The 140,646-nt window shown below is 41.4% G+C and overlaps 6 protein-coding genes and 1 long non-coding RNA gene across 10 annotated transcripts; 4 read left to right on the plus strand and 3 right to left on the minus strand.

Moving 5' to 3' along the window:
* Nucleotides 1-3,238: 3,238 nt before the first annotated feature.
* matn4 (matrilin 4) lies at nucleotides 3,239-42,077 on the minus strand. 3 transcript variants are annotated; one of them, XM_034710082.1, is made up of 17 exons: nucleotides 41,588-42,077; nucleotides 22,251-22,394; nucleotides 20,456-20,631; nucleotides 18,846-19,004; nucleotides 18,475-18,706; nucleotides 16,687-16,809; nucleotides 13,931-14,053; nucleotides 13,110-13,232; nucleotides 11,504-11,626; nucleotides 10,612-10,734; nucleotides 9,615-9,737; nucleotides 8,473-8,570; nucleotides 7,906-8,037; nucleotides 7,525-7,708; nucleotides 7,267-7,419; nucleotides 6,876-6,980; nucleotides 3,239-4,420 (listed from the first exon to the last, which is right to left on the minus strand). In XM_034710082.1, exons 2-17 carry the CDS (start codon nucleotides 22,330-22,332, stop codon nucleotides 4,362-4,364), a joined length of 2,118 nt encoding a protein of 705 aa, XP_034565973.1. In that variant the 5' UTR covers nucleotides 22,333-22,394; nucleotides 41,588-42,077; the 3' UTR covers nucleotides 3,239-4,361. The 3 variants fall into 3 exon arrangements, with proteins under 3 accessions (XP_034565973.1, XP_034565896.1, XP_034566045.1); XM_034710005.1 differs by having other exon boundaries at nucleotides 9,609-9,737; nucleotides 41,588-42,004; XM_034710154.1 differs by lacking the exon at nucleotides 11,504-11,626 and having other exon boundaries at nucleotides 9,609-9,737; nucleotides 41,588-42,004.
* On the plus strand, nucleotides 20,624-22,406 carry LOC117832235. The gene is made up of 3 exons (XR_004635173.1): nucleotides 20,624-20,672; nucleotides 21,901-21,953; nucleotides 22,236-22,406. It is a non-coding gene; the product is annotated as an uncharacterized LOC117832235 (long non-coding RNA).
* rbpjl (recombination signal binding protein for immunoglobulin kappa J region-like) lies at nucleotides 34,950-62,263 on the plus strand. Its single transcript, XM_034692035.1, has 12 exons — nucleotides 34,950-34,986; nucleotides 41,493-41,640; nucleotides 45,602-45,736; nucleotides 45,854-45,924; nucleotides 46,023-46,138; nucleotides 48,098-48,275; nucleotides 49,556-49,693; nucleotides 51,073-51,185; nucleotides 53,300-53,440; nucleotides 53,533-53,688; nucleotides 54,196-54,299; nucleotides 59,323-62,263. The coding sequence occupies exons 1-12, from the start codon at nucleotides 34,950-34,952 to the stop codon at nucleotides 59,621-59,623; spliced, it is 1,638 nt and encodes a 545-aa protein (XP_034547926.1). The 3' UTR covers nucleotides 59,624-62,263.
* A 2,728-nt stretch (nucleotides 62,264-64,991) lies between these two features.
* LOC117818953 (general transcription factor II-I repeat domain-containing protein 2B-like) lies at nucleotides 64,992-66,158 on the plus strand. The gene has a single exon (XM_034692115.1). It carries the CDS (start codon nucleotides 64,992-64,994, stop codon nucleotides 66,156-66,158), a length of 1,167 nt encoding a protein of 388 aa, XP_034548006.1.
* A 7,173-nt stretch (nucleotides 66,159-73,331) lies between these two features.
* On the minus strand, nucleotides 73,332-81,697 carry LOC117831807. The gene is made up of 6 exons (XM_034710713.1): nucleotides 81,629-81,697; nucleotides 80,412-80,476; nucleotides 75,592-76,605; nucleotides 75,171-75,326; nucleotides 74,865-74,957; nucleotides 73,332-74,475 (listed from the first exon to the last, which is right to left on the minus strand). The coding sequence occupies exons 2-6, from the start codon at nucleotides 80,412-80,414 to the stop codon at nucleotides 74,161-74,163; spliced, it is 1,581 nt and encodes a 526-aa protein (XP_034566604.1). The 5' UTR covers nucleotides 80,415-80,476; nucleotides 81,629-81,697; the 3' UTR covers nucleotides 73,332-74,160.
* Nucleotides 81,698-101,270: 19,573 nt separating this feature from the next.
* Nucleotides 101,271-102,913, minus strand: LOC117818976. The gene has a single exon (XM_034692152.1). It carries the CDS (start codon nucleotides 102,911-102,913, stop codon nucleotides 101,390-101,392), a length of 1,524 nt encoding a protein of 507 aa, XP_034548043.1. The 3' UTR covers nucleotides 101,271-101,389.
* Nucleotides 102,914-110,058: 7,145 nt separating this feature from the next.
* Nucleotides 110,059-127,053, plus strand: LOC117831891 (butyrophilin subfamily 1 member A1-like). 2 transcript variants are annotated; one of them, XM_034710822.1, is made up of 6 exons: nucleotides 110,059-110,382; nucleotides 116,429-116,467; nucleotides 118,888-119,163; nucleotides 121,531-121,619; nucleotides 122,224-122,308; nucleotides 123,558-127,053. In XM_034710822.1, the coding sequence occupies exons 1-6, from the start codon at nucleotides 110,070-110,072 to the stop codon at nucleotides 123,572-123,574; spliced, it is 819 nt and encodes a 272-aa protein (XP_034566713.1). In that variant the 5' UTR covers nucleotides 110,059-110,069; the 3' UTR covers nucleotides 123,575-127,053. The 2 variants fall into 2 exon arrangements, 1 of the variants encoding a protein (XP_034566713.1); XR_004635116.1 differs by lacking the exons at nucleotides 110,059-110,382; nucleotides 116,429-116,467; nucleotides 118,888-119,163 and adding an exon at nucleotides 120,649-120,914.
* Nucleotides 127,054-140,646: the final 13,593 nt, after the last annotated feature.

A 140,646-nucleotide genomic window follows, 5' to 3' on the forward strand; every position in this document is an offset into this window, starting at 1 on the left:
ATGAATCCGGAGTAGAGTTTAGTAGCGTGAGCTTTTATGTGCAAACCTACACACAGATTCACTCACGTTTCATGAATGAGACACATTGTATGGGGGTGAAAAGAGCAGGAAACTGGGATAGAGTGGGCAGTGATATGTGAGAAAGGGGCTGCTTAATCCATATAGCCTCTCAGAACTGTGGGAAGTGCTTTAAGTTGGAGGCGCTTATTTTTTTTATTTTTGCATCTTTGTATGCAATTGATAGGCTGTGGTGCCTTTACATTTTATTTTATTTATCTAGTTTGAATACAAGCTTTCAAGAATTCTAATATAATCAAGGCTATGACATCAAAATGCCCGACTTGCAACTACCAGACTCTGATGCACAGAAAGAGCTTACAAGCCAAACCCTGGAGAAACAGGCCCAACAGGCGCATTGAACTGTACTTAGCCAAAAGCAACACACACAGCCCAGGCATCAGGAATGTTCACGCATCACATTAATCAGCAAATTTAAAACAGCCAGGCAAAAGTATTTTACTTTGGCTACTGCTTTGCACAGCAGACAAAAATAAAATACCCTACACATTGCTGGACAGGCGTGCATTTTTCGCAGAGCAGCAACAACCACAATACCCAAATACGCAAATGTTTACCTCGCAGAATGAGGATTACAGCACACAACAATAAAGCCAATACTTTTTGCATACTTTACTTTTCCTTAAACGTCCATGCTCCACTTAATAACTCTAAATGCAGCCTGGTGCTCAGGGGTTGGTGAGATAACGTCTCTAGTTAGAGTTCAGAATGTCTGTGTGGACATTCATAAGGACTGGTGGGAAAGTCTGTAAAAAGAAATTAAATGAAAGAATAAAAAATCGTTGTATTGTGTTTATTAATTTATTTAGCCTACTTATGGTGCACCAAGAAAAGATGGTGCACCCGCAGCACCTTACTCCCCCGACGATAGCCTCTGTGTGGCATGTGACTGAACCGTGAGTCCGAACCAGCCCCCACGCAAGGACTACATTAAGGAGTCTTGAAACCTAAACTCCACAAAATTTAATTTATGTTATAATAAACCATGTTTGCTTTAAATGTATGATTCTGACTTAATGAGGGAGAAATGCTGTTAATAAGTGACGTTCACCTGCTCTGCTTTGCCATGTGAACAAGAACAAACCTGTCAGGTTGTGCATGGGTGATGGTGGCAGCTGCTCTGGATCATGACACTGGTGTGCAGGACATTTCCACTCTTTGGATGAAGAAGGTGTTAAAAAGTGTCTCTTGTTCACTAAATTGTGTGCTGGATCACGAATGATATCCTAAAGTAGTCCTTTAACTTTAACTACTTCCTTTCACTCACATGAACTAATCATCATGATACTTTGATTTTAAGACTAGTTTATGAACTTAAATCAGCTGATAGTTTATACATGAACTGATGTACATTAAGTTAGTAGAAGTAGAATTTGCAGAATGATTGAAAAACTTTGTTCAGTTTATTCAAAGACAGACAGAAACTCCTTCGACAAACACGCTGTTGCATCAGTCCACAGAGACAAGTTTATAAGGTCAGTGTCAGTAACGACGTGTTCCCCGAGGAGCTGATCTTTAAACTCTGTAAACAATGGTCCATGAGGAGTTAGCTTTGTTCCTTCAAGAGTTTACCTCAGCTACTGTTTGTTTGACCTTTAAACTTGAGAAACACAAACCCGATTACCCACCGAGAGAAAAACTTCTGTCATCAGGGAACTTTTCGTCTTTCTGGATGAAGTTTTTAACTTTATGAGTCGCAGGAAGAAAGTTTAGAGTAAATGTTTCCTACAGTTTTTAACAAATACATAAAAGCTTCAACACGTCTCTCATATTCAGAGTCCTTGTCAGGCCGGTCTTAATGTAGACTGTTAAAGTCAGGATTCTGTCCTATATAAGAGATTCTGAGCACATTAACAATCAGTATTTCAAAAACAATCAAACCAAAAAACTCTTAAATAAAGCAGAATAAGATTAAAATAACGACAAGGGAAAAGAAAGCTACTACTTATTAACTGAACAAATCAGCACAAATATAAAAGCTACCACTTTGTCAACAGGGGGCGCCAAAATCAACAGGTAGATGGGAATAGAGAACCTGTTCCAACTAAGTCAAACCATCAACATTAGTTGCCTCTATGCTTAACGTTCCCTTATGGATGCTTTCCACTTAATTCTGCTTGTCTTGAGAAACAATGATGGGATGCATTACGAGAGGTGGTCAGAGCGAACGACAACCAAGGAGTCAACAAAGTAATCATGGCGGATAAACTTTGTGTGTTTCTGCTGCATCCAGAGGCTTCTCTATCCCACAGGATGTATGCGTTGATTTCAGTGAAATAGTGTCATTTCTGTTGTTATCTGAACATGCTAGATAGAGGCTGATCAGCCTACCTGTACGGTCATGACAGAACAGACTCCCTGTTACAGCAGAACAGTGAAGGTAATGAAACTCGTACTTAAGTTTGTGTTGTTCAGACAGAAAACCTGTGTTGGCCTACTTTCCACACAGAACATCTACAGGAATTAATAATGGAGTGGATCAATGAGCAGGATCAGTATCAGTACATTCTTATCCCTACTTGCAGGATCTTTAAACAAAAGATCTGATTTCTTTTTAACACTGCTCCACATAGCTTGATGTCCTACAAATATGGAGTTATGGGGTGCTGGTTGCATATTTGGGAGATTAGGCACTCTATGCACTGAGGCTACAGTCCTCATCGCATCCGCACATGATTTGGTGCATGTCATCCCTCTCTCTCTCTCCCGTGTTTCCTATCTCCTCAAGCTGTCCTCACCAAAGTAGGCAAAAAAGTTGTGAGGTTTGGCCCAGTGGTAAGGTCGTGTATAAAAGGGTATTGCTGCATTCATGTGCTTATCGATGGTCCCAGTTTCCAAGTTGAGAAGCTGTTCTTCCAACTTTGGTGTGTTCATGTCTGTTTAATGGAGGTGGGATGCTGGTACATACTAAAATACTGCTTTAGCTAACACATCTGACTTGTTCTTAAGAGTTTAATACCAAACTAATGTCAATAAATAACTTTTCTGACGTAGACGTAGGCATAGGCACACAAATGGAGCCAATTCAGAGAGAGAAAAATGCATGGAAGCTATTCATAATAAAACCTTAAATACTGCAATTCAGATTTGTGAGTGTGTGTTCTGTCTGAATCTAACAATTTGACTGTAAGATATGTGTAATAAGAGGCATCACCAGCTGTGAAAAGTTGACTCTTTTATTGCCCTCTGAGTTGTTATACAGGGCTTCATCAGAAAATACAGAAAAGTAACTTTATTAGAAAATATACAAAACATACAAACATTCAAATATAAAGGGGGGATACATTTGTGGTCTTTATTTAATATACAAAACTACAAGAGTGAGACGGTCTGGTGGTCATTCATTCACTCTCTGTACCCTGTAAGGCCTCCTGTTCCACTCATGACACTAAACACGGAGCGGTCTGTAAAGGCTGCTGGTTCACGACAGACAGAAGGACGCTCTGCAGGAAACGTCCTGTAAGGCATGATATGTGAAGGCACTGTGAGACAAAATGTAGAGTGCAGAATGAAGAAGAAAGTAGATTATTCAACCTTATGCATCTTATTCATCACATTATTTCTATTAACAGACCACAGCTTTAGAGATGAGGCTTTAAACTCACTAACTTCCCTTTTTTTAAAAAACATTCCTCCTCTTCATCACCGCAGAGTCGCTCCTGTTCAGTTCTTTAGTACGAAGATCACCGGTTTTGACATTGGGAGTGGTAATACAACGTCATCCTTATAACGCTTTTTAAGAAATGCTACTCTACTTAAAAAACAAAACAATCTGCTATAAAGACCTCATATTTAACAAACCGTACCAAAACAGATCAAGTATAAACAGGGCACGTAGAGGAACAGGTGGATGGTGTTAGACTGCGTGAAGAGAGGATTTTATAGTGTGTTTATCTCATATGTACAGTACACTGATTATTCTTATCCCTCACGTCTGTGACACGGAGGTATAAGAGATGTTGCACAGTATCTTGGATTTTCCTCGTTTGTAATATTTGTACAACCTCAGAACAGTAATCCTTTGTTATGAATCGTGTGTTCTGTAAACGTTGATGTGTGATTGATATAAAAGTGAATGTTGCTGTTTTTAATCATCTCTCAGAAAATAAACTCTGGTGTAAAAGTCATCCTCGCTTAGAGAAGCGATCTTGCGCAAAGAGACACTTTGATTTTTGTTCATTGATTGAAGGGTTTCTGATCCCCCTCTCATGTTGTTTCCAGGTTGTGCCTCCTCCTCCTCGTTCTGTTCTTCTTCCTCTGTGGTGTCACGTACCATGAACGGATCACTTCCTGGAGAGGAGCTGGTTCTCCAGCTGCTCGAGACGAGCCGTCATCCCGGCCAGTGCACGAACCGTTAGGAATAACAATCACAGTCACGGCTTGCTTATAAATATAAACAAACTGGCATGAATCTGAAACTGAAATACTTTTTTAACAAATCGAAAATATTCTGTTGGAGACAAAAGGTCTGACACTGCAGAGAGTGTCCTTATGGGGTCTATGGTTTCAATCATGTAACACGGAGACTGATGTCTCTGCGCCAGCTGCTGGTTTATGCATGAGCCTATTTGCTCTCTTTTTCACTTGTTAAAACTTCCTGAATGTGGGAAGGCTTTTTCCTTCCTGCAGTAAGTCACTTTGAGCTGATTTGTGACCACGCAGGAAAAAAGTTTGGGTGAACTCACATTGAACTCACAGGAAAGAATGATGACATTTACATCATCGTACCAGAGCATGACTCGTGCACCCTTCGTGCACGCATCAAAGCTGCCTCATCCTGAGTTCCTCTCTGATTCTGTGACTATATATTCACATGATTTATGATTAGTCCATGATCCAAGTCTCCACATGCTTCAATCTGTACGATCTGGAGATAAAACCTGCGAGCAGTTCAGTGTAGTCATCATCATTCATCGTGGTGAAGATACAAACATTTTAAAAAGTGGATCTGTGTTTACACAGAGTTTAGTCCTTAATATTATACTGATAAATAGTAGAGCTGTAGAGGAATCCTCATGCTTATGAACAAAGTTTTATTGTCACTTTAGTCTGTTATTTTCCTCCATGCTACACCTCATGCAGTTTCCCTGTGTGCGTCTGTATCTCTTTTGTTTCAGGTTTTTTTTAAGGCTGATAAAAGTGAAGTGATAGAGACAAGGGAGAGAAAGTGATGATAGTGTCCTGGTCCTAACAGTTTGTTTTAAGAAAATATGGCCTGTGTTTTCCGACTCTTTGAGCAGAGGAAGAATGAGAGCGCCTGAGTCCTTGAAGTGACATAAAATGACGCCATGTTTCATAACAAAAAATAGTTTTTTAAGAGCTTGACTGAAACAAACACTGAATTTCCTGTAAATCTGCACCCTTGTGTCTGTAGAACATGTAAAACAATTAACATTCTCAGCAGCTATTCTAAGAGAGTTATGTAGTAATGCTGCAAAACATTTACCTGCAAGTTGCACCTAAAGACTGTTTGAAACCTCTCTGTGTGCTTAATTTTTGGTGGACATACAGTGGTGGAAAGGGAATGTGTCTGTTTAAGGTGCTTTTCGACCACAGAAACTTTTTTTAGGACACAAGGGACCCTTTGAGGAACCATGCATGTCAGTACCTGCAGTGTTTTCATTACACCCTCTGTCCACAGTAACATCTCACACACTTGTGATTCACTTGGTTTAATAATCCTGAACATTGTTCTTCTCTGAGCCTGATGGTGTGAATGCGTCTCTGTCAGCTCCCGGTGTTACAGTCTGAAGAGTGACCCTGTAAACCGGAGACCTTCAGCTGAACGTGTCAGTGTTTGTGGAGTTTATAGCAGCTGTTGAAACACAAGGAGTCCTCGAGAATGCATCCTAGTTTAGTTTTTATTCAAATGTCAAAATATCCTCATCAGACATTTAATGATCATCTAAAGACGTTTGTGAGGGATGCATCCGGCTGAAAGTCTCCAGTTAACAGGGTCGCTCTTTAAACTGAAACACCGGTCAATCTCTGCTATAGCTTTTAAAATTGCTTTAAGTCAGCACAAGAGGAATCTCCTCCATGCTAACAGGTTAACTGTGGTGTGACACATGACGATGCCGGCCTGTCTGTCTCCTTCTATGGTGTCATCTTTATTGTATGGCCAATGTCTCTCTCTCTACTGCCCTACTGGTCTGGTGGTGTAGTGCAATTACTTGTATCTTTCTCCATACGTCACTGGCCTGATTTGCATAATCTCCATAGGACTTTAGGCCTTGATAGAAACAAAGACAACATTGGGCCACAGGAACCATTTAGTTCCTGGAAGAGTAGTTCTATAGTATAGTATAGATACAGAGTAGTATAGAGTATAGTTCCTGGGACTATAAGTTCCTGGAACTGCTAAAAACCCTGAACTGCAGGTTCTGCATGAAAAAGTACAAAAAAAATGCTGTCTGTGGACACAGGCCCTCATGCTCAAGGTTTTTTTTCTGACTTGGATAAGTTATGGGGAAAAATGTCAGACTTATGCAAATAAAAGTCCAAAATAATCAAAAGACAGATTGTGACTGTAGCTTACCTCAACATCTGTGACATTCATTATCATGTTTTACTGCAGGTCTTTATAAAATTGAACCCTCAGAGGATTGTCTGAGTTTGTTTTCCTGTAAGAGAACAGTTCGCTTGATGTGTTTGTTTCTGTTTTTATCTCCACTCCTTTCCTTCATCCTGAAGTAAAGGTCTCTATAGAATATCAAATATTTACACCCTGTCTGGAGGAGAGGTTTGAGGTTTTGGATGAAGATGGTGATGAAGATGTATATTAAAGAAAAGGATATGTTTCTGTGTGATCTGCTCCAGGCTGCTCATGGTGGCCTGCTGGAACTCCACCAGACTCTCACAAGCACAGGGGTCCTTCACCTCGATCTCCCCCTGACTCTCCTCTGCACACACAACACGCACGCACACACAAACAGACACGCACACATGCACATGCACACACACACACACACACACATTTAATACTTAACACTGTGCAGTCAGAATTCAGGTATTTCCGGTACAACATCCTCAATAGTTTATCTCAGTTTCATCACAGCGGGCATTTTTTTTAACACAGAAGAGGACTACAGGTAGATGACTCAATGGCTTCAGACTGCAGAACTGAGAGTGTATATTTAACATGTAATGTGTGTGAATGTGTCCCACTCTGCAGTCTTAGTGTCATACCTGGACACACGTTGAGCTTGAGGTTCTCTGCAATGTTGCTGATGGCGGTGAAGTCGGTGGTGTAGTAGAAATGTTTCTCCACGGGCTCAGAAGCGATCTCACGAAGCTCATCCTCCACAGCTTTCCCCACACCCACAGCGTACATGGTGATACCTGCATAAACACACACACACACACACACACAGGATTTTATACTCAGGGCCTGGAGTTGGGTGATTTGACGTGATCTGACCCTCACAGATCATGAAAGAGTCTCACCGGCTTCTTTGGCCTTCTTGGCGTACTCGGTGATGTCATCCTGTGAGCGTCCGTCTGTGAACACCAGGCCAATTCGGGGGATGTTCCTGCTAGCGGGACGGGCTCCCTCAGCCTCAGAGAAACTGTTCTCCACCATGTGTTTCAGAGCCAGACCGGTCATTGTTCCTTTCTCCATGTAATCAACCTGAAGGAGAAGAGGGTCAAAGAATGTCCTGAGAGCTGAATCAGAGTCTACGAGGCCCCGCCGTCACAGTGGTCACTGTTCTGACTCCCAGCTGCATATCTTACCCTTCTTACCCCTCCCTACATTTCCTGTCTCTCTTTATCAGTCGGTCAATAAAGGCAACATTTTTAAAATGTGTGGTGTGTGAGCGTCTTTACCTTCATGACGGCAGCTTTGATTTCGTCGGCTGTCTGGTACATGTTCAGAGAAAACTCTGTTCGGACCCGACTCGAGTACTGAATCAGACCCACTCTTGTACCGTGAGCGGACACATCCAGAGAGTCCACAACCTGGAGGATCAGAGGAGAGCAGGGACACAGAGGTGACACAAGACAGAGTTTATTCTGTTTCTTAGTTTGACTCTTAAGTAGAACAATTTTGACAGATTCTGAACACCAAACAAAAAATCTTTTGTATTTTGTATTGATTCTGAATACTTGTGTTTTCTGTTTTGAAAAGTACTTTACAAATCAAGTCTTATTGATTGATAATCCTGCTTTGATTTTCACACAGCAGGACTGTCCTTTATCTCTGTGGGGAACTTCTTGTTAGAGCTGTGAAAACTGCCTCCCTGTGCTGTAAACATCCAATCACCTCAGAGTTTTTTATGGCAAATAAAACTTGGATTCTTCCTTAGATGTTTTGTGGTATTTTTTAAGGTAAGATGTCAAACAACACACTTTTTACAAACAGGGTTTACACTCTTATACAAAAACATGTCTGACCTGGTTAACAAACTTCTTGACCAGCTCAAAGTTTTGTGGGCGGACACTTTTGGAGCCGTCGATGAGAAGCACCAGGTCGATGTTTGCAGACTTGCAGGCTGAAGGAGAGAGAGATGGATGAAGAGTTAATAATGACAGCAGAAAGCAAACATCCTGAAGTCTGCTCTCCTCACACGAGTCACTTTGATTTGAAACATATTTATTTATGAAGCAGGAAGACACAGACGTTGAAAAGATACGCACACTTAAAAAGTTGTGCGTAGTTTGTGCACATCTTTTTAATAAAATATTGTTATTAGTATTTGTTGAGACATGCATGATCAGTATTAGGATTTGTTTGTACGCTCAAGTAAATCTGCCCCTAGCCTTGAAATCTGAAGGTACCATGAATAACTACAAAGTAAAAAGTATGACAGAAATTCTTCCTTCCATTACTGTCATTTTCTGTATGTAAGTAATCAGCAATTATGAACTCAATAAAATGCATTATTAGATTGATGAAAGTATATACTGAGGTGGAAAAAAGCCTAGGATACTTTGCTCACTGTTACTGTGAGAGTTTTCACAGAAACAGGAGATGCCCTGCAGGATACTATATGAGGCTGCCTGCACTACCACACATCTCCACATGAGGGTGCCGTCTGGTTATTACTGGCAGGCACTCTGTGTTCCTCTCAGTCCTCCAGAGGAAAGAAACATCAGAAGAAGATCCAATCTTTGTGTGGATGTTTCCTCACAGACGAGCCTGAGCTGCTTTAAACATCTGCATGAGATTTATCCCAACACACCTCTTTATTTCATCTCCTGAGAATCACCCCGCTCTCCTCTGACTCTAATCCTGATCTCAGCTCTTGATGTTTGTCCAGCTTAGTAATACTCATCTGATTGATCATTGATTGAAAATACATCTGTGATCTGGGCTCTCTCTGAAGGTTGTTGTTTTACTTCAGCTGGCTGAGACCGATCAGAGAGAATTCAGAGCTGACCTCCTGCTGCAGCTCTGAGCGCTCACATCCTGCACCTGCAACATCTCTGACTCGTCCCGCAGGACCCGCAGGACCTTGATCCCCCTGCAACCCCCTGGTTAGTTAGGTTGGGGTCAGAAGGTTCTGTAACACACGGATCATTGCTCATACACTCACTGCCGCAGCTCTTGCCGTCGTCCTGCAGCAGTTGTCCCTCAGGGCAGATGCAGTAGTACGATCCTGGAGTGCTCATACACTGGTGCTCGCAGCCGTGCTCCACCGTGTTACACATATCCATATCTGCAGATACACAGTCAAGAAAAACAGACTTCATATCACACAAGCAGAGAAATTATCCAGCTTTGATATCCTGATACCAGTTTTTCCTCTCTGATACTGAGGCTTGGGTTTTAAGCGATACCAAAAACCACTCCACTACCTGTGCACATATTTTAATTTCACAGACTCTAAACTAAGAACACAGCATGGATATATAATCATGTGACTTAATCCATGACTTTTAAACGACCAGGCTCAGTTCACTAAATCCTTAGCTTAGCCACTTAGCTCGCTGCTCCTCCTGATCCACCTACACGTGTTGAAAAATCTGGATTCTTCAACATGAAGCTTTTTTTGGTGTTTTAACCACTTTTTGTTGACTTAAACTTAAACGTACAGAAGTCCCAATCTTAAAATATTTGACAGTAACACACTTGATGTCCTCAACAATTATTTATCTGAATTTTAACTTTTCTTCATGATTTCTTCATGACCTGCTTGTCTTACTCTGCTGCCTCGTGAAACACTTCTGAACTTGGATTTTAAAAGTGTTTCTTAAATGAAGGTTGCTGCCTGATTCTGCATGTTAGGCTTTATCAGAAAGTGTTTGCATTGATGCTAACGCTAACTCATTGCTTGACCATCACAAATGTTTTCTCAATAATCAAGATACTGCATGTTCTGGAAACTTGATGCAAAGTTTTGATGCAGCTCGTTCTTCAGTGTGTTAGTCAAACACCAAACCCCTGCAGAGTCTGCATGCACGTCTTCTTTAACTCGTCTCAGTCCAACAATGAGCTAAACTTTGAAAATCCATACTAAACTGATTTGAACGACGTGTTTGAGGAGATGCATGCGGTAAAGAGAAGTATTTGTGCATGGAGCATGTACTAACTTGTGCACGTCTTTTTGTCTTTGTTGAGTTTGAATCCTTTGTTGCAGTCGCACGTGAAGACGCCTGGAGCGCTGATACAGATTTGTTCACAGTCATGCTTCCCCTCAGCACACAGGTCGATGGCTAAATGACACACACACACACACACACACACACACATACGCACACACACACTCACACACATGCACACACACACACAGACACGCTCACACAAACAAACACACGCATATTACATACAGGCAAAAGCATGCACATACAGTTATTTTCCATCTGCAGCTCAAGATGCAGTGAGGCATTATGTGTGTTTCATTTATTGTTTTTGTACGCTTCCTTATTTATGTGTCCTCATTAAGTGTCATTAATAAGTACACATCTACAATTGATTTGTTGGAAAGTACAAAAAAAGATTTGTGCTTCAACCATGCTCTCTATAATTGATTGAGATAAACTTTTGTTTACTTGAAGAAAAAAAAAGAGACATATGAAGCTCAAGGAAGCAACTTTCATGGTCGTTGAATTTTAAATGCCGTCTTCAGCTGTGACGCTCTGCTGCATGAGCTTGCAGACAGTGCTGAGAGGACAGTAAAGTAAGGTGTCAGAGCGCCCTCTGCTGGACAAACTATGTGATGACACATTTTCTAAATAAGCCCAGGCGTTGTTTTCTGTTTTAAAGGTTCTGCTAAACATTGCTAAACGTTGCTAAACAACAGTCCATTTTATAAAGCACTCACACACGGACACCGATATTTCCTTAAAGCCTCATGTTTTCATCAAGCCTACATGTATATGCATTGATCATGCTTTTCTGTGTGTGTGTTTTTTTTTTGTGTGTGTGTGTGTGTGTGTGTGTGTGTGTGTGTGTGTGTGTGTGTGTGTGTGTGGCCTGACTGACGTGTGCAGGTCTTCTTGTCCTCATTGAGTGTGTATCCTTCGTTGCAGTCGCACGTGAAGACGCCCGGAGCGCTGATACAGATTTGTTCACAGTCATGCTTCCCCTCAGCACACAGGTCAATCGCTAAATAACACACACACATTTTGGGTCAAACTTTGCATGTGTGTAAATGTCCTTTCAAGGGACTGTTTCATTTTTTTCTGTGTATGTTCATGAAAGTTTTATCAACATCTGAGGCAAATATAAGTTTAGCTGCTCATCCACACAGGAATAATTAAACTGTCCATTGCTTTGAGATGTGTCACATCAGCTTTAGGTAATTATGTATTGTTGTGTAAGCGCTGCCACAACACAATTATCCCATGCCTTTAACTGTCCCTGAATGCACACAGATGTAGACTAAGCTGCTGCTGTTCTCTCTTTAACAGCCTCTGAATGACCCTGCCTTTTTAGCTGTCGGCCATGAAGCAGGCGCAGCAGCAAAAGTGCTACCGGCCTCTTATTTAACCTCTCCTTACATAACAGCTGCTGTGGTATATGGGTTTAACGGACAGCACAATTACACGACGTGTTACTCCACCTCTGAAGGTTTTAGTGTCTTCAGGGGAGAGAAAGTCCACGGTTACTGCAGAGGTTGTAAATCGTCTTCTCCTCGCAGTTGTTTTTTCTGTCAACAACATCCTGAGCTGCAGATGTTTCTGTGCGACTGAAACATCTACATCAGGAGTGTGTGTCTGTCTGCATGCAGGAGTGTGCACAAGAATGTAGTTCTGCATTGCAATGTCAGGATCAATTACCCTTTAACTGGTGCAAACATTTTTATATAAAATCTAAAATATTTATTTTTTAAAAGTTGTAATATAATTCATATATAAAAAGATAAATTATAATATAAGTGTTCTTTATATTTATAAAGATACATTATATAAATTAATATAAATTATATTACAAAATAATGTATTTATATAAATATAAATCATATTATAATATAATGTATTTATATAACTATAATATATTATGATATAATTTATATTTATAAATACAAATTATAATATTATTTATATTTATGAATTAAAATATATTTTTATTTTATTTTTGGTATTTATCTGATCTATTTATTGATTTATTTTAAGCATTTCTTTTTACTATGCTCTATCTTGTTTTATCCTTCTTTCTTTTTACCTATTTATGCTATTTTCTCTCTGTTCTTTTGTGAAGCTCTTTCGGCTTTCATGTATTAAAGGTGCTTAATAAATAGAGACGATTTTATTTGAGATCAGAGGAAGGAAATGTGTAATAAGTGAGATTCAGTGTATTTATTTTTGTTATAAAATTCCTGAATCTGAGTCCAGACGTCTATTCAGTCTCATGTTGGAAAAGCTCTGTTAGTAAAGTGACCATCTTCATGCATGAGACACAATAAATGAGCAAAATCCACAAAAATATGTTATTTCAGTCTTAAACTAAACTAAATGTATAAGCAGCTACATGATTATGATGATAAGTATTTAAAAACCCTGCCATGATCCTTACCTGCTGTATTTAGTGGACGCTGTGGAGGTGTGTGTAAGAACAGGAGGTCTGGTCTCAAGTAAGCAGTACTCACCCTGGCAGGTCTTGCCGTCGTCCAGCAGCCTGTAGCCTTCGTTACAGCGGCAGTGATAGCCGTTGAGCACGCTCACACACTCATGATCACAACTGTGGTTTCCGAAGGAACAGAAGTCGATCACTGAGGGAGGAGAGCAGCAAGGCCATAAGCAGCAGAGCAGCGAAACGTGCAGGACTGCATCTATGTTCCCTTTGTCTCTTACATCACATGGTTAGATCTTACCTTTGATGGCCTCTGATTTAATACATGCTGCTCAATTAGCTTCTTTAAAGTAACGACGAGTAAAGACTTGGGAATTAATGAAGGAGCCTATAATAACTTTATTATTGTACTTATCTTAAGGTTACCTTTCTCACCTCTGATTGCTGACCAAAATGCACAACTAAAGCTGATATTGAACGTAAGTAAGTCTAAGAGACTGATATTTTGCTGTTTCTGCTCTGATTGTTGAGTCGAGGGAAAACTGAGGATTAAAGGGATGACGACTGTCTATTCTAGAGATAAACATGAGCAGGAGGAACATAGATGAAACCTGCACACAGCTTCATGAAGCAGCACAAAACTCAGGAACCAGCTGCTTGTGAAGCACAGAATCCATTTGAGCATGAATACACATGACATGAATTCAAGCGGGGCACACTTCTTCATAAAGCCAAGACTTCTATGCGTGTGTGTTGTTTTAACACTTTGTGCATGCAGGTGTGTGTGTGTGTGTGTGTGTGTTTGTGTGTGTGTGTGTGTGTGTGTGTGTGTGTTTGTGTGTGTGTGTGTGTGTGTGTGTGTGTGTGTGTGTGAGAGAGAGAGAGAGAGAGACATACTGGTGCAGGTCCTCTTGTCCTCGTTCAGCTTGTATCCTTTGTTGCAGTCACAGGTGAAGGACCCGGGCGAGCTGACGCACACCTGCTCACAGTCGTGTTTCCCTTCAGCACACAGGTCGATGGCTGTAACCAACAAACACACACACAAACACACACACACACACACACACACACACACAGATATATAAACTTTAAAGAAGCCAGAGACAATTTCTACGTTAAACTTCACATTTTATGACCTATCCGAACATCATGGTGATTATCTGAAACATAACACAGATGAAACCTTTCGTTATATGTGCAAACATTGGAGTAACGTGACTGTTTCCTCAATGTGGTGCACACATATCATCCTGCTTCTTAACTTAAAATGACAGTGTGTAGTGAAAAGTGTTTTTTAACGCCTGCTGTTAAATAGAGGCAGCAGCTGAAACCCACAGAGAGTGATCAATCAGATTAATCAGAAAGTACATTCATTATCTCAGCAGGAAACGTGTGAAGTTGAGACTCTGTGAGGTCAAAAGGTGTTAACTATCGTGGTTTAGCTGACTGGTTAAACTCACTGAAACTCTTGTGTGTGTGTTTACATTTAAATAACATAAATCATTCCACTTGGACAGACCTCATTGCTGAGGTTGAGCTTTTCTTTTAATCTGTGGGTCAAATGTTCAAAGTTTTCTGAGTTATTGTGTGGTTCAGTCTTTCTTTCAGCTCTCTCTGTTGAGATTTTGTTGTTGTTGGTAGTGCGCAGAGCCCTCGATGGGACAAAGAGAGAGACGTAGGTTAAACCTAGAGGGGCCAGAATTCCATTCCATTGTCACTTTTATCCACTTCTTATTCATACAGATCGCCGGTCTGCGCTCTCCAATACCTGGAACAACTGTCAGACTTCCTCAGCAGTCATCTTTCTCTTTGTGCTTTTCTCAGCTTCAATTCAAAACTTTTTTAATTGCTCTGTACACTAACTCACGGCCGATCTCGAAGTTTTATAGAGACAATTATAGTTGCCAAGCAACCAAGAGGCATATGCCCAGCGTGAAAATGTATCAATCTAATCTCAGCAGTCATTAGGACTGCCTGTGGCCAAAGCAAGCAGTAACCTTTGGCTGCCAATGCGGAAATGTTAAAAAATGCAGTTCATCGAGTGTTCACTTGAGGCTGGCTCCAGAAGTAGAAGGAAAACTGTAGCTGTTGGCAGGGAGGCTCAAAGCCCGCTTTTTTACCTCACACTAACTCGACAGAAGTTAGGTTGAGTTCAGCATTTCCAATATGGTTCCCGCCGACAATTGGCTTCAAAACAGCGCTTCAGAAAAAAAATTGGGTGACGTCACGGATACTACGTCCATTATTTTGACGGTCTATAGGCCGAAGTAGGTAAAAATGATCATATAATTTTTGCCTTTTGTGCAATTTGTATAAATTGCATTTTAAATACGTAAACACAGCACTGTAATCTTCAATTTAACAAAGTAACATTACACATAAATGGGAAAACAGTCAAAATGACCCCAGTGGCCGCTCTAGTGTGAATACTGACAAACTCTTGAGGTAGTGAGAAACTTAAGCATTATCCCAAAAAGTTTGACAATATCCTAAAGAAGACTTAGCAAGACCCCAAGAAACATTCATCCCTTGAAACATTTCTCAGAACTTCTGAAAAGGTTCTGAGAAATGTTGTGAGATGAGATCTTCAGTTCACAAGAAATGTTTTTTTAGAGCCTAAGGAACCTTTATAATACTTGTGAAAATGTTGTCAGATCCTAAGAACTTATGCAAGATCCTGAGAAAGTTTTGAAAGATCCCTAAAACTTTCGCACAATTCTGAGGACCTTTATATGACCCTGAAAAACCTTTACCGGATCCTAAGGAACTTATAAAACTTTGAGGAAGTTTTGTGAGATCTCCGGAAACTTTTTTCATAGCCGTGCATTCTTTTTTAAATCACCAAGGATCCTATAAAGTTGCAGACTTAAGTTCAGTACGACAACTCACGTTCACTTAAGATAAAGTTTATTGCAGCATACAGTATTGTGTTTGGCGTATGGGCTCCGAACCTCATTACTCAGCATACATTATTTAGATGCATACATTTAGGAGCAATGAGATAGGACTAACCCCCCTCGGAGCCCGCAGGTGGATGCCGGGGAGGAGGTGGGTACAAAGTTTGCACACAGCACTGAGCAGGACAGCAGGAGCACTTGCAAAGCAGAGGCAGAGACAGAGACGGGGAGACATGCAGCTTAAATAGACCGCCAATGAGGATGTTGATATCAGCTGATAGGGAGGATGATGACCTGTCAGTATGACTGAGCGCAGCTCGAGTTGTCTGCCTGAACTAGCTTGCAGGCGGCGCTCCATTAATGTCAGAGATCAGCTTCCCCGATAAATGATTCTTCAGAGGAACATTACTTTTATAAAAATGTCATCTCTTTTGGGCCTTTATGAGTTAGACAGTGAGCTGCAACCAGATTCCCATCAGTCTGTCCTCTGAGCTTGGCAGTGTACTTTGGCCTCTTCACTCAGCTGGCCATGTCTCGAGTGTGGGGGAGCCGTCCACCAATAAAGATGCTACAAAAGTTTCCAATGATTTCACAACAAAGGTCCTCGAGGTCCTGCAAAAGTTTCCTGAGATCAGCCAGACTTTTTATCCGTCCTTCAAGGACTCTGCATGTTCATGTTTGTTGTTCATATCAACGCCTCGTCTGTGTTTAATTTATTTCCATTTTGTACTCTGTTGTTGTTGTTGTTGTTGTTACCTGAACAGGTCTTCCCGTCCTCGTTCAGTGTGTACCCGGGCAGACAGAGGCAGTGGAAGGAGCCCGGGGAGCTCTCACAGATGTGCTCACAGCCATGATCTGACTCCAGACACAGATCCATACCTGCAGCACAGGCAACATCGCACACATCATGTTCTGTTCAAGATTCTGCAGAAAGAACTAATCTTAACCCAGATTTTTACTGTTATTGTTGGGAACTCACACTAACGCACAGTTTCTATTTCATATTTCTCTATCGGTACATTTTTGCTCTGCTCAGGTTTGAAGATGGCTCGGCTCTGTCAGACAAAGATGATGTACCTCTGTGCATCGATTTAGAGACACGGACGGTTGGTTGGTGTAACAACACTTGGTGAAATCAAACCTGATCCAAAATCATCCTTAAGAGCCTAAGTGTTGGTATTAAACTCACAGGGATTAAGAAAGATACACACTTGCAAACCATCTTGTCATATGAAACATACCATTTTGGCACAAATATAAACCGGTGCATCTGGGAAACTAAGAACATCTTAAAGGAGTTTCATATTTTTTGTAGGTTATTTAATTAAGTGAAAGCGTAATATATTCCAGACTCATTCCATGTAAACTAAAATGTCTCAAGCATTTTTCTGTGTCAATTCTAATGACTACAACCGACAGCTCAAAAGGACAAGGTCCTTGAATGTGTTTCCGTTTTTATGCTCCTAAAATGTAGAGCGCTCTCTCTCTCTCTCTCTCTCTCTCTCTCCTCTCTCTCTCTCTCTCTCTCTCTCTCTCTCTCTCTCTCTCTCTCTCTCTCGCTTCTCTTTCCATCCTCCATTTGTTGCGAAGCTCTTTGAGCTGCAGGCTTTCATGTATGAAAGGTGCAAACTTCTTCCTGTTTGGTTCACTGAGACTTCACAGCGTCACAACACAAACAAAACTGCATGCTTTAATATTCTTCATTATTTAAACATCCCTTATATATTATTTTAACATAATTAACCATCTACTTCTTCCGTTCCTCCCTCCTCCCTCCTCCCACCTCCCTCCTCCCTCCTGCCTCCTTCGTAAAGAAAAGATGTTATTCATAACAGCTGTTCGCTCTAAAAGCAGGAGCATGAGGAAATATCTGCACTTAAGAGATCTTAGCAGGTTGTTATGAGGAGTATTAAGTTCTTGGAGGTGAGATTGGCACGCTGATTATTTCTTATTCAGGCTGAACTTTATTTTTTCTATTTGCACACAGACTCTGCTGTTTCCTTCAGATAGAGCCGACAGCTCTGAGTTTAAAGTCCTCGGGATGATCTGCAGCTTTTTCCTCCTACTGTATGAAACGACTTCAAATAAAAGTCCTCTGTGCACGGCTTCAACCAACTCTACAGGTTCAGACGAGGATCTGACAGAATTAAGAGGTCTAATCCCTAAAGACTGATTCCTCTCAGAGGCCGTGTATTTAATGGACTTTATTTTGATCTGTGTTTGATGTGGTTTAGTTTGGAGGATTAACGTTTCATCTCAAGTTGAATCGATTCATTTTTGTGCTTTATTTAGAGTCCTATTCTCACGTCAAACTCTGAGCTTTAGAAGAGAAATAAATTCATAAAACCTGAATCCTACCACTCCTCCAAAAAGAGGAAGAGTGAAGCACAATCCAGATGTTATTTGATCCCCGTGTGGGTGTCCTGTTTGTCTGAACGGCCACTTGAACAGGAAACAAACCGACTTTTATAGATCCAGCTTTGATTGGAAAATTTTTCTGCTGGATATAAATGCAGAATGTGCTCTTTGGATTTTCAGTCTCACCGCAGAGCTTGTCCTGGAACTGAAGACCAAAGTGGTGAATGAGGTCGAAGGACTCCACCAGGAACACGTGGTCCTCAAACGGAGGGGACGCCATGGCCCTCAGTGATGTCATGTCGGCTCTGGCCACGCCCACAGCGTAGATCTCGATGCCTTTTTCTCTGGCTTCAGCTGCCACCTCGGCTACGCGGTCTTGAGGACGTCCGTCCGTCACAATCACGACTACGTTAGGAACCTTAGGGAGAGAGAAGCTCAGGATCAGAGAGGACGATGGCGTGGCAACATCTTATGGTGCTGAGTTTTAAAGTTTAAACCACATGTTTAAACATTTCTCAAACTGTAGATTGAAACAGGTTTATTTAATCTGCTGTTACCTTTGGACGGTCTCCCCCCTCAGGTGTGAAAGCGTTGTTCATCACGTATTTGATTGCGAGTCCGGTCATGGTGCCCTGAGCCAGCGGGATGATCTGATTGATGCCTTTGACCATGGAGGGCAGAGTGGCGTGAGCCTTTAGAGAAAACTCACTACGGACCTGAGGACAGCAGAGGACAGAGGAGAGACGGATAGACAGAACAGAGTAAGATCAGTCCATGAATCATGTTACTAATCAAAGTAGAGAAACTAATTCTTCCTGAGTTTGTCTTTAAACTGAGTCCGCAGAAGAATATGATGCAGAGAGAAGAATATTTCACTGAAATTATGAAATAATGACTCTACAGAACACATTTCATACACTAAGTTGCACCAAATGTTCTTCAAAAGTGGACAAAAAAATACATATTAAGAGACTGATGAGAGAGAGTTTTCAAAATGAAGGCAACTACCATGAAATTTGTATTTTGGTGTGGCTTCATCACCTTTTTAAGTCATCCAAAAAGTTAGCTTCGTCCTTCACATAGCGAGATGTATCAATCTAGGGGTGCCACTTTATAACACTTTTTCCTCATTAGGTCATGATCACACATTTAAAGAAAGCAGTGGTGTGCTTTTTAGTGAATAAATATCATACAGATAGCCTGCAGGGTGAAGATATAAGACAGTACTAGAAAAAGCTACACAGCTGCATAGAAACTGCACATTGCTGCACGCAGTGGAAGCCTTCATGCAGGAACACAGTTTAAACCTTCTTCTCCTACATTTTTTATAAACTTTATTATTCTCTTAGGGGTGATTCAATATTTTTACTCTGTTGAAACCAAGCGTCAACCTTCAGTCTTAAAATATGAAGTGTTAAAAATTGCAATTCCTCAAGAGTCCACTTGAGGCTGGCTGCATAAGCACCGGAAACCACATACACACCCATTCAAAAAAGCTGATATTTACAGCAGAAATAAACATGTTTACAGCCTGGTACAAAAAACAGTTTGAGTCTGAATATCTAATTTCTCTATCAACACACACTGTTTGGGGGTGAATTATTTACAACTCTTTTTTTCCGAAGATATTAAATGTATGAGTTTTGCATAATTATAGCAGCTGACTTGACTGACAGGCGGGAACTCGCTGTTAGCGAGGAGGCTCAACTCTGCCCCTTGTTAGATTGCCAGAATTTGGGGTTGAGTCAGCATTTCCAATATGGCGACCGCCTACCATAGGCTTCAAAAGTTAGCTCCAGAAACAAATGGGTGACATCACAGAGACCACGCCCATGATTTATACAGACTGTGGTTGAAACATGGTTGGTGGAAATACACTTACACATACACAAACAGGACCCTGTGAGCATGCATTAATGGAGAGATGCAGAGTGAGGGTGCCATGCTCAAGGGTACCTCCACAGCTACCAGTCCAATTTCCAAACCTAGTCTGGAGACCCTCCAGTACCTATGGACTGAGATACTGCTGCTTTCCCTCTCTGAGCCCAACAAATACAGACTGAGTCTGCTAGATGTGACTTATATTCTGGATTTTATGGTAATCAGATATGTATGATTGGCTTGGGTAAACATGGGTAAAGATCTGGATTCTGTGCTCCTGCAGTACCTGACTGGAGTACTGAACCACGCCCACTCTGGTGGCGTTGAGTCCGATGTCCAGGGTGTCCAGGATGTCGATCATGAACTTCCTCATGGTCTCAAACTCGTGGGGCCTCACACTGCGGGAGCTGTCGATGAGGAAGACCAGATCTACTGGACCAGACTTACATTTCTGCTCCGGACCTGGAAAAGAAAAACAACACGAGAGCTGAGAGAAATAAAATGTGAGTTATGCATTGAGTACAGGTCGACTCTGAGGCACATTTGATTACTGATACGTCAAATGTTTCAATACGAACGTGAACTGAGCATGTAGTGAGAATTTTTAAATATATCATAATCAGATCAGACTCAGCTATCAGAGCTTAAAAGATGACACACTAAATATAAAAATGATATGTAACAGCTCACACGTCTGTGCAGACACTTTAAAGATGTACAGGAGTTTGTCTGTTCCTCCTGTGAGAGTGTAAATGTCTGTGTATCCCCGCTGATCACAGCAGCAGAGGAGTCTATCTCACTCCGGTTTCACTTTCACATTATTTACCACCTGCTCTCACTCCTTCACGACTTCACTGCCTGTTTCCCTCGTTAAGTTTTCAGCATCACTGTGAACGCTCTCCAGCGCTGTAACATCATCTAGTTTCAAACACACAGCAGTGACTGAGCTATGAGGCCAGTCTGTGTTAGCGGTGTGGTTTTAGGAGTCGGACAGGGATTGTTTTTGATTAATGAACATCCAGGTTTCTTCACAGAGGCCGGACTCGAACTGTAAGTCGTTGTAGACGAGACAGGGTGTCAGGAAAAGTAGACCTGTGGGAGTTTTATGGACTCCATCTTTAGTTTCAAACAGACATGAGCGATGACTGTTTTTGTAACGTCTCATAAATACGTCTGCTTCACTGTCTGTACGGATAACTCAAACTTCAGCTGCTGGTTCGATGTAAAACACATCCAGATATACATCCAACACACAGGGGACTTAAAGGGATAGTTCGGGTTTTTAGAGTGTGGTTGTATGATGTTTTTATCTATAGCTGTTGTACTTTGTACACCAGATAACAGTCAGCAGTGGTCCTGTTTGGAGAAGATGTCAGTTTCAAATAATTTATAAAACACTGGACGACATGACAGTTACCTAAAAGTGAAGTCGACATGTAAAGCTCCGCCTACTGACTTGTATAGGTCATGAACTCCCCCTCTATGTTAACAGATGGGACATGGGTCAAACTATAAAACCCCAAAAGACATTCCGTAACTCCGTCTTTGATCTCACAGGCAGAAGTATCTTCCATTGATTGACAGCTGTGTTGACCAATGAGGCTCCTGCAGCACTGTGTGTTCTGTATTATCAGAGTAGAGGAGGAACAGTGAGAGGAAATGTAACAAACACCAACACAAGAGTCATTGAACTTTCCATAACAACAAGTTTCTGCTTCAAACCCACACAAGAATCTGTGACGCTGTGGACTGGACCCAACTGAGGGAGCCACGTTGATTTATCTGTAAGTTTAATGTGTGTCTGGGTTAAAATAAGGGGCGGGACATCCACCAGCCAATCCCTATTGCACAGACTCCACAGTATGTCCAGTGTTTTTCACTTCACTTTTGAAAAACTAGATACCATGTCCATCTTTATGTACCATCAATACACAGGAGCAAAACAATGTATCCCTTTAAAACAGTTCACAAAAAGCATGCACTATAGCCTTTTAAAAGTCTAAAAATCGAATCCTTGAAAAACATTTCAGCTAAAGTTCTTCGTTTTGTTTTTTTTCCTCCTCAAGTATCTTCAGACTGACCTGCTTTCGGCCGGGCGTTGGCGAGGAAGGCCAGGCTGAGCAGAATTAATCCACTCAGAGCTCTGTGTTGTCTCATCTTCATCTTGATGATACTGATCGGCAGACGGGTCACTAAGAGTGGGACCGGACTGGAACTGGATCAAACTGAGAGGAGGACAGAAGATAAGCATAGAGAAATGTAAATAAAGAGGTTATATGTGGTCAAATGAGACAACTCAGGATCACGGTGTCTCTCTTTTTACGATTCTCTATATCAGATTTGCAGAATCAGAGGCTTTTATGCAGTACAGGAATTGAATTTTGCAGGCTTTGGAGCCAACACGTAGATGACATATGGTGCATATTCGACCTTCAACATCATCTGTCTTAGATCAGAAAACAGTCGTAATAAATAGATAATGCTTTGGATTAGCTGAGGTTGGAATTGAACCTCTTATGACTGTTTTTCCTCATATTGCGTACAGGTCACATGTATTTCACTAGCTTCTATTGTCCTTTTTTCTAAGGAGCAGTGAACGGGGCAACAAGTTCAGCTGTTCTGCAAAGGCTCAGAAGATTTCCTTCAGGAGAAACTTGCTGCACGTTTAGAAATGATATGAATTACAAAAGGATAGGAAAAAGGTCAAAATAAATGCAGTCATGGATGACTGTGCTGATTTGATTTGCTGTGAAGTCTGGATTGTTTTATTTTGTGTGTGCTGTCTTGGTTTGTTTTCTGAGTTTGTGCATTCGAACAAAAAAAAGTACTTCCTTTTCACTGGAGAGCATGACGAAAATGTGCTCACATGTGACACGAGCAACACATCCACCTGATTAGACTGGTCAGGATGACGCTTTAGAACAGTTCCCCTCTGTCTTCAGTTCAGTACAGGTTTAAGGAGGAAAGTATCCCTACAGCGCTTTATGGTCCATTACATAAAGCCTCGGATTATCAAGAGACTCCTAAAGTGAAGTCAATACCTCATGAGAAACACGTGGGAGGACCCAGGAATAGGTGTCATACGAGACCTTTGACACGCTACATCACGTATACAGAGCTTTACCGCAGCCGTCTTTAAAGAGAGCATTAAATGTGTGCTCTGAACGTCTGGCTGACCCTCTGTTCGCTGCAGAGATGCTCCTAAAAGTTTGAAGCTGAGCACAGAGTCACAGAGACAGACAACGAGACAAACAGAGACACAAACAGAGAAAGGAGTCTTTGTGCTCTTAAACATCTGCAGACGGAGACGAGAGCCAGAGATGACCTCAGACTATGACCTAGATAAAAACGACAGATAAAACCTGAAAGACCCTGAAGGACCCTCTCTGTGGACCGGAGACTGTGAGGATGCACGTGACATCATCCGTTGGTTTCTTCACTGCGTAAATGACGCATACATGCTGCCATGTTGGTTTTCTGGAGTCAGAAGTGACCGTATTTGGAAGAGATGCACCAACCAACAAATAAATAATGAATAAATGCACACATGATAATATACGTGATAAAATTAGTAGATCAAAATTGGAACTTAACGTTAAACAAGCTAACAAGCCAGGAATGGTGAGTGTAGTCTAACAGCCAGGGTGTACGTTAACCGGTATCTATCGCCTTATGGCACGGTCAGCTGTCCAGCAGAAAAAGATATCATCAGCTGCAATGTATAGGTTCATGACTGCACAGTGACGCACCCAAACGTCACACAACACCTTTACTGATTGACATAGCGGCACAGAGAAAACAGTGGGACCTGAATGATGTTAAATTTGCTCAACAAAAGCAGAGGAAAACACTTCTTCTTAGATTTTTAGAGAGTGAGAGGAAACATCCGAATTTCAACTTCTGTCTGAGAGAAACGGTAAAAAGAAGACTCTCGTGCTGATGGTAGGAGGAGGATTAACGGTCAACCGGAGCATGATACGTGTGAGAAATTTACAGCACACTGAGTGACAGGAGGGACGGGGAGGACTCTGTGCTTGTGCTGGGTCCTCCCCTTTAGACAGAAATAAACATTGAAACAACACTCATATTACACAGTATGACATTTACTTTATAACAACAATTAGTAACCGTCTTTCTTACTGATCTTTCAGCTGTGTAAGATGCTTGATTCTGATTGGTCGAAACCCCTTGATGATGGTAATTAACTTTCACTAACACGAGCAATTCCAGAGGCAAACAAGACCCCTCTGCTTCGCATCAGGTTCTGGTCTCACCCTGTCGGGATTCTATTTCCCATTACTAACTGCTAACTATACAATATCCCTTACATAACTCCAACAGTGAAATGCCTGGACAGCTCCATAGCCCTATGTCTGGAAACACTGGTACATTATTATATAAAAAGGGGTCTTCTTCCCCTCTCTTCAGCAGGTTGACATTGATGCACTGCCTGTCACTGCATGATCAAATGAAAAAGTACATATAAAAACTTAAAATCTGATTTGATCATGGCTTTAGTGTTTTTTTAGTCGTAAACTGTGCTACCAGCTTCTATGTGCAACAATAGAGAGACAAACTTGAGTCTAGACTTACTGGGTGACCAGTTAGAGTGACAAACCTAACAGAAAGGCAGATTATTTTTATTGCATGAACAAAAAAACAAATGTCACAAAAACCACAAACAGACTAGAGGACTCAGACAGAGACTGATACACTGCGTTGTCTTTCAGAAAGCAGAGAGCAAATAGTTTACACCTGTCACTGGAAGTAACCATCCCTTTAATTCATACATTTAGGCTTCTTATGATTAAAAGAGTGAGTTATAAAAATTGACCCTGCTGTTCTTTTAGCTCAAAGGGAAAAAAGAGATATGGAGGTCAAAACAGCTTTTGTATCAGGCTGTGAACATGTTCATTTCTGCTGTAGAGTTGGACACTTAACATGGGGCTCTATGGGGTTTGACTCACTTTTGTAGCCAGCCTCTTGTGGACATATGGGAAACTGCCGTTTATATCACTTTTGTTTTTTCTGCAGTTAGTTGTATTTGTTGTCTGCATTGTGTTTTATGTTGTTTGTGTTGTAAATTTAATTTGTGTGGCTGCATACGACAGAGAAAACTCTGGCTGTGAGCTGCATGTGTGAACAGCAGGTTCCAGAGGGCCTGAATGTCCTGAAGTTTTCAGGGAAACATCAGAAGTTTATGTGTGAACGGGGCTTCACTGCTCTGTTTGAACTGAACGTGTGCCCTGAATGTAAACACCTCAGACTTTATCATTATCCCTCTGCTGCTGCTTGGCCTACAGCCTGAAGCAAACACACAACACACACACACACACACACACACACACACACACACACACACACACACACATACACACACACACACACACACACACACACACAAACACACACACAGGAGGATTAGTGAGCGTGTGTGTTTACCCACAGCCCTCCATTATCAGGATTACCATGCACCTGATCCAGGTGTTGGCAGCAGAGTGTTTTACGACGTGGCAGAACTGGAATGTCCCTCTGCACTCAAGCCTGTAATCAGCATCATTATCACCTCACAGCGCTCACATACAAACACTCACAGAGGGCAGGAGTTTACCTGTGTCTACACTCCAGATGAGCCATTAGAAAGAGCAGAGACTCCAGGAAACTCACTGCACATTGACAGAACACATATTTCTGTGAATCAAAGTCCACATTTGGATCATCTCTTTCAAGTCTAATAAACCAAATTTGTCTCTGCCATGGACTCTGGCAAAAAGAAAACATGTTGCCAGTCAAGAGCAATCACAAACCCAGCAAAGGACAATAGCTTGCATGATGTCCCAATGCACATGTGGGTTTACTGCAGGCACTCAGGCCTCCTCCCATGGTCCAGAGACATGCTCGTAAAGGTTCATTGGTGGTCAGGCTGATTTCACACCTACAGCTTATTTGGTTTGTTTCGATCGAGATGAAAAATCCATTGTTATATTTTTTTCCCTTGGCTTGTTTTGTCTCCACTCTGCAATATTGTAAAGTGGACCAATACACAAACCACTGTGCAGGGGCGTACTCAGGCTGTTTGAGGGCAGGGGCAATAACAAAAAATGGGCACCTCTTTTCAAACCTCTGGTACTCTTGTGGTTGGTGAATTGATGCAGAGGTCACAAGAGGGGGGTCTTAGGGTCCTCCCCCAGAAAATTTTGAGCATCTAACACTTAATTTCTAGGTAAAAGGAAAACATAAAACTACTGTTATATTTCTATATTACTGATTATATTACATAACTAACTACAGGGGCATCCAGAGGGCCCTTCTGTACATTCAGTCCAACAAAGAGGAACCCAGAGGAAACTTTTTAACAATGTATTGACTGTAAGGGCAACAAGAGGGTATTTTTCCACATTCAGTTCTATAGAAGGGCAACCAAAGGGCCCTTTTTCAGTTTCATACACTAGAGGGACTCCAGAGGAGCCCTTTTCATGCGGTTATCACGGAGCGGGCACCAGAGAAGGCAACTTTTATCCTTTTACCTTCTATAGTGGAATCCACGAATGCACATTAGTGTGGTTCCTTTCGGACATGAGGGCACCAGGGGCGGAGGTCGAGTACACCCCTGCCATCATGTATTAAGCAAAGTTGTGTTACTGTTTATTGATTTATCGAAAGTGAGTGTTGAAGAAATTCTAATCGTAAAGTATAGGAAGATTCTTACAGGATTTGGGGCTTTGGGTGTTTTTTAAGCTATTTTTGTTTCTTCTTTGATGAGGATGTGGTTTTGAGTCGCCGTCACTTTAAGACAGAGTTGTGTGTTGTACACAGACAGTGGGAGGAGTCGTTTTGTCTTTTTACTTTGGATTCTAACATCATCTTGTAAATCTCTGGTTTGTGACACACTTTGAAAAAAGTTGTTTGTTTTTTACACTTTACCACAGCCTTGGAGTGGAAAATTGCATCGGATACATCAGGAAGACACGTGTCAGCAAGGACTACCAGCTAGTTTGCAGTTTTGTTGGTTACACAGTGTGGGGCTGTCCTTGTGCTATTTATTACAGTCTTCATCTCCCTCCGTGTGGGTGAACAAATACGATGCGTACTGGTCACACTGGACACAGGGTTTGATTGGAAGCGAGTTGAGACCACTGCTTCTGGGCGATCTCCCTTAAACGTGACAGACTCATAGAAGTTGGTTTAATAAAAGCAACACACACACACACACACACACACACACACACACACACACACACACACACACACACACACACACACATCAGGCAGCCTGATGTTAACAAGAGGGAAAAGGGAGGTCAAGACAGTTAATGAACCTTATCATGAAAAAGTGTGTTTTTCTGTGTGTGTGTGTGTGTGTGTGTGTGTGTGTGTGTGTGTGTGTGTGTGTGTGTGTGTGTGTGTGTGTGTTGCAAGATCGTAGTAGGTTATTGTTCTGTGTTCAGCCTCAGAGGGAGACAGGAAAAGGCTGCTGGAGGAGGAGGTGGAGGGGGCTCGCCACTACTGCCATGTAACATACTGAGGAGTCTTTGTCCCAAACACACACACACATACACACACACACACACACACACACACACACACACACACACACACACACACACACACACACACACACACACACACACACCCCTCAGCGTGGGTCACAGACCGACAAATGTTCTAAAATTATCCACACAGAGGATCTTTGAGCTCAGGTATTTGCTTGTTAAACGTTCATTGACTGGTCGGAGGTAAAGCTGCTGTTTGTGCTGAGAGTTATTTCACTTTGTGTTTCTTACTCAGCCACTAAATTTAGAAAAGGAGATCCTATTTCCTTTAATTAACAACCAAAACAAATACAATCTGTGTGTGCTCTTTTTACACCTTTAGGAATACACTTTTTTAACTCTGAAACTGAGACTGTGAGCTGTGACATTTCAAAGAATCTAGTTGTATTGTGTAACTTCTGCATGAAATCGTGTGCTCATTAACCAAATAACCTTTCTTATCATGAAGAAAATGTGCTTTAAATATCAGTATAAATCAGTGAAATGCACGCAGGGAGCAGTCTGAGTGTTAACACAAAGTTTACAGATACAGTTGTCATAAAGAGTCAGAGAGCTGCAGCAGATGTTGAAGTTGGCATGTGTGAGACTGCAGTGATGAATGAAACAGTGACTGTTTCGACGTAGGTCTTTTTAGGTTCAGGCGGTAAAAATAAACATTTGGATTTCTTCCAGTCTGACTTTTGTTTCAGCGGAGACTTAGAGGGAAAACTACACTCGACTTTAATAATGTGTTTCACTTCAGCACTCAACAATCATGAGAAAATCTCTGGTATGAAGTGAAAACAAAATAAGTGCTGGAACTCCTCTTATTAACCTGTTGGTGTGTGTATTTTTGGAGCTAGGCTAACATCACTGTCATCTTCTTTTTGTTCAGATTGTCCTCGCTTATCCAACACTCTAGAGTTTTCCGTTACTTTCAATCAATCAAACAAATGTTATCTGAAGACTCTTTACAAACAGAGCAGGTCTAGACCGTACTCTGTTCTATTAATAACAAAGACCCAACATCAAGACAGGTTAAGATCCAGTCCCATCTTACAGACAGGACTAGACCAGACTCAGTCTGATCTCATCTTAATCCACCATGAGCAGAGCACTTTGCAGTATTTAGCAAGTTACAGCTGCAAGGACAAACTTCCTTTAACAGGCAGAAACCTCGAGCAGGACCAGACTCATGTTAGACACACATCTAATGAGACCGTGTTGGAGAGAGGGATAGAGGGAGATGAAGAGAGAGAGATGATAGTGATGAGATGGATAGTAGTAGTTGTATCAGCTGGAGTCTGGCACGTCCAAAGCAGCAGGCCGTCTATGGCAATGATTCAGGGGAACCTACGAACCTAGACAAGGTCTATGGTTAGTAACTTTAAAGTTAGTGACAGGCTTGACTATGGTGACTTTTTTTTCTTTTTTTAAAGTTATGTTTTTGGCCTTTTTGCCGTTATTGTATAGGACAGCTGAAGAGACACAGGAAATGTGGGGAGTAGAGAGCGGGGGAAGACATGCAGGAAATGGTCGACCGGCCGGGAATCGAACCGGCGACCCCTGCGCCCCATCTACGTGAATCTCCAAGAGAAGCTGTTCCACGGAGAGGACAGGAAAGGGTGCTAGCAGCTGTTAAAAAGTCCCAGTATTCTACGGGGTTAAATTTGGAAGGATTGATACCAGAGCGTACCAGCCCACTTAACGCACTTCTTGTATATGGCATGAGTTTCATAAAACACACACATTTGGATGCACAGTGAGGAATCATTGACTTTGCTGGAAAAGCATAGGAACTTTCCCCAGACCCCAGTTGTTGTTACGTTTCGACAAACTGCTAAGACCACTCCTCTCTTCACCTACACCAGACACGTTACAATGTCAATGATTTAAAATGTCCTTCTGCATCAAACCAGGAAGCAAAATCACAAAGAACTGCATCATGTGAAGCTAGATACTAGTCAATACTAGTAAAAGTAAATATCAGGCCATGATCTTCTCTCACTGCTGCCCCCTGTGGAGCAGAACATGTTAATGCATGCTCCAGATGTGCGCTACATCTGCGCCCTGATGTCCCCTCAACCAGTGAACCAGAGAAAAGAGGAACTCTCACCTGACCTGACGTACACTCTGAGGACTCTGCTAAACACATTTAACCTGTTTGTGCTGAAAGACACACAGAGACGACTCACCTGTTTATCAGCTCAGACGTCAGTTTTAGAGGAACAGGGCTGAAACCAAGAACAACTTCAGTTTATCTTTATTCTATCTTTTGGCGGATTTTCTTAAGTCAATAAAAAAAATCATTTTACAATTTCTCAATCTTAGGGTTATTAGATATCTCAAATGTGTATAATTTCCTGAGACTTATTTGCATCAAAAAAGCTGCAAATCCTGACACGTAAAGTTTTGTCATCAGTTTATTGATAATCTTCTCTTTTTAATGCATTTAAATTGAACTCAAACCCCTCCTGTTTGAAGAGTTGAAGAAAGTAAAAGCCTCTTCCATAAACTTCATTTTAAATTTCAGACTGAGGTTTAAAAAGTCTCTTTTTTCTGAGTTTTGTGGGACAATAAATCTAAAGGTTTGATGTCTGCTGGCCTGGCTCATGCATGCAGAGCCAAAGCCGAGGCAGAAACTCATTTTTCAATCAATACAGATGATTTTTCAGGACAGTTTCGATCAATCAGCACCCTGACTCTCCAAAGTACTTTCATCTCTGCTGGATTGAGTTTGACTGATGTGGCTTCAAACTGTGTCTCTGTTTAATGAAATAAAAACTCTTTTGCAGAATTTCTAAGAAACCAAAGACGGATCCACCTCGAGGTCGGAGTGAGCTGTAAATAATGTCCGGACCTGTGTGAAGGAAGTATTGCTGGCGACTGTTTTTTATTTGTTGTTTTTCTCTCTGTGGTCTGATAGAAAAGACAGCCGTGTTGTCAAGTCCCGCTGTTTGTTTTCAACAGATTGTAATGATTTCAGCAGCCCAACACAAAAACACACACAGAGACACAGACGCTGCAGGACTCGCCAACATGCACGATATAAGCAGCTGAAACTACACTTTTTTATTCTCTCTGAGGCTGCTTTAAAGTGCCTCCTCTTAACCCTTCGCTATATAATCTCTGTCAAAAAAATCTATATTTATTCTGTCCAATGACAAAGAACAAAGTTCATCAAGGTGGGAATTTTGCTTGTTGAAAGAAAAGTCCAACATCTGGCTTTCTTTTACACAGTTAATTGTTTTTTGACTCCTCATCATGTATTCACAGAGACCTGACAGTGACGCCTGGCATGAAAACAAATGGAAACAGCAAATAGAAGAAACAAGCCTTTATCTCTGAGAAGTCCTTTAAAGTGATGGTATGTTGCTGTTTGAGGGAAGAAATAAAGGATTAACCTTTAACAGAATGTTTTAAATGAAAGTTTGAGTCATAAAAAAGAATCAAACACTTAAATGCCATCCTGAATAGAGGCAGGTTTTACATGCAGCTGTTTAATCCTGGATGGTCTCATATGAGCAGTAGTATGGAGCTTTATTGTTTGCAAATACTTGAATAGATCCATAAATGCTTGCGCAGATCTTGTGCAGACTTTTTAATGTTTGACAAGTCTGAGTGTTTGTGCTGCAAGAGCTAAAAATACACAAGACTTCAGTTACAACTGAGACAAGCCTCTCAATTGGTCGTCTGTTTACTCTTCGCCTCTGTTTCTCTTCTGCTGTACAAGATCCACAAATGTGTGTGGTGAAAGTTTTTTGCCCTGAGGCTCACAAGCTCACTGGGCCTTACTTCATCAGCCAAGCCTCACCTGTCACTTGTTGGAGAAATTAAAGAGTAATTTTATGAGAGCAGCTCCGCAATAGGTTTATTATGATAGAATTGTATTATTGTTATTATTGTTTTCATGGGATGGATGATTATCAGGGATGGACATTTCAAGCCAAAATACTATTCTATAATCATTGGCATCTATTCAACGATTATTCGTAGTCCAACCCCACCTTCAATTATCTCCGTATCTGAACCTCACACTACTACACACATATTTCGACTGTTGCTAATGTTTTCTTCTTCTTTTGCTGTTTTAATGCAGTTAGCATTCATCTTCTTCTGTCACTTCAAGCTGGGGTTGGTAATCAGATTTAGATACACTTTTTGTCATACTGGTTAAAATGATCTTTATGTCCTGATGGCAATCATTACATGATGTGTTCCTAAAAAAGAGTGAAAAAAAGCTGCTATCTGCAGCCGGAGTAAACCTGGGAAAACACTAACCAATCACCGTTTTTTGGCTCCCCAAATTTTAAACCAATCAAATCCCGTCCAGATGTTCTGCCCTCCTCCTGCGCGTACATTTCCTCGGCGTGCACTCCTCCGAGTCCCCGTCTCCTGCCTCTACTTCACCTGACTCTATTTACTGCCCCTCTCGCTCGTCCTCGGGCCTGTCCCCTCTGACCTGATGAGGTGCTTTGCTCAGGACTGTAGTCCGGATCAGAGTCTAAAAAGCTCTCACCAACAAGCAGAATAATTAATGACGTTCAGTAAATCCTACAGAAAATATATATTTATTGTAGCGTCCGTCCGGACGCTGTAGTGATGATGAGCCGATTCGTGAACACGTTGAGTTTTACTAACCGGTCACTGTCGGCCGTGATCACGCCAACCAACAAAACAACAATTAATGTTTGAATGAATGAAAAACTTCTCCTCTCCTCTCTCCCACTCGCACATTCTACACCTCTCCTGATGCCTTAACTGACCGTCAACACTGTAGGAATTAAGAACATCTACACTGAACACGTTTAACAAACAGTAGAGCTGTTACAGTATTATATGTGTTATAACTTTTCTCCTGATATCGTGTCACTAGTACAACTGGATAATGCTAGCATGATAGTTGTGAGTACTAACAGCAGCCATTTTTGTTTGTGTTTTTAACTTTCACTATGATAATGTTTTGGTGAGGACCGGTTTTGAATCAGTCACGATCGTATGGTCGAGAATCAGCGGCGCTCGTGCATGTGAGCAGGTGGGGCGTCGTTTTGGAGGAGCTCCGAGGGAGGAGGGGAGGGGTTAGACGGAGTCATGAGGAAAAGCTACATTCAAATTCATGCTGGTTTTCCGACACTACCAACCCTAGCTTTAAGACTCTCCATAGCCACCGTCTGGCGGGAAAAACGTACAACAACCAGACACCAGTGAAATTGTACTTTTAAAATAAGATAATGGTCACAATATCTCTTCGATTTTTAATTGGTGAACGAATATTCAAGCTTTTGAAAATCATGTCCCACCCCTAATGATTATAAGATGATGAAGGAGAAAAGCTGTTAAAAAGTGGTGCTGCTAGCCTTTTTTGCTAAACTTTGATTTGCTGTGCAAAGCCTTCTGGGATACCAAGCATGTGCAAATAGTTTTGCAACAATATGAGCTCCATACAGAAGCATGTGTTAGACGTTGCTGCCAGTTTATGTTTCATAATATTAAAGTTTCTTCAAGGGATGTTCTGAAGTCACTTATTTCCATGTCGTTGAAATAGAAACTTAAATTCCAGCTCATCGACGAGTCTAAAGGTTAGAAAAACGTACTCTGAAAAAAGTCTGAATTTATAAGCAAAATTTGTCTAACACAGCTAATCACAGGCTCACAGAGTCTGCAGGTAAACAATGTCAAATTGGTTTGCTTAGTATGGTTACCACTAGCAGAGCTAGCACCACTAGCCTTCAGTCCTGCTTGCAGGTTAACATCCACATGCCTGTGCTGGTTCCTTATTGCTCTGGTGGAGTGGTTATATGTCAGTTTAAACAGACACAGCCTACATACAACTGAAAGTCATTATTCTGCAAACAAAGAAATTCAACAGACGTAATGGTCAATACCTAGGGAGGCAACAGTGATGCAAGAAAACTTTAACCTTAACCCCAACAGTGAGCATGAGTTAAACTTTTGTGGCTCTGATATTGAGGTCATTGGTGCTATGATGCAAAAAAAAAACACTGTCAGTGGACACAGGCCCTAAATAAAGAGAGAGTCTAGGTTTGGACTCTGAAATTTTCATCAACTTTTTTGTCTTTCTTTTTTTGTTTTCTTGACTAAATCAATCAATAAGTCATTTAATTATTCTGCAGATTGATTGATGAAGGTTATTGTAAGTCACAGCTGTGGACTCAAAGTAATCAATGGTAAAGTGTTAAATTCCATCAGGAGAAATACTTCAGATAATGTCACATAAATGTTAAAAACACACCTCAGCCAGGACGTTTCAGCAAAAAGAGAAAGGTGTGTGTGAGAAACCTGCAGGCCTGCAACAGGTGATTATCTCCTTTATCATGCAAACACACACACACACACACACACACACACACACATACACACACACACACACACTGAGACGGTGGTCAGATAACAGGTCCGGGATACAGTGCAAACATGTACACACACACACACACACTCACACACACGGTTGAATATATTTTGTACTAAAGCCTCTCTTGCTGCTGACTGACTGTAAACTGTGGAGGAAGCATTCTGGTTTGAACGAACAGAGCATAAACTGATGAATTCAACATTTTATTTCACTGAAGTCAGGATGATTTCACTCTGAGATCATCATATCAAATCAACACACAGATCATTTCGCTGGAAAGAAACTGAAGCTGAAGAATTAAAACCAGAATGAGCAGAACAACGAGAAGCTCCAGGAGGACAGCCTGATTTCAGGTCAGATACCACAAGGAGTCTTTAAAGATCTCTTCATCTTTGATTATTTTATGTTTCTTTTGTTCAGGATAAAATAATGAGATTTTTATTCAAACACAAAGGCTTTTTTGTGTGTGTGTTTTACAGACAGTTCAGGTCCTCAAGGTGTGTTTTGAGGGTCTGTAAGACATTAAGAGCCACATTGCATTGTCCTCAGTGGAACAGATGTGTTTGTTTGTGAAATTCGGGATGAGTTTACACACATCGTTGTGTATCCAACAGCCTGATTTCAACAGACCATCACACTGCAACAAAAAGCCAACTTGACGTTCAGTCGACAGCTGTGTGAGCTGATTCAAACAGCTCTCAGACTCGCTGACGGACACTGAATGTATTGTTTTATTCTCTACAAACCTAAGCTGCGAGTAATGCATTTGTTTGTTTAAGTCCATGAGTTTTTGCACAGCTCTGTCATGCATTAAGAAACCCTTGTAAAATATCTTTGTGTCTTTGTGAACACAGTGACTATAGGCCACGCCCACCATGGAGGAGACTGACATCAGAGAAGAAGGCAGGAAAGGTAAGAAGAAGGGGAAGCTAATATCCATGTGACATCTTAGAAGTCATTTGTGAAAGATGGGATGTCAAACAGCAGTCCAAGGAAAAGTCCAAGAACGGAGTCATGACAAAGTGATCTGAGGTTTTGGCGTGTGCACGGATCCAGCAGTCATCATTTAAAGCTCCCTGAGGTGAAGCAGGAGGAGGTTAAACTGAGCATGTCCTCATCTTCCACCATCACTGCAGTGACAGCACAATGCTGGAAGCAATACACTGCCAAAACTCCAAACTAAGCAAGTTCTTTTGTCTTATATCTAGTGAAAAAGATCTGCATCATCACCTGACATGCAAAAAGTCCTGAATTACTTATTTTTTTTACTTACAGGTAATTCAGTTCTTATTTTTAGGTTGGAATGTCTAAAAATAAGACTTTAATTGGACTTGTCAGTTGAAAGTTGCTCAGATTAAGTCAAGCAAGGTTATATTTTTCTAAAATAAGATAGGTTTCTGGTTTCTGGAGAGGCATTATAAGTTGGCGATCGCCACATTGGAAAAGCTGACTCCATCTAACTTTTGGCTAAACTAGACAAAACCAATGAGGTGGCCTTGAGCCTCCTGGGTAACAGCTACAACACACCCACCTATCAGTCCACTCAGCCACGCCTCTGTCTGTGCCAAATAATGCAGAAAGTTCAGGCTTCAGATCATCGAAAATTTGCCTTGCATGCAGTTTTTGTTTGTACTAAAGCTTGCATTTTTTAAGTACTTCTTTCTAAATCCTTAGATCATTAAGGTGAGAAGAATTAGATGTCGCCACAATGTAAACACAGGGAGATAAAACATCAATGTGATACTTTAAAGAGTGGGTGTGCTTTTTTCGGGCTTTTACTGTCCTGCTGGTACTTCTGTTGTAATGTTACATGATTTATAGCTTTAAAAAATCCCTGTTTTTCTCACACTGGAGTTTTAGAAAAGCCTTTTTTCAGCCTTGATTTCTCTTTAAGGCCCTCTGGAGGCCTGTTGGGGCCCGAGCTATGGGCAGACTATTTCCTTCCATGTTGTCCACTTTGCCAGCAGCACAGATTAACCAGTTAGGAGATCCTTATGCAATGAACTCATCATTTCAGCAAGTCTAGTGAAGATCTTGCATTATTTTTAGAACGGACCATTTTGAGCATTCTACACACAAATCCAGGGATTAATAAAACACATGCATACCTAACCATTTGAAAATTTGCACACGTTTAGTATGGACTTCCAACATTGTTACTTTAGACCAATGTTTTAAATATGAAAAGGCATTTTGCTGCCTCTATTATGTTGGCAGTAAAGCAGATGTTGTCAGTGGAGATTTAAATAAATAAATGTCATTGTTTTTTGGGCGCGTGTGCACACAAACTTCAGGCCACCCTATCAAAAAGTCTGGACACACCCCTGTCCTCAAAAAGGAGCTGACTGTGGCCATCTTTACAATGAAGATTAAACTATTCCAAAAAGTAAAGTCATACTGAGCTGGAATATTTAAAACAGGAAGCAGTGTGTAATTATATCTGTTTACTTGTTTTAAATTCTATCAATAATCTGACCTCTGACCCCTGATAACCATCCTGTTAACCTCCTGTAGGGGTCGTGACCCTGAGGCTGAGAGACATTGACAGGTGATGGATATCTGACCCTGTTGTTGACATCCTGTAGGAACGTTTCTGAAGTTCAGGTTGTCAGAGCTGGGATGACTTAACTCAGGACTGAATTAGTAAAACACTTCATGAAGACATAAATAATGATGGATACAACTTTATAAGAAGACACAGAGAGGATCAGACCTGACTCATCATTTAAGGAAGATGACTGTTGTCATTTTCAGTGCTCACGTATAAAGTCTACATCATCTCAGTTTCTCCTTATCGTCCCCTAAAGTCATGAAAAGAAATAAAGCTAACAGTGTCTTCTTTTGAATCTGAACACCGTCTCATCCCCCGCTCTGACAGTAGCTACAAAATCTGTTAGAGCGCTGATCTCTGGTTAATTTGTTATTCAGGACTGCGGTGCAGATCAAGGACTAAAGAGATTCTCCAGCAGCAGATTTTTTAAAAAGTGAAGTTCAGTACTTTTTATGCCATCTGTTTCAAAACAGCGGGCTCCCTTGAATCAGCCGGTATGCTGTGCAACACGTAAACACTTCACTTCAATACATCTGCAATACATCTGTTAACATTAATGATTATGACTGAATTAAGGGAAATTATAGTTATGATAAAAATAAGAAAAATGTAGAAGATGTAGGCAAATATTTGGTGACATGTGAGACATTTACCATATCTTGTTTTAAAGAGAAAATATTGCTAAATACTGATTTTTTTTTTTACCTGTAGACCTTCTTTTCCTTCAATTTGCTCCAATAAGACTCTGCTAATCTATCTCGAAGACTGCTCATTCTAAACGTATTAAATTATAAACAATAAAATATTATATTGTTAACCAATTCCAGTCCAGTCCACCCCCTGTTCAGCCCTCTGCATGGAGCTGCAGACAGTGCTGAGAGCACTGTAAACACTACAGTCAGAGCTCCATCTGCTGGAAAAACTATATAATGAGCTCATTTCTAAATCACCCCAAATGTTAATTTAAAAATGTTTGCATGTCAGAGGGCGTATCCAATGACTTAATATCTGAGTTCGACCCAAATCAGCCTTTTATGATTATGTCAAACAAAAACAAAACACCTCAGCTGGACCAGCAATAAAACATCCCATCACTTGTGTTTGTCCACTGTTGAATCGATGAAAACCATCTGATAACTTTGACCTGACCAGGAGCGTGGTTTTATGAGAACAACAAGTTCTCACAAGTTTTATCATCCAAAAGTATGTTTTCAACATGTTTCCATCCTGGATGTTGCATCCTAGTCTCTGAAGTCTCAAAAATATAATAAAAACAATCATTTTCTAATCATTTGAGATGTAATACTGCATCTGTTTTTGGAATAAATAATATTTCAGGGAAATGTTTCAAGTTGACATTATTTCAATCACCTATAATCTGGTTACAACAGCCAGAAACCGTCTCATTGATGTCACCCTTTGGTTTCTGAGAGGCGTTATGATGCCAAAAGATGGAGGTCACTATGATGAAAATGCTGACTCCAACTAACTTTCAGCTGACACAAAAACAGGCAAAGAACTCGAGCTGAGCTGAATCTTGGTTGCTCGATACAAATCGCTCACCTTACCATGTCCATACTTATGCTTAATGTAGTCTAACCAGCTGTATAATCAACACTGATGAGCTAAAGATCCAAAACTATACCTGTACAGTTTTTAGGAAGAAAGAAACGAGCTACAGAGACTAAACTGTTGTTTTGTACCAGGCTGTAAAAAGTATCTATTTTTGCCACAGCCTCTAGTGGACACTCAGGGAACTGCAGTTTTTTGCACTTCCACATTAGTTTTATTTCATTACATGGAGGAAACAAGCTGCCAATGCATGAATGATGCAAATATTAAAAAGTGTATTCAAAAGTCCAAAGCTGCTCCTCTGAGCGCCCCCTAAAGGCCTGGAGCACCTCTGCTGTGATGACTGGATTTGGGGCATTTCTCTTTTGCATATGTTTTCTGAGGTGTGTATTTTTAACCATGCATTGTTCATGTCTGCTGACGATGCAATTGTTTCATATTTTTGCGGCATCCGTCATTGCATTTGTTTTGGATTTTAGCACATGTATTTAAAATGTGCATTCTTTTCTTAATTTGCAGCAAGTTTTTCCAAATTGAAATCATGCATACTGAAGTGGTTTGAACACAGTAAGTTTTGTTCTTATATGGATAAAACCTTGAGCTTGAGATGAAACCAGCTGAAAACACAGAGAAAAAAACGTACAGTGAAGTGCTCATCTTAAACCCTCCTCAGGCATTTCTCATGAGGACACATGGGCCAAACTTTGCATGAAGCCAGCTCTTCATTAATTCTTTTTTTTTAGTTGCAAAGCTTTGTCTCGTGAATCAGACACTTATGGACCAGATCTATATTGTAACTTTTAAAAAGAACAAAAATATAAGGGGGAAAACACTTTTAATGCAGGAACATTATTGCAAAGACATTTGAGGACCTCAGTTTTAGACCGGAGTGTATTCTACATCCTTTTAACAGTAGGACCTCTGAGGAGTAATAAGGTTAACAGCTGAAAAGAAGAGGATAACCGCATTGTGTTTGAAATTCCTAAAAAAGCAAAAACTTCAGCACAAGCAAGGCTTTATTTTTTAAAATTCAAACGCTACACAGGTCAGGACCCTATGCTATGAGACAAAGTGTTCACAGGAAGAGTTGAGGGTTTTCTCACAAAAATAACTGACCTCTGAATTAAGAATAAGACTGATAAGATCCTCCCCTCAGGTTGAAGAGGAAACACAGAGATTAAAGCAGCAGGTGACAGAGTGACATGTGGAGAGAAGGACCAGTTACATAAACTCTGTAGGCTCTCTGTAAGTTTGATTGACAGCCGGGATTCACACTGAGACGACAACATGTCAGCTCTGAGGTTCACAGAAACAGACGAGGACAGAGATGGATAGAGGCCACATGTTCTCACACACAGAGGACACATGTGGAAGGAGCAGACAGACGGGTATGTGTGTGCAGTGAGACAGGCAGGGGTCTGTGGTCGGTCGTGTTTGAGTGACAGCTGGAGCCCACACTGAGATGAACACACAGCACTTCTTGTTAGTGGCTTCAGATTGGAAGCAGATGTTGACTCTGCTACTGTTAGCAGTTCACTGACTGCACGACTGTTTTACTGACTGACTGTCTCACCCTCAGCCTGTCTCACTGCAACACTTTCTGTAAGGACTGTTTGACTGCTGAGTCTGACTTCCACTCTTATTCAGATCGACAAAGTCAGACTTCAGATGGATGTCATAATCAAACCATGGCGCTAATCTGAGTTACTGACCGGTTAAAGTTAAACTAACCGGTCAGAAGTGCCTGGTTCATTAAAATGTGACTGTTTCAAACCACTCAGCTACTTTTTAGTGTTTTTACAGACTTTGAGGGTCTTATGTAAGAACTTGTTGCTCCGCCTGACTCACAAATCTGGCTCAGGCTGTTGTATACTCACCATTCTTGCAACAGATTATATAGGGTCCGTTTTAGCAACCATTGACAGCTACAGAATGTAACTGCGGTGTAATTTTCCTGCTAAGAGGATTGTTTTTTTTTTTTTAACCCAGACAGAATATCAGAATTGTTTATTTCTGTACTAATTTAGTCTCAACTCTGGTTTCTGCTCTATTTTTTCTGCGAATAATGGTGCACTAGAAGCGTGAGCGAGAGTCATAAAACCAAATAAATCATTTTGTGTCATAAAAACAGAGATTAGTCTTATTAATTCTTTCTTTTTCTTTTATGCGTGTTTTGGTGCCAATGCATGGCAGCTGTCAACGGCTATTAAGTGTGTTTTTCTTCCACCACACTGGAAATGTTCGAAATCAATAACAAAGATCTAGATTTCACAAACAAATTCAGATCAAAAATTAACATGCAGGGTGGAAACAGAAGAGGCCTGAGTCTGGAGACATCAGATCTGTGTTCAGCGATGAGAAAACATAACAATAAATGGAAAAATGGAAAAGAAATACATGTCTCCATCATGCTTTATGTCTCCTTAAAGATGAATCTGTCTCTACCTCTCTGCTCGGACTTCAGACTGTCTCTCTGCCTCTCTGTGTCTGAATGCCAGCATTCAACCAGCAGCACAGAGCATCACCACCAGGCAACCAGTGTGAACCCACAGCATCTCTCTCTCTCTCTCTCTCTCTCTCTCTCTCTCTCTCTCTCTCTCTCTCTCTCTCTCTCTCTCACTCACTCACACTCATTCATAACTATTTTTAAATCTGCCAGCTCTATCTCTGATTTAAGTTCCTTTAACCATGCAGCACAAAAGATGTTACAGAGAAACTTCATGAGCTCAAACTAATACCAGTCAGAATCAGAGATAAATCCATTCACGGTGCAAGTCTTGTTGAAGGAAGGCTTTACTTGCCGATAAGGAATAGTCAGTTACATTGCAGTAACAGCCACTTTTCATCACAAATTCATTATCTGCTCGTTTCCAAGAATAATGACTCCATTGATGCATTTTGGAACTTTCTGAGAAGAGATAAAATGCTGATGACACTTTCCCACAGCCTGAGGAGTCGAGTGAATTATCCCTTTGTTTTAAAAACATAGATCATAAGCTTTCATGACAATGAAAAGCAGCAGGTTTATATTTCAGAGCCTTCACAAACATGGTTTCATATCTCACTTAACAAGAATCTCAAATGTTCTGCAAAATAATTGATTGTTTTTTTGTTGTTGTTTGTTTGTTTTATCGCATAGCAATCTTACAACAAGCTCCATGATAATTTGGACTTGGCACCAAAATATTTCCAGTCCTGCTGTCCTGGAAATATCTTGTCCCTATCATCCTGCTGCTTTTCCTAGTTTTCATCATTTAAGTTTGCTGTTTGAATTGGTGCACTTTCTATCTGTCAGAAACATCAGCGACCCAGCCAGGATACCCACAGGCAGACCTGGCTCTGTTACACCCCCCTCCCCTGCCCCAGGACCCGGTCAGCCCGCTGACTCACCTGGGGACGCTGCTGTCCGGACACGACGCACCGAGGAGCGGAGGATGGGACAGGTAAGCCTGGAACCTCCGCAACAAGAAGTCCCGTTACACACACACAGACACACACTCAGTGTCCGAGGAAGGTGAGGTCAGGCTTTGCTGTAGTTTATCCTTAAAATGTTTTCAGTGTCTTAGCTTCTCTCACCGAGCCGTGAGGAATGAGAGCGTGGACGTGAAAATGCGCCTGGGTCGATGTGCTTTCCCTGCGACTGTGACCTCTCCTCGGTTGGACTCTGCTGGAATGAGGTGGTGCAGGGATGGAGTGTAGGTATTAAAACGGCAGGAGGAGAAGTATGCGCGAGGGCAAAGACCCCACCCCCTCTGCCTTTGAAATCCGAACAACAGGGAGCGAAAGTCTGCGCTCTCTTCGGGGTGCTTGGAGAGGTCTGGAGATGTTGGACCGAGGCGCACGGAGCGCAGCGCAGAGCAGCGAAGAGCGGCGCACGAGTGATGAAGCATCACCTCACTGTTTGTTTGTTTTTTTAAGTGTCTAAATTTAGAGCTATTGATATCTCGACTGAACCATGGTCTCAAAATTAGTCTTTATCACTGATTTTCCATGAATAAAGACAACACAACTTAATCAGCCTCTCTGTAAATGTGCCAGCGTTTGCCAGCCCAAAACAACTGTCTTGTGCGCACAAGATAATAACTTGTTTCCTCAAGACACGATGGCACAACGTTTTAGTGTTTGGAGAAAACAGCGACGAAAATATGATGTTGGCACATGATGGATTGCTGGTGGACCTTCCATTATCAAATATCATTTTAGGCTTTCAGTTATCATTTGACTATAGTATACATTACACCTCCAGGGACATTGGTGAACTCTGCGGGCATTTTGGTGTAGCCAGCATTTAGCGAAACACAGCTTCCAACCAAGAAGTCTGTGCACCGAATGATTTACAGATCAATCAGTGAGTTCAGTTCAAACTGAAGTGCAATTCAGCCCTATAGATATGTCTGCAAAATAAGCTTAATTGATATATTATAACCTCTGGATGGGCCCTCATCCTGCTTCCTGTCACAGAGGCTTCACTCTGGCTTCCTTCAGGGGTATGAACCTGAAACAGAAACTGATGTTCTTATGATTTTCTTGTAATTAACAGGTCTTAAGTTTGCTGAAATAACAACATCATGATCCAGATAAATCAAATGTCAAGCTTTGACAGGTCTGTCATCAAGAGGAGAAGAAAACTACTTTTACAATGTTAATTTGTTGAATGGAGGTCTATGAAAGAGGATTAGAGACACTGATGGTCTTTAAGTCTGACCTTCTTCACAGAATGTTCCATTTGTTCTCAGAATTCTAGAATTCTGTCTTGATTCTCAGAATTCTAGAACACCTGCTGTTGCTCTCCATACAGACTGTTTTTTCATGCTGACACCTGATTGGTCGATACTACTCAGACTACTGACAGAGACCAGAACACTTTACTCAGACTAAAATCCAGACCCTGAGATACAGATTCAACATGTTTATGCAGAATCTATAATTACAGGTTAATTGTAGCTGAAAGTAAAAAGCTTTGTCAGGTCTGTCCTCAAGAGGAGAAGTAAACTACTTTCACAATGTTTGTTTGTTGAATGGAGGTGGGATCCATAATCTCTGATGCATTCCAGGAAGTCAGGAAATCTGAATGCTGATTGTCTTTAGTGACACAGCATCAAACAGATTTGTGTCTCAGTGTAAATGTTTGATCTAGAACAGATTGTTGGCTGCTCTTCATGCCGATATCTGAAGAGAGAAAGAAGGAGGAAAGAAATCCTCCTCAGATTACCAACTGTGACATTACGCTGATTGTGTTCCTCCTGCTTTTGCTCTCCATACAGACTGTTTTTCCTGCCGACACCAAAACCTGCTGATACCTGATTTGCTTCAACTACACAGACAAAAACATAAACCAGACGCTTCCCTTATAAAACATATAGCTGCCTATAGATTCAGCACTTCTTTCTAGAATCTGCTCGTGCATTCATTTTAAGTAATCTGCCCACAAGACAAAAACTACCATCCTATTACGCGTTACTGTAGATACCCAAAAGATGGCTGCTGGTCTCATGCTAAAGAAACTTTGTTAGTTGTTCCATCATTACGGCATTGACACCTGTTGAATCCTCACTAACAGGTTTAATGATGACTGTGGTCTTACGACTTCAGCCACGTTTCCAGAGCGGTCTCTTGTCCAGAGGCTGGACTGTTCTCTGGAGGTGAAAGTGCATTCCTCTCCTCTTTTTCCCCTCTGTCCTCTATGTGTTCCTAGCGTGAAATGCCAGAGAGTCTGAACTCCCGACACACTGACCTTTGACCTTTGAAGAGGGGAAGGTCTAATTTAGACTACTGCTTGCACCCTGGTGACTGCCCCCACACACACACACACACACACACACACACACACACACACACACACACGCACACACGCACACACTAACACACACACACACACACACACACACACACACAGAGGCAGTGGAGTGTGAACCCTGAACTGTGAACTGTGCAGAGAGGTGGGCCGGGTCAGTGGGATCCCCTCATATATGAACAAACCCTTCAGTATACAGCTCAGCAGGCAGACTTTCCTTCCTTACAAGGAGCAGCCGGCTCTGCTCGGAACACACTGCATACATGAACCTTTGTATGGAAGCACAGGTTAAAGCTAGGACTCTTTCGTAAGGAGTGTTTGCACAGACTTTAGATGGAGGTCATCATGGAAATAGAATTTGTAGTTGCAGTTTAATCTTTGAGAAGATGTTTGTGGATCGAAAAGATGAGGATTTGCTCTGTAATTTGCATGTCAGACAGTTTGTCAGCAGGGCAGAAAAGATAGAACCTTTTTGAAAATTTTGCATGCAATACAGGTCGTTATCATGTTTATCTAATGAACAGATTATTTGTTCATGACATTGTGTTCTGGAAAAATCACACTGACATGTTTTTTCACATCATGATTTCTCTTTATCCACTCGTATACACTCTTTCCTCCTATTTGCTGTCGCCATCAGCACCATAAACTCATTCATATATTCCCGTCCGCTCTTCCTCTCCTCCTCTCGTGTCAACAGTCTTCATTATGAGGAGCATTCCAGACTTCAGGCCTCGGGGTACTAACTCTGTTATTGTACCTCCTCATGACATGCTTTCTAATGTGACAGCTGCTGTAGTAGGTAGACAAACACAGGGTCACTCAGTCTGTTAGTGTCTCTGGTCTCTCAGTTATTTGCCTGCTCTTCAGGTGAACTTTTGAGACTTAATCAACAGATGAGTTTATAGACTCTAAAGAAGACTTCATGCATGTTTTTCCCCACATTTAAGTCAAGAAATAAATATTGAATATTGTTCAGCTGCTATGTTAAAGTTTTTGTTATCAATCACGAGAGACTTTGCGGACTCTGCTATCTACGCCACAATATCAATCAATCGGTCAATCTTTATTTATATAGCGCCAAATAACAACAAATGTAATCTGAAGACTCTTTCCAAACAGAGCAGGTCTAGACCGTACTCTGTTCTATTATTATCAAAGACCAGACATCAAGACAGGATAAGATCCAGTCCCATTTTACAGACAGGACTCAGTCTGAGCTTATCTTAATCCACCATGAGCAGAGCACTTTGCAGCATTTAGCAAGTTACAGTGGCAAGTTATGTAATTTGGTGCTATATAAATAAAGATTGATATATTGATTGATCAGAATCCTGACTCTTATGACAACATGGTGCTGACGCTAAAATATTGAGTATTCAGTTATTTATGAAAGCGTTACAAAAGAATAACTTCACAAGCTGCTCTGTGTTACTCATTTTGCTGCTCTCCTGAGCTGCCCCTAAAATGAAATACAGGCTACCCATGAACTACACTTTTCTCTCTGATCTTAAACTTAAATTTCCATATGTTCAATATTTTATTCACGAAATATCTTTATTTTCCTCTTATATTGTGGCTTTTAAACTCCATCACACTTTTCCAATCAGGAGGCTGGATCTGGGGTTTCAAGGCTGTCAGTTCTTCGGATCAGCGAGGGAACCAGGACAAGAAGCTCACGCTGATCAGAGTGTGACCATCCTTCATGCCAAGGTCGCCCAGAAGTCCTATGGCAACGAGAAGAGGTTTACAGTGGAGCTTTTTCATACAATCATCCAGACAAACAGAACTTTATCTCCTAACTTATAAATATCTCTGCATCTTTGAGCTCATGTTCATGCTCCCTGTTTCACCTCCTGCAGGTTCTTCTGTCCTCCTCCCTGCGTTTACATCAGTGGTCACGGATGGAGAGTCACACAGGACCATCTCAAAGGTGAATAGACGCTCCGTCGTTCACTGTCCCTCGTGTTACCCTCTCTCTCTCCTGTTTCACCTCTTCATTATGACATCGCTCCCTCTTTCTCCCTTCAGCTGCAGGCTACGGAGACTCTGCGTATCGAGTGTGTGGCTACATGTGTCTGGACAGCTGCAGTCAGTCTCAGGCGGACACTTTCAAGCTGGTCTTCGATGAACAGCCAAACTCCAGGGTAAGAGAAATGTGTGTGTGTGTGTGTGTGTGTGTGTGTGTGTGTGTGTGTGTGTGTGTGTGTGTGTGTGATCTAAGGCCATGTGCACACCTGTCTCCTACATCTTCTCCTCACAGCACAGGTCCTTCAAGGACACAGGGATCACTCAAACTCTCTACAACCCAACAATCATACACACCTGACAATGAGGATCAAAAAGAAATGAAACAACAGGTTAAAATCCATCCACACGTGCGATAAGACGACGTCTGAATCCTACTCCTTTATTCACATTCTTAAAATCTCATTGTGTCTGGTTTGTCTCGGTAAATTCAAACACAGGTCTGTTTGTTTTGACTTTCTGCCCGTTGCAGTCATCAGCAGGGTGATGATCTGAATTTGGCAAAGCCGCCTCATCATGGAGGATGATCAGAGGAGTATGTTGGACACGTTTCTGTTGATGGTGCAACATGAGAGTGATGAGGAAAAATGGATTCACTGTCAGCGTCCGATGTTTCAGAGTCAAAGAATTTAGAGACTAAATAAGCCGAGTTAGATCCAGTTTCAAGATTCTGGATGGTTCGAGAAATAATTCTTTGAAGTTTGTTTCTGATGAGAGTGAGTAAGAAAGTAGGAACAAAAAGTTGAAAACATTATTATTTCACAAAAACTCAAGAGGCCTGTCCTAAGAAGTGAGCGTAACATCGTCCTACTTATCTTTAGGTTATCTGTTTTCACTAACGCTGACAGAAGAAATGGTACTTGATCTCACAAAGCTGGATATCAACCTGATGATTCAACCCAGAGTTACTGTGAGTGTGTTCCAAGTGGCAACCTCCGCCGGCAGTTTCAAAGATATTAAGATTACGAGTTTTCCATTACGGGAGGCACAGCTGACTTGATTGACAGGTGATAACACTTTAGCTGTTGGCTAGGAGGCTCAAAGCCCGCCTTTTACCCCACACTAGCTCGACAGAAGTTAGGTTGAGTTCAGCATTTCCAATATGGCTCCCGCTGACGATTGGCTTCAAAACAACACTCCAGAAACAGATACAGTAGGTGACGTCACGGATACTACGTACATTATTCATACAGTCTATGGTGTGTTCACATCAAGGAGGTGGAGTTAACACCACGTGAAACTTGAACAAGTCTGCAGTCAGCAGATGGTCATATATCACAGACTCAGCAAACTATAATATAAGAGAAATATGAAGTTAAACACTTAATCCAGACTAAAATCAGCACAGCTGAGTCTGAGCTTGAATTCACAAATTAAGGTTTATAATATCAGTTTCCCGTCATAAGTGCGGAAACAATCTGACTATAATGTCGCATTTGCACCAAATGCAAACAATCACTGAATTTTCACCAATAACTCGCTCCATTCACACGTCAAAATCATGTGTATGTGTGTACCCAAAGACGCAGATTTTAGCGTGAGGGGAGGGGTTTCCCTTCATCAAAGAAGGTTGAGTTCGACTACATTGAATGGTGAAGCTGGTTCTCACAGCAGCTGTAAATGAGTGAGCGATGGGATCTTGAACTGCAGCTTGTTGTGTCTGAGCGTCAGACAGCTCTGTGTGTTTACCCAGACGAGACAATCTGCTCCTTTATTACAGAGTGCTGTTGACTGGACAAACATGGTGTCTGACAGAGAAACTGCTCTACTGTAAACACACTGTGTGTGTTCACTGACCTCTTCTTTATTAGCTGCCTGAGCGAGAAGACAACACACTGAAACATGTTGCATGTGAGTTACTGTACTGTGAGTGAGTCAGGACGGAGGAAACGTCACCCAGACACTCCTTTAAAACAAAACATGAGTAAAATGTCTTTATCTGCTCATTTCTACAAACTCTCTCTGCAGCTGGACTAAACATGAAACACACACTTCATTGTCTAAGAGAGGAACAAGGCTTCAGTCCAGCTGACGTTTCTGCTCTCCTTCTCTCACACACTCTTGTTCCCCGTCCACAGCAGATGTTTGCCTGTGCCAAGTCCCTGTTCATCTCTGACCAGGACAAGAGGAAACACTTCTGCCTGTTGCTCAGACTCTTCTTGGGGAACAGACAGGAGGTGGGTTCGTTTCAGAGCAGGATGATCAAAGTCATCTCCAAACCCTCGCAGAAGAGGCAGTCCATGAAGAACGCCGACCGTGAGTCACGTTTCTGTTCACCTTTTTATCTCTGTGATTCCTGTTCCTTCATGGGACACGATGGATTCAAATGATGAGTAAGACAAGTAAATATCCCTGTGAAGGCTGAGCTGAGGAAAAAAAGTAGATTATTATAACTTTCTTTATTGAAAAATATTGAGATTTGATTATGCTGCCAGTTTAAAGAGTATCCTAGTAACAGCAGAGGTCTGACATTCTTTGGCTAACAGTAGAAGAAGAACGGACTGAGCTGCTGTTTATGATATTTGCTCACTATAGGATTCCTTCATCGTTCAACCCTTGACACAAACAGATTAACACCCAAAGTTATTAACAACCACACCAGGTGAATATAACGACTAAAACACTGACTAAAGCAGGGAGTTTGGCGGAGGCTGCTAGCTGAGCCGCTGCTAATGAAAGTGTTCTTCTGCTGTTGACAAAGTAACCATCAAGATGTTTTGATCCACCAGCCCTGATTTCTATGATTTTAAAACTGATCCTAGTAAGTGACATGAAGTCGTTTGTGTCTGGACTTCCTCTAATGTTGGGTCATAGCAGGCTCATGGGTCAGTCTCATTCAGTCAGCTTACTACATGACTGTCTCTCATACACAAACAAACAAGCACAAAAAGGAGACATCACTTTGACAGATGAGACCTGACCTTTCACCTGTGCATGCTTTAGTGTGTGTGTGATTGTGTGTGTGTGTGTGTGTGTGTGTGTGTGTGTGTATAAAGGTTAATACATTATTCATATACCTATAAAATGTACATTCCTGTGGATACCATTTTGTCTCCACACATGTTCAGTGTGTTCATGTCTGTGTGGTGACCTCTGTATCTACAGTTTCACTTTTTCAGTGTGTTAAAGTGAGAGGTTTTAGTGTGTGTGTGTGTGTGTGTGTGTGTGTGTGTGTGTGTGTGTGTGTGTGTGTGTGTGTGTGTGTGTGTGTGTGTGTGTGTGTGTGTGTGTGCGTGCGTGTGTCTGTGTCTGTGTCTGTGTGTCTGTGTGTGTGTGTCCCAGAGGTTGCAAATGATGCATCAACCAATTAAATGCACATGCCTGCAGACAGGAAAAAAAAACATCTGACTCCATGTTCTGTGTTTGTGTCTGCGTGATGAGAGTTATGTGAGGTTTTCTTTGCATTTACAGTGTGTCTCTGTTACTGTGTGTGTGTGTGTGTGTGTGTGTGTGTGTGTGTGTGTGTGTGTGTGTGTGTGTGTGTGTGTGTGTGTGTGTGTGTGTGTGTGTGTGTGTGTGTGTGTGTGTTTCTTCAGTGTGTATCTCATCCTGCTCCAGAGTGGCTTTGTTTAACCGTTTGCGCTCTCAGACGGTCAGCACTCGGTACCTCTCAGTGGACAGAGGAGCCTTCATAGCCAGCGCCAGACACTGGACTGCCTTCACCATTACTCTGGGTAAATCTGTGTTTGTGTTTTAAAGAGCATGATTACTGTACGTCCTCTCTGTCTCTGAGTCACATAGGAACCTATGAAGCTCTGCACGGGTCATACTGTGGTCAGTCTGTCCATAGATTGACTTTATATAAAACAGAGGCTCATTTTTCACATCTTTCTCTCTCTTTACATCCACATATGTTCGACCCAGGGTCTCTATTGCTCTTAAGGTGCTTTTCTACCGCAGGAACTAGGGACCTTTTGAGGAACTCTATGCGTTTCCACAGCAGGAACCAGGGTCTAAGTTTAGTTCCTTGGTAGTTAATCTCCCTCTGAAAAGTCCCTGATTTGGGGGTGGTACTTTCCAAAGGTCCAGGAACTTTAGGGGGCGGGGCCTGCAGTGCTGAACCTTTCTGATTGGTAGAGTATCTGCAGTGTTTTTATTTTACCATCCGTCCACAATAATATCAAACACACCTGAGATTTGCTTGGTTTAATAACTCCTGGACATCTGTCTCCTCTAAGCCTGACAGTGTGAATGCGTCTCTGTCAACTCCCGGTGTTACAGTCTGAAGAGTGACCCTGTAAACCGGAGACCTTCAGCTGAACGTGTCAGTGTTTGTGGAGTTTACAGCAGCTGTTGAAACTCAGAAGGAGTCCTCGGGAATGCATCCTTGTTTCGTTTTTATTCAAATGTCAAAATATCCTCATCAGTGGAAACACAGATAACAATGGGCTATAGGAACCATTTAGTTCCTGTTACTTCTGATGGAAAAGCACCTTTACTTGGACACCAATGTTACACCATTCCTTGGTTCAGTATAAGAACAAAGGAGTAGTGATGGATGCTCTCTGCAGTCCTAAACCTGCAGGCATCCAATCCTGCACAGTGATCCCCTCAGAGCTTTCATATCTGCAAACAAGTTACCTTCTGATGACGAGATGCTCACCGCTCAGCCGCCAGTCTCCCTCACACACGTCTGGAAAAGCCTTCTGGAGATCTGTGAGGTTGTTTGTTTAACGGTGACCAATTTGCAAAGACCCCCCACATCCAAAACCACTCCACCATCTCTACTGCTACCACAAACATGCACACACACACACACACACACACACACACACACACACACACACACACACACACATACACACAAACACACAGAAGTAAACACACACACACTAAATTCCTATTTGCCTTTATTCATCTATTCATAGAAAAGTTATCCTCTAAGGGAAAATCATTGACAGTTTAATGATGCTGTGATGAAGTATAACGGAGTGTGTGTGTGTGTGTGTATGTGTGTGTGTGTGTGTGTGTGTGTGTGTGTGTGTGTGTGTGTGTGTGTGTGTGTGTGTGTGTGTGTGTGTGTGTGTGTCTGTGTGTGTTTGTGTGTGTGTAGTGGATGACCAGCGAGCTGACCATGGTGATTTTGTGCTGAGCGAAGGTTTCATCTGTTACGGCTGTGTGGTCCGACTCGTGTGCACGGAGTCTGGAGTAACTCTGCCACCCATGGTAACACAAACACACACACACACACACACACACACACACACACACACACACACACATACACTCTCTCTCTCTCTCTCTCTCTCTCTCTCTCTCATTGATGCCTCTTTCTTTCACTCAATGATATGCATGTAATGTGTGGTCAAAGTGCTTCTCGTGTTTTGAGATAACAAATAAATATCAGCCATCAAACTGCTTTTATATACATACCTCTACCTCCCTGTCCAGCAGTGTTAATTTCGTTAACGGAAATTATGATGATAAATGTTCGTCAGTGACCGATGACGAGCTAAAATATAACACTTATATTTTGTTTTTGTTAAGGAGACAATGACTAGACCAAAACGTTAGATGTGGACCGTCCGTCCATAAAAATCCATGATGTTTCCCTAACTTTGTCCTGTGGCAGGCTGAGTTAGTTAGTTTAGGTGTGCAGTGTTTTTTTAAATAAACCATGAAGGGAAAAAAAGACTAAAATTTGACTAAAACTAAAGAGCACTTTTTTCTAAAGTCTAAGACTAAATCTAAAATAGCTGACACATACAGTTGTGCTCAAGTATACATACCCTGGCAGAATGCATGATTTCTTGGGTAGTTTCTGTTGTCATTATGATATAAAAAGAGTAAACACAGTTGTTTGATAATAATTTGCTTCACCCAACCACTAACCATGAGTGAAAAAAAAGTTTTTCTCTTATCTTTCATATTCTCTGAAAAATGGCCAAAGAAAATCACAAATTCTGCCAGGGTATGTAAACTTATGAGCACAACTGTATATGCTCCTCTGCCTGGCAGTGCCACACACACCTCCTCTCTCTCTGTTCTTGTATGACAGTGGGCTCTGTGGTAGCAGAACGTGCATGCCGCAGAGTCTTTGCTCATATTTGCAGCATCTTGATCTTAAAAGTACCCGCACAGCTTCTCTTTACTTCTCTCTTTTTGCACATCCGTCTGATCAATTTGACGCCAAAGAGAAACTTTCATATCCTGGGCTGCAAGAAGCGGTTGCACCAGGTTTCGAGGCAGAACCGAATCCTTTCATGTAAATATAAACGAGCCGGTATTCTGAGTGTTAATCTATGCTGCAGATGTTACTCTTAATTACTGCTTTCACTCTTTACACACTTTACATCCGACAGGGGAGAGGTCACGCTGTGAGGGGACGTACAGTATGTGAGCACTAAACTCAGGAAAATTTAAGATTTTATAAGATCACTGTAAAGTAAATGTTCTCTTATGGTGATGAATGAAAGATTTAATATTGACCCAAAAAAGTCCATCAGGGCCCAATCTATCATCCTAACTTTACTCTCCATACTGCGAGTGTGTGTTACCCCAGAGAGTGAATAGAGCTCACTGTGGGGTACAGCCGTCTTCTGCTTTTCTCCAAACACAGAGTGAAAGTATGATAACTACTCTGCTCCTTTATGTCTCACAGATGTGTGTGCAGGTGTTACATAACCTGCTAATCCTGTAAATGCTCGTATCGTAAACTCGATCCTGCAGTTTGAGTTGTATTTAGATCAACCTCTCAGCAGAGTCCTTCACTTTTCGCTGACCACACTTTTTCTCCAGACCTCCTAAACTGCTGTCATAACAACCTCAGCTGCAGGAGCTGCTGGATGGTGAAGGTATATCTGCACATTATACCTCTTTGTGTTTTTGTAGTCGAGGCCTTTTGCTGCTCGGTTTTAATTTAAAGACACAGAAATTCTCCCCGCTGTGTCGTTGGTGTCAAGCAGCTCGGCTGAGTTATTTGGTGGTGGTCGGCGTTCAGAGACTAAAGAGGTGAAAGTAGACGAAACAGACCAAAAAGTGCAGCTGGATCAGCAGCAGGGGAAAGATGTAAATATGATACTCAAGTCTTTATATCGCCATAGTTAAGGCCTGTGTCATAGGAGTCGGTTGCAGGACCCAAAACACCCCGCGACTCCAGGATACATCACTGATTATATGTCTCAGTGTCAAGAGAGGGACAGGCACTCATCTTATCAGCTGCAGATTTGACTCTGAGCTTCAGCCCTTTGTTGCATGACGTGTCAGAGAGTTGTGTGCATTTTCATCAGCCATAAAGTTTTTAAGATTTTACGTTCCCCCCGTCTCGTTTGTGTCTCCAGGTGATCCGTAAAGTCAACAAGCAACACGCCATCCTGGACGTGGACGAGCCGGTGTCTCAGCTCCATAAATGTGCCTTTCAGTTCAGAGACAGTCCACATGCCTTCCTGTGCCTCTCCAATGACACCATCATACAGTACCAGGTGAGAGTCCCTCACTCTCTGACTCTTACTCTGTCTCCTCACTCCAGTTCTGTCATCTCCCTACTCTCTCCTCTGTCCTCTCTCTCCTCCAGGCTCCGTCCAGCGTCAGAGACCCGAGCAGAGTGGTGCTGAACGATGGATCCTGCTGGACCATCATCGGAGTGGAAGCAGTGGAATACACTTTTAATCAGGGTCTGGCCTGCATCCAGACTCCAGTGACTCCTTTCCCTGTTATCACTGGGTTAGAGGTGAGCTACGCTGACAGGAACTAATGCTGGTTCTGCACAGCTAACACCAACATGGGATGGCCCTGCCTATGTTTCTAAGTTTTACCTAAACACCATAAATAAAGTATGTTTTAGATTTCTTTGATCTATAAATACCATAAAGAGCATAAATATTGTGCATTAGAAGCATGTTAGCTTCATGCAAGATGCTCCTCTGCCACGCTATGGCAGCAGGTTAAAGTCTCTGACCCTGAAGATGCACGCCAAAATGATTAAGATGTTCCTCCCCAGCTGCAGTTAAATAAGGATTTACGAACACCTCCAAGTTGGATTCTTACATCAGCGTTGTTTTAAATCAAGTTAATTACCTATATTAGAGCCCTCCTAGAACCAAACATCTGATGTCTAATGTCCTGGTTTTACAAAAACCAAAAGTGAAAGCCGTGCTTAACATTTGAAAAAAGAGAGAAACCTTATTGTTCTCATTGTTGTTGTTGTTGTTGTTGTTGTTGTTGTTTGTTCCTGCAGGTGAATGGCGGAGGACATGTCGCCATGCTTGAGATCCAGGGAGAGAACTTCAGTCCTCATCTCAAAGTCTGGTTCGGCAACAACGAGGCTGAGACCATGTTCAAGTGAGTTCAGTGGAGATCAGAAGAGGGAGTAAGAGGAGGTCTATCAAAGGGAGTGGGGGCAGAGTTACTTACTTATCCTTATGAGTTCAGTAAAGGGTGTTGAAAATATTTCTCTGATGTGCAGCTGCAAAGCCTGGCTCTTCTTCCCCTGTAAACTAGAGCACCTTTCACACATGCTCTCCATGCAGGGCTTCTATTTTAACTGGAGCATGGTGCATTAATCTGTACAAAGCAGATGGAGCGGAACAGGAAGTCAGACACTGAAACAAGATTAAAATATCAAAATTTTACGAATAAAACTCTCAGACTGTGTTTGACATTCATAAACCGTCATGATGGGCGGTGCCAAACCTGGAGTCAACAGGTCAGAAAACATGGATGAAGAAAGGCTCATCATGGAGGCAGAAAACCATTGATCCGGGGAACACCTCAGTCTCGTGATTCCAGCTGTCCGGCGGTGCTGCTCCCTGCTGCGCTCTGAAAACAGCCGCTGAGCGTTGACGGACGAGAGAGCACAGAGCCAAACTGCAACAGAGCGGAAACGGACCAAACACAGGTCTGGTGGAAGTCTGACATTATACAACAAACAAAGAAATATCACATCTAAATTTGAGATGCAGACGAATACGTGATGAAGACACGTTGAAGATTCTTCTGGCTGATTTGATACTGAGCTGTATTTACTTGAGCCACAGGATGAATCTCTAAAAATGCATCAATGACGATGCAGCTGTATGTGTGCAATGCATCCTGGTACATGTAGGCACTGCTGGTCCAGACAAGGCAAAATCATTCTTAGGTTATCCCCCAGCTGTGGAAATCTGCAGTGTTAACAGCAACCAAGAGTCAACACAGCAGATAGAAAAGCAGCAACACAGTGCACATGTCTTATACATGTTGCACATGAGTGACAGGAGTGCGTTCATGTCTATTGGGGGTGTGTTTACGTGGACTACTTGGAGTAGGCTTGATTTAGCAGTCTGGCTGCAGCAGGAAGGAGGATCTTGCGGTGTTCGTCCTTCACACACTGCAGGTAGGAGCTGCCAAGTGCTGCAGCAGTACCATGCAGGGGGTGGGAAACGTCAGCCATGAGAGAAGATAGCTTTGCTTTAACTATGTTTCTCCTGTCTCCCAACACCTCCTCGGGATCAAGAGGGCATCCCCGAACAGAGCTAGCCTTCTTCACCAGTTTGATGAGACTGCTCCATAAAGGATAGCTGATGCAGGATCTCAGTCTACTTAGCAGATAGAGTCTGCTCTGTCGTTTCTTGTAGAGTGTTGTCAGTCCAGTCCAGTTCAGGTACTTGTATCAGTCCACAATCTCGAGTCCATCACTGGTGTAGGAGGGTCTCTGTCTGCAGAAGTCTACCACCACTTCCTGGTTTGTTCCGGTATTAATTTGAAGGCAGTTCTGCTGATACTCAGAGGAGACTTTGTACAGATAATGATGCAAATGACACTCAGTAACAAACTTTAAGTGACCTGTCAACATCTATAAAGCAGATCAGAAACAGACCTCATATCCACCCTCGTGAGATCAGTTTTCATCAGTCTGTCTCTATGATTTTTGTGCACCCACATGTCAGTGCACATGCCTTTTTACTCAAAATATGTGAACCAGCAACCAAACAGCAGGGCAAGAACATAAACACAGGTCTATTCACCAGTGTACGTTACAATATAACCTGCAGACAGTCGAACAACACTTGTATTTATACTTTTATTGGCGCACTGCTCTGCTGTCTGCTGGCCTTTATTAGCTGGTGGAGAGACGGGGGGCTGTATGGGAAAAATACTCTACAACACTACGATCATATCTTAAAGAACACTCTTTTTTAAGAACATATCTGACCCAGTTAATAATAATAATAATAATAATAATAATAATAATAATAATAATAATAATAATAATAATAATAATAATGTATTTATTAAATATTTATTTAATTAGTTATCATTATTTGTCTCATTCAGTGAGCTGCATTTATACTCTCCAGGCAATGAAAATAGTGTACTGTTTTTTTTTTGTTTTGCCTGGATTCTGTTTCAGGTGTTTTTTTGTATTAAGTTTGAAGGCCATATTCTTTTTATTTATTTTTATTTCTTCACAAATGTTCTACTGTTTTACCACCGAAGCCCCAGCTGCAGAGCAGAGCGACACAGTGGCCGCTGGTGAGACTGTTCAGGTCTGAGAAACTGGCTGTTCATAAAAGTTGACCTAAAAATGAACATTTTTATGGCACATTAAGTACAACCTCCACAGTGAGTATTATGCAACCAAGCAGGTTTCAGCATAATTGTATTTCAGCTGACCCAGAATTTAAGACGCAGTTATTTAACTATTCATGGAGGAATTCAGTAAAAGACATCCGACTTTTTGTTGTGTCTGTCCCGCTGAAAGGTGTCTAATATTCAGTCAGATGTTTCAATAACCACAAAGACTGAAGGGGAAAAAAACAAGCCTGGCTTTCTCAGTGTGCAAACATTCTGCCAATTGAAGCCTAGTCCACATGTATGTGGATATTTTTTGCAAACATAGTTTTTTCTCTGATTTTTGAGTTCTAGGTCACTGTAAATGGAGGTTATTAAAAACTCGTATCATTTTCATGCGGACAGCAATAACTAAAGTTTTGTAAACACTGGCTGCCATGATCTTCTTCTGAGCAGATTAGGGGAAGTGAAGCACTCTTAACATCCCTCACACCACAGGACAATCAGACAAGCTCATCTGTAGAACCAACAAAGAATCTGGACTCTGCCCACTTTAATCAGAAAGGGGGGAGTCAGCCATAAACCGGCCTGATTATCTTCCCCACACGGTGATCTTTATTCCCTTAATGAATAAACTGCTGTGTCTGTGGTTCAAACAACAAAAAGAGGCAAGAAAGCCTTACATAAATATTAAGTTCGAAACTGAAAAGATAACTGGATATTTAAAACAGCTGCAAATTAAATAGGACCAAGCTGCAACCTCCGGTCTTAAATATGAAGCCAATGTGGAAGTGCTAAAAACTGCCGTTCCTAGAGTGTCCACTTGAGGCTGACTGCAGAAACACTGGAAACCACATACACAGCCATTCAAAGAGACAATCTTTACAGCAGAAATTAACATGTTTACAGCCTGGTTCATAAAATGAGTTTAGTCTGAAAAGTTTCTTTATCTATTGACACACACTGTACGGGTGAATATTTTATAACTCGTAACTTTTGAAGATATTAAAGTTATGAGTTTTGCCCAAATAAGGGCATGGCTGACATGATCGACAGGCAGGCACCCTGTGGCTGTTAGCGAAAAGGCTAAAGGCCCGCCTCTTTACCTTGCACTAACTCAACAGAAGTTAGGTTGAGTTAGCGTTTCCAATATGGCTCCCGCAGACGATTGGCTTCAAGAAACAGATGGATGACGTCACGGATGATACGTCCATTTTTTATACAGTCTATGTTACCTATCAGTTTGGTGCTTTGTCCATGTTTGCTGTTACGAAAGGCTGACAGATCTATAATTAATATATATTATAAATTAAATAATTAAAAATTAAAGGAAACCAAAAGACAAAAGAAGAGTATAAACAGCAAACACAATGCAAAAACATGAACAATGCAAATCCCCCAAAAATGCACAAACGCTGGAAACACATGCGGAAGAAACAGCAAATCCAGTTATTTCATCTTTCGGTTTACTGTTTTTTTGCATCCTGTTTCCAACTGTTGTGTGTGTTTTGAACTTCTGAACATTGTTTCTGATCTGCAGTACATTTCTCTTAATGAAGATTGTTTGGGCATCGTGTCTATTCCCTTTTCAGCAACTCCTTTAAGTTCAAAGATTTTTATTCTGGCATTTTCAGAGAAAGACTCTGATTAGCTCTGGACTTAACTTGGGAATGAGATGAAAGTTTTCCAGACTACAGTTTATGCTGACAGCCATGACGGTAGATTAATCTAAGAGACTTACATTAATCTGTGATGGTTTTCCAAAGACTGGACCTGAGACTCATGCAGAGGTTCTGTTATATTCAGACATCACTAGTAGGAGCTCAGCTTGGCTCACAGTGAACTCTCCTCTCTCTCAGTCTCATTCAGTCTTTAAGTTACAGAAGAGCTCAGCAGAAACTCCACATCCAGGCGTTTCCCTCACAGGATCTTATATGACACCATCCAAATCAAAACAGCCTCTCTGACGTCAGAGTCCACCTCAGAGCCCACACCTGAAGTGCTGAGACATCGTAAGTCAGCCTCTCTGGCTCCTGCAAATATATTCCTCCCATCAGCAGCTCGGGGGAAAGTCGTATTTATGTAACGCCGTCAGCCACAATGCGCTGTTTGTACAAGAAGCTGCAGCCAGTTAGAAACGCGATCCCACACTGCCATCGGAGCCGAGGTGTGAGGAAGGTTTGAATGAAATGAAAAGACCATTCACGGTTTCAGCTGCCACAAGATGATGTTTAGTCTGTCACTTAATCATCTAATTATCTACTTTCAGCGTTTATTTTCACTCATTTCACTGCTGTTGCTTTTGTTGCTGCTCAGATTTCATCCTGTAAGTCTGAGACAAAACCAACAAACTGCAGATTATCCTGAGCAATCATCACAATCATGTTTTCTTTGGTGTGTATTTGGTCTCTTTGCACATTTGTTGTTGTCTGTTGAGTCACATTTTGCCGAATCTATCAGTTTGAGAAAGTGGAGCTTAAATTTGAAAAGTTATTTTGTTTTTAAAGTCTGGTTCATCATGTGAAACTTACAGTTAACATGTCAGATCTACTGTTTCCCTTTTCTGTATGTGTCTGAACTTTTGACAGAATTCATCAGCAGCACATTTTAAAAGACGCCAAAATGACAACTAACCTGCAGAGCCTGTGTTAGGTGTCACAGGTTATACACTGCAATAACTCACTACTCAGAAGCCTTGTTTCTAGTAGAAGATACAGGTGCCTTTTGACTAATCAGCTTCATGATGTTCAAACAGTTTGAGTAATCCAGATTGAAGCGTCTGCGTGATAATTCTCTTCGTTTTTCTTCCCAGGTCTCCTAAATCTCTGCTCTGCGTCATTCCTGACGTCTCATTGTTCACTGACGGCTGGCGCGCTCTGCGACGCATCATCACCGTCCCGCTGTCTCTGATCCGATTGGACGGCCTGATTTATCGCACACACTTCAGCTTCACCTTCACCCCTGAGTTGCAGCCGCCGCCAGCTGTTCGTGGAGCAGCAGCAGGAGGGCAGAGAGATGGAGGGATGGAGAGAGGAGCAGAGGACGATGTTTTGTTGGAGACCATCCACCAAGAGTTCACCAGAGCCAACTTCCACCTCTTCATGCAGACCTAGCTCGCCTGCTGATGGAGTGTGACTACCTGCAGAATATCACTGAAAACACTGACCTCTTGTTTCAATGAGGTGTGAGCAAATCTGACTTGTTCTGGACTGCTTGATGCTCTGTTTGGTCTTTTAAAATTGTATCATGTTTATCATGAGGGTATGTTTGGGGGCATGTAAAGCATCTGCACCTGAGTTCTTTCCTGATATGAAGAGGGCGCATTAGTGATCGATGTGTCCATGTCACGCAGAAATACTCCCCCGAAGCGCTTGAGGGCAGTGTGGTCTCTCTGATAGTCGGATCACCTGTTCCCGGCCCCGCTACGTTCTCTGTTTACATTTTCACAACGATTCAGAGCGTTTTATGTTAATTTACAGCTGATACATGTTGCTGTTTATCTTATAGCCATGATTATAGGGTAGAATAGAGAGGAGACATTGGAGGAGATGAAATACATGGCCGATGTGCGGACGATGGACGGGGACACCGGAAGTGCTGTAAATGCAGGAAATACAATGCCACAGAGTGGACCAATCACAGGGCTTGCGGTTCATGTTGATTCTATGCGTAGCTACATTTTTGAGGAGGTGCGCATCAGCTACGTGTGTAGGCCTCTGCTTAGGTACGGGAGCTACGTAGACCTACGGCGTAAGCTACGCCGTCGATTCGACATAGAAGTATAAATCAGGCTTAAGAGTTCACAACATCCTACATCAATGGTTGAACTCTTCACAGATATATCATATAAAGTTTGTATTTTCTTTGAAGCTGTGCCGTTGATTTATAAAGCAGACTGCACAAGATAAGACAAACAGAAACCAAAAAGGTTCCCTTAACCAATAAAGTAAAAGCAGTATTTACAATATAAACACACAAAACGTTAAAAAGTTAAAAGCATTAGATACTGTTTTTAGTTAATAAAGTTTGTTAAAAACTATGCAGACTGATAAAAATACGATCTTAAATACAAAAAAACCCCCAAGTTTTAGAGGTCACATACCACAAAAGGCCAGGCTAGCAATTAGCTGCTAGGCTACTGGCTAGTGTGGCTACATGTAATCAAAGTAAGTCATAACTATTCAGGAACAAAAAACATCACATGAATCAAACAAACCAGCAAAGAGACAATACATTTAATGTATGTTTGTTTTTTTTGGCAGATATGCAGCAAAAGCCGCCTTCAAAGTGAAAGCTCACAAAAAGTCTAAAACACTCAACACAAAGGAAAACCAAACCATGTACTAACGATAAAACAGTTTTTCCAACCTCTAAGGAGTCTTTTACAACATGTGCGTAGGGTACAACCATGTGATTGAGTAGCAAAAATACGTAAATAAAGACTTACAGTACCTGTCTTTTAAGTTATTCACAAATCTACAACAAATCTGCTTGACGACATTGCGACTGCTATCATCGTTTCGATTTCCTGGAATGCATCAGAAATTACTGATCGGACCTCTGATCATCAAACAAACATTGTTAAAGTTGTTTTCTTCTCCTCTTGAGGAAAGACCTGACGTAGCATGACCTTTGACATTTTAATCTCTGAATCATGATGTTGAAATAACCTTAGCCCTCTTAATTTTAACAGTGAAACTGAGACTCTCCAGAGACAGATGAATAAGGCACTTCAGAAAGGGACGTAATGAGTCAGGAAATGACAGAGTTTACTTTGCAGATTTATCTGTATGGGTTGTTAATATGATTGTAAACAATGCAGCACACAGAAAAGGAAGTATAGGCTGAAGGTCTTTAGGTTCACTGCTGGTCCCAGAGGCTGTATCATCGTCACACAATGGCAGATGGTTGTGTATCCATTGAATGTGTATTCAGAATATTGATCCCTGCAAACTCCACAGATAAAACCAAAGACATGGGGGGAAGCTCCTGCAAAGCTTTGCATGTTCTGTGGCTGGAGATTCCCTCTGACAGATCAGTGACCTGAAGTGTTTTCTGGCCACCTTTCAGTGTCAGCTTATCTCACTTCAAACCCAGACTGCAGTGATACAAAGAAATACCAGACACTACAACTTTTGGCCAATGAAAAACCAAGAAAGAACAGTTCGTGCGAGACGAGCTGTGCATACCCGTAAATGAGGTGCATGTCAGTGAAAAAAACAGCCTCTGCCCCGATCTCTGTGGCTGCCACAGAGACGTTTATACGACGTGTTCAGTGACAGGGAGAGCTGATAAAACAGCAAACAGTGGAAATTAACTGTGAGAACCTTATAAAAAAAACACACAGAGACCTATAGAGAGAGCAGGAGGATGTTTTTCTGGAGGAAGGACACGCGAGCCGAGGGCAGCGTGTTGTTAGAGAAAGCAGCAGAGCAACACTGGCTGCTTCCCGTTTGATCCTCTGAAGGCAGCTAACAAGTCACTGTTCTGAGAAAAGACGGAGGCCCCTCTGTAATCTGAGTGTTCCTCCTCTTTGGGTGTAGAGAGTTGGTCTGAATGGCACTTTGTTGCTCGACTGTAACTGTAATAACTCACGGGGGTTTGGAAGTGAAACAGAAGCACGGGTTACTCCCCGAGGAAAGTTTCAATTACTTTACCATCACAGCCTCGACGAGTGATGCAGGAGGCTTCAGCTGAGTTCAGGTGAGGTAAGATGAAAAAACATCAGCAAATACTGCTCGGAAGGAAAAGCAATGCACCTTTAAAAAATTAAACTCATATATTCATTAAATTTGAGAAATTTGAATAAAAATGAGCTTGCAATGGATCACAGTTGCTGCATGATGCATTAGGATCATCCCCCAACAGGTGATCAATGGATCATTAGAAAATAGCTTTATAACTTATACTGCAGCCAGCCACTAGGGGGAGCTCCAATTTTGGCTTCTCTTTTAGGTAGCTGTCATGTCGTCTATCTTTTTATACAGTCTACGGTTTGTCTCTGTGCGTTGCTCATTAAGGTACAGTGGGTCATTTTTAGCCTCCTCTTCCATCGAGGCTGTTGTCTTGGTCTGTCATGTTTCTACAGTAGCACAAAAGGACAAACTAGTAACATACATGTTTTTGTGTTTAGCATCACAGGAGCTTCTTGTCCTCGAAGGCCACCGTACTTCACTAACAGGAGAGGTTAGCATAGGAGTTTTCCACACACTGTACCTTTAAATCCGACCGCAAATAAAGGTTACCCGTCATGATGCCAGACAGAATCAGTGGATTCACATGTTTGGTTACGGGCAAGCTGCACATGTTTCCAAAACTTGTATTGGAAACTTTTCTCTAATAAAAGGGTTTAATGTCTTCTTTGGTGAAAACTGCCTGTGATCATTTGAGGAAACATAAGTCTCCAGACCAGTTTTTAAAGACCTCGTCTGGATCACGTCCACGCCTGCCTCACATTCTGTCCCTTTGTCCTTTAAAGTTCTCAGCCGTGTAATGTTAATCCAATTAATGAAAGCGTCTGGTAGCAGCGAGACTGTACAAACCAACAAAGCTGATATCAGCCGACCCTGTGCTGTCTCTGCTGTGTGTTTGATCTCTGGAAGTTATGAGTAATTAAGTGTGTGGTGAAAAGCACAACCAAAAAGGTCTTTTTGTTCCGAACAAGTGAAGCAGGAGGTAATCGCACAAGCGTGACGGGACCTCCCACATGGTCAGATCCCAAATTTCTCTCTTTTCAACCTCTGCATGCCTCTCATTGTTAACGTGGCTGGTCCTCATCGGCCCCTACAGGAGGCGGGGAGGCTCGCTCTCTCTTTCATGGTTTAATATTTGTGAGTATGAGTTAGGCTCTGTAAGAAATTAATAAATGCCTTTGTCCAGTGGAGAGTGAATATCTGTGATAAAGATTGTCTTGATCAACAGAGTTTGTCTTTGTATTTCATTCTTCCAAGAGATGAGTAGTTACACCAAGCATACGCTCAGAGTAAGGAGTGAAACAGCCAAACAGGGTCATGTATACAAAAACAGTAACTTCATCTTGCACAGATACAGACATGTCATTTTCCATTACAACTCAAAAACTGGATTTGATTTAATGACGGAGCATCTTACCTGACTTCTTTCTGCAGACATGACTGTGTTTTAAATAAAATCATTAGCTGAGTGCAAGCAGAAGACTCCTCCCACCTGTCCTCAGGAACAGCAGGTACAAAAATAATGTTATGATCTGATATGAACTCAACAGCGCTATTATAGTGTGTATGTGTGTGTCAAAGAGAGAGAAAGAGAGAGAGAGAGAAAGAGAGAGAGAGGGATAGAACAGTCCAAGACATGACCCCTTCGTTTCGGGTCAGGGACCTGCTCACCCTGTTGGGATGTTAATCTGCATAATCGCCTGCTCAATGTACATGATCCCCTACCTGTCTTTAACCTGGACTCTGAATTAGCCAGTCCCTGTGAAGAAGTGAAAAATTATACATATGTCACAGAATCATAGTAATTAATGATAAGTGGTGCAGGAGATCAGAGTTGATACATGATCCGTGTAGATCACCCCAAAGATGCAGTTAAAAAAAGGCAAGACAGAGAGTTTGTTTCCCTGTAAAGCTCAATGTTTAGAGCAGACCTGGGCATTGTACGGCCCCCGGGCCACATACGGCCCTTTGATTGGCTTTGACCGGCCCGTGTAAGGCTAATTGGAAATTACAAAATAAACATACTTTCTAACTTTACCTCATGCATGGTCTAAAGCTGCATTGCTTTTATTTTGAAGTTGTTTTTTTTTATTCGCGTGCGTAATGACACAATAGACGTGCACATGATTGGATCCTTGTCACAAGAGGAATTTAGCCCTCAAAATGTCAGCTAAAAAAAGAAAGGTAGATGCTGAATGCAGGGTTTTCAAAAAGAATTGGACTGCTTTATTTACCGAAGTCAGAGGTAAAGCCGTGTGTTTAGTTTGTGGGGAGCAGATCGCCGTGTTTAAGGACTACAATTTGAGTCGGCATTACGAGACGAAACACGCTGAGAAATATAAAAACTTGACTGACGCTGAAAGGACGCGGACTTCGGAAGCTTTGCTAGCTAAGCTGCAAAAGCAGCAAGGCTGTTTTACCAAACTTCACGCAGCCAGGGATGCAGCAACCCAGAGCAGCTTTGTGATATCCCACAAAATCGCCAAATACAGTAAGCCGTTCTCGGAGGGGGAGTTTGTCAAAGAGTGCTTGGTGGACTCTGCAGCACTAATATGCCCTGAAAAAAAAGCGGCATTTGAGCAAGTCCCGCTGTCCAGGGCGAACCGTGACTAGAAGGATCGAGGACATTGCGGGGAATCTGGAGCTTCAGCTGCAACGTGAAGTGGCACGTTTCGACTTTTTCTCTTTGGCTTTGGACGAGAGCTGTGATGTCCGCGACACAGCCCAGTTACTCGTATTCGTCCGCGGGATAACACCGGACTTGAAGATTACGGAGGAGCTGGCAGCAATGCGGTCGATGAAAGGAACGACGACAGGGAGCGATCTGTTCACGGAGGTAAACGAGTGCATGGACCCGCTGGGACTGAAATGGGACAGGCTGACAGGCGTCACAACGGACGGTTGTCCAAATCTTACCGGAAAAAATGTTGGACTTTTGAAACGTATGCAAGATAAAGTGACTGAAATCGACGTGGATCAGAAACTGGTATTTTTGCATTGTATTATACACCAACATGTGTTATGCAAATCAGTGCTAAAAATTGACCATGTTATTGATGTTGTTACTAAAATAGTAAACTTCATCAGGGCAAGAGCATTGAACCACAGACAGTTTGTCGCACTTTTGGAGGAGCATGAGACCGAGCATCGTGACATCGGCTACCACACAGCTATCAGATGGCTCAGCCTGGGCAAAGTGCTAAAAAGAGTCTGGGACCTGAAAGCAGAGATTCGGGAGTTTTGTGAGAAGAAAGGTAAAGACTTCCCAGAGCTCTCAGATGAGGACTGGATGGCAGATTTTGCATTTTCTGTTGATGTGACTGCACTGATGAATGAACTGAACACCAAACTGCAAGGCAAGGGCCTTTTTGTTCATGAAATGCACAGCCTGGTGAAGGCTTTCATGACGAAGATACAGTTTCTTTCAAGCCAACTGGAGAGCAACACTCTCACTCACATGCAAACCCTGAAAGAAGTCACACCACCAGCTGATCACTTCCGCAGGTACTCATCCATGTTGGGAGCATTGCATGGTGAGTTTTCAAGGCGATTTGAAGATCTCAGAAAAATCGAAGATGAAATGCACCTGATTTCCTCTCCCTTTACCTGCAGTGTGGATAATGCAGCCAGTGATGTTCAGCTGGAACTCATCGACCTGCAGTCTGATGCAGTACTGGCAGAGCACTTTAATTCAGGATCTCTGCTAGATTTCTACTCTTCTCTCAAGGAGAACTTTCTAAACATGAGGAGACATGCTCAGAAGATGTTGGTTCTCTTTGGCTCTACCTACATATGTGAACAAACATTTTCAATGATGAAGTTCACGAAATCCAGGTATAGATCCTCTCTCACTGATGATCATCTGTCAGCTGTGCTTCGCATCTCCACCTCAGACATTCAACCTGACTTCGATGCACTTGTTAAAGCCCAGCAGAGACTAGATTTCTCTCACTGAACAAGAAAAGAGAACTTAAAAACACCAAATGAGGTGATTAGACTACAAATGTTGGCATTTAAAGGCACCAACTAGCAGTGAACTGGGACACTTTCTTTGGAAGCCTTTTTCTCAGAATCACAGTTCAGTGATGTTTAGTGACAGTTCAATATGATGTATCTTGCTTAATATTTGGAGTACAAAGACAATATTGTGATGTCTTTAGAATGCTAAGAACCTCTTTCCAACAGTAAATGAAACTCAAAATGTGTTTGAGTGAATGTGACTGGAAAATTTTGTTTAATAAATTCAATTTTTTTGTAAGGCAACCTCACTTTTTCATTGTTTAACTATAACATATACTCGTTCCAGCTTGTCAAAACAATGCTATTTACTGCTTTTTATAAAGAAATACAATTAATATTATGCAGAATTGAGTTCAGCCTTTTGGCCCGGCCCTCCACAATATTTTCAGTTTCTCATGTGGCCCCATGGAAAAAATAATTGCCCACCCCTGGTTTAGAGGTATGAATTTAATGAGTTGGGCCATTTTGAATCACCGTCATTCATTTACAAGCTTTTTCCTGCTCCTGTGAGGAAATTTGTGCAACAACTAATGCCTTATAACATATTAAAGCAGCCACAACATTTTTTTTACGCACAGTAATTCTTAATGCCTCTAGCTGCCGGCAGCAAGTAGGTGTCAGAGAAGGCAGTTAACTGCATGCTACATTATCCACAGAAGTCACAGTGAGTGATACATTTAACCTTTTAAAGAAAGTAGGAGATTTTTTAACAACTTTGTCAACAGGGGTCAACAAATATGATATTAGTAGTCGTTAAACTAGTTACTATGATGAGCAGATAGGTAGATCGATTGTTTTACTGATCCAAAGGAGAAAAAAAAGACATGACTTTGAAGTGGAAATCACTGCATTAAAAACAGACATGACTCTGTAGTGGAAATCACTATATTAAAAACAGACATGACTCTGTAGTGGAAGTCACTGCATTAAAAACAGACACGACTCTGTAGTGGAAGTCACTGCATTAAAAACAGACATGACTCTGTAGTGGAAGTCACTGCATTAAAAACAGACATGACTCTGTAGTGGAAGTCACTGCATTAAAAACAGACATGACTCTGTAGTGGAGATCACTGCATTTAAAAAAAGGCATGACTCATCCTGTCAAGGGTTAAGAAGAGCTGGAGCCGATGCCAGCTGTCATTAAGCGAAAGCCAGGGCTACACCTCCCAATCAACCACTGGGCGGACTTGCAGAGACAAACCACTCACGCTCACGCCTACTGGTTGTAGAGAGACCAATTAACCTAACCAGCATGTGTTAGAACCGTGGGAGGAAGTGGAATGTGCAATTTCCAGACAGACTATGATCAGCCAGGGATTCAAACCAAGAACCTTCTTGTTGTCAGGTGACAGTGCTGCACCACCCAAGTACAATCTTATCCTGAAGAACTCTTCTGTTCTCCCATAAAAGGCCATGACGACATGCTGGAGAGCTTGTTTTGTTTCCATTGTTTGACTTCTTCTTCTTCTTCTTCTCTGTTTACTCACAGTTTACAGAGAAGCTTATACGACGCAAACTGCTGCAGCTAAAGCCTTTGTCTATTCTTCGAGAGCTTTAAAGTCTCTACTCTTTTCTGTGAGTGAAGGAGGCTGAGTGTCTGAATGAAGAATGAAGGTGTGTTCCTATAGGTGGAGGTCAAAGAATGGGCCCTTTCATTTGGCTTCTCATTCATCAGAAGGAGGGATGGAGGAAAACGTGGCAGCCGTCGGTGTTTGGTGCACGTGAATCTCTCAGTTTGAAGTTTCTCCCACATGATAGAGATTAGGAGCTCGGAGACCGAGTGGTCTTGTGTTTCTTCTCGTCTCCTTCCTCTTCTCTCACACATGTTTGTCTTGCTAATGATGAGGAAGAGGAGGAGGAGAGGAAGGGAGAGAGAATGCAGGAAGGGAGACACATGCCGTTCGGTTCCCCTCGGAGTATTGGACACGTGAGGTATGGAGGGAAGGTGAAGGCCTTCTTCATGTCTGGGTGAGAGGTTGACTGGATGAGGATGAAGATGCTTTGCATGTTGCTCTAACGGGTGAAAACTTTAAAAGTGTGGACAAAGACCTCAGGACTTTAAAGATGTTGGTTCACAAAACAGTTTACTGTGTACAACAGAGGCCTCATTTCATAAAAACCTGTTTCAAACATGTTAACCATCGTGCTGCATCTCCTCTTCTTTTAAAAAGTTTGGAAAATGAAACTATTTCCTGGATTTCAGCTGCTCAACAGTTCAGGGTCTCCTTTGTCGTATTTTTAATTTCATGATGCTCCAAATGTTTTCAATGATGACAAGTCAGGACTGCAGGCCAGTTTAGCACCTGTAATACGTGCAGAATTTGGTTTGGCATCGTCGTGTTGAATTATGTAAGGTCTTCCTGAAAAAGGCATCGTCTGGATGGCAGCATATTTAGCTTCCAAACCTATGTTGTTCAGCATTAATGGAGTCTTCACAGATGAGGTGTAAGCTACCCATGCCATGGACTCTTATGATCCCCATACCATCAGGGATGCTTGCTTTGAACTGTGAGCTGATAACAAGCCGAGTGGTCCCTCTCCTCTTTAGAGCGGAGGACACAGCGTCCATGATTTCCAAAAAGGAATGTCAGATTTTGATTCTTCAGACTGCAGGACAGTTTTCCACTTCCCCTCTGTCCATCTTAAACGGGTTCAGGACCAGAGAAGTCTTGAGTGTTTCTGGATCATGTTTATATAAAGTTTCCTCTTTGCATGGTTCAGATTTAACCTGCATTTGTGGATGCAGTGATGAACTGTGTACACAGACATTTTTTTTAAGTGATTTTGAGCCGATGCAGTGATTTCCACTACAGAGTCATGTTTGTTTTTAATGAAGTGATTTCCACCATTGAACTATTTGCTCACACAGTCTCTCACAGAGTGGTGAATCTCTTCCCACCTCTGCAGAAGTGTAAGGGTTGAGAGTCAGAGAAGTTGAATGATGATAAAGCTTTGAATTGTCACACACGTGTAGCTCACGTGTACCTCTCTATGTGTGTAAAGGAGCTGTGTTATATCAGGGCCCTTGACCTTCTCCCCGCAGGACTACATTCAGCTCTCACATCCTCCACAGTGTGGTCGAGGGGCCCGGTCTCTCTGGGTCCTCTTTGTGTATTACAGTGGGATAAAGGAGCCTACTGTCCAGGTCTGCTCTGCTTTACCGCAATCCCTCTCCACGTACATCATCACCTCGACATCACTGTGATGGACAGGCAGCGGGGGAACAAGGAGAGAAAACACCAGAAAATGCAGAGTGGCAGAAAAGGAGAGGATGGGGAGAGAGAGAAAGAAGGGAGACAGTTTGAGAAAAGAAAAGATGAATGGAGAAGGTAGAGGAGAGTTTGAGAGGAGAGGTAACGGATTGACATGATATAGTCTCTGTTTGCATGGAGATAAAAGATAAGAGCTTAAAAATTAGACCGTAAACATTCAGGTCAAAGAGAAAGAAAGGGAAAGAGCTCAGGTCAGAGTTGTGTCCTCAGAAAAAGGGCAACGAAAGAGAAAGGTTTTAAGAGACTTTGATGAATGATGAATGGAGACGATACATGACTCTCTCCGCCAGCCATAGATCTGTCTGATGTTACAACAGCAGTACCAGCTTGTCCTCAGAGAAGAAGACAGGCTCTCATCATCATCTTCATCGCCTCACAGCTGTTGAGCTCCAGGCAGTGACAGGAGCTGTCGAGGAGGAATCTTCCTGTCAGGGCAATCGAGGAAGTATGAGCAGAATCCTAGTTGTCAGAAGCCAGAGGAGCATGGGAACTATGGGAGGAATGCTAATGATGGTTAATGGAGATTATACCCAGGTGGAGGAGGTAACCATGTCCTGAGACCGAGGACAGAGGCTGAGGAAGAAGTCGGGTCGGCTGTGTCTACACCAAGGTTATTATAGTTAACGAAAACTAACGAAATAACGAAAACGAGAGGTGAAAAAACATTTTCGTTAACTGAAATAAAAATAAAAACGAGGCTTCACAAAAAAACGAAAACTAACTGAAACTGTATTGTGAGTTTACAAAACTAACTAAAATAAACTAAAATGATAGAGAACATGTCTTTAGTTTTCGTCTTAAACTCAGCATTTTGAGTGGATATGTAATAAAGTCAGAGACTGATCGGGTGGACGTCTCTGCTCTGCTCTCTGCTCTCTGCATCTGCGCGGGAGCGCGCCGAACGGAGCCTGCAGCTGACAGGCGCGCGCACTCACAGCGAGGCAGAACTGCAGGGGGATTAAATCGAGACGAACTCTCTCGCTCCGACTACCTGCCCTGTTTATAACCGTTCCTGTGTGAATGCCCAACAAGTAAGTATAATGAGACGGAGAACTGACTTTTCCTGTCCATAAGCATTCACGTGTGTTAAAACTCCCGAGAGAGAAAATAGACGCCATGAGCGCATGCGTCATCTCATATTATTAATCACCCATATGATCCTGTTGATTATTGATTATTAGTATACTTGTAGTGGTAGCATCTGAATCATTATCTCTGTATCAATGATTATTGTTTATTGCTTATTTTATTGTTAAGGATGTATCAGTGAGTCACCATATTATTTAACACTATAGAGGGTCAGTAATGCTAGCCTAAGTGTCCATATTGTGACCATCACCCTTATGTTTGTGTATTTATTTGATGTGTTTCCGACCACACTCATACCTATTCCTCTGTGGCCTCATTGGGTCTGCTGAACTGTTGTGCTGTACAAGGAGAATATTCACTAAACGGTTAAAGCTCCCTCCTGCCTCCTGTCCAGTGTGTTCTGACCGACACCCCAGGGAGAGTACTATCCTACAGAGTATCCACCAGTATTCCCTATTTTTTAGGATATGAATTTTTTGTTTGTTTTCTGCCAGTTTCACTTCATTTGGCTCATTCGCACAAGCAGGCACGCGTCCACACTTTGCCTGCAGAGCGTTAATGGCAGCGAAAGTCAGGAGAAAGCGGCAGAGCCCCATTTGGGATTACTTTGAATATGACTGTCTCTGATAGGAGTAAGTGCCTTGCAATGGAAGGTGATAAAATATGTTGAAAATATGTTTCTCAAGGGGGAAAATCCCACTAATCTTAAAGTCCATTTGAAAAGCTCACACAAGACGGCTAACCTAGCATACCTTGTCAAGGCAAGAGAGAGCGGCCAGGCCCCTTACCCTGAAACAGAAGCTAACCCCCGGCCAGGCACACAGGCAAAAAAGACTAAAACTAATACTGAAACTAATAAAAACTAAACTAAAACTAAGCATTTTCAAAAAATAGAAACTAAACTAAACTAGCAAACCCGCTTCAAAAACTAATTAAAACTAAACTGAAATTGAAAACAAAAAGTCAAAACGAAATAAAAATAAAAACTAATGAAAAATGCAAAACTATAATAACCTTGGTCTACACTGAGCAGAGAAACTGATCAGCCCTATCTGATCTGTGACTGACAGGTTCTGTTGAGGTGAGAGCTGTTACCATCCAAACATCACAATGAATGATACACTTTATGCTAATGCTAACAGCACTTACTCACCTGGTTTCTGCGTCTTCTATTTCTTGCCAATATTTCTCCTTTTCAGTCTGTTATGGTTGTCCCTCGTCGACACATCGTAAAGGTAGAGATGTTGTTCCCAAAGATCAACAAACTTTTCCTCTGTCTTAAGCCTGGTTTATACTCCTGCGTCAGATCATCTGCGTAGCCCTTTGAAAAGACGTGGACTGCAAACCCTGATTGGTCCGGTGTCCTGGATTTAGGACACTTCCGCAATTGCCACACATCAGCCGTGCATTTCATTCTTTCTGATGTCTCCTATCTATTCCACTTTAATCATTGCTGTATGATAAACAACAACATATATCATATATATTGACACTGCTGTGAAAATATAGCGGGACCAGAAACAGGCTACCAGACTGTCAGAGAGATCACACGCACTTCAAGTGTTTCGCCAGAGGGACGTGGACACATTGACGCTAAAGTATGTGGGGCTCACGTCTGCATTTCATCTCACAGCACTAACTTCATCATTCTTCCTTATCTTCACCATTTTGTAAGCGCTCTTGTCTTTTACACGTGCAGAGCGCTCTGTGAAAGTCGTTCACTATGTCACAACACCTCTCGTCTGCCAGACCTGGCTGCAATCATTCTAATGTTTAGTCTAACCTCACCATTAGATGAAGGGCTGTGCATGCAAACGCTGAAATACCATGCAACAGAAAAGACAGCAAAAACACAGATTGAGACTGTTTACGTACACGTTTGTGCATGTACGTACGCAGTTGTGGATCAATTTACATGGTTACAAATAGTTTTGCTTCAATAATAGCTCCATACTCACGTATATTAAGTTCTTCTGAACACCTGTACTTCTGGGTTGTAGTCAGAGGGGGCTATATGCAGCATGTTGACCAAACAGATGTTGTTTACTTTTCCCATAGTAGAGATTGTGAGACCAAAGTGAGTATGGCAACACACTAGATAATGTTAAGACAGATTTAGGGCCCAATTTGACACCTTTGGCAATTGGGGAGGCGTTACCTGATTTGGGGCTCATTGTAATTATTTGTCCAAATGACCCTAAAGTGTGTGGTGTCACTACAACTTTTTTTCTGCACCTGAACACGTCGGAGACTCCCCGATCTGGAGTCGTAAATATCAAACACACTCAAAATAATAAAACATTGGATGAACTTAATTGCATTATGCCACTAAAATTCCATCTAAACAAATAAAGTTAAATCAGACTATCTTGATTGTGTTATTTGAACACTGTGTAGATTAGTGTGTGAAACGTCATGTGAATATCTCAATTCAATTTACTTCCCTTTCACTGAATTAAAATGTTTGTCCTTAGTTAGTCTAGTCAAATTCAATTAAGTTAAGTGAACATGTGCCAGACAGTTTAGTGCAACAACATTCAGCCTTGTTGGATGAACTAGTACCAGTTTAGTCTGTTTTATTAATGTCAGTGTTGTTGAATTAACTAATATGTTTTTTAATAGTTTTACTAATATCAATCTTATTGTTCCAATTAGAGTTGTTTCATTGATAGTACTAGTTAGCATTCATTTAAATCAAATTACCAAAGTTCCACAGACCTACATAATAAATGACAACACAAAAACAATTTTAACATTTTATTCTAAGTCCAATGAAACAGACTTTGGAACAACAATATGTTACATTAAAAACACATTTTCAGCTGCTTTCACATGATCACCACTGAGCGCTGCGCTCAAAGTTCAAATTATTTCAGCTTTGACCCCGTTTCCGCTGACCTTTTGAAGCGCAACCAATGAGATGAAAGCTGTAGATGACGTAGCAACAAGCAGCAGTGATTAAAGTAAAACTCAACATACGTCACAATTTTGCCCGGAAACATAATGCGTTGAGCAAAGAGCAAAATGCTTGTCAGCAGCCTTACAAAAGAAGGTGCCTGACTATAACTAGCATGAGTGCAACAACTGAGTTGTATGTATTCAAATTTCTCTACAAAAATGAATAAAAGATTACATTTTAACACATCTTGATGTTATCATTTACCTTCGCCCAATACTCATTTTTACTACTTGAACGCATAATAATGTAACTCAATGCAACCTCTGTTAATGTTAGCAGTTAGCTCCATTTTAAAGCCAAGCAGGACTGCTAAAAAACTGCTGTTTTTTCAACACTTTTAAACAGTGAATTATTAGAGTTAAAACCAAAGAAAATCTGCTTGTGCATTGCAGCAAAATAAATCAGAAGTAGTGAAAGATTACTGTAATATTTCTCACAATCTTTTCACTATGTTTTGATAAAAATAAAAAATATTTGTAAATAAAATTGTCCTGGTGCACATTCAAAATGTTTTAACAAAGAAGCATGTAGAATGAACTTGCAACTAAAATAATCTGCATTAAATCAAGATATGTGCATTCCTTCTGTCTTTTTACGACTTTCTCAGCCTTGAATCACTCCAGAAGCTTGTTTTTCAGAAATTGTGCCTTTGAGGACAACCTCTGGCCATCTAGCTTCAGCAGAATCTTCTGCAGGACCTCAAAAGTGCACTTGAGCTCTGGTGGGTAGCTCAGGTTCAAACAGTATATGAGTCCAAATAAGAGTGCACAAGCCATTGCAATGCTCCCCAAGCCATGGAGGACCTCCACACCTTCAACCAGTACACCAACATCCTCTGGGTCATCTCCAGGTTCAGCACCCTCCTTCTCAATGACGTAGACTCCCATCACTGTTTGCTCCATGGTAGTTTTGGCCTCGTTGTCTGTGGCCTATGAAGTAAAATATAACAATAGTTTACAATTGACAGTATAATATGAAGAAATAAAGTGTCTCTCTCTCTCTCTGAAAATATTCCAATATCAAACTGCACAGCTCCCACACAAATGATTTGTGTATTTGATTTTTTTTTTTTATCTGGTATAAATGTGTCAATATTAAAATAAAATAACCACAGATTCTCTGTTGCTTACAGTTTTAAAGGTTCATTCCGCCCAAATACTATTTTCCGTCTAATGATTCATAGTTTTAAAAGGTTCATTCCGCCCAAACACTACTTTCTGTCTAATGATTTATAGTTTTAAAGGTTCATTCCACCCAAGTACTATTTTCCCTTTAAGCAAATAAATATGTTTGTGACTGTATTTCAAAAGTAACTCACCAAGTACTCCTTCACAAGTTTCTCGTGGTCTTCGTTCAAGTAGATGCACAAGGACTTGAGGATGCATGCTCGTCTTGTATGTATCGTGTCATCCTGAAACAAACGACAACAAAAAAACATTCTGACTATTCCGTTTGACAAAAGATAGTCTTGAATGCAAGTTTGATTAATCCTAAGTGTTGAGTATAGTTATTGTGTGGCAGACAATACTTTAGTCTCAGGAACCCAAAATGCAAGTACTCAACATCTGTTCGAAATCTCAACAAAATCTGACACAATATGACACACAAACATTTTAATACCAACCTTTGAGATGGCCACCATGATCTGTCTTATTTTTCTTCCAGCCACCCCACCTTTTTTTTGAAAGATCGCCATCAAGCGTGGCGAGTACTGGTCCAGCTCAGCAAAGAATGTAGATATTAGAGGTACAGTTGAGATGCGCAGGAACTCCTTATCAATCTGGAAAAATGTAACAATGCACTTGTTACTCAGCTTATTAGAACATCACAACAATATACACAGGTAGGACAAAAATTAATTACTAGCCGTTTGATCACTGCATTAGCAATAACAGTGTGGAGAAAAGTTCTACTAAATATCACCATAACCATATCTTTGTATTGAGTCAACACTTCTATATTTGATTTGTCGTTATCTTCCTGTTCTTGTATGTGTGCACACTCTAGGCGCATACAAAAAACGTCAGCACATATGGGACACGCACCTCTTTCCCACTGAACAGAGCTGGCCATCTGCTTTTGAAGTCTGCAACCAAGGGCTGTCCTTGAAGAACCTCTTGCCTTCGGTATGAGAAAGTCGTGTCCATTTTCTCAGTCACTATATGGTCATTGTTTCTCTTTGTAATCTCTGAAAGCAGGGAAATTCTCTCCTTTTCCAGACTCTCATCAGTTTCTCCTTTTGGATGCGGTGGACAATAATTGACTTCTGCCCTTCTGGGCTTTTTCACATTCATTGCTGGAACACATCTGTCTTTGGGCTTGTTCTTCAGAGAATTTATTGTCACCTCAGCACATCCGAGGCCTCTTAGAGTTGTCCGGAAGTTGGCCATTTTATACTTAAGGCTAATCTTCCACCCATAACAGCCATTAAAGGATCCCTGCTCCCACAGGCAAGGATGCTTTTTCACAAGGGCTTCTGCAACATCATTTAGATCAAGGTCAGTTGGGTAGGCTTTGAATTTAATAATTTCTTCTGACAGTCTTTGCAAAATGGCAGACTTCAGTTTTGGTGAGGGGCTCAAGCGGATTCCACTGGCATTGTACTCAGCATTGGCCTTTTCAAGTTGCAGTTCAGCATCATAGCTGAAAGAAGGGACTGGGAAAACACTTGGCCAAACCCACTGCCTTGAAGATGAGGACGAATCTGAAGAAACAGGCTCTGTCTCATCTGTGTCAACCGAGGAGACTGATGAGGAATATGTTAGGCCCTGGGCTGCTTGACCTATCACTGCATCATCTTCAGTAAAACTTTGCAAAAGGATCACCTTAATGGTTGCTTTGTCAACTACTTCGGAGATCACGGAAAGGTTGATGAACTCATTTCCAAAATCAGCATCCTGATACTGAAGCCGAAAATCTTGTTGCAATCCAAAACTCGTCTTTATTGTCTGGCACAATTCCTCTATGGAGTCTGGTATCCCTGCTGGCAGAATAAGCTTCCTCGCATCATTTTCACCAAGGATGATTCTCAGTCTTATGGGCTGCGTCATTGTCCAGACCTTAATAAAAGAAAAAGAACACTAGTTGAATATTTCACAACAAAAAAAACTCAGGAGCACTTAAGAAGCACATACTAATTTATAATTAGACAAGTCTATATCAGGGATGTCACAAAATTTAGTAGTTGATACCAATATCAGTGAAATTCAACAATACTTGATACCCAATTCAATACCTCGGTAAACATCAAAACAATAAACACTTTGGATACTTTGTTAATGTAACTTAACATGAATTGAAAATCTAACAGCCACTTTATATTACTTTGAAAACATCTCCTTCAAATAACTGTATTTATTCAAATTTATCTCCGAAAAAGAACAAAAGATTACATTTTAACACATCATGATGTTATCATTTACCTTCGCCCAATACTAATTTTTACTGCTTGAACTCATAATAAGGTAACTCAATGCAACCTCTGTTAATCTTAGCTGTAAGCTCCATTTTAAAGCCAAGCAGGACTGCTACCACTGGCTGCTAACAGCTAATGGCATCAACTTGGTACCGAAGTATCGGTTCTCGTGACATCCCCGTGTGTGTGTGTGTGTGCGTACTTTGTTTTTAAGAATATCAGCACTAAAGAGAATCTAGTGTAATTTCTAGTATATAATAAACTAGAAATTACAGTAGATTCTATTTAGTGCTGGGATTTATGAATTTTAATCAAACGTAAAATAAATATTTTAAATGTTTTAAATCATTCAATTAAATTATCAAGCAAAATTTTGAACATTCTCTGGTCCTAGCTTCTCAAATTGTATGATCTCCTGTCTTTTAATTATTGTCTTGCATTTTGTAATTTCATGAATTAAAAAATAATAAATACATTGACAAAAAATGATCATAAATTGCAGCCCTGCTACGAAGCATAATTTTACGACTTATTGTGCCATATGATGTGAGGGGGACATACTTACAAACATTACTCTCATTTTTCCTGTAAGTTAATGTGTCTCTTCAGAGTAACCAGACGCAGGCCTCCCAGTGAATAGGAAGCTAACGGGTAGTCATCAAGTAAGTCCCCATGCTCAATCAGAGCCACCTCTCTCACATGTGACATGTCAAGTTCAAAAGCTCTAAAGTGTTCTCTATACCAAGCAGAGAGCTTCTTCACAATAAAATGTATCTTGCTTTGTAAAATACAGATCTGCAGAATTTCAGCAAACTGTGGCAGACCAAATAATTGTCCATGGACAACAATCATTCCTTTGCTGTAGTTCATACCATTGTATGACACACTTTTTGTAATATGGACATCAGTCTCATCTGGTAATCTTTGCTTAATAGAAATTGCAATGTCACTTTGCAAAACGTCAACTGGTACTGATGAGACACTAGTTACCACCAAAGATGTCCTATGGTCAGAAGAGTGCAGGTCAGAAGCAATCATGAGCTGATGCTTTCTTGCAAGTGTGAGAGGGATGTTTTTAAAACAGTTGGTATGGCGAACAATCTGTTTAAAGAAACTATGTTTCGCTTCAAATCTTATTGTCCATTTATGGACAAGAGGCCCAAAGAGGCGAATCAGTGCAGGGTAATGCTCTAAATAATGATGTTTAGGGAGAACACGGTTGTTTGGGAAAAGCTCTTGGTATCTCTGGCGATGTTCACTGATTTTGCATTCAAGATATGCAATTGACTCATCAGAATGGACAGGGGCTACAACAAGATCCACTATGTCCTTGAGATCCAAAATAACATGCCAAGTAGGTTCATCCTCTGGAACAAGTGGACCAATAATCAGAGGCAACAATCGGAGCAGACACCAATTTTCATGTGCATTTCCCCCAATATTTTTTTTATTGAGAATGTTTTTGGTATTGTGTGAGGCTGATTGGTTTTATCTCCCCATTTGTACTCAAAATTTTGGATCAAGTTGTTAAGTTTTTCTAAGGTGAAATACTTTTTAGAGATCAAAAGACAAAAACAATGAGCAAGCTCAACAGGTATTATGCCCTCAAACAGATCATGTGCTACATCTGGAGGGTAGCCTGCAGTGACATGAAAATGGGTGAGATTCTTACTCAAAGCACAACCCCTTTTAACTCCACAGCACACACTTGCTGTTTCCAGAGCACACTTCAAATGGCCTTCATGGAGTGCCCGCGTTCTACACTCAAAAACACCAGCAGTCAGTGACTGAATTTCCGCTTTCTTAGCTATGCAGAATCTACAGATGTATTCGGCAGAAAAACTTTCTATGAAACCTGCCAGCCCATGGGCTCCTAGGTTGTCAGCTATCACAGAATTCACAGTGCCTTTGATACACTCATTCAACTGACTAATGAACACACCACGTTGCTCTAAGATTACCAGATCTTTCAAAAGTGGATCCAACACTTTTTCAAACCCAAATGTCCTCAAATCTTCACTTTTACAAAGAACAGCCAAATAAATGGATGACAGAGCAGAATGGGAGCCAGGAGGTAAATTGTCCAAGACCCAATATACACCACAAAGCTTATGCTTTTTGCGTGAGGTCCCAAGAGGATTGCAAACTTCGAAATCATCAATATATAGTTTTATGGAAATTCTCAACTCCTCAACAGCTAGAAAGCCATTTGTTTTATAATGCTCACCATCTCGAAAAGACCTGTAAACCCTCTGGCCACCATACAAAACCTCTCTTTTTCTTTGAGCTATTTGTTCTTCAACCACTTTATCCAGTAATTTATTGTGACTCAGTATTTCCTGCAATAACTGTAATAAAGGGATGTACTGAAATGACCTTCTTTGTTCTTTAGATAAAATATACTCAACAGGCTCTACAACCCTAAAATGTAGCTTGTAGTATTTTTTCCTTTTAAAAGAAGTGGCAAGAGGCCCACACTTTCTCAAAATGTTAGCCACAGGGTTAGAGACACACACGGAATTGGAGAGCTCTTCAATAATAGCCTGACCAATATGTAGGTTATGGCTTTTGAAAATTTCGGTAACTATACACTTTGTGACTGGCTCACAAGCTGAACTTACCAAAAAATGCAACTCTTCTAATAACTCATCTACTGCTGTTGCTGGAATATGAAATATATGTTCCAATTTCAACAATATTACAGCTATTTTCCGCTCAATTAATTCTGGTAGATTTACAACAGCTCTGTCATCACTTTCTGTCACTGACTCTGTTTCAACGTCAACATATGATACATCAGAAGAACAGCTAGCTGTCACATTATCAGAGGTATCTGACACATGCAGTGGTTTCACATATGCAACTAGACCAGCTTTAAAATCTTTCAGTGTGTGTGGATGATGCTTCCTCTTTTTATGTGTATAAAATGTATTTTTAATATTTGTTTTGAAAGGGCAACCAAGAAATACACAACTAACAGTCTCGTTACTTCGCAGATGTGTTCCAATATGAACAAAAAAATCTTTCTCTGTGGAGAGGTCACTGCATTCACATAACTCACATCTAAAAGTTACTGAACTGGTAGCTGTCTGTGTAAACTGAGATGAATGACCTTTATGGACATGGGAGTAGAGTCCACCCCATGTCTTGAATGTGCATGGACAATTTACATATATGCACGAATAATGTTGGCCTCTTCCATAATGATGATGTAGTTTATAATGTTTAAGTAACTTGTACCTACTGCTCTCTCTAGCGACACATTGACTGCACTGCCACATACACGTCACTGAAAAAAAAAGAAGAATAAATGCATTAGCCAACGATAAAAGCCATTAGCCATGTATAGTAAAAACACACCGCATTTGAGCAAAACCATTAAACCTCAGCTGTGTAATTAGGTCTATATATGGTAACAGATAAACAATATAACAAAAAATATAAACTCACCATAAATTGTCTAGGGCCACACACAAATATGAGAGCATGGGGACACTGCTTCTTCAGATGTATTTCTGGTAAAGAGAAAAAAAAGGAAAAAAGTTACAATGGATGTCATATTTCTATTGTTAATAAAAAAAACATCCCCCAGGTTTAGTAACAGCTGCCAAAGTATATTTTGCCACCCATTTTTTAATTTTATCCGTTTGAAAGAATGACGCCATCCGTAATAGATTAACTACCATACAGGGCTGTTTGCAGCGCACTGATACTCTCTCTTTTTTCCCTCTCTCACAAACACACAGCGACGTGTCTGTGTAAAGACCCTTATTTCTGTGCACTGTCTGAAGTTAAAGTTAACACCGCTCACTTTACGTTTTTAATTTAAATGTAGAGTCTGTCGTCTTGTCGCTTGGTGTTTGTAAACACACAGCATTCAATGTCGGACCCTCCTCTCCGGTTTCACTGAGGGAGAGAGACATGGTCGAGCGAGGTAACGTTACAGAGTGACTGGAGGGTTAGTCGCGCTAGACAGGACAAATTAAACTGAGGAATAAAACTTTCTTTTCTGATTGTTTTACGTTACTTACTTTGTTAAGCACAAATAAAAACACACACACACACACACACACACACACACACACACACACACACACACACACACATACATCTCCACGCAGCCCTGCGGAAGGTGCCGTTTAGCGGGTTTTGTGTTGCATCATCCTGGCTGCAGGTGCGCGAGTGCTTCAGGTGTGCTGACAGGCTGGAGAGAGGGTTGCACACCCTGCATGCTGTTATATAAATACAAAAATAAACCCTCACAGCTGTTATCAACAGGACGACGGGCGCTTTTTAAACATAAGTGTCGGCCCCATACAGCAGAGTAAAATCACGGAGGTCTGCCGGAATTTCCCTCACTCACCGTGTCTCTCTCTCATTGCAGAGACGTTTTTTTTTTCCGCACAGCGGCTCAGTGACTGAAGTTTTTACGTGCACAAAAAAGCTTTTTTGAGAGATATTAACGATAGTAACGTTAACCGGGATGTAAATGAAGAAAACCTAGCTAACTTTCTCCTGAAGTTGACCAAGCGTTAGCTAACTGCGAGAAACATGAGTGACAAAACATAACGGAGAAATCTCTCATAAATATCTAATAACTACAGTATTATTTATCACTGATACCATATCACTAAATACATTAATGTAGATATATTTGAATTACTTACCCTTATTAGCGAGGATGACCAACGATTCGGTGGGAGGATGTAAAATGTCGGCTTCTAATTGCGCGCAATTCAAACTGTTTCCGCATCAGGTGGGCGTGGAGCATGCGCAGTAGTTAACCGTATCAGAGTGTTGTTTGGAAGTACCTCATTCTCATTGGATTGACATTAATGACATGAATTAAACCGAATTTCCTTTGAGTCACGTCCAACAAACACGAACGAATTATTTAATGAACACAAACACAACATATTCATTTAATACTAACACATGTCTAGTTTGCTAATCAAACACATGCCCTAGTTGAGTTTTTTGAGTGCATGTTTACGCTTCCTGGTCAGACTGCCTCCGATGGAATATCTGCAATAACCAATGAGAGGAGCAGACTGAGAAGCATCTTAAACTGTAGGATGTGTACTTTTGCAGCTCATGAACATGACAATGAACATTAACACAACTATGCCCCGAGTTAAGTGGAATATTGAAAAAGCAAACCTTGTTGCATTATTTGCTCAGATTATGTTCCTTGTTTTTGTTGCTGCCCGACAGAACACACGCCAATACAGCCAGCTGACGACGTGAAATGCCCTCCGTGTTTGTTTATCTTCTGAAGTCACGTTTGATCTTGTGAGCTTCTGTGAGATCTCATGTCTAGGGAATCGTTACCACAAACGTTTAGTGAGGGGTCTAGCAGTCTTCAGGAGTAATCTAATATGTGTGTTTAGGGGATTGTGATTTTATAAATCGATCTGAGCTGTCCCCATGTGTGGTCTCACACAGTTTTAAAATCGATTGAGGTTTAAAAGTTGTCTTGTGTGCCTAGCCTTAAACATAAGACGAGTTACAAGGAAGTGGAAGTCTTTTTGATTTTGTAGACACAAACCAACAGTTTATCTTCATATCTGCTTTTCTTTTTTTTTTAAGTCATGTTTTTTGGCATTTTTGACATGCAGCAAATGTTTGAGGTCAGGAGTCGTACCTGTGACTGCTGCAACAAGGACTATATACTCTGTACATGGGACGCACACTTGGACCGCTAGGCTAACGGCGCCCCTGTTTTCCCTTTTTAATCATATTCTCTAACTTTATATAAGAATGATTGTAATAACAGATAAAGTCACAATGAGGATGCAAACTTAAAAAGAGCAAAAAGTTACTCTGACAGCTTTATATTAGGCATGCTCTCAGCTCTCAACTATCGGACATGAAACCTGACTGTTAAAAAATATTCAAAGGACATGAAATGAGTGACTGATTTTTGTGGTTTCATGTTTTCCTTGGGGGACATAGAAACAGTAACCAGGAGGGACAAGTGTGCTCCTCTTCCCTCCGTCCAATCTGTCTTCCAGACAGTGAGTCCTCCGGGTCAGCCTGCGCACACAACATACAAACAGCCTCCGATCCAGCCCTGACAAGAACAAATACAGATGTACATTCCTCCTGTTCACTGCCACACGGGGAAATGTCTGTGTGTGTGTGTGTGTGTGTGTGTGTGTGTGTGGGGGGGGGGGGGGGTAGTCCTGGTTATATAATGACAGGGTTTATTTGATTTTCAAAGCATTGTAACCCTTTAGCTGTGGTATGTGTGTGTGTTTGTGCAACAGCTGCATCAGAGGACGATATCTTATGCATCAATGTGTGTGAGTGTGTGAGCGGATGTAACCCCGACATTTCAGGACAGCATTCTGTGTGTGTGAGTGTGTGTGTGTGTGTGTGTGAGTGTGTGTGTGTGTGTGTGTGTGTGTGTGTGTGTGTGTGTGTGTGTGTGTGTGTGTGTGTGTGTGTGTGCATACAGTATGTCTGTGTCTGTTTTATGACTTCAGTGACTGTGCACCTCACAGGAAGTTACCCTAGAAACCCGGAGAGCTCGGGGTCATGCGTGGAGCGGGATCTTCAGCAGGAAGTATTTACGAGCCTCCGCAGACATGAAGCGCCTCGTATCGCGGTGTGAAGAGTGTTTTTACGAGCTAACAGCGAAAATCATCCGTCATCATCAAATAGTCAAACAAGCCTGAAACAGCCTACAGCCTGAAGATCACCTGGATGTGGAAATCCTGCCGAGGTGTGTTAGCAAAGCAGACATGTGAGTCGACAGGTTGGTGGAGGATGAGAGGTGCTGCTGGCGTTGTTGTGTAAGGTCTTTTTTAAGGTCAGCGTGGAGGTTTGAGAGAAAGTTACAGGAGCTGCAGTCCAGAGAGAACCATTCTCACTGCTCTCTTCAGTCCCTCTCATTTTCAGCGGTGCACACGACACTGTGCTGTATTTACTGTGCAGTTAATCTACTGCACGGCCTCGTGTTTGCATGCACTGACTCCTGCTCCAGCTCTGTTTCCTCTCTGCAGAGCGTTCACAGTTTGTCTGGGGAACAGATGTTTCAGAGGAACAGGTTTCTGTCACATCCAGATTACTGAAAGTGCTACTGTAGCTGTAACCATTCAGGCAGCTGCATCGTACTTTAAGATGTAATTAAAGGTTCAAATATCTGTATATTGTTTATGTTTATAAATTGTTTATGTTTATGTTGTTGATTTTAATGTTTCATTCTGCCACAACAAAGTGAATTTACTGCAACCAGAAGTGAAGAAGAACAACGTCACGCTTCTCTTAGGTGAGTTTATTAAACTACATTTACCATATTTGTCCCAATATATATCTAATACATATCAATATTAAGTTAGACAGAGGTAAAGTATATACTTACTTTTGCACTTTAGCCTAAATCTAATGCTACAGCAACCGCGCCAACACAGGGCCAGGAGCCTGAAGTGACAGTTAATGACTGAAAACCAGAAAAGAAAATAGATCTAGATCTGTTAATTGAAACCTACAAATTAGAAAAGTTCATAATCACTTTTAATGTTGTCCTGGATCTATCTCCATACTACAAAAAATTCACCAATAAGAACCCGTGAGGAATTTATCTATGTGTTGACTTTGGGGGCCCACTGTGGTCAAAGAGGTATATCTATTTCTGTATATATATCTACACACTTCTGTGTTGACTCTATGCTGTAGTGGCCAACCTGGTCGTTAGCAATAAGTACTTTTGTTATGTTAAACTGGAGCTGATACATGTTGCTGTTAATCATACACGATAAGAGTAGACATCTGAGGAGATGGTGTTATGATTGATTGATTGATTGATTGATTGATTGATTGGTTGGTTGGTTGGTTGGTTGGTTGGTTGATTGATTGATTGATTGATTGATTGATTGATTGATTGATTGATTGATTGATTGATTTAAGAAGATCATGACAGAGAGCTGAGAGCTAGTGGAGAAGCAGAAGCTGTCTATTTTTTTGGTTCTCATGTGGATTTGATTGCCCTTTCAAGACTAAGACACGAGAACGTCTTTCTCTCTTTTCTTAAAACCAACAAACTGTCGTCTGGAAACACTTCAGTACTTCTGTGTTTAGATGTGTGGTCGTGTGACAGATTGTACTGTGAGCTTTGTTTCTAAATATCCCTTCCAGTCATTTATTTTTTTACAATTTGACCTCTGTCCCTCATCCTCGCAGAGTGCCTTGGTAATAAGCACATCTTTTTGCACCTGGTGCAGCACTCGCCCCGTTCTTTTTTACAATGACCCCAGATTTATATTTAAGTATCCACGACAACAAAGTCAGTGATCGGATTTTACTTTTCTGCCTTTTTCTCTGACGTTAAAAACAAAAGTTTCTGAAGCCCTGCACACAAAAACACTCAAACAGGATACTGACAGTGTTTATGATGTGTAAACATGTTTGATATACCTACCACTGCGAGAAACGTGCGTGTGTGTGTGTGTGTGTGTGTGTGTGTGTGTGTGTGTGTGTGTGTGTGTGTGTGTGTGTTTAGTGTAACATATGCCTTTTAATGACTGTTGACCTGCAGAGGAGCTTACTGACCTTCACATCCTCCTGCAAACCTGTGAACTGAATGCCACTGGACCCCTGGGAGGACAAACACACACACACGCACATGCACACACACACACACACACACACAAACACACACACACTTACACATCTGTTGTGTATCTGGCTTGCTGACAGGGAAGTAACAATGAAATGTTGGGGTGTAGTGGAGTATAGGTCAGTGGAAAGTGGAAGTTCGACTCTGCCTGAGTCATCTGATTGATTAGAAAATACACAACAGCTACGATGAACCAGTTTTATGAGTTGCACCACTGTTCTAAGACCCTTGTTTGCACCATCTGGTGCATTGGGTCGCCAAGGATCACATTTTTTGTGTCTAACGGTGAAATTCCACCAGATCTGTGTCCGGTCCGTCTCTGATCCGTCACAGCACCGGATCTGATATTTCTATTCTAGTCAATGTGTTAACTTCCACTGGATCCGCTCCATTGCGTTCTTGCTCCGTCTCTGATCCAGCAGGTCGGAGCTCTCCGGATCAGATGTGCAAGAATTTTATTTTTGCAGAATACTGGAGCACGACGCATCAAGCTCAGCAGAGCAGATGGAGCGGGACAGGAAGTCAGGCACCAAAACAAAATTAAAAATCCAGTTAATTTTCAGAATAAAACACTCAACCAACATGGATGAGGAGAGGAGGAGGATAATCCTTGATTCGGTAATTACCACAGGAAAGCCTAGGTCACATGACTCCAGTTGTCCGGCGGTCCTGCTCCATGCTACGTTCTGGAGACGCAACCGATGCAGCAGATCTGGTGGAAGTCTGATGTAACTCTCCCCCTAACAACACAAAGGTGCTCAAGATGCGGTCCCGGTATTGCGGCCCTGAACCTGCAGCCTCCAGCTCTATCGACACGTAGCTATGTTTGGGGTGTACGCCTTCATTGTTGTCAGTTGCAGAGTTTTACATTTTTTATTCTCTTCTATCCATGGCCTACCCTATATGATATTAATGTATCAGCAGTGTTATAACTTTTCACAGGGATGACAGGGATAAAAGGTTTTAATTATCCTTTCTTAAAATTAACCTCAGCGTTAAAAGTTAATTTAAAAATACAATGCTGATAAATACAACCCGACTGGGTTGGATAAATAACAATGAATGGATTATGCATTTGTGCATGTACACTGCTGTTGTCCATGGAAACAAACTTCACTGCTTAAAGAAAACCCATGCATGTGCAGGACAGACTCAGAAAGAGAGAAGGTGTATTACTTTGTTTGTGGCGGTCACCAAAACAGTGTGGCAGGTATGGTAGACAAATGTAACCATTGTGGTTTGGAGGGGGTAGGTATGAAGGTAATCCAGAGACCTGACTGGAAGGCTGGAGGAGAGGACAGGGCAGGAGGAGGGTGGAGTAAGAGGCAGGGTGGGTTTGTGAAAGGGGGAGGTTTGAGGCCAGCAGAGGGCTCAGAGCAGTCAGAGAGGCCTGTCAGGAGGAGCCTGTGTGGAGGGTACGACCTCTCACCGGTTTATTACTGTGGATCCAGCTGAGCCTGACTCAGTGTGAGCTCTCACTCTACACATAGAGGTTTGGAGTTCTTTCTTCCTCGTGGGATTTTTAATGTTTTTGACTCAACTGAAGGAATGATTGATAGATAGATTTGCAGTTGTATAGGGTCTGATACAAATATCACCTTGTTACCTGCTTCAGTGCAACATTACTACCTCAAACCATCCCAGAGCTGAGAGGTAAGGGCCATGAACACTGAGACCAGTGTGTAGTCACTCTATCCTGACTGGCTCCCTGGTGGTCAGATCAAGGGAGTGTACAATACAATATTCAACCTGGGGAGGAACGACCTGATCCACAGAAAGTACTCTGTCTCATCCCCCTTCTGCCTGTTGACACTGTGGTAAAAACATCAGTTTGGTCTCAGGCTGGTCTTGAGAGTTGGGAAATAATGACAGTTTGCAGGCACAGATGTGAGAGCAGCCTGTCCTGTCCTGTGATCCAGACAACAGCAGCAGAGCTGGAGAGAGCATTTGCTGCTGATCTCTACAAAGTCACTGAAACCAGGAGAGGTAGAGATAACAGCAACAATGTTCAAAGATGAGACATTTGACTCATTTACTGTACTATCAATAGTAACACTGACATACTTCTGCTTAACTCAACCTATCCTAACTTGTAGGGGAGTACCGTTTCAGTGGGGTAGGAGCACTTTTATGACCTTTCAGCACAGAGGACAACACCTTTTCATGCGTCTTTATAAAGGAAACCCTCAGCCTGATAATGTTACTAATATTATGATACCATGCAAACCTTCTTGGCCAGACTGTTTGTTTGATTACTCTCCTCATGCCCGTCATGTACCCCTGTTTCTCCTTTGCCACACACCTCTCTTTTCTCCACCTGTTGCAGAAACTTTCAGAGTCTGTGCAGGAGGGGAGGGGGGCAACACTTAATTTGTCAAACTATAAAAAAAGGTTGAGTTGTCTCAGCTTCGTGCAAATTTACATTTTAGGCAAATGACAACAAATTCATCTTTTATCAAATGTAATAAGAGATGTTGGACAGAGTCATGTTTTGTTTATTTTTCGACCTATTTTTGTGGTGAGTTGTGTCTGCCAGACATCTGTCATAGTTATTCCTATATTATTTTGTAGTTTATATGTACAAATATCTTGCATATTTATTTCTTGCAATAAATAAGAAAGCAATCAATCAACACAGATGTGCAGAAACTCTAGAGACTTTGATCTCTCTGTGGTTATTGTGCAACACTTTATGTGAAAGTGTGGTTTTCTGTGAAGTATAAGGTATAACTCCAGATAATTTATGTGCACACATCCCAATAAAACATCCAAATATTGTTCAGGTTGACTCAGTAATAAATTCAAGAAGTGGAACAAAGTGAGAAAGCTGAAAAAGACGTCTCGTATTCCTGAGCTTTCCATAATCACCCGGATCACTGAGAGGAGACTGAGTTTCCATCGCTAATAAAACAAACACGTAAAACCTTCAGATGTGTTTATTTTTCACTGTTTATTTTCCATAAACCTCCATAATCCAATTTGAAGGTCAAAGGGAACAAGCTTTGAACACAACACTGAGGTTCCTGCCATTTTAAACTGCGATCTAATTTTGAAACACTCTACCTGTACACCACAGAGCTGTTATGAAGTCTGCATCATGCCTTTTGTGTATTCTACCTCACCAGAGTCTCGTGTTGTAATAGAGATGATTTGGTTTGTGATGTTCTGAGCAGTCTTTAAGTCCCTGCAGAGAATCATAAAGGCTGCTCAGAACATCACAAACCAACAGCTACCTTGCCTTCAAAACACACAACATCCTGAAGGACTCATCTCACCCAGCCCATCACCTGTTTGAACGGCTGCCCTCCAGGAAAACGCTACAGGTCCAACAAAACATGAACAGATTATATCCAAAAGTCGTCACCACACTGAACTCGGAACTGAAAATTCACTCCCTAAATAAAATACAGCAACAATGTGCAATAACTATATGAATAACCATGTGCAATATGGACCTCTTTATTTTTAGATTATTTTTAACAGCATACATTGGCAATGCGTATATGGTTTAACCCTGTAAAGCCCAAACTATTAAATAATTGACAGAAAATTCCAATTCCTTGAACTTGGAGCCTTTATTGGTCCCTCTGAACAAACAAACAAAAAAATTTTAAAAATAATTTTCCATATATGAGTTTCAATTTTTATCATATTTGATACATCAGGTCACAATGCTCAAATATTCTTTTTTCCTGAACAAACAAAAACATAATAAAAAACAAACAAATTTCTAATTCCAAACATAAAAAGTGCTACCATAATGCAGTAATGAGAAATCCACCAATGGAACTGGCTGGGTGGAAGTCTGGAAAACATAACATTTCAGTTATTTTTACTCATTTTGTGGTTCACAACCTTTTTATTTTGCATGGTGGTAGGCTTGAAAACAGTTTCTGTCCTTGTTCAGGCAAAGATGCACTCTGCATTTCTGACAGTACACGTGGGTAAAGTGGCCTGTGCAGTGCTTGCATCTCTGTCGGGTTTCCCATGTTGGGAAATGATCCAGGCCATCCTTTCTCACATCGGGGGGGACCTCAGTGGTTTTCCTCTTCCGGGGAGGGGTTGGCGTTGCTTCTGGAGAGGACAGTGGTCTGCCACACTTTTTGACCTTTCCTGTGCTTGTGAGGGCAGTGCCAACAGAAGCCTGAAACCTTCGCAGGGGCAGGGGTTTCTGCCTGGGCTGCAGTTTCTCCAGGTCTCTTCTGTAGTCGATCCATGCATTTATTACCGCCACTGTAACAGTGTGCCACCAAATGTAAATGTACCATCTTCGGGATCTGAAGCTGAACTTGTACAATGCAGATAGCATATCAAGAAGGTCAACACCTCCCATGAACCTGTTGTATGTGTCAACAATGGCTGGTCTGGGAACCATTATGTAGGTTTTGGCTTTCCGATCCCAACGCCTCACATTGCCCAGTGGTTCGACGCCAACAAAAGAAGAGAGCAGGTTCACAGCTTTGTTGTCATACCATCTCACGATGATGTTGTCTTCCTGGTTTACTCTGAAATCCAGAGAGCCTCTTCCCTTTGTCTTCAGTTCTTTCTCATCCATGCTTTAGTGTTGTGTCCTTTGGTTTTGTTGTGTCCTCTTCTGGGACTTCTGGGCTTTCATCGTCATCACTAATATCTGTGTTTTCCTCTTCCTCATCATCACTGCTATCTGTGTTTTCCCCAATCTTTGCAGTAGGAGTCCATTCCTCTTCCTCCTCATCATCATCATCATCTTCCCCTAGCTGCTCCATGTCACTTGAATTCCCATCCATAATCATTTTCAGAGCATCTTCAGCACTGTATTTTTTTGCCATCTAAAAACACACATGCACACAAAAACAGATTGTGATTTTATTTGAATTGGTCAGTTTTTAGTGAAAATCAGTAAGCAAAGGAAGTTACAAGCAATCGTATCATGGCAACACCGAACTAGTCATCAGTCATCATGATACAGCAAGTTACATATCTAGTTTTTTACTCTAAATGTACCAAATTATATAATTTAAAAATAAAAAGACTGTATGTTGCTTGATGTTATATGCATGAAATACAATAAAATGACAATTGACTGATTTAGAGTTACATGACCTTATATACCTGCTGTATCAAATTTGATACGTCATTTTCAACACGGTTTTACTAAAACATAGATTATGAAATTTTAAGTATTTTTGCATTGCATCAACCCAGTAACTGTTCCTATTGATTTTTCAGTAAAAAAAAAATGAATGCTTTTCTTACCATAACCTTTTCAAACTTGGCAAAGTTCTTCTTCAAAAACCACCTGTGTCCAACTCCTGAGTCATGGCAATCTTGCAGTGTCACTGGAAGGCCCTCTAATGAGTGAATTACTACCCCCTGTTGGATTAGCTGTGCACTGCATGTATCCGATTGTATACATCAGGTTTTTCAGGGGAAAAAAAATCACACTGCTCATGTGGAGGGCTGAAAAACTCATATATCAAATATGATACGTTTGGCGTTGTAGGGCTAATGATGGAATGTTGTGGGTGCATGTGTGAATGTGTATTTATTCATTATCTGTTTTTATATTTAGGATTGAGCCCGGCCTTGAGTGCACCTTCATTTCATTGTATGTTTTGTATAATGACAATAGAGAATCTTGAATCTTGAATTTGAACATATTGCACTGCCCCCTCTGGTGCAGATTACACTGATGATAAAATGTGTGCAGTTGTTGAAGTGCTGAGTAAATAAGTCTGAGAGCAGGTCTTTAAACGCCACCTTCAGAAAGAGGTCTTTGACGTCTGGTCCTGGCTGTGGAGGGTTTGAGGTGGTCTGCATGCTGGTTCGGTCCAGGCCAACCAGACCGTGTTTTTGTTTGGCTTCAAATATTTAATCTGGCCGAGGTGATCTTGATTTACTAAACAGATGTAAACATGTACTGTAAATTAGTAACATTCGAAATATTCAAATCCACCTCTGTGTCTCAGTGCAGATTCATCTGTGTTTGAAGAACTGTCTTTTTTTTAAAGATATTGATCATGATTGTTCTGTTTAATCTAAATCTCTGTAAAAAAGCAAGCTGCCTCCTCCGGGGCTTGAAAATAAGCTAATGCAGAAGACTGAGGCTGTTTCCGAAATCGCCTACTATACTAGCAGTACGTACTGATATGTCCAAAATTCAGTATGTAGTAAGTAGTATGTGAACAAGAGCAAAATCTGCAGTATGCCAAAACTCCCCGGATGTCTACTGATACGGGAAAATATCTCAGTATGCATCGGACCAGTCTGCTTCGCGTACTGTTTCCCATAATGCACAGCGCTCGTTCTGATTTTTCTTTTTCCTCATTTTTTGACGGGAGGAAATCCGTTTTTGGGTGCTGTGAAAGTTATCAAATTACATATAAACCACTTCCTAACTTTTTAAATCATAAATGGATGCTAAATAAGCTTTTTATTTATCGGCTTCGCCGTTGTTTACTTCCGCTTTCCGAAACCGGAAATCCAGCGAAGTCTGGCTCAGCATGCTGCATGACAGATCGAACAGAACAGTCATACTACATACTAAATTCAAACGCAGTATGTAGTAGGCAATACCTACTGCCTACTACATTAGTAAGTAGTATGTAGCAGGCCGTTTCGGAAACAGCCTGAGACTCCTTGTTTTATTCCAGCCAGCGGACCCTTTCCTGACATGTCATTCCCCCTGCTCTATCCACTGTCCTGTCACTCCAAATTTAGTTGTAAAAGCTCCAAAAATGTGACTTAAAAAAAGAAGACTGTAATTCCTTTATTGACCACTCAAGGCGCCGAAAGTCCACCAAACCCCACATAAATAAAGCACAACTCAACAGCAAAAGCAAAAATGTAAATGGCTGCATGAAAACGTGGATTCATCTCTATAGCGCATTTCTCTGTCCAGGCTCTTGTAATATCATGCATTGACTACTGCATCCGCCTACTGGCAGGCCTCCTTGCATGCACATTCAAACCTCTGCAGATGATCCAGAACTCAGCAGCATGTCTAATCTTCAACCAACAAACTGCACATGTAACTCCGCTGTTCATATCCTTCACTGGCTTCAAGTTGCAGCTCGTATGAAATTCGGAAACCTCATTTAACAACAAAAACAGCTCCTGCCTACCTGAAACCCCTCCTCCAGGCATACGATACCTCTCCGCCCTACGCTCTGCTAGTGAAAGGTGTTTACTCTTCTCCTCTGTTGTCCCCTGATGGTGGAAAGATATGCAAAAGCCAAACTTCATTCAATCCCGATATGAAGTCCCTTTCTGAGTGAAACTCTCGTGCTTTATTGTTAAAGAAACAACCCTGAAAGTCTGCGTCTGCTCTGAAAGACAGAACTTGAGAGGCTTCACGCAAAGGTCCTGAAAACACTGCTGAACGTTAGGACATAACTTTTGTTTTCAGTTTCAGATAGCTTATGCAACCAGGCGCTGGTCCTGAATCTACTCTAACTTTCCCATGACACTCACACACTCATACACTCACACTCTCTCACACACCCTGGCTGTCTGCAGGAGATTTAGCTCACATGACCAGCCTGATGCAGCTCTATCTGACCGGACTAAAGGGCCAAATCAATTTGTGTGACCGAGCTAAAGGGCCAACGGCTCAGCTGTCACACCTGCTGAGAGTCTGTATGTGAGTGTGAGTGCACACATGAGGATAGTGTGTTAGGCGCTCACCTGCTGCTCTTCTTCACAGGTTTTCTCTCCTCGTATAACACTGTGCATGGCTCTCTGTCTCACAGTCAAACCTGGTTTATACTTCTGCATGTACACCACATACCTGTGCGTCAGAGTGTCCGCGTTGCTTTGCAACACTCATCTGAAACGCTAGATACTGTAGCTGTGTGATTTCACCAGTTTCCGGTCCCGCTACATTTTGTGCTAGTTTGTGCACGGACTCCAAACGTGTAGTCTGAGCGTATTATTTTGAAGCTGGAGCTGATATACACTACTCATAAGAAGTGAGGGATATTTGGCTCTCAGAAGACATTTTTGAATTTACCTAAAATGCACGATAGCCTTTACAGGAGAACTTAATTTGAACTTCTCTAAAAGTTTGAATGCTCATGTTCAACTGTTCAATGTTTCAGTACTTACTGCATAACATTCTGTTCTCTAAAAAGGTGATCTAACAAGTGCCTGATCCATAAATCGACCACTAAATGTCCTGGTTCATCTTCATCATGTTGTTCACATTTTGACATCATGAGACCAAGACGACACCTAACAATCTATCAACAACGGTACTGAGGAATCGTATAGAGGGTCCTAACCCTAAGCGGAAATCGATCTCGAGTACGAGTGACAAGTTATTGAGACCTGTTTTGTTGTGATACACCCACCACTGTTGTTAGCTTTTGTTTCAGTAAACTGTTTGAGATGAAGAAGTTACCATTGCATGCTTCTACTTAAATGCCCTAATTTCATAATATAATATGCGTATCTTTTTGTGAGTAGTGTATGTTGTGCCGCAGTTGATCATCCTGCATTTATTGCAAAAAAAGGAAAAGAGAGAGAGAGAGTTTTCAAATAGTTATGGATTTTGAGCACAAATTAGGAAAAGTTAAAGTCAGGCTGCAAGATTATGTTCTTTCTTTCTGTTCTTAGACTTGTTTGATTGAGTAATAGTCTCTGTTAACAGGCTATAACCTGTGGGCCAGGGTCTAGTTTTCAGTATGACAAATGGTTTGGTGTCAGTTTGAAGTCGGAGTAGGATTGACCGAACGCATTGTGACAAGCTTGAGAAGTATATGTTTTAAAAATCTGACTTTGTATGGAGAGCAAAAGCAGAAGGAACACAATACAGTGTAATGACATCCCGGCTCCCATGGTTGGTAATCTGAGGGGGATTTCTTTCTCTCTATAAACAGATATCTGCACGAAGAGCAGCTAACAATCTGTTCTAGATCAAACATTTACTCTGAGACACAAATCTGCTTGATGCTGTGTTACTAAAGACAATCAGCGTTTAGACTTCTTCCAGGAATGCATCAGAAATTATGGATCCCACCTCCATTCAACAAAAATTGTAAGAGTATTTTTCTTCTCCTCTTAAGGACAGACCTGACAAAGCCTGTTAGACTTTGCCATACTTTATATTGTCAGATTTTGAACAGCTACCAAACACTTAGGATAATGCTGGGAGAAACTTCAAAGGATGAGGATGTGTGAAGCATAACCAGAGATTAACATTTTGCAAATTGCGTGTCACCGTAAACATGAAAAACAGTCCATATGAAGAAGTCCCTGTTATAACATCCTAGCTCTGATGCAAGGTAATCTGCTAATGATGTGCTAATCTCTGTAAACAGACAGAGCTTGGATTTAGATTTTTGAATAATCTGCATCATGATGTTATTTCAACAAACTTGAAGGTGACATATTATGCAAAATCAACTTTTTAATGGTTCTCTACCTGAAATATGTGTCCCTGGCATGTCTACAAACCCCCCGAAAATGAAAAAAATCCATTCTGCCCCTGTTTTGATTTCTCCACCTTTCTGTAAATTTGTGCTGAAACGAGCCGTTTCAGTTTTCCGTGTTTTTCATACGTCATAACGACATCCGGTCTTTAACGGAAGTCAGAGCTCGGAGCTTGTTTAGTCCATAGACTGTATAAAATACAACTCAACCCCTCCTCCGTTTTTCATTACCTGCACACATGTGTGCTAACAAGGAGCTTAGGAGGGAGGCATGCTAGTTGTAGTCTGTCTTAATAAACACAAATGTCGGTTTTACTCCCCACGTCTGCAGATTTGAAGATCTAGTGGATGATTTTTATTTTTCATGTAAAAGTGCTAGCGCTAGTTAGCATAGCCACATAGCTACATGTTCGTAGCTGTGTACTAAGACACACGTCGACATACTGACAAATAAAACAACAAGAAACACAAAATCTGTGACCAATCCTTCAGAAAGGTCCTGCTATAGGCGCCTCTCCGTCAGGATCAGATTATGGATCAGATTCAGAGGGTTGAAGTAACGCGGGTCTGTGAGCAGCCGTGCATATTCAGCCAACATGTAAACATTAGATCAACGTGCTGGAGAGCCGAGGCAGAATCCACTTCCTGAGGGAGCGTGGTCAGAGAGCTCATTCTCATTTCAAGGCACAGACACAGAAAACAGCCTGTTCTGAGCAGGGCGGAAAAATAGGGTTTTACAGGCATGCCAAAATCTGATTTCAAAGTGTTTTTTGAGCAATAAACTTTAAAGACATGTTTTGGGGACCTCTTAGACCAATATATTTTGATGAAAAAGAGCGTAATATGTCACCTTTAAGACCCATTAATTAAAGAAAATCACATATTCTGTTTCTGTCACGTTTAAGGGGGAAATAAAAGAAGAGGAGCCAAACTGCTGACTGAAAGGTTTAATTGACAAAAACAGCAGGAGGTAAAACAAAACTTACTTAACACAGATCCAGGATTAACAAGAACACAGGGAACACAGGAAACATGGTAACACTCGGGTAAAGGTTGACAATGAACTAGCACAGAAGGCTGTTTCGAAACTGCCTGCTACACACAACCGACCAATGTAGTATGCAGTACGTACTGCATACTATGGAACTTACTGTTGACAGTGAAACTGAGACTTACCAGAAACAGATGAGCAGGTGCTCCTCAGGAGGATGTATTGAATTTAGAATTGAGTGTGTTCATTTATCAGACATGTAGGGGGATTAATATCACTTCACTGTTATCTGAACACGGTCTCCTCTCATGTTAAACAGACTGTAAACAATGCATCACGCAGAAAAGGAAGTCTTAAGCCCAAGATCCACAGGATGCGTCGCGTTACGTTACGGCTGCGCCGCGCACGTCGCAGCAAATAGGTTCCCATTCAAGTCAATGCTCTAGAGTCCACAGGGCGCGCTGCGGCACGTCTCAGCTCCGTCTCTGGAGCGTTCCGCCGCGCCGCTCTGCCAGAGATACGCGGGGAGTCTATTTTCGCCGCTCCCCGCGCCCAGCACGCGTCAATCGACACAGAAATGATCGAACTATCCCGGAAGTCAGGCACGAGGATCGTATGCAACATCCGCTCACTTTCAAAATAAACACCATGTGCAAACACAAGATCGTAAATTTCACCACTTCTTCAACATTACGTCATAACCTGTGGCATCGGGCCAGACGTCAGTCTCAAAAGATATCCGACACCATGGACGAGGACGAGGAAAAGTTTATACTGTGTTGTTCTCGCGCGTTTTGGAGTTCTCGAGGGATCTTGAGTTTCCTGCTCCGGAGTGCGCGCCGCTCCAAACACGCATCCTATGGACCAGGGCGAAAGCCCCGGGACGGAGCAGAGCCGTGTCGCAGCCGTAACGCCGCGCACACGCATCCTGTGGACTCCCCGAGTTAGATGGGAGTAGCTAATCACTGCCTACAACAGAATTCCTTAGAAGTTCAATATTGCTCCCAGAGGCATGCATTGTCACATGGCATCAGTAAGTAGGTTTTAAGATTGCTTTACTTTATAAAGAACTAAAACAAAGCAGTTCTTTTTTTCACAGCACAACTACATTTTAAAACCAATCATTGTGTTATGTTTGGGAGATGTTTGTTGTTTTTTATTATAAAAAGTTGCAGTATTGTTTTAAAATGTCAAAAAATCTGAGGACAGACCCAGGACTTCAGGCATTGTCTCTGGAAAAAGTCATTGCTGTTCAGAGGGCATTGTTCATTACAATGAGCAAAACAAACAAAATTCTGTTCACCCCGATGCTATCAGAAAAATTATGCCTGAAAACCACAGCAGATAAAACCCACATGGCTCCATGGAAGCTAAAACATGTCTTTGTAGTTCAGCGACCTTTAACAGTTGTGTTTTTACTGCAAAGTAGAATGAAAGGTGAGGAACCCGCGTCCTGGATCCAGTCTGCCTGCTGAGATTTTATTTCTATACCACATAATCTCATTAAACTATAACGTATGGTCCAGTTCGTTCCCGTAATGATCCAACCGCCTCCACCGCAGCCTCCTGCTGTGATCCAAACAGCGCAGCCTTTCCACAGCTGCAATCAAAGGGTAGAGGAAATATTTCAGCGAACACTCCAGCAGTGAAGGCCTCAATTAACCGAGGAGTTCAAAGACAGTGTGAGCAGGTTAGGTTAGGATAGCACACAAAGTCAGGGAGGACTCAGAGGTTAGAGGAGCTCTAATACTTCATGGAGAGAGAGGAGCTGTTGTAGTTCAAGAGCAACTGCAAGGATCATGTCGAATATTGCACACTCACGCAACTAGTGGCATAACTCTCAGAAAACATTAACTCAACAGTATTTAAATAAATGTCAACAAACATATTTAGAAGCATGAATTTGTTGGATTTTTCAACCTCTTGAGAGAGCAAAGATAATTCTTCAAAGATTTGTTTTTCTACATGATCAACTCTTTAAGTGAAGGAAATTATTTGGATGCTGAGTAAACTTAAGTGTGTTTTCAGTCCATAATCTTCTCCATCACAAATGGAAAGCATAATAAGGGCGTCAGGAGATACACCCTCATCTGAGGCGACTGAGATCATGAAGGAAATTAAAGCCAAACGCTGCAGGGCTGCATGGAGACAGATGACCTTTCTTCAAATGAGAGCACGGTGACAGACTGTCTGAGACATTTCAATGACCTTAACTGACTTTCAAATGAAACTCTGTGAGAAATACCTGAAACCCTTCAGTTCAAAGTGTTTGTCTGTTTGTGATTCCAACATTTCAGCAACAAGCTGGAGGGATAAGATGACAGACGATCGTTCATCGTGTTCACAAAGAGGGTTGAGTAAAGTGAAAACACCTACTGGGCGCAGTTTGTTAAGTTGTGCATACTGAAAAAAACAGCAACATTTCTCCACATTTAACTCTAAAATGTCATAAGAACGAAGTGGGAATTTTTCAAAGTGACTTTTTTATCACATTTAGAGCAATATTTGTGATCTTTTTCACATTTATTTTTGTCATGACAAATATATTAAATAAAAAAACATTGTTAAATGTTAAATATAAATGTTAAACATAAATGTTAAATGTAAATATAAATGTTAAATATAATGTTAAATGTAAATGTTAAATATAAATGTTGAATATGAATGTTAAATGTAAATATAAATGTTAAATGTAAATATAAATGTTAAATATAATGTTAAATGTAAATATAAATGTTAAATATAATGTTAAATGTAAATATTAAATATAAATGTTGAATATGAATGTTAAATGTAAATATAAATGTTAAATATAATGCTAAATGTTAAATATAATGTTAAATGTAAATATAAATGTTAAATGTAAATGTTAAATATAAATGTTGAATATGAATGTTAAATGTAAATATAAATGTTAAATATAATGCTAAATGTTAAATATAATGTTAAATGTAAATATAAATGTTAAATGTAAATGTTAAATATAAATATAAATGTTGATTATTAAATCAAAATGTTGATTGTTAAAACTAAGTGTTGAATCAAAATGTTAAATGTTGCTCTGCGAACCTAAATATTTAGCTCACATGCAAATTCACACTGACGCCTAGCGGAAGTACCAAAATAAAAGCTTCATAAAGCTGATATCCTTCCCATAGTCTGTCAGAACTGACTACTACGGGCCGCTAGTCGGAGTGCCTGGTGTCCTTACAGTTTTTATTCGACTGCATAAACACTAAAATCAAAAGTATTACACAATTATCAAAACCTTACACTCAAGGAGCAAAACATCGGCCCAGATTTGCACCACTAAGCACAATGTCAGCCTCACACTTTTTGCAAAACAATACAAACAGTGATTTGCAAAACACTAAACACACTTGTATACATTAGACACAGAAGTATATCATGATGTCACTTCCTTGCAATTCCAAAGCACTGACTGTCCAATGACCACACCTATGAGCCGATTGGTTAAACACAGCCATCAGGTGTGCAAACACATAATTGCTTAATTGTAGACACAACAATCAGGTTTAAGCACTATACAAATGCAGCAGGTGAGTTCACCTGTCTTCAACCAAAATGGAACCAGTCAGAAGAAGAAGAGTGAGGGGGAATCTAGTATTTTCTGTTTTTCTTTTCTTTTTACTGTAATTGTAACTTGTGCTGGATCCAGTATTTCATGTTTGTCTGATATTTGCTGAGCTTACAGTGATATGCACACTACTGTAGTAGCATGAACACTGTCTTTTTGTTGTGATTCTCCATGTGGACATGTTGACTGATTTGGGTAAATAGAGACAAATAAATGATATTTTCATCAGTCTGCAGCATTGGTCTTGTGTAGTTTGGTGAATTTATTGTATATTTGCACTTTCTCTGTGTACTTCACTTACAGTACTCTTACCACTGATTCACTAGCAAGGACCACGCCACACGAGAATATAAGTTTGAACATGTAATGATTTATTGTGCGTCATATAGCCCAGCGGATGGAGACTCAGGATGGGGATTACGTCTCAGCGTTATCCTAGCCGGAGCTGATCTTGATCCCAGGCAGTACCTGGAATTAGACAAGGGCACAAAAGAGCGTTGAGTAGTAAGGGGTAAGATAAAGGGCAATTGAAGCAGAGCAAGGTGAGGGAGGGCGGGTCGAAGAGCAACAGACGAGCGGTTGAGTAGTCTTGCTACGTTTAAGTAGGCTTGTCAGGTGATTAAGGGTGTGGTTTAGGCGTGGTCCTGCTCCCGAATTTAAGTTAACACCTTAACTTCATTTCACTAGCAAGGACCACGCCACACGAGAATATAAGTTTGAACATGTAATGATTTATTGTGCGTCGTATAGCCCAGCGGATGGAGACTCAGGATGGGGATTACGTCTCAGCGTTATCCTAGCCGGAGCTGATCTTGATCCCCAAAAGAGTTGGATTAGATGGAGCTCAGTTGAGCGTGGGCTTGACGCAGATCACTAAGACTGTTGCGAATGTATGTGTGATATGCTTGGGATGACCAGCGCCCGAGGATCTGTATGGTTTTATCGGAGATGCCTGACCTGGCTGCTGTGGATGCTGCACCGATGCGGAATGAGTGGGCTGAGTAGTGTTCGGAGGTGATGCCTGAAATGCGGAGGACTTGGTGCAGGTGTTTGTGAAACCAGAATCGAGTTGCCATTTTTCCAGTTTCGGTGATGATGAGTGGGTCGTGAGGAGATGCTAGAGCTGCGAACCTAGTGCTGATGTATTGAGTAAGTGGTTCAAACGGGCTGAGATAAGAGTCGAGGCGAAAGATGTAGATTGGGAAGGAGATCCCGAGCTGATCGGTTTTACTGCGTCTGAGTGTGAATATTAGAGAATCTGGGGTGTGTACAGTGATGTTGGATAATCTGGGATGATGGTGAGGATTAAAGACGGAAGAGGTAGGGGCAAATTCGGAACATCTGAGGAGACCGAAAAAAGCCAGTAGGAACATGGATTCCAGGGTAGAATCAATGGTAGGGGTTAGGTAGCCTGAACGGAGAGACTGAATGCAGAGACTAAGGAGGTCCGAGGTGAGTGGAAGGCGCTTTGAGGTGACTGCAGGTTCCTGTTTTTGAAACCTTTGATCAGCATGGTTACGTGGGAATGGGAGATGGAAGGGCAGTGAAGGCCAGCGACCAGTTTAATGAAGAAGTTAACGCCGGCGAGGTAGGTTTGGATGGACGTGGACCGGATTTTCTGAATGGAGTGAGCGTGAGAGATGAAGTTGCAGATGGACACGATGTCCAGAGACGGAGAGGGCAGCTGGTATGTGGAGTGATATGATTTGAAACAGTTCCAACCGGTGAGGTAAGCGGAGAGAGTGCTTGGAGCTAGACTGTTGAGGATGGTTTCTTGTGAGATGAGAGAGAGGTTAGCTAGCTGTGGAGCTAGCTGAATATCGTTGCTGAAAACGGTGGGACTGGTACTGGATGCGGATCGGATTCTGGGGCCAAATGTCTGAATTTCTGAAAAGAGAAACGAGAGAGTGCGTCAGCGATGGTGTTGAGATATCCTGGAATGTGAGCTGCTCTTAGAATGAACTGATGGTGGGCGGAGATTAATGTGAGTCTGCGTAGAAACGGCATGATGGCTGGGGAGTGAGATCGGCCCTTGTTTATGATTTCAACTACTGCTGTGTTATCGGAGTGTATGAGAATTGATTTTCTTGACCATTCGTGCCCCCAAAGTAAGGCCGCTATGACGACGGGGTAGAGCTCGTGAAGAGTGGATGAAGGAGAACGGGATTCGGAGTCGAGAGACTTCAACTCCGGAGGCCAGGTGGCTGCGAACCAACGCCCTTTGTAGAAGCCGCCGAAGCCGACAGAGGGAGCTGCGTCGGTGTACAACTGAATGTCGTCGGGTCGGGAAACGAAATCGTTGTAGAAAAACGAGATGCCGTTCCATGCCGACAGGAAATGTAGCCACATGCGCATTTCCATTTTGCAGACGTCGTCCAGCACTATCCTGTCGTGAAGTGAAGGGACGGCTGCAGCTTGCGTGAGGAGGTTAGAGAGGAAAGACCTGGCCTGAGGAATTATGCGGATTGCGTAGTTCAGGTGACCGAGGAGAGCCAACAGCTGGCGTTTGGTGCACCTATCGGCTAAGAGATAGTTGGAGAGAATCAGAGTGATGCGCTGAATTTTTTCCTGCGGCAGAGATGCCTGGAGGGAGATGGAGTCTAGGGTGATGCCGAGGAACTCGATGGAGGTGCCAGGCCCTGAGGTTTTTTCCTCCGAAAGAGGCACGCCGAGCTCCTCAAAGGCTTTCGTGAGGGTGACGAGTCCGAACTTGGGAGGTGAGGACGACGGCGTGACCACCAGGAAATCGTCAAGGAGGTGGAGAATGTACGGGAGTCTGTAATTGTTCGTGAGGACCCAGCAAAGTGCCTCAGAAAGGGAGTCGAAGATCTTTGGGCTACTTCTGCAACCGAAGGTGAGACGCACCGCAAAATAATAGGCCCCCTTCCAACGTACCCCAAAGTAACGCCAGAAATCCGGTTGGATGGGGAGGATCTTGAAAGCACTGGTTATGTCGGCTTTCGAGAGCCAGGCTCCGATGCCCGCTAAACGGACAAGGGTTATGGCATGGTCGATTGTGGCGTACTGCATAGAAAAATCCGGGGCGGGAATGACGCTGTTAATGCTAGGGACGTGCGAACCGTGTGGGGAAGAGAGGTCGATAATGAGCCTCTTTTTCCCGGAGTATTTCCGAGTGGCCACGCCTAACGGGCTGACGCGAAACACGGGGAAGGGGGGACTGTCGAATGGGCCGATCATGAATCCCTGCCTGACCTCTTCAGCCAGCAGGGAGTCCATGATATCCGGTTCCCTAAGAGCGGACTGGAGACTGGCAGGAATGTGAAGTGTCCGGAAGAATGTCGATGCCAGGATGAAAACCGCGGGAGAAACCATCTAGGAGAAATTCGACAAACTGTCTGTCCGGGTGATCTTTCAAAGCTGCCGCGAGGACCGTTACCTTAATGGGTGTGTCGAGGTGGCGTGCTAGTCAATCCGCTGGAGTTGTAGGATTGTGCGGGCAAGTGCTCCTGGCGTGGGCACCCCCGCAGAAGGAACAGACGTGCAGGAGGCGACAGTTGGACATGCTACAGCCGAGGTGGTTAAAGTTGTTGCATACCATCCTGCCGGATTGGTAGAGGACAGGCCGTCCCCTTTTATCGACCCCTTTTGGCATGGGAACATTAGCGGCCGGGCGTAAGCTCAGAGGTTTGGGAATAATCGGAGGCGGAGGTGCAGCGGGAGACAGACGGTTGAAGACGGAGGGGTGGCGTGAAGAAGGAGGGCGTGAGCTGGGTGGAGGAGCGCTAACAGTGCACGAGGTGGCAGGGTGAGAGGGAGCCCCGCAGAACTCACAGGAGAGGGAAGTACGGGCTGCGAAGATGCGGCAGTAAAGCTCAGAGTCGAGAGCGCCCCAGTGGGTGTTCTGATTAAACTGCTGTATGCGCCCGGCTGCTTGATTGGCGAAGTGGACGTGGTAACTGTAAAAACCGGTACCGCCGAATCTGAGGGCCATGTCGAGAATGATGGACAAATAGTCATCAAGCTCGGCCCTAGGTGCAGGAAAGGCCGAACACACAATGTCACGGTAGAGCGAAAAGGCCAGGGCGAATTCTGCCGGTGTCAAGTCCTTGGACCTGGAGGGAAGTGGGTGACGGAGCTGCACGGGGCCGAAAATAGTCTGCAATTCCCTAGGCTGACTAGTGTCGATGATGGACGGGTTAAGTAGCTGTGCTAAGTCCACGTAATTACACAATAACACCTTAACTTCATGAATTAGAATTGCTGAAAGTGTTTTAGGTTAGCAGCAGCAGTGCGTAACTGCTTCAAACAGAATTAAGTCATATGAAACGTGTGTGTCATATGGTAACAAAATATGGTTTTGATAAATTAGTGTTTAGTTTTTACAAGAGTGTTTCATTTAGCAAAGGATCTGAGGTGTTCTGCTACTTGTGTGTGTGGTAGTGTGAATTGTGTGTAGTGCTCTGACAGAATAGGCCCTGTTTTCAAAATCTTGTTTAAGCAATCGAAAAGAACTGTAATGTGCACTGATTTAGCAGAAAATATTGAAAGGGCAGTTTTAGAGGCCATTAAGAGATTTCGCAGAGCTCAACAATAATGACTCAGTCTATAGTACAAACGAGCTAAGTTGCTATTCTTAAGTCTGTATAGCTTTATGAAGCTTTTATCTTGGCATGTCTGCAGTGTGAATTTGCATATTAGCAAAATTACGTGTGATAGTCATTATGCACTACAAAGTGTTTTTTTTCTGGCTCGCTCCAGGAAGTAAGCTGGATGTAAACTTTTAAATTTGTGTCACATCTGACTTTCCCCAGCATGCAGCTCGTCGTATATGTGGACAGAGTTTTGGGACATCAGGATGAGAGCGCACAGCAAAGCTCCTCGCAGCAGAGCGAGGAGATGCTGATACCTCATAACTAAAAGACAGAACTTGAGCAGACTTCAAAGAGCTGCAGAACTTTGTGCGTGTGTTTGCGGCATAGACTGTATAATAAATGGACGTAGTAGTTTCTGAAGCTTCATTATACAGCCGATCGTTGACGGGAGCCATGTTGGAAATGCTGAACTCAACCTAACTTCTGTTGAGCTAGTGTGAGGTAAAGAGGTGGGCTTTGAGCCTCCAAGCCAACAGCTACAGTGTTCCCGCCAGTCAGTCAAGTCAGTCATTTCATTATTTGGGCAAAACTTGGAATTTTAATATCTTCTGAACTGTCCCGTTATAAAAAAAATTGACACCCCGTACTGTGTGCCGATAGAGAAATGAGCTATCCAGACCTAAGCCGTTTTTTGTACCAGGCTGTAAACATGTTTATTTCTGCTGTAAAGATCGGCTTTTTTGAAGTGGTGTGTATGTGGTTTCCGATACTTCCGGAGCCAGCCTCAAGTGAACACTCGAAGAACTACAGTTTTTAACACTTCCACATCGGCTTCAATTCTCTCTGCTGGAGGTTGCCGCTGGGCTTGTGCTTGCATATCATAGAATTAGACCTTGTGATAGAGCAGAAGTGGGGCCACAGTGCATGACTTCCCTTTGCACACTTGATTTTTTCTTTCTATTTCTACAAAAACAAGTAATGTGAGTCCCTGGTAGAGGAATAAAGTTTATATGAGAATCAAGAATAAATCTCAGATGAAAAGCTGTCAGGCTGAAATGGTGAGCGGTACATCAGACTTCATGATTAGCTGTGGAGCTGCTATAAGTCATTTCTCACCTCTGCCTAAAAAACCAGGACCTCCACTACTACATAGTCCTGGTAATAAGTGATAAAGAGTAGCAAGCGGCAGACAAGAAACAAAAGAGTGGAGCAGTAGTTCTGAGGGAGTCAAAGTTTGAGCTGTCTTTCTGTCTCTACAGAGTATCATATAGATCTGCGCAGCTCCTGTCTGTTGTCTTTGGCTCTGCAGCGTCCGTCTCTGCAGATACGAGCCAAGACTCCAAGAGAGTGAGCTGCTGACAATGCAGCAAGTGTCCCGGACTGAAGCGCAGGAGCAGAGGTAACACACTCAGGCAAACACACTCAGGCAAACACACTCAGGCGGACGGACACACACACACACACACACACACACACACACACACACACACACACACACACACACACACACATATGAAGAACATATAGAAGCTGTCCACTCTCAACTTTATCCAATCTGCCTGCTAGCTGCTCAGCTAGCTCTCAAAGCCAAAAACAACTGTTCATGTTTAAGGCCCTCTGAGCTCTTTCTGACTGTTTACATAAAATGTACTCACTAGCCTTCTTTTTATGAGCTATAAGAGATGCTGTCTTACATGCAGAGAGTAACTTTATTGAAGGTGTTAGAAAACTATACATGTATATATCATAGGAATCATTGTACATGTATAAATTCAGATAATAAAGTGCATTTGAACAAAGAAAAAAAACAGTGAGACAGAAAACGACAGAGATAGATATACAATAAAAGACATAATCATAAAAAAATACTTACAAATTAAATAAAATCAATACAATTAAATTAATAAAATAAGTAAGGGTTGAAAGCAAAATTAAAAAAACATTTAAAGTTGAAAAGAGTGGATAAATTCAAAATAAATACACAACTAAATAATTAGGCTAAATAAATGTTGTTAAAACAATGATTATAGTAATAATACTTTTCATGAACTTCACTTTCACACATTTTTCATTGCGTTTGATGTGAACACAAAACCGTGAACTCAGAGAGACTTTTTAAAAGCTGTGTAAATAAATCTTCTTTCTATCTATATTCTGTGTTATTCTTTTAGTTGGTAACCAGGTAATAAGTAGGATGATGTATGCAGGGTTCCCACTCTTTTCCAGAGATCATTTTCCAGGACATTTCCAGGACATTTTCAGTGATGATCAAGCTGGTGTGACAGTCTAAATTGAGTTCCTACTTAGGTTCCTAAATAGTGTAATATGTTCCTCTCAGTGGAAGTCTACATTGAAAGACGTGCAGTCTATGGTGATCCATGAAATCATCTCTTACATGCTTAAAAATTATGGCAAATTAATTATAGATCAATGCAACCACAGATGTACAACACTTTATTAGTGCAACCAAGTAACAATGATGGGCAACTCTCACCTCAGCTTTCTCTTTTCTCAAAAAATATAAAATGAGCTAAGTAAAAAACAAAAGAGCCTGCAAAGGACTCTGGAAGCTGCCTTACTGAAATAAATAAATGATAATAATAATCAGAGGATCAGTGCATAAATTGACCTAAATAGATCTGAATGACAAAAATGGCCACAAATGTTGAATGGGGATGTGTTTTTTTTTAACCTTGTCAGGTCGCACGCAGTCATGCTGGAATAATTTTCCAGAACAATCTGTGATTTTCCAGGACATTTGACTTTTTCTCCCATTTTCCAGGTGTTTTCCAGTACTGGAAAACTGGTCAACTGTTTTCCAGGTTTTCCAGGTTTTCCAGGATGCGTGGGAACCCTGTGTATGGTGAGCAGGTGGTTATGCAAACTAGTATTTCTTCAGGGTAAAACAAGACTCCTCCAGTCTGTGTCAGGTCCTGCTCACCCTGACTCTAACTTACACAACAGTTCACTGTTCATTGTTCCTTACAGGTTTGTTGATGCTAAAAGAAAAAATATTACGGATTATGTGTTTAACTTCTTCATATTTTTCTAATATCAGTGCAGTGTTTGAAAAATATGTCGATGTGCTGACGGCAGACTGTCCGTGTCTGTGATTGGTCACATGCTGCCTTCTCCGCCCCGTTCATGTCAGGGTAACTCCCAATTAGCTCATCATGTTGATAACCAGCTTCGTGTAACAGTTTAGCGCGATCCCCTTTGTTAGATTCAGTGAAGCTGGATCAAGAAAACGTATTTTGGATATGTTGAACTCGCTTTGTAGTATACCCCTCTAGTTAGTGTCCTGTAAGCTCCAGGAAGTGAGAGCTTGTTTACATATCCTCTCTCTGTCCTGTGGCGTCCTCTGCTGTTCTAAAACTGTTATAACCTTCATTGTGTAAAAAGAGTAGAATTTATTTAATGTCACAAAAACACCATAGTATTGTGATTACATTTTTAGTAAATAAAACAATTAAAAACAATTTAACTGAAGAGTTTATTTTAAAGTAAGAGCAATATCCAAAACACAAACTCAATCTATTGGACCAATCTGCAGATCAGTAACACTTGTACTGTGTTTACATTTATGACATTGATAACCTGCAGAGGTTTTCAACCCTCTGTAAGAGTTGTTTATAAATTAAGTATTTCTGATTTACTTTATAACATGTTTTACCTGACATTGTTGTAGATATTAATATATCACTGAGCATTAGTTTCACTTCTACTTTAGAAAATGTCATTGAAGTACCTGTTCTTTCCCTCAGGTAGAATATTTAACACTCTTTTTCCACCCCTGAATTTTATACATAACTTACTCACAGGCTTTATTTAAAACTTTATTTACGATCCATAAGTTCACATCAGCATAAAAAAAACACCAACAAAAATAAATATGAATGAATTCTGTCATATGTAATACTTACATCATCATCATTATTATCATTATTATCATTATTATTATTATTATTATTATTATTATTGATTGATTGATTTATATTGTAACTATAGTCTCCTCTGCCAGCAGGAAGTAGTTGATGATGTCATTTCTTGGTAATAGAAACCGAAAGTGTTTTCACCTCTGACTCAGAGAGCTCTCTCAAAGAAGAGAGAGATATTCACACGAGGCAAACATGAACTTCCAATAATAGCCTCAAGGGTTGTTTAGGGAAACGATTGATTTAATGACTAATTATCAATGGATTGATGCGTATACTTGTCACTGCTTATTCTTCCGTCGTTTTCTAGTTAAGTTAAACATGTGCAGTATTAAATCATTGTACATATATACAGATTTTACATTAATATAACATTTGAAAAACGGTTACCAGCAATTTCCACCATATAATTTTTGAGCTCATCCTCAGGTATATCTGTGATAACTGGCAACTTGTTTTACAGCAGCAAATAATCATATTAATATCATACCAGATTATTAGGTGATATTGTAATAACATTTCATGCAGAATAATACAACAAAAATCTAATTGTTCATCCTAATTGTTGTTAAATACATAATCAGTAACATTTAAGACATTTTACTGCAGCACTCTTTAATTACAGGATTATAAAGTCGGATCAAATACACCATTAAATGAATTTCTATAAATACAGATTTTAGAAAAATTCATTCAAAATCTCAGTACAGTAAATAAATCCAGATAATGGTTAGGTTCAGGTACTTCTATGAAAACAGTCGAGTTGTTTCCCTGAAGGATTTATTTATTATAAGTTTATAAAGTCTCGCTGATATGATGAAATAATAAGTGTATTCATTCCATCAATAGAAAGTTTGTAAAGACAAACATTAAACCTTTACCGCTAAATATCCTTCTGGCTGTTTGATTACAAATTGGGTGACCTTGAACGCACCGTCAACACTCTCTACCGTAAATAGCAAAGTAGACACGCAATCGATGAAGCGCAGATAACACGCTTTTGTTTTTCTGAAATGTAAAAGGCTCGGCCGCAGTAAGAAACAGAAATGTAGTGACAAAGACGAACATCCACAAAGTTAAAACCCTGAGAGTTTGGACTGTATAACAAAGGCTCAAAGACCACACTGCTTCACAACTCCTGTTCAATCCTGATACATTTCTTAGAGTCTTTGTGTTCATGTTGAAAAAAGGAAGATTTGTTTCTTTTTTTTCTTCACGTGAACTTCCTCTTCAAAGTCAAACAGCCCTAAGAATAAGGAAACATGTCGCCTGGCAGTAAATAAATATACACAACAGACGTCAGATGTCTGTCATTAGGCTTACAGACTACCTCTATATTTCACTACTACTTTACTTACTACTTTATTTACCCTCTCAATCTAAACATAACTGTTTCATCTTCTTACATGAAAGCATTCAGTTATTTTATTCTTGTGTATAACTTTAAAAAATAACACTGCAGAGTGGAAACAAATAACTTTTATGAATTCTTCAGGACCTCAAAAAAGAAGAAGTTTGTTCAAAGTCAGAACTTAAAGTACACGTAGGTAACGTTTGGAGCCCTCTGTCTTATAACTGCTCCAAACAGACATGTGGCTAATATAGTTTTAGATTTTACCCAAACGCAAACTCTGACATCAACATTTATATTCCAAATATTCCTCTTGAGACGTATATTTTATGTTTGACAGTACCAGTCAAAAGTTTGGACACACCTTCTCATTCAATAGTTTTTATTTATTTTAATTATTTCCTACATTGTATGGAATTATGGAATTAACAAAAAAGTGTTAAACAAACCAGAATATGTTTTATATTTTAGACTCTATAAAGTAGCTTCCTTTTGCCTTGATGACAGCTTTGGACACTCTCTCATTCTCTCAGTCAGCTTCATGAGGTGTCCAAACTTTTGACTGGAACTGTATGTATGATGACTATATGAAAATAAACTGATTTAAATATCTGTATTTTATTTGTCTTTCAGGAGAAGTTGTCATCACGATGAAAGAAGGCAGTGATGTTGTTTTACCCTGTTCCCTCAGCTCCAAGGAGAACATTGAGTCAAAGCTGTTTGACTGGATGAAAGACGGTGACAAGGAGGTGTTCATATATGATGGAGGCCTTATTCATGGTAACGGATATACAGGTCAAGATGATCAGTTTGAAGGTCGAGTCTCACATTTTCAAGATGAACTGAAGAACAGCAACGCCTCCATAAAGATCTCAAAGACCAAGGTGTCTGACAGTGGAGTCTACACCTGTATTTTTCCTCATCTTCAGCCCAGTCAGACGTTCCACATTCAGCTTGTTGTTGGTGAGTTCTCTCATGAAACACTTTGAGATGTTTCAGACACACATTTACTGTTAGGACTGGTTTCAGAGGCACAGATGGACTTTTATCAAACAGTCAGAATACACATGGTTGATGTTTGTGACTCATTACAGTTTCTATCAAACTGCACCATGAAATTTCAGCAGTCTGTTCTGGATGAAGTGAGCACCATCAGGTTTTCTACGTTACCAAGTTCATAATATTTCACTCTAACTCATGTTTTTATCTTTTTGATGGTTTCTCATAACTCATAAGGAGCTGATAAACCACTCTGAGGTTTCATCATTTGTGTTGATGTTCATGACGGATATAAACGGCTGGTTGGTGGTTGGGTGAGAGGTCAACCAATCAGAAATCAGAAGATGAAGCGCTGTTCTGCTCTGCAGTCCTCCTCCTCTGTATCAGCGGCTGCCGGGCTCCGGGCTTCTTACTGCTACAGGCTACGGGGAAATGACCGGACTCTGCTTCTAACTACGTGTTTAAAAACTTAAAAAGTACTGGACAGTTCTTTTTCAGTTATATGACGAGGAGACAAGCCCCGGTTCTGCTTCTTACAGGGATATTTCATTGTTTTTGAAGTGGGGTTGTATGAGTTTTATGTTACCAAGATACTAGCCACACTAGTTTGTGATCTGATGGTTTATCTTAATTCCCAAAGGTCTAGAGGGACTGTTACCAAGTCTAGCTTTTGACAGTTCAGTTTTCTCGGTTCATTGTGTGTAAACTGTAAACATTAGCTCACAGTTTACACACCTGCACCACCAGGTAACGTGGGAATCTCTCCTGTCCAGTTTAGCTAAGATATTTCTCCTCTTTTTCCTCCGATGCATTGAATCTCCTTTTCCTCTGTAAAATCCAGCTCATAATGGTGTCCACGTGTGACCGCAGTAAACGGTATGACATTGGCACTGTCAGAATCCCTCAGTATTAAGGTTAGTTGTATATTTGTTACTTTGAAGCTGCAGACCTGAACAGCTGATCAGTGCAGGCGGAGGAGCACGTCTGTGTTGCGTCCACAAATAATGCAAAAACAAACAGGCTTTCTGGTGTCACAGTGAGGTGTTGAATAAAATCACAAGTGGAGCGTACACCTAAACCGAGATGATTGCTCGGGTCAGAATCTTTCAAAATGAGCTGAATTACCTGGTAGGGCTGACCCGGTCTGCAGAAAATGTAGCCTGCTGCTGTTTCTCCTGTAGTCTCTCATTACAGGGGCCGAGCTGACCGGCAGCTGTTATGGCTAGTACAATTACTAGTGACATAAAACTCATACAACCCCACTTCAAAAACACTGAAATACCCCTGTAAGAATCCCATCTGAGAAATAAAACCCTGAGAGGAGGAGATGTGGATTCATTATATTACGCTCTGCTGTCCCTGCTGAGGGAACAAAACAATTAAAGTCCACACGTCTTTGAATGAACAGTTCATTAAAGGTAAATTGAAGTAAACATAGAGTTATTTATTGTATGTTCAGTCAATGTAGTACCCCTGACATGGTCATTGTGCGAGAACCAGTGTAAACAACTCTAGTGCTAACTTGTTGACACTGCTAGCAAACCAGCTTAGTAATAGCATCGCTCTTTTCACAGCCAGGCACCTTCATCCTGACAGTGTGGTGATAAAGTGTGATAAGTTAAGGAGAAGGTTTATATTTAGGGTTGAGGCTTGATTGTGAACTTTTGCAAGGGAGAGACGGTTTATAGTCTGAATGAATGGAAGCCGTCATGTTACTACTCTGCCCTCCAGGCTGCTGCGGTGGTCACGTGACTGAAAACTATGAATGGCTCAACAACCTGAACCCGGGGCAAGTTTATATGAAAAAGTTTATTCCAAAAGCTACATTTTCAATAAATGGACGCCACTTTACACATAACTTTACATTTCCAAAAGAGTACAGTGGCAAAATAACTGCGAATGCGCACTATGATCACAATATTTATGCTAGAGAACGTTAGCCAAAAACTGAGTGACTGATGGAGAAGACAGTTTGTATTGTACCCAGTATCTGTTGGGTTGGTAGTAATATATAATCTTACATCTACACAGTAGTGGATTATAAAATTACAAAAATTACAGTTCGAATTTAATTGTGTATAACTTACATCACCTTCGTTTATACGTCATCTTAATTTGAGTATTGATAAGGCTGCTACAATATAAACAGACCCATCTGAAATGAATTTACTGTATAAAAAAGATCATGAAAACAAGGGGAGGTGGGCAGAAATAAACTTTAGTTCAGGATAACATTCCTACACATTGAGAGCTTTTTCAGCATCATTATGACAGAAACAACGTGTTTTAGGGCCCCTGTTGTAATTTACGGTTTGACTCCTGGAGCGACCCGGTGTGACTCAGGTAGACAGTAGGGCAGAACGATTAATCAAATTCAAACCATAGACTGTAAAAAATATGGACGTAGTATCCGTGACGTCACCCATCTGTTTCTGAAGAGCTGTTTTGAGACCAATCGGCTGCGGCAGCCATATTGCTTCTGTCGAGCCAGTGTGACGTAAAGAGGCGGGCTTTGAGCCTCCTAGCCAACAGCTGCAGTGTTCCCACTGGCAGCTGTGCCTCTCATTGGAAGACTGGTAATCTCAATATCTTCGAAATTGCCGAATTAGAAAAAAATTCACCCCCCTCACAGTGAGAGGACATCGAGAAATTAGCTATTCAGACTACACTCATCTTTTGTACCAGGCTGTAAACATGTTTATTAATGCTGCAAAGATCGTCTTTTCCCCATTCATGTGTATGTGACTTCTGGTACTTCCGGAGCCAGCCTCAAGCGGATCCTCGATGAACTGCAGCTTTTAACACTTCCGCATTGACTCATATTTTTAGACCGGAGGTTGCCGCTTGATTCAAACCGACATTGCAATGTAATAGAATGCAATTTTCAAATCCCAAAGGCTGCGATTAAAAAAAAAAAAAAAAGTTTCATGTACACAGACGCAGCCTTACGTGACATGCATGCAGTAGGTGGCCGTAATGCACCTTTCAGCTGGTTTGCCGACGGCCAAAAATCTCAGAAGAACGAGACACGTGCGAGCGGAGGATGAAAAAAACAACTAAGTTTTGATTTGTTGTTCTGTTGTTGACATCTTTAAAAATGGCCTCAGCAGAAGAACCGATCATATTGAGGCGTACAAAATAATCAACACGCTGAATATCAACATGTGGAGCAGACTTATAAATAATCTCCGCAGACGCAGAGTCAGTGAAGACCCAGACAACATGTGGATTTACTGCAACAGGACAACTGAGCAGAATCATATTTTAGACCCACAGTGTCCAGTTTTCTGTCTACTGGTTCTTATTGAAAAAAAATAGAATGTTTACGTGGTCAGGTGTCAGCCGGGAGTGCAACCGGGTCAGAATCAGTCCAGCAGCAAAGAAAAAAAGACACCTGTCACCAGGGGTGCATCCATTGACTGTATAAAATATGGATATAGTTTCCGTGACGTCACCCATCTGTTCCTGAGGGCTGTTTTGAAGCCAATCGCAGCAGCCATATTGGAAATGCGGAACTCAACCAGGCAGAGTGTGACGTAGTGTGAGCCTCTTAGCCAACAGCTATGTGTTCCCGACCGGGAGTCACGTCAGTCATGTCCTTATTTGGGCAAAAACTTGAAATCTTAATATCTTCTGAATCGTCACGTTAGAAAAAAATTCACCCCCCGTACAGTGTGTGCCGATAGAGAGATTAGCTTCGTAGGGCCAAGCCATTTTTTGAACCAGGCTGTAAACATGTTTATTAATGCTGCAAAGATTGTCTGTTTCCCATTCATGTCTATGTGGTTTACGGTGTTTCTGCAGCCAGCCCCAAGCAGATTCTCAATGTATTGCAGTTTATAACACTTCCACGTGGGCTTAATCGTTTGAGACCGGAGGTTGCTGCTTGGGTGCATCTCGCTCGGTGGAAGTGAAGCTTTCAGCAGAGCGTCTGCCCCCTGGTGGCTGGCTGCAGTATAGGTCAAAAAATCTGTCTCCCCATGGGGGAGCAGTCAAACTTAAAAAAGAAATACACGTTGTACAAATGTTTCTCACATCTGTATGCTGTGGTGATATGTAGTTATTATTTGACTGTTTTGTGTTCAAGGCCTCTTTTTTCTGAAAAGTTTCTTTTCCATTAGATATTAGAGTTTAAAAAACGAGGTTTTACTTCCGGGTTTGCTTTGATTCACAGCCGCCGTAGAAGGAAACTTCAAAGGACACACAGTGTCTTGTGACGCTATGCTGTAGGGCGGAGCTCGTTACAGTGGCTTCGCAGAGGCGGAACAACGCTGTCAATTTTTATTTACAGTCTATGCCTGTCACTCAGCCGCAGCCCCCAGCTGAGCGTCTCCACTTTGCGCAACACCTTCAGTAAGCTGATTCACATCCAAACATGCTTTAAACTTAAAACACTTGTTTGGCAGAATTTAGTAGTAGTTTTGGTGAACGCTTACAAGACTGCAAGTCAAAGTATTTAGTAAGTTTACAACTCTAATTGAAGTAGATAAATAAACCGTCTTTCATATTAATTCACGCTTCATTTGCCTTTATCTTAACATAAGCCGAGCCTATGAGAAAGAACAGTTTGTGTATAATAAATCTGAGATTGTTATTATAATACAGATTGATTTATTGCTTGTGTTTGTTGAAAAATACATAAGAGGACCTTGAAAAAAGAATCACATATTAAATCGCAATCGCAATATTAAGGAAAATAATCGCAATTCGATTATTTTCCAAAATCGTTCAGCCCTAGTAGACAGGTACCCCACAGCCGGGATGGTCCCAAGCTCGTCAAGCTGTGACAAAGTTCCTCAAGAAGCTCTGGAAGCGTATATCCTCCGGCCTCCAGGGGAAGGCAGTGAGATTAATAATGCGTTTGTCCCTCCGTGATATGTCATGACGGTTGTGACAGCAAACATGCCGCTGTTTGGATCTGCAACGTCTTTGAGACTTCCACAATAGATTAAACAGCAGTAACGAGTTACTTCAGTCATACCTGATGACAGAACTGCAAGGCAAAAACAAATGCTGCTGGTATCTAGGAGACAGACCCCTCGCGATGATATTCGCGCAAGAAACAGACGCAAATTTTTCACTCGCATTTGGTGTGAATGCACCATCAGACAGCAAAGAGCTTCTGTGTCGTTGGTCTGAGCTGCTGGCGGTCAGTGCAACTTTTTGCCCCTATCTGCCTTGCTGTCATTTCCTCCTTCGATGGACAGTGTCCTTCAGGGATATGACCTCTCGATCCAGCATCAGGCAAGGCTTGAGCACGGCAATGCTGACTCCCTCTCCTGGCGCCCTGTCCTGCATTTGAGTGTTGTTCCTGCTGGAGACGGGTGGAGTGGTTCAGCTGGTTCAGACCATCACCAACGAAGAGGAATGCTCCTCTCCAACTCCTGAACAAAGAGATAGGAACAGGGTGCTGATCTATCACTGGTGTTGGTAAGAGGCTGTCTAAAGGCTGGACAGTGTAATGGTCAAAAGTGTCACTACAAGGACCCAAGGTCAGGTCCTACCATTGTCAGTGACACACCTTGGAGCTCCACGATGGCTTGCTGTACCAGAGATGGCAGGCTCCATGCCGAGGATGAAACCTCTTCCCCATGCTCTGCACCCAAGTACTCTAGATGGTCTATGGCTCGGTGGGGGCTGGACACTACGGCAACCCCAAGACCCTCCACAGCCTTAGAGGGCAGTTCTACTGGCCAGGCTGTTGATGTGGAGCTGTATGTGCACTGTTGTGTTGCCTCACTGCAGCAGTGCTTGGTGGGGCCCCAATGGAGCAGGTTGAGGGGTCATTTTGGGGGCATTCCCAGTCACAAAGCCAAAACTGAAAGATATCCTGATTATATGAAAGGAGGAGAGATGGTGAACCAATGCCAAATGTGTTTTCTGACTCTCTGACTCTATTCGTTTAGAACAAACACAAACCAGTCTCATCTGTTAATATGCTGAAAGCTTATTAAGCTAGTTTGTAACCACAAAAACTCTCTAACCTTTGTTATATACTTTCTTTTTTCAGAGTGTGTCTTAAAGGACAGAGCAGCAGAAAACATCCCAGGTGAGTCCTGATTGATGAATTCAGTTTCTACCTCTTCCAGGTGTGTGCTGACTCTCGCCCCACAAGAATGACGCCATTAACAAACCTTGAAGATTTACAATACTGCATATTACCTTCCATTTATCACGCTTTTTTTAAGACTCATTACACATAACAAACTTTCAATTCACAGTCACTTGAATTGCATGATTAATTGACCTTAAAATTGCATGGAAAATGTACAAATCTCAGAATCCTGAGATTTAAAGCTGGAGTAGGACATGTTATTTTGATACATTTTTATCAATCACTAGCAAAAAGCTATGTATAAATCGATAGGGAGTAATACACAAAGTGATCCAACACTGAGATGAGAAATCTCAGTTGTCTGTGTCAGCAGCTAGACTGCAATAAGTTCGTCCAATCATTCATTCGCCACCGAGCGCAAGGATTGGCTGACCGGCCGGATGACCTGTGACATGCCGAAAGACACACCTACTGTTTACAGGAGTGCGCGTGACCTGACTGAGATTGTCATCAACAGGCTGTTCACTAACACAGAACACCTGATAAACATGTCAGAGAGAGAGAAACTGACGATTTTAAACCAACTTCTGCCCTCAACTTCTGCCGCTACACAGAGCAAGAAGAGGAAGACTGTGATGGAAAAGGAGACGACTTAAAAACGCTGAATGAAGATACAAACAAGAGAATATTCGGGATGCATTTCTGAGACAGCTGAAGGATTAGAAGGGTCTCTAAAGCGACGCCATGGTTACTGATTTTCTACTGGACAGGTAATCATGTCATTTCATTTGTCTTTGTGTTCATGGTTTAGTTCATCTATGAGACAGCTAGCGATAACTTCGGCTAATGCTAGCGGCCTGCTAACGGCTTGTAGCTATGTTTACAGAGACCTGTATCAGTCTGTTAGCTGCTAGCTCTTCTGTTGCTCTGCATCAGCATGAATGGGATGTTGTATAAAGTCTACATGCTGTCTTGTCTGTGTTTTCATAGCAACGAGAAGGAAACATCAACGTCCACACCGTTAAAACACGGGACGCAGAGGCTCGCGTGAGCTGGGGGGATGCCCAAGAAGAGAAACAGGAGGCCGGATGATCCACGCCAACATGTTTACCTTCAACAGCCATTATTTTTATTTCTGTAATAAATACATTTTCTAATAAAAGTAAATGTAAAACAACTCTTTGATATTGCAATTATTTGTTTATAATGTTGTATGTTACTTGATATGGACTTAACTATTTTGCAATTTGAAGAGAGAAGGCCAGTGTAAATTTAAAGATTTATTTAACAAATGTATACACAGCACACTCAAGTATTTTTTTACATGAAGATAAATATAAAATATATACAAAGGAACTAAAGGGTCACCATAAAAGTATTGTATGTAATCATGTCATAGTTTCATTCACTCCTAACTGAAACCTTTATACTGTCCATGTGGAAGGGTCACGGATTTTCCAGATACAGCAACAAGGTATTACTACTCTATGACCTGCACCAAGTGCTCCATGCTGCCAGGCAACAACCTGTCTGTGCAGCATGGCGGAACTTTCTGTTGCTGTCCCCAGGATCTGGAGCTTGTCCCCAGTCGTTGCTCTCCCTCTCACTCGTATGGCTCTGCCTTGCACTCGACCCCGGTCTCGTCCTCTCCTCGACCTGAGGTGCTTGGCTCAGGATCGTAATCAGCAGTCATCATGAGAGCTCTAACAAGCACAAAAAACAGTCAATATGTTGAAGTTCCAACACGAAAATGAAGACTGTCAACAATGGTGAACGCTAATAAATATATAGGCACTGTAGCCGTCTAGTAACTAAACATCATGACATGCAATGCTAAATCAAAATAAACATGTCTAGCCAGGAGTTATTAGCCTGGCAGCAACAACTTACTCTAGCTGTATTCAGATGATAAAAACACACAAGTAAAGCTAACATGCAAGCTATGCTGTGCATTCTAACTAGTTACATTATTTTCAATGTGGTAATATAAGCGGTTTACTTACATGGGAAATAGACATATTTTCCTTCCATGAAAATAAAGTAAATCGCTCTCTGCTCCACAGCTAGCTATCGTGACGTCATCCTCCAGCTGTAGCCTGCCACAGCGCGTTCATGTGTTTGGAGGCGTGTCCCTCCCCTCTCCCTACAGGCTGCCCTGAAGGAGGGGGAGGGCTCTGTTCGGCTGTGTGCTTTCAAAATCAAGCTAACTGCTGCGGCTTTCTCAGGATCTACTACTCCAGCTTTAAGACAGAATTTAAAAAAATTGTCTGATCAGAAAACAGGATCCTTGGCTTCCTGTCTGTCTCCTTTTTATATGTAAAGACAAATACATGAGCAGATATGTGCTTACAAATGAATCACATCTTTACATTTCTAATGACCTAAATAATCTTTTATTTACACTTTGTTTACAGGTGTATCCATGAGACCATCTGTCATGGCACAGTACAGAAAGGGTCACTTTCTGCTGCAGTGTGAGGTTCATGGAGCTTCTCCTAAACCTAAAGTAGAGTGGAGGGACAGTTCTGGAAACATCCTTCAGTCTAAAGAAGCACCGGTCAGGGAAAGAGGAGGCAGCTACGACATCATCCTCCAAACTACTGAGACCAAGACCGACCACTACAGCTGTGTAGTTACACAGGAGGAGATTTGTCATCAGGTCGATGGCAGCGTCTTTGTGCACTTCCAGGGTGAGATTCTTGTAAAAGTGTTTACTGTGTTCAGACTAAACTGAGAGCTTTTCACTCAAACATTGACCCAAGACAGGAGATAAAAGAGAGCATGAGAGTGGTCTGATAATAGATAACACACACAATCACACACACACAATCACACACACACAATCACACACACACACACAAACACACACACACACACACACACACACACACACACACAATCACAAACAATCTCTCTCACACACACACACACACACACACACACACACACTCCTAGCTATTTAAAGCGTACTGTTGGGGTTTACTATGAAGCAGGAGTTTATGTTTTAAAGGTCCATGTTCCCCTCATTTCTAGCTCTGCCTTTTGGTTCCTTTATGTTTGTAGAGTCTCAAACGTCCCTCTCAGTGTAAACAGCATGAACACATGTTATCATCACACTAATTTATTCCTTCTCACATGAATCCTAAAGCATCTAAAACCAGCTGCTGCTCCCCTACACAGAGTTAGAGCTGACAGTAAGATTTCACTTTCCTCTAATTTAGAGACATTTGATTAAAACAAGAGAAAAAAGAAAAGTAGAAAAGATTAAACGGATCGATCGCTTAAACCACAGCCACCACCTAGCTGCCTGAATAACATGCTGTTCAATGAAGCTGCATCAAAGAAAAAGCTCTGTGTCAATGAAAGTAAAGGGATCACGACGTGTTTGAGTCCAGATATCACATAACTTTAACAACCAGTGTTTTATATTTCATACAAGCTCCATGAAACTTGAGTTATAACGAAATTTGATATGATTTGATTTCAACAAAATATATTTTAACACATCAAATGTAGCGTAAAGATTAAAGTGTGGTCCAAACGTCTTCACTGTTTCTCTGATTCTTCATGATGTGAGTTGGAGAAAGTATTTAAAACTGTAAATGGTTATAGATTGTCATTAGAAATTATACAGATCAAAATTGGACTTAAAAGAGAGAGGTAAATATACTTTATAAAGCTGCTGCAGACTTAAAGGTGTTGTTTTGTGTTCACTAGGGATGGGTACCTTTCACATTTGAACCGATACGGTACCGATACCAGGTACCTGGGAATCGGTACCGGTACTCAACGGTTCCAATTTTCGGTACTTGTGTGTGTTTATGTGGTAATAAATGTTAATTTGTTGAATAATAAAATTTCAATTTTTTTTTATTTAACATATTTATTTCATTTAACATGAAATGAACAGAAACAGGATTATATAGGTGATTAGATACATTAGCTGACAAGTGCTCGTGGCGTCTAATTGCTCTTCTGGTAGTTTATCAATGAACACACGTGACATGAAAACGTCAGTTCTCCGTCTCTTTATAATAACAGGACACACAACTTACTTGTTGGGTATTCACGCACACAGGAACGGTTATAACAAGGGCAGGTAGTCGGAGAGAGAGAGTCCTTCTCAACTTAATCCACCTGCAGCTCTGTCTCACAGTGAGTGCAGTGAGTCAGCTGCAGGCTCCGTTGGGCGCGCTCCCGCGCAGATGCAGAGAGCAGAGACGTCCACCCGATCAGTCTCAAACTTTATTACAGGCTGAAAGTATGGAAAATCGCCTACTCTTCCACTCCCTCACAGTCACAAGGATGCCGAAACATGGTACCGTTTGATTCTACGTGAATCGGTACTTGGTAGTACCGATGGAATTCGGTCGATACCTATAAAAGTACCGAATTCGGTACCCATCCCTAGTGTTCACAGGAGCAAAGCCGTCTTGTCGTGGTGAGTTTCACTCTTTTGTTTTAATATTCAAATAGTTTAATTTGTGTGTGTTATTTTCTTTTTAACATTTAATGTGGGTACGGACTGAAAGCAAACTGGGATGAAGATAGCTGCTCGATATAACAACATTTAGTTTCTGGATCAGAAAAAAGTGTGTAATTCAGCGTTTGTCCACTAGAGGGTGCTGTCAGGTTAAATTCCTCTCTGTTTAAGGTGATCTTTATTCATGTTATTGTAAGGACTGCTTCTTCTTCTTCTTCTTCTTCTTCTTCTTCTTCTTCTTCTTCTGTGGTTTTAATGATTAAACAGTGGTAGAAAGTCTTGTCTCAGAAAAAGGACGAAGATCCAACATCATCCTCCTCTCCACGGAGAGCTAAACTCAATCCGAGCTGTGTGCTGCAGCCGAGCAGGAGCAAAGTGAGCATCAGATCAGAGCTAACATCACAGTTCCTAGTCACATTCATCCAGAGCTGCTTTCATCTGCACACACACTGAGAGTTCAGGAGGACGCTCACCTGCAGCTGTTCTCTTTGAGTCACCTGACACCTCCAATCTGCTCTCTGTCACATGAACACACACTCTGACTGATACACACACTTTCTCTTTTCTGTTTCAGGGTCCTGCACTGGATGGATGGTTTCTACTTGGATTTTACTTCTTCTTCTTCTTCTTCTTCTTATAGCAGGATACTTCTTTCGCAGAAAGGTAAGTTTAAATCTTGAGTTGTTTTGACGTATTCATGTTAAGGGGACATCAGAACAAACTCTTTATGTGTCTCCTGTTTGGATCCTTGTCAGTAGTTTTATGTTGTCAGACGTGCAGTATTCAGTTTGTATCACACTCAGAGGATCCTCTAGTTAAAGGGTTAACAGCACACAGCTCTAATGTTTAGAGTGTGTACGACCACATGATGTTAGTTAAGCTTTGGGTGGAGTTGATATGAGTAGATCTCTTTCTTTCACAAGCTTTGGTGCTTTTTGATGCTACTGAACAGGATATTGTATTGTACAGTTTTGAAGCATGAGGTGATGAAAAGAATCAAAGTATCAAACATTTTGACAACCTTACAGGCCACCGTATGAAATATGAGGATCACAGATTTGATGTATATCTGCTGGAGTAATCCCCCAACTTCATCAACAATCAGTGACTTTACAAATTCCGAGAGACGTCATGTACATTACACACGAAGCACAACAGCATAACTTGATTCTTCAAATCTACAGACACGAGGATAGCATCCATATCAGTTAGATCAGATCACTTGTGATTTTCTTGAATGTAAAGACTTTGTTTTTTGTTTCTGCAGGTAAAAAGGAGACGGTCGCCCAACGTAAACGCGCACCAAAATGCAGAGTCTGAAGGGATCCAGGTGGAGCAGTTGCTGAGTAATGGTAAAGTAGTGCTGGGTGATATGGCCTCAAATCATCATATCATCATCTTTATTATTATTATTATTATTTGATTGTTTTTTGCCATCATATGTCATTGACATGGTTTGTACTGTAAATATTTTTAACTATTAAAACAAGGATATTTTTTTCTAATGAATGAAAAATCTGTTGGTGAGTAACTGTCAGAGAGAGTAAGGACGTTCTTCTGCTGAATTAATTTAATCTTTAATAAATCACTGAGGGATGAACTGAGGAGTTTCTTCAGGTCGTGTATTTGTGACAGAGCAGTAACTCATATCTGATGCATATCTCCAGTTTGAGTGTGTTAGCTGATTTATTTACAGTTTCTTTATTTCCTCTTAAAGATATTTTCTTTAAACGATCAAGATCTAATAATCTTTCCAAAATAAAACATGAAGCCAATAAACTCAGGATAAACTCCAACAACACACTGACACACTCAGTAACTCTTTCATGTCACACACCTCGCTCAGATCACCTGAAGCCTTACAGACACCATGCGCCAAGGCTCCACCCAGTGTGTAAGGGCCATTTCAAGATGTTTGTGTGTGTGTGTGTGTGTGTGTGTGTAGGACATTAAGTTGTCCACTAGGGGTCTCCCCTGTTCAGTACACATGCATATTTAGGTAGGAACCTTTCATCAGGTATCAGGTGTTGTTAGACGGTGAGCACAAAAAGTTTTTGACCGCAAACGTGCCGCAACGCCGGGACGCTGGCAAGGTGAAATGTGAAATAATAGCGTTTTATGGTTTTGATGGACACCGTGTTGGATCTTGCATGTTGACACGAGTGGAGAAAAGACGGTGAACAATAAAACATTCGTAATTGCAACCTGAAGACGTCAGGATCTTATTTTCACAAGACACATGGGCAAGAGCGCGTCAATTATGTTTAAGCCCGTCTGGGCAGCCCCTCAGTGGCTTTAAGTTTTAGGCTTAGCCGCTACACAGTGTTTAGTGTTGGTATTATATCCAGATTCACATGATGCTGCTCGTGTTAGCTTGTGTCTCATTGAGCCATGACATGCAAGAACATAAGTTTGTCTCAAACAGGAAACTTTAGGAGAATAAAAACATCCCTGAACTTTTGATCTAACTCACAAAGAACCATCACTGCACCATTAAAGTGAATCAAGCTGCACATTCAGGATTTACAAAGAAGTTAATATTCATTACATATCACCAAAACTGAAATTATGTGTAATCTCATTCTGTGTTTATTCTTACAGGTGAAAATCAGAGTTAAAGAGGAGAGAGGAGCTTTAAAGGGACCATCTGTGAGCTGAAGTGTGTGTTTGTATCTCCTTCTTTAAAAATTGAAACTGATTACTGCAGAGGTTGTGTTCACACACACTCTCCTGATAGGTGCCTTTGTGTGTGTTTGCTCAAATTTAAACCAATATCAGCTCCTTCTTTTTATTGCTTTTTTACTGCATCATGCTTGAATGTGAAGAAATGAGAATATCTCTGAAGCCAAAAACATTTTTTCATAAACTGTTTGAAAAAAAGAGAGACTTTGTTCTCTGGTTGTAAACAGATGAAATATGCAGGTTTTAGTTCCTGATAGTGAAAACTGAGATGGACTGTAGGAAGTGAGAATTCTCTGAGCTCACAGATATGTGTTGTTGTTTTTATATCTCAGAGTAACCCTTAATGTTTTGTTTCTGAATAAGAAATGTTGTGTCAGTATGAGGGACACATTAAAAACAGACTTAGAGAATAAAGTTGTAATGTCTAAAGGGTGAAGTGTTAAGAAAAATAAAGCTGTAACATAACTAATAAGGAGTTTTAATTATTAGATTTTTAAACGTGTTAACAGTTTGATAATAGACTGCCCGTCTTAAATAAACTCAGTTTGTTAGTTAACCTTTTCAGAGTCCTGATAAATATGACAGTGTGGTGCTGATGGAGCAAAAGTTATAGTGAGTTTTTTATGAAGCCTTCTCTAAAGTATGACTTTATAAGATGATCCATGTTCCTCAGTTTAGTGCAGGAGGCTGGCTGCTCTTCAGATATTCACCTTTAAAATAACAAACAGGATAAACATTGTTTCCTCTCAATGTTCGACTCATTCTCATCACATTACGACTTTATTCTCAAAATCCATCAATCTGTTTTTAATGTGGCCTTTATTCTTTGCTCTGCTGCTTGTGCCTTATATATCAATAGTTATATTAGTGTATATTTATCATGAAGTTATCACTCTTTGAATGTTTCCCTGTTTCTGTAAATGTCTTGTTAAAGAATGTTTCTATTCTGTGTTGTGTGCTGTTACAGCTCTTACCTCCAGAGAAAATAATTTGTGTCCTCTCTATGAATAGTTTTAGAGAAGATGAACTTTATGTTAAAATGAATTCAAGAGACTTTTAGCTTAGCTTAGCATGAAGACTGAAACAGTAGCTTTAAGCTAACTAGCCGTCTCTACAGGTGAACAAAGATCAGCAGTGACTTTTCAGGTTGTTGTGAACTCTGTGTGTTAACTGATCAACCAGCAGAGACTCTAAGAAGTACACAAAGACAAGTTCATGAATTTAATTTAATGTTTATTTTATCTCATTTGAACTTGACTCTTTGGAGATACTCTCTTTGGTATATTGATGCTGATGAATTGTAGCTTGTTGAATAATATTCAGACTTCACCGGTCATTGGATCTGTAGGTGTTGAGAGGTAACTCTAGATTATTGTTGTATAAAGAGTGTCAGAGGAAGTGCAGGGAGCAGGTTGGAGAGGATGATTGGATTAACTCAGGACTTTAACTTTGACCTGATATTTTTGTCTGATTCACATCTTCACCTGAATTTATCAAAGTAGTGTTTGCTCCTAAATCCAACCAAACCAGGAGTGTTGATTTAAGAAACGCTCAGTTTGAGCTGAAAGTTCCTCTTTGGTCTCACAGGAAGACACTAACAGCAGTCTCACAGTAGGGTTAGTAAGAGGACAGAGCCCACTAATGTCCCCCCATGATGGACCAGACAAGACTGCCCTGTTAACAAATATAAAGGAACCTAGCAAGACCGGTGACATCATCTTTCTCCTCCCCTCTCCGGTCAATGTTTTTATATTCAAAGGCTGTTTGATCTGCATGCAGTAGAAAAAGATAGTTAACGATCAGTTCACGTAGTTATAATCACAACTTCACGCTCAATAGAGGAGCTTCTGATAGATGAGGTTGAGTCTAACTTGTGTTTGTAGAGCATGGACTGAATACAGATGGTGTTTATGCTGAGTGAAATGTGTTTATCATTATCGTTCTTCTACTTTGTTATTGCTTTTATAACTTTGAACAGGTTCTTTACTTTGAATCAGAAAAGATTAAATAATGTTTCTTATGTCTTTCATTGAGGGAAGACAATCAGAGCTTTGGTTTCTGTGGTCAGCAGAGGGCGCTGTTGTTTTGTAGTTTGTTCCCAGCAGAATCAGTATGCTCTGAGGACCCCCCCCCCCCCCCCCCCCCCCCCCCCCGCAGAGTTTACATCTCCCTCTGGAGGAGTCCCCGTGTCAGATAGGCCTTCAGCAGGTTCTGAATCCACCTTAAGGGCTCCTCCCAGCTGGACATGAACCTAAAATCTTGAGAGAGAGGAGCCCAGTAGGATCCTAATCAGATACCCGAACATCCTTGTTTGTCTCCTTTAGTCGTAGTGTCAGCTCTGAGCTCTCTCAGGCTGAAGTCGTGTTTCATAAAGAAGTTTAAAGACTCTTAAATGTAACGTCGTCACGTTAGAGGCACCAAGAGGGCCTCAAGTTTTCTGAGTTTGATCTTTAATGTGAATAATAACAGAAAGAAAACTGCAGCGGTCATTTATTTTTTAGCGGTTGTTGTTGTAGTTCTCATTTTGTCCACAAGAGGCTGAGGTGCATGCTCTACATCAGCTGTGTGTCCTGGGCCTCTTCTTTTCAAGTCTCCCCTAGATAATTAGGAACGTTCTTTTATTCGCCCAACGCGTGTTTATTAGATTTAGTTCCTGTAATCCAGCTCTCTGTTGGGATTAGTATAATCCTGATTTTGTTGATCAGAGTAATCCTAATCCTAATCAGAAGTTTTCAACAACACAAAGTTTTGTCATGATGAAAACAGGGTTTGTGTTACCTGATTTGATTTGATTTTGTAATCCTTTTGAACAACCCATTCTCAATATTTGATCCAATCTGATCAGATTACCTTTGGACATCTCTACCCCATAGATTACCTTCAAAAAGGTCACTATTGACCAGATCAGTATTATTAATTACTAAAGGAAGATAAGTACACATAGTGACTCTTCCAGTTTTGTATCTTTCTTTTAAATGCAGATAAAGAGTTTTTATGTTTCCTTCCAGAAGAGTTCATGTTTGTACCTGCTCTCTGTAGAGACTGTTAATTATGTGTAAGCAGGTTCTCAGTCGTTATTAAAAACTAATGTGATGTTCTAAGTAAGTAAAGTTTATTGATTTAGCACTTTTCCCAGAGGAAAGTCACAAAGTGCTTTACAAAGACGAGACAAACGGAAAATAAATCCAATAAAACGGATAGGCAGCATAAAAGGTGAAGTGTTTAGACAATCCATTAAAACCATTCAAAGTTGAACAGGAGTGTAACAACGTTTTGGTTTCTGCAGAGCTGCAACACAAGTTTTTACTCACTTTCCTCTCAGCTTCAGTTATGCACTTGTTTTGATTTGCTTTGCTATGATTTATGCATTTGTTTAAATGTTTATATTTGTTGCTTTAATAAAATAATAAAGTTATTCTTTGTGCTGTGACTTTGTTGATGTTTTTAACTTAAAGCTCTGTTAGGAGTTGTAGCTAGTTATGAAACAGACTGAAGCTAATATCATTTCCACTTAAAGAATAAAGTGTTTATAAATTATTCGTATTGATCACAATCAGAGGTGCTGCAGGGTTTATGTCAGATGAAGTGATTAACAACATGCTGCCAAATCAGCCTTTTACACAATAAATGTTACATTTGACTGTTATGTTGTTCACATGAGACACAAATAACATTATTTTATCACTTTATTCACGTGTATTTTAACACCAGAATATTTTGTGTTTACTCACATAATTTGTTTAAATATTAATAATAATAGTATATTTTATTCATGGGCGCCTTTCAGGACACGCAAGGTCACCTTACCAATGTAACAATAATACAAAACAATATGAAAAAAGAACTCGATAAAACAAACAATATACAATATAAAAGAACACAACGAATGGAAGGGTGAAATGCAATAAAAAGGTACATGTGAGGAGTTTACAGAGAATATGCTGTTCTAAGAAGGATGGTTTTGAGGCGGGATTTGAAAGTTGGAAGAGAGTCTGAGTTACAGATGGTTAGGGGTAAGGGGTTCCAGAGACTAGGGGCTGCACGGCTGAAAGTTCGAGATTCCATGGTGGTTAGGCGAGCATGAGGTACAGTGAGGAGCATGGAGGAAGAGGATCTTAGAGTGCGGGTAGGTGTGTATGTTTGAAGGAGATCAGAAAGGTATGGAGGTGAGAGGTTATGGAGAGCTTTAAATGTGAGCAGAAGGATCTTAAAGTCTATGCAGTATTTGACAGGCAGCCAGTGGGGTTGTTGTAGGACAGGGGTGATGTGTTCGATGGAAGGGGTTCTGGTTATGATCCAAGCAGCTGAATTCTGGACCAGTTGAAGTTTATGGAGAAGTTTGTGGGGAAGACCGAAGAGGAGGGAGTTGCAATAGTCAATACGGGAGGTGACCAGGGAATTGACGAGAATAGCGGTGCTGTTAGGTGTGAGGGACGGGCGGAGGGGGTTGATATTTCGAGGTGAAAATAAGCAGACCAGGTGACATTATTGATATGGGCTTCAAAGGAGAGTGTACTGACCATCAGCATGTCAAACGGCGTGTTCGTGAGTACCCAAAGACACGTTAATGGTTCTAATTTGGGCAGTGCTCACTTGCTAGTACAATCGTTAGCTTGAATCAGGTGACAGACAACTCAAAAGATAATCCAATCCTCTTCCTCACTTTTCACCAGGTGAGCTTTTTTTAAAAATATTTTTTCGATCTCCGTGCTAATTGGCCATCATGGTGCAAATGATTCCCTGAAGATCAGATATTTTTAACGTAAGTAGTGCATTGAACAAGTCGTGAATTTGCATCACAAGACAAAAACGCATAGCTAATCGTGTCTTTATGTTGCCTTTACATGTTAACAGTTAAGAATTGTTTTATTCGTGTCCTGTGTGAACGCATTAGAGGACTGCAGGATGAGATTTTATTGTTAAAGGGGACATATCACGCTTTTTTCATCAATATATATTGGTCTAAGAGGTCCCCAAAACATGTCTTTAAAGTTTATGCTCAAAAAAACACTTTGAAATCAGATTTTGGCATGCCTGAAAAGTCCTCTTCTTCATTCCTCATCAGAACACTCTGTTTTCCCTCTGACCACGCCCCCTCCGGAAGTGGATGTGCCTCGGCTCTCCAGCACGTTGATCTAATGTTTACATGTTGGCTGAATATACACGGCTGCTCAGAGATCGCGTTACTTCAACCCTCTGAATCTGATCCTGACGGAGAGGCGCCTGTAGCAGGACCTTTCTGAACGATTGGTCATAGATTTAGTGTTTCTTGTTGTTTTATTTATCAGTATGTAGACGTGTGTCTTGGTACACAGCTACGAACATGTAGCTATGTGGCTATGCTAACTAGCGCTAGCACTTATCCATGATAAATAAAAATCATCCACTAGATCTTCAAATCTGCAGACGTGGGGAGTAAAACCGACCTTTGTGTTTATTAAGACAGCCTACAACTAGCATGCCTCCCTCCTAAGCTCCTTATTAGCACACATGTGTGCAGGTAATGAAAAACGGGGGAGGGATTCAGTATTATTTTATACAGTCTATGGGCTGAACAAGCTCCGAGCTCTGACTCCGTGACAGACCGGATATTGTTGTTACGTAACAAAAACACGGAAGTCTGAAACGGCTCGTTTCACACACATTTACAGAAAGGTGGAGAAATCAGAATGGGGCAGAATGGATTCTTTTCATTCTCGGGGGGTTTGTAGACATGCCAGGGACACATATTTCAGGTAGAGAACCATTAAAAACTCAATTTTGCATGATATGTCACCTTTAATGAAGAACAATGTGTAGATATGTTCACTTTGTCCACAGGGGGTGCCAAAATCAACACAAAATGAAAGTTCCTACATCTTTTAAATACACTCCTCTTTCAAAGCTCTAAGATTAAAAATAAAGGTTAATTCAAAGCAAACATCTGTCAGTGCACATGTATTCATGTTTCTGAGGATATTTGTCATATCCTGAACGTTCATATCGACTGTAGAGAAGTTCATTCTGCTGCATGAAGGGTTTCAAGAGTCCCCTGGATGATTCTGCCGTCCAAAGAGAAAGAGAAAAAAACAGAAAACTTCTCAGGCACAACTTTTTTATTCTGACGCAGAGTGTTTGTCAATGGTGGAGTTTCTCATTAACACATTTCAGAAAAGTCAGTACAGGATTGCATAAACACAAGATGAATAATCCTTTTTCAAGCACAGTGTTGAGATTCAAGTCTTCTTTTAGATAAATGTCTCTTTGCCAGCTGTTTTCTGGTTATCCGTCCATCTGTCCCTTTTTTTATTAACAAGAACTCTCTGGTAGTAATATCCTAAAGGGCATTACTCTATATATGCAATAAACCTTTCTTTGATGTGAAGGATGAACTGATAAGAGTTTGGGGTCAAAAGTCCCTGTTTTCTCTTTAGAATAAATAAATTATTAATAAATTAAGTATTATAAATAAAGTATTCTCAAAGTTATGACCAAAACATGCAACAGGATCAAATCACGGTATGATGACACTTTTTTCCTCAAACCCCCTTTTTAAAAAAACATTGTTTCCAACCTGTTCTTCTAAAAATGATTTCACATGACTGCTGGGAAGATTATTCTATAAATCTGAAGTGCAAAAGTCCACTTGAATAGCGACCCTAGTGTCTGCACCCAGATCGGCGACCCAGTGTCTGCGCCCAGACTGGTGACCCAGTGTCTGAGCCCAGATTGGCGACCCAGTGTCTGCGCCCAGATTGCCGATCCAAGTGCCTGCACCCAGAATCGTGAGCCCTGTGGTTGGTGAGGCCTGAGGCAGATGCACTGAAGACAGGTAGGCAAGGTGTAGACACTGGTCAGCTGGTAGAACAGTGAGAGAAGCTTGATGGATGGCTTACGGCTTGGGTTGTGAGAGGCTGGGCAAAGATGCACTGGTGCTCGATGGTGGGAGGAAGAGAGAAGGTAAGTCACAGGGAAAATAAGGAGGATTCAAAAACCCTTGCGTTTCTCAAAAAGCGACTGCTAGAGGCCAACTATAACACGTTGAAGCCGGATGAGAAGTGCAGAGTTGAAGTACTGCAGCAGGTGATTAATAGATGAGAACCAGGTGTGCATGCAGGGAGCTCCAGCACCTGGAAGCCACACACAGGCTGTTTCCGAAACGGCCTGCTACATACTACTTACTAATGTAGTAGGTAGTAGGTATTGCCTACTACATACTGCGTTTGAATTTAGTATGTAGTATGACTGTTCTGTCCGATCTGTCATGCAGCATGCTGAGCCAGACTTCGCTGGATTTCCGGTTTCGGAAAGCGGAAGTAAACAACGGCGAAGCCGATAAATAAAATGCTTATTTAGCATCCATTTATGATTAAAAAAGTTAGGAAGTGGTTTATATGGAATTTGATAACTTTCACAGCACCCAAAAACAGATTTCCTCCCGTCAAAAAATGAGGAAAAAGAAAAAGCAGAACGAGCGCTGTGCATTATGGGAAACAGTACGCGAGGCAGACTGGTCCGATGCACACTGAGATATTTTCCCGAATCAGTAGACATCCGGGGAGTTTTGGCATACTGCAGATTTTGCTCTTGTTCACATACTACTTACTACATACTGAATTTTGGACATATCAGTACGTACTGCTAGTATAGTAGGCGATTTCGGAAACAGCCACAGTCTCTGAAAGAAAAAACACAGGACCAAAAGTGCACAGGAAAAATACTGGTTCACCACAAAAGCCTGTGTAATCGATGATGAACAGCAATGGTGTCATCAGCATAAAAGTGATGCAAGGCATTTGAGAGGTTATCACACAGATTATTGAAGACCAAACCTGTGGGCACACCCTAAATGACCTGCAGTGAAGAAGAGGTGGATCCAGCCACCTTAACACACTGCATCCTTTTGAAGGGTAGTTGGCAAACCAGGATGCTGCTTGTTTTGATGTGCCAATATGTTGGAGGGCATTAACCAGTAAACTGTGATCTAATGTGTCAAATGCCTTTGACGGATCAATGAAAAGAGCTGCACAGTATTTTTGCAGTCAAGTGCTTCAATAACATCATTAAAAACCCTAAGGATAGCTGTAACAATGCTGTGTTGTCTTTAAAACCAGATTGAAATATAGATAAAATATTACTTCACTAGCTAGGATCAGCCACACAAGGATATAAGTTTTAACATTTAATGAATTATTTGTGCGTAGTGTGGCCAAGCAGCAGGAGACTCAGGATGGGGGTTTTGTCTCAGCGTTATCCTGCCAAATTGATCTTGGTTGTACCTGGAAGTAGACAAGAGCATAAAAGAAGCGAGCACAAGTTGAGTAGAAGGGGATGAGGAAAAAGATTAAGTGGAGTAGGGTAGAAAAAGGTGAGGGAGGGTGTGGTTTAGGCGTGGTTTAAGTTAACACCTTATCTTCATTTAAGTAAAAAAATTCCTTCAACTGATCACTATCTTTTCAAACACTTTTGCCGGGACACACAATTTTAAAATCAACCTACACTTAATAACACCTGAGAGTTCACACCCTTTTAGTAAAGGAAGAACAAAAGCAGACTTCTAGACTTTTGAGATTCATTACGAACAAGACTCAAAATAAATATGTACGAGAGAGGCTCAGCAATAAAATCAGAAGCTAATTTAAGGAAGAATAATATACATATTATACTCCATTTCTACCAAGACTGTTCTGCTGCACCATTAGAGAAATGCAAACCAAGAAATGTTGGAAAACAAGTAACTAAACAAGGGAAACCAAAGGGACTCGGGAACCCGGCAAAAATGCATACAAGATGGTAAGATGCTGACATGGGACTTCCGTGTCAGGTCCGTCTCCAATCCACTGTAGTCCGGCTCCATTCTCAGAACGCAGCACGGAGCAGGATCGCCAAACAGCTGGAGTCATGTGACTGAGGTTTTCCCGCAGTAATCACTGAATCAAGGATTTTCCTCCTCCTCTCCTCATCTATGTTGTCTTTATGGTCCTCTGAAAACCTCCGACCTGTTGACTCCAGGCCTGGCTCCGCTCATCATGACGGTTTGTTGTTGTAGTTAAAGCTGGGGTTGGTAATCAGATTTAGATACACTTTTTGTTATACTGGTTAAAATGATCTTTATGTCCTGATGTTAATCAATACATAATGTGTTCCTAAAAAAGAGTGAAAAAAAAGCTGCTATCTACAGCCGGAGTAAATCTGGGAAAACTCCAACCAATCACCGTTTTTTGGGTGCCAAAATTTTAAACCATTCAAATCCCGTCCTTCCGTTCTGCCCGCCTCCTGCGCGTACATTTCCCCGGCGTGCACTCCTCCGAGTCCCCGTCTCCTGCCTCTGCTTCCCCTGACTCTATTTACTGCCCCTCTCGCTCGTCCTCGGGCCTGTCCCCTCCGACCTGATGAGGTGCTTTGCTCAGGACTGTAGTCCGGATCAGAGTCTAAAAAGCTCTCACCGACAAGCAAAAGAATTAATGACATTTAGTAAGTCCTACAGAAAATATAGATGTACAGTCATGGCCAAAAGTTTTGAGAATGACACAAATATTACATTTTCACAAAGTCTGCTGCTTCAGGGTTTTTAGGTGTTTTTGTCAGATGTTTCTATGGTATAATGAAATACAATTAGAAGCATTTCATAAGTATCAAAAGCTTTATTGAGAATTACACAGAATTCATGCAATAAGTCAATATTTGCAGTGTTGACCCTTCTTTTTCCAAGACCTCTGCAATTCTCCCTGGCATGCTGTCAATCAACTTCTGGACCAAATCCTGACTGATGGCAGTCCATTCTTGCATAATCAATGCTTGGAGTTTGTCAGAATTTGTGGGTTTTTGATTGTCCACCCGCCTCTTGAGGATTGACCACAAGTTCTCAATGGGATTAAGATCTGGGGAGTTTCCTGGCCAAGGGCCCAAAATCTTAATGTTTTGTTCCCCGAGCCATTTTGTTATGACTTTTGCTTTATGGCAAGGTGCTCCATCATGGTGGAAAAGGCATTCTTCATCACCAAACTGCCCTTGGATGGTTGGAAGAAGTTGCTCTCGGAGGACGTTCTGGTACCATTCTTTATTCATGGCTGTGTTTTTAGGCAAGATTGTGAGAGAGCCCACTCCCTTGACTGAAAAGCAACCCCACACATGAATGGTCTCAGGATGCTTCACTGTTGGCAAGAGACAGGACTGATGGTAGCGCTCACCTCGTCTTCTCCGAACAAGCCTTCCTCCAGATGCCCCAAACAATCGGAAAGGGGATTCATCAGAGAAAATGACTTTACCCCAGTCCTCAGCAGTCCAGTCCCTGTACCTTCTGCAGAATATCAGTCTGTCCCTGATGTTTTTACTGGAGAGAAGTAGCTTCTTCGCTGCCCTCCTTGACACCAGGCCTTCCTCCAAAAGTCTGCGCCTCACTGTGCGTGCAGATGCACTCACACCTGCCTGCTGCCATTCCTGAGCAAGCTCTGCACTGGTGGTGGCCCGATCCCGCAGCTGTAACACCTTCGGTCCTGGCGCTTGCTGGACTTTCTTGGGGTGCCCTGGAGCCTGTTTGGCAACAATTGAACCTCTCTCCTTGAAGTTCTTGATAATTGGATAGACGGTTGACTGAGGTGCAATCTTACTCGCTGCTATAAACTTCCCTGTTAGGCCCTTTTTGTGCAATGCAATGATGGCTGCACGTGTTTCCTTGCAGGTAACCATGGCTAACAGATGAGGAACAATGGTGTCATGCACCATCTTCCTTTTAAAGTGTCCAGTCACTCAATCATGACAGATTGATCGCCAGCCTTGTCCTCATCAACACCCACACCTGTGTTAATGTGTGTGACACCTGTGTGTCATTGAAATGATGTTAGCTGGTCCTTTTGTGGCAGGGCTGAAATGCAGTGGAAATGTGTTTTTGGTGATAAAGTTCATTTTCAAGGCAAAGAGGGACTTTGCAATTAACTGCAGTTGAGCTGATCACTCCTCATAACATTCTGGAGTGTATGCAAATTGCCATTATAAAAACTGAAACAGCAGACTTTGTGAAAATTAATAGTTGTGTCATTCTCAAAACTTTTGGCCATGACTGTACTGTAGCGTCCGTCCGGAATCTGTAGGGATGAAAAGCCGATTCGTGAACACGTTGATCTTTACTAACCGGTCACTGTCGGCCGTGATCACGTCAACCAACAAAACAACAATCAATGTTTGAATGAATGAAGAACTTCTCCTCTTGTCTCTCCTCTCTCCAGCTCGCACACTCTACACCTCTCCTGATGCCTTCACTGACTGTCAACACTGTAGGAATTAAGAACCTCTACACTGAACACGTTTAACAAACAGTAGATCTGTTACAGTATTATATGTGTTATAACTTTTCTCCTGATATCGTGTCACCAGTACAACTGGATAATGCTAGCATGACAGTTGTGAGTACTAACAGCAGCCATGTTTGTTTGTGTTTTTAACTTTCATTATGAGAATGTTTTGGTGAGGACCGGATTTGAATCAGTCACCATCATATGTTCGCAAGTCAGCGGCGCTCGTGCTTGTGAGGGGGGGGGGTCATAGGAGCTCCGAGGGAGGAGGGGAGGGGTTAGACGGAGTCCTGAAGACATGCTACATTCAAATTCATGCTAGATTTCCGAGATTACCAACCCCAGCTTTAAGTGAAATACGATCAGGTGATAACACAGAGTGTTTTATTCTGAAAATTAACCGGATGTTTTCATTTTGTTTTGGTGCCTGACTTCCTGTCCCGCTCCATCTGCTCTGTGTGTATTGATGCGTCGTGCTCCAGCATCCAGCAAAAATAGAAGTCTTGTGTATCTTATCTGGAGGGCTCCGGCGTGCCGGATCAGAGACGCAGCCAGAACGCAACAGAGCAGATCCAGTGGAAGTTAACACATTGACTAGAATAGAAACCTATTAGATCCGGTGTGACGGACGGAACGGTGACGGATCGGAGATGAACCAGAAACAGATCTGGTGGAATTTGGCCGTGAGTCAGCTGCACAATGAACCATTGCTCTCAGTACCTCCATGGAACCCTGACTCAAATCTAAAACTAACCTAAGAAAGCATATGACCCATAACCAGACTTCTCCTCTACTATGGACTGAGCTCTAACAACCCACTCATGCTTCCTACTCGGCGTCACTTAATAAGGAAGGCCCTCCACAAAGATGCAAACTGAGTGGAAGTGTGTACGGAGAGGGTGGAGGGGGCAGTTCTGGAAAGATGCAGGAGAGAGAGACCTGAGCTACACATAACACACAGGAAAATAAGTCTTTGCCAGATGACTACACTCCCAGCGACTACATCATCATCAGATGACTGTAGATAACCTCCAAGATGTCCCTGTGAGGCCAAGCATACTAATGTACTGTTGAATTATTATCATGGTAGTAAATATAAACTTCAGTAATAATAAAGTACAACTGAAAACACAGAAGTGTCTTAAAAGTAGAATTTATGGCAGTGCTGTTGTTTGCATTGCATTTGATTGCAGAGCTTGGTCATGATTTTATGGCTATCTGTATTTCAGTCGTGCACATCCTGCAGTGATTCACCATGATGCTTTCTGACGCTGTCTGTCAGTGTGTGCAGGCATTATCAGGAAAAAAAATACTGATTGAAATCAGCTCTTAACTCTGCTTTCACTGTGCAACAGTTCAAACTCAGCCAACCAAAATATCTAACATGCCACAAACTCATCCGACTGGCAAGAAGCAGCTCATAAGATAAGATAGGATAAGATAAGATATACTTTATTTGTCCCCCGTTGGGGGAAATTCTTTTGTTACAACAGCTTACAACACAGGACAGGGGAATACAACAATGTACTAACATAGTTAAAAAATATATAATAACAATAATAATAGCAATGACATAGGTAAAATAAAATAAAATAAAATAAAATAAAATAATCAGGATACGATCAACTCATGTGCACCTGTGCACTACACAGCATGCGATGAGACATTGGGCTGAAATTTGTCCCGACTCCAGTCATGCATCGGAAAAATTTGGGCCTGAATTGTCCTCAAAACGCAGTGTATTCCCACATTAAAGTGATTTATAATTCTGCTTCTGCATTCATGTAGCTCTGTACATACGCAGAAGCTGGACTGATGTGCACCTCTTCAAAAGTACAGTATAACAACAACACCGACCACAAGAACTGTGACTGGTCAGCTGGGTAGCACTGTTCTTCCTGCATTGACAACATTTCTGGTATCAACCTTTGAAGCCAATCGTCGGCGGGAGCCATATTGGAAATGCTGAACTCAACGAACATCTGTCAGGCTAGTGTGATGTGAAGATGGAGGCTTTGAGCCTCCTCTCCAGCAGCTTCAGTGTTCCCGCCTGTCAATCAAGTCAGCTGTGCCTCTTATTATGGAAAACTTGTAATCTTAATATCTTTAAACTGCTGCGTTACGAAAAATTCACCCTCTGTACAGTGTGTGCCGATAGATAAATGAGCTATCCAGACTAAACTCATTTTTTGTTCCAGGCTGTAAACATGTTTATGTCTGCTGTAAAGATCAGCATTTGGAATGGGTGTGTATGTGGTGTCCGGTACCAGCCTCAAGTGGACACTCAAGGAACTGCAGTTTTTAACACTTCCACAGTGGCTTTAATTCTTGTGGTCGGAGGTTGCCGCTTGGTATCACCATGCACAGAAAGTTCCCCCATCCTCTGCTCAACATTATCAGCTCCAACTCCAACATAATACAATCAGGGCATAGAAATTGCAGTGCCAGCGAGTGTTTAGGCTTATTGAAGAGGATCGGAGACGTACCGGACATTGATCTGGTGGAAGTCCTGTGTAAGACTGACAATGGGAGGCAGTTACAAGTATAAACCAAGCTTAAGTGATGGTTGACCTCTACTCTCATCTGAGATTAGAGCAATCATCCACGAGTCCTTCATTCCACGAGCTCTCTGAGCTTCATTAGTCTGATGAATTAACAGCTGTAGATATCCAGGAAAAAAATCTCAGTCTGTGCAGCTGTGAAATGATGGAGCATGTGAGAGATTCATCATCTAAGTACCTGTATGTGAAGGTAGGTTATTATTGATGTGACAAAGTGTTCTCTTTAAAACACATTTAAAAACTGTTCCATAAGAGCTGTATTTATAAATCAGAATCTTACATTTTGCAGTTTTTTGCAAGAAATGATAAAAGAGTAAACTACATTTTAATCATCTTTATTTAATTTGATATTAAAAAGGTGCAGAACTATTATAAACATAATAACCGATTGTTTAATTTCTGGCATGTCATCACTTAAATCTGCTCTCTAGACCTTTGGATCTCTGAAAGAACAAATCTCAAGTCAATGAGTGATCGTAAGGTAACAGTTCTTCCACAGAGGGGATGGTGAAAGATCCGCAAAGTTGCTTCTGTTGTCGTATAGTGGACCAGTGTTGACTTTAGTTTTGGTTTCAGTATGACTAATGCTCATTGACATCCTGTTCACCCTGTATTACCCTGCAGGTAAGGGCCTCTTTCCATCTAAATAAGACAAGAGTGTGTTGCAGCACTTCCCTGAATACACTTGCTCTCATTTTACTGAGAACATGTCAGCATGGGCGTGACAGCTTCAGATTCAGGTTTATGTTCCCTCTGCACAGAGAGGGCATATCCTTCCTCTTTTACTCTTCACTTCTTCTTCTTTTTTAATATTACTATAATTCATGTTTTTGTCATATTCTTTATAAGTTCCCTGACAGAGGGAGTACTGTAGTTTACCAGCTCTTTACATTTTCTTTGTTCTGGCTCTGTGTTCACTGTTTTTGCACCAACACACAGAGAGTCTGACTGAGGATGGACAGAGGGATGTTTTATACAAAGGAAGACGGAGGTTTTGTAGTTCACTGTTCATCAAATTGGAGGAACACCAGGGTGCGCTCAGAGGATTATAGGAAGAGGATTGAGGCGGGATGAAAGAGAAAAATCATGAGTGACTTGTTCACTGTTCAATGATACTGTAGTAATCTAACAGACAAACAGCCAATGGAGAGATCTTGAAGTCATTTCCAACTCATGTTGGTTAAAAAAAAAGATATGTTTCAACTCTTTGTTATTAATCAGTCATTTAAAAAACATCCGCAAAAGGTTGAATGTACTGAACTCATGCAAAAACAGGAAATTCTAAGCACCACAGGGCGGTGAGAACAACCTGCTCACACAACCACAAACGGTTGAAACACTGTGAAGCTTCCTCATTCCTGATCCTCTGCATCTGTTCACCTGTGACTCACCTTTCAAGATGCATGTTTCTATGATTACCATCAATACAGGAGCACAGTGTTATGCAATACTCACCTAACTTATCACACACACTGCAGCACACATCAAACTGATTACAACCATAGAGTGCATAGAGAATGGACAACATTGCTCCATCTCCCCCTGACTGACACACCGCGGTGATGGGACCAAGGTATGTGCAGACACAATAAATACTGTGCTTCTCTAGGTTTAGTTCAGGACACATGACCACTATCATGGTGAACGATCATTGTTCAGTGTGCATTTACACCCTGCACCACGCGGTCAAGCCACAGGTTACTGCTGAACAGGCCGGCTGTTCTCAGAGAGCTGTATCGAAGTAGACTGATGGAAAGTTGACCAGAAACCAATTTCCTGGAGGAAGAGTGGAGAGGCACAGAGTCCAAGGTGTTTAAAGTCCAGCGGGAGGTTTCTGCAGTCCGTGATGGTTTGATGTCGTTTGCTGGTGTTGGTCCTCTGTGTTGTATCATGTCTAAAGTCAACACAGAGTCTATCAGGAGATGTTAGAACACTTCATGCTTCATCTGCTGGCAAGCTTCCAGCAGGACTCAGTACCTGCACACAATGCCAAAACTACCACCAAATGGTTTGCTGACCATGCTGTTACTGTGCTTGATTGGCCAGCCAAGTCACCTGACCTGAACCCTGTAGAGACTCTGTGAGACATTTGTCCAGGAGAAGATGAGAAACACTTGACCCAAAGATTCAGAGCAGCTGAAGGCCACTATCAAAGCAACCTCTGCTTCAATAAATCCCAGGGGTGTAGCCATCGTTCCAGCAGTGAGGGGCACAAATTGTCATGGTTGTTAAGATTGAAGCCTAAAATTGTATTCTAATCCTATTCTGTATATGATTAATTTAAATGAGACAGGAAACACAGGGAGTACAGAGCAGAGAAATGATTATGGGGCGCCGTTTGTAAAGTTGTGCACACTGAAAATAGCAGCTACAATTCTCCACATTTAGCTCCAAAACGTCATAAAAATTAAGAGTGAATTTTTAAAAGGAAAGGAAAATTTGTGATCTTCTTCACATTTAATTTTGTTGTGAAAAATATATTAAGTTAAAACCTATGTTAAATCCAAATGCTAAATATAAAAATAAATATTAAATATAAAATCTAAATGTTAAATCAAAAATGTTAAATGTTAAACCTAAATGTTAAATATTGCTCGGGATCCTAAATATTTAGCTGATATGCAAATTCAGACTGCCGCCTAGTGGAAATACCAAAATAAAAGCTTCATAAAGCGATACAGACTTAGCAATAGCAACTTAGCTTGTCCGTAGACTGGACTGGGTCAGTTCTGTCTCTGAGCGTTGTGAAATCTCTTGCCGGCGTCTGAAACTGCCTTCAACACATTTAAGACGGGCAGTCCGGCTAGTAACCCATAGGAGTCAGTACTGACAGACTATGGTTAGGATATCTGTATCGCTTTATGAAGCTCTTATTTTGGTACTTTGGTACTTTGGTACAAATTCCCACTGCCACCTAACAGAAGTGCCAAAATAAAGCATCATAAAGCGATACAATCATAGTCTGTCAGTACTGACTCCTACGGGTTATAGCCGGACTGCCCGCCATTAAGATGCTGGATAGGCAGTTTTTGAGGCCACAAAGAGATTTCCCAATGCTCAGAGACAATACTGACCCAGTCTATGGTAAGGACACTCTAAGTTGCTATTGCTAAGTCTGTATGGCTTTATGAAGCTTTTATTTTGGTATTTCTGCGAGGCGGCAGTGTGGATTTGCAT

Source organism: Notolabrus celidotus, chromosome 1 (assembly GCF_009762535.1).
Source record: "Notolabrus celidotus isolate fNotCel1 chromosome 1, fNotCel1.pri, whole genome shotgun sequence".
NCBI classification, from domain to species: domain Eukaryota; kingdom Metazoa; phylum Chordata; class Actinopteri; order Labriformes; family Labridae; genus Notolabrus; species Notolabrus celidotus.

Coding starts and splice junctions, on each gene's coding strand:
- matn4 (XM_034710005.1), bottom strand. CDS start 22,332: ATGAAGATGAGACAACACAGAGCTCTGAGTGGATTAATTCTGCTCAGC. Junction 18,707..18,845: donor AGGGGGGAGACCGTCCAAAG/GTAACAGCAGAT, acceptor TCTCTCCCTAAG/GTTCCTAACGTAGTCGTGAT. Junction 8,038..8,472: donor TCAAGAAGTTTGTTAACCAG/GTCAGACATGTT, acceptor CTGATCCTCCAG/GTTGTGGACTCTCTGGATGT.
- rbpjl (XM_034692035.1), top strand. CDS start 34,950: ATGGAGGAGACTGACATCAGAGAAGAAGGCAGGAAAG. Junction 46,139..48,097: donor ATGAACAGCCAAACTCCAGG/GTAAGAGAAATG, acceptor CCCCGTCCACAG/CAGATGTTTGCCTGTGCCAA. Junction 54,300..59,322: donor GAGGCTGAGACCATGTTCAA/GTGAGTTCAGTG, acceptor TTTTCTTCCCAG/GTCTCCTAAATCTCTGCTCT.
- LOC117818953 (XM_034692115.1), top strand. CDS start 64,992: ATGCGGTCGATGAAAGGAACGACGACAGGGAGCGATCTGTTCACGGAG.
- LOC117831807 (XM_034710713.1), bottom strand. Junction 75,327..75,591: donor CTCTGTTCAGTGGGAAAGAG/GTGCGTGTCCCA, acceptor ACATTTTTCCAG/ATTGATAAGGAGTTCCTGCG. Junction 74,958..75,170: donor TCATGGTGGCCATCTCAAAG/GTTGGTATTAAA, acceptor CGTTTGTTTCAG/GATGACACGATACATACAAG.
- LOC117818976 (XM_034692152.1), bottom strand. CDS start 102,913: ATGGTTTCTCCCGCGGTTTTCATCCTGGCATCGACATTCTTCCGGACA.
- LOC117831891 (XM_034710822.1), top strand. CDS start 110,070: ATGAAAGAAGGCAGTGATGTTGTTTTACCCTGTTCCCTCAGCTCCAAG. Junction 110,383..116,428: donor CCACATTCAGCTTGTTGTTG/GTGAGTTCTCTC, acceptor TTCTTTTTTCAG/AGTGTGTCTTAAAGGACAGA. Junction 119,164..121,530: donor CGTCTTTGTGCACTTCCAGG/GTGAGATTCTTG, acceptor TTTCTGTTTCAG/GGTCCTGCACTGGATGGATG.